This window comes from Genypterus blacodes, unplaced genomic scaffold, assembly GCF_046128005.1.
Source record: "Genypterus blacodes isolate CSIRO-AG114 ecotype Tasmania unplaced genomic scaffold, CSIRO-AGI_Gbla_v1 ptg000022l_1, whole genome shotgun sequence".
Lineage (NCBI taxonomy): Eukaryota > Metazoa > Chordata > Actinopteri > Ophidiiformes > Ophidiidae > Genypterus > Genypterus blacodes.
In genome coordinates this window covers 3,955,641-4,099,819 of record NW_027466835.1, presented here as the reverse complement: position 1 = coordinate 4,099,819, position 144,179 = coordinate 3,955,641, and the positions used below count along the sequence as shown (strand labels likewise).

At 43.6% G+C, this 144,179-nt stretch overlaps 4 protein-coding genes across 4 annotated transcripts; 3 read left to right on the top strand and 1 right to left on the bottom strand.

The window, feature by feature from the left end:
- Positions 1-6,108: 6,108 nt before the first annotated feature.
- On the top strand, positions 6,109-11,374 carry LOC142992654 (macrophage mannose receptor 1-like). Its single transcript, XM_076143156.1, has 4 exons — positions 6,109-6,246; positions 8,531-8,854; positions 9,561-9,847; positions 10,575-11,374. The coding sequence occupies exons 2-4, from the start codon at positions 8,554-8,556 to the stop codon at positions 10,764-10,766; spliced, it is 780 nt and encodes a 259-aa protein (XP_075999271.1). The 5' UTR covers positions 6,109-6,246; positions 8,531-8,553; the 3' UTR covers positions 10,767-11,374.
- Positions 11,375-80,960: 69,586 nt separating this feature from the next.
- col1a1a (collagen, type I, alpha 1a) lies at positions 80,961-99,533 on the top strand. Its single transcript, XM_076142764.1, has 49 exons — positions 80,961-81,208; positions 83,655-83,846; positions 84,163-84,185; positions 84,432-84,467; positions 85,585-85,677; positions 86,702-86,770; positions 86,885-86,929; positions 87,566-87,619; positions 87,718-87,771; positions 87,874-87,927; positions 88,057-88,110; positions 88,234-88,287; positions 88,544-88,588; positions 88,709-88,762; positions 88,865-88,909; positions 89,432-89,485; positions 89,683-89,781; positions 90,026-90,070; positions 90,292-90,390; positions 90,735-90,788; positions 90,909-91,016; positions 91,775-91,828; positions 91,928-92,026; positions 92,120-92,173; positions 92,278-92,376; positions 92,530-92,583; positions 92,699-92,752; positions 92,966-93,073; positions 93,194-93,238; positions 93,495-93,593; positions 93,741-93,848; positions 94,321-94,482; positions 94,666-94,719; positions 94,817-94,924; positions 95,050-95,103; positions 95,374-95,427; positions 95,596-95,757; positions 95,937-96,044; positions 96,253-96,360; positions 96,489-96,542; positions 96,747-96,854; positions 96,938-96,991; positions 97,128-97,235; positions 97,323-97,376; positions 97,459-97,566; positions 97,653-97,932; positions 98,112-98,302; positions 98,471-98,713; positions 98,828-99,533. Exons 1-49 carry the CDS (start codon positions 81,127-81,129, stop codon positions 98,972-98,974), a joined length of 4,344 nt encoding a protein of 1,447 aa, XP_075998879.1. The 5' UTR covers positions 80,961-81,126; the 3' UTR covers positions 98,975-99,533.
- Positions 99,534-107,466: 7,933 nt separating this feature from the next.
- Positions 107,467-109,388, top strand: pex12 (peroxisomal biogenesis factor 12). Its single transcript, XM_076142961.1, has 4 exons — positions 107,467-107,661; positions 107,948-108,074; positions 108,239-108,780; positions 108,912-109,388. Exons 2-4 carry the CDS (start codon positions 107,952-107,954, stop codon positions 109,342-109,344), a joined length of 1,098 nt encoding a protein of 365 aa, XP_075999076.1. The 5' UTR covers positions 107,467-107,661; positions 107,948-107,951; the 3' UTR covers positions 109,345-109,388.
- A 900-nt stretch (positions 109,389-110,288) lies between these two features.
- hdac5 (histone deacetylase 5) lies at positions 110,289-139,121 on the bottom strand. The gene is made up of 29 exons (XM_076142838.1): positions 138,992-139,121; positions 134,208-134,374; positions 127,961-128,056; positions 127,029-127,288; positions 126,703-126,847; positions 126,320-126,416; positions 125,865-125,998; positions 125,170-125,301; positions 124,867-124,976; positions 124,654-124,770; positions 124,274-124,385; positions 124,068-124,181; positions 123,501-123,694; positions 122,520-122,638; positions 122,227-122,425; positions 120,274-120,385; positions 119,555-119,688; positions 118,983-119,103; positions 118,733-118,782; positions 118,338-118,445; positions 118,148-118,203; positions 117,974-118,061; positions 116,429-116,548; positions 115,992-116,089; positions 115,722-115,840; positions 115,462-115,595; positions 115,019-115,100; positions 114,757-114,910; positions 110,289-114,447 (listed from the first exon to the last, which is right to left on the bottom strand). The coding sequence occupies exons 2-29, from the start codon at positions 134,359-134,361 to the stop codon at positions 114,408-114,410; spliced, it is 3,399 nt and encodes a 1,132-aa protein (XP_075998953.1). The 5' UTR covers positions 134,362-134,374; positions 138,992-139,121; the 3' UTR covers positions 110,289-114,407.
- Between the last annotated feature and the right edge of the window lie 5,058 nt (positions 139,122-144,179).

Genomic DNA, 144,179 nt, shown 5'->3' with positions numbered 1-144,179 from the left:
ACCAAATGACCAAATGACCAATTCAATCTGTTTATTGACTTTGGTTGCAGTGAGATTATAGGTATTTTGGTCGAGACTCAACTCACATACACACATGCAGTAAATCCAAATACACATACAGAGAATACATATAAATTCATATATACATCCAATCTATAAGCTATTGCACGTAGCAGAACCATTAGAGTAATGTTATAGGCAATGTAAGTTGCATTTGTTAGTTTTGTATAAATATGTGACTGTGACTGATCTAGCCAACATTCTAATCCTGTTGTGCCGTCTCTTAACTAACATAATGAATAAAAGTCTTTTCTTTTTAGCATAAACTGTATCTTCTATTTACTGTCTTGTGCTTTGGTACTATTCTAGTGTGGGGAAGATTAGGGGTACACATTCACCAAAGCAAACATAAAGATGTAAATGCAGAAAGTGTTTTTTTCCTGATGATGTCATACTGTGTGTGACAGTGTGTATCACTGAGGCGTGCGGTCATTTGAATGTGTGCGTGAGTCAGAGTCACGTCAAACTTACATAAATTCCTAATTCAACCTGAGTTCTCTGCTTTCTACTTGTTTTCATTCTCATCATCTATGAGGATGAATATCTGCTCGCTGCTACAAACTCACATTTCCTTCTTGTCGTTTTTTCATTCTAGGATTGTCATGTATTGTAAATTACGCTTCCTGTTTCTCCCTCATTTATTGCAGACGTATGTTAGTATGTAGCTAGATAGTGGGTCCACTCTTTGTTTATGTAGCAGTGCAGCCGCTAGGCTAGTGCAGTACAACACCAACGAATCGGAGCCATAAATGAGTTGGTTTTCATTTGCATTCACACTTCCTTCACGATTGTAATCTGCTGACACCTGAGGCGTGGTTACACCTTTGTTAAGTGTCTCTTGGCTACAGAACTGATTATTCAGAATGTGTCAGCTTTAGCCTCACATACTAACCCAGAAGTAAAAGCTACAACAGTCTGACCTCAACCCACACAAGAAACTGTGTTCACTTTTAAAGTTTATTTAGTCTTGTCTTTAGTCAAATTGTTAGTAGTTGTTGCTACAGTTGCCTGCAGGTTAACTTAAGCCTAATGATGTTTTTGAAGACTTATATGGGTTTAACAGGTAACATTAGTGTAAACATTTCCAAGAAAGCTACACAAACACCATTATGTAGGTCACTCAGTATGTTTATGTACACAACTAGTTTTCTTGAGTATGTGGTGATTAAAGCAGAAATGCGAGTACATTACGGTCATTTAGCAGACACTTTTATCCAAAGCGACTTACATCATATTGCCACCCATTACAGAGGGGGGAGCAGTTGGGGGTTCGGTGCCTTGCTCAGGGGCACCTCGGCAGGGACTGGAACCGGCGACCCTTTGGTTCGCAAGCGGAAGCCCTACCGACTGAGCTACTGCCTCCCTCATAATAGAGATACATCAGTGGAATACACACAATGCTTTATTGGAGTATAAGGGCAGGAGATGGACATAGTGTTACATTACAGCATTTATACGGTTGACATGTTCGTGAGCTGTATGCGTAGGCGTTTGTCCTCTTGAGACACACACACACACACAGGTCACAGGTGAATCCTCAGGTCACACAGGCTTGAGGAGCAAAATGTCTTCAAGATCAAACAACCCTCAGTTTTGACTTCAGCTGCTTTTCAACTAATCTGGGTAAGAGGTTTTAATTATGTAAATGTAATCATTGATTCATATCTTGCCGGTGAAGGCTCTCAGTCATCCAGGTCCAGGTCATGGTATCTAAGGAAAGTCAGCTGGGCAAAGGCTTGAAGACATTTTACCTCTCATCCCAAAGGCTTCTCCAGTTCAGCAAGTTGCCTAAGATTTGCTCTCCTTGGATTCATATCTTGTTTTGAAATGGTTCTTCAATGACAACCAGGTTTTGCTGATTTGCATTTGCAGTCATTTAGGCTGGACACTGCATGTACACTCGAAGGTCATGAAGCGGAAGGTCATCATGTTTGCCTCTGCTTTGCCTTTCTGACTGGATTGCTCAGGGGAGAAGGAGGTAAAAGATTAAGAGTGTGAGGCAGAAGAGAGGAGAGAGAGAGACTGAACGTTGAGACAGATGCACATAACCATGATGATTTTGCGTAAGGTCGTGATTGGTCAATGACAGCTGATTTCAAGGTTTGACTGGTGGAAGTTTGTTCACATCTGCAGGTCGGACACAGTGGGACATTTCACAGTTTTAACCAGGACTAAGGACCTGAAAGCACCTGGAGAGCCACAAAAGCATTGCTGCTGCTGCTGCTGCTGTCATCAGGGGTGAGGAATGATTTGGAAACTGAGATGAGAAATTAGGCTCAGCAAGGCAGTGAGCAATAGTGCCAGTGTTAGAGGGTTTAATTCCCATAGACATCAGAGGCATGCATTTCATAGAACCATACATGGTGGTCTGCGTGTTACTTTGGCCTTTATGACTGAAGAAAGAAAACTAAATCAAAGTGTGTGTGCTTCTGTGTGTGTTTGGGGGTCTGCATTTTGTCTGTGGGTAACTTCAATTTATATGTTGTTTACAAACTTCTTCCATGCGTGTGATCCTAATGTGACTGATGAACAAATATGACAATCCTTTTCTAAATTGTGTTTTTCCTCACATTTTCTTTGGTTACTCACATTTGCAGCAACTTTTTTCAATCTTTTCCATCTGCATTGCTGGTTAGCAAAACAGATTTATGAGGGTGGTTTTAAAGTTTCCATCTTGTTGCATCTCATTTATAAGGACTGAAATCTTCTCCTTGTAACAGAAAGCATCAAATCAATTGTCATCCAAATCAAGATGCTATGACTCACAAGATTTCAGATGACTCAGCACTTTCCTATCCATCTCATTAGTTGATCCAAGGAGAAAGAACTTTTTTAATTATCTTATTCTTTTAAGTGATAGTTGTGTTGTTTCTCCACCCCTCTCCCTCCTGCTTATCTGTTTACGGTCAGAGTTATTCCTCATTTAAGATATTTACCTCCAATCATTTGTCATTCATGTCTGATTGTTTTTTCCATCTGCCATCATAATATTTATTCAACTGTTTTATGTTTGAAACGCAGGCGACAGGAGTAAATATGGCAAACACACTCCACAGACTCCTGCTCCTCCTGCTCCTGCTGCTCCTCCCTGCTCCTCTGTGTATGGCGGCAGTACCTGAGGAGTTTATTCCTCACCTGGAAAATGTGGACTGGCTCACAGCCCAGACCCACTGCAGGGAGATCCACCATGACCTGATGACAATCAGTAACCCTGGAGAGAATTTGTCTGTTCGCTATGTCGGTGGCTGGATTGGTTTATACCTCGATGGCTCTGAGTGGAAATGGTCGAGACGCGGCATGAGGCTCACCTACAGCAATTGGATGACTGGTAAGCCGTATCTGAGAAAAGCCTGTGTTGCGTGCCTTGTCATCTACGATCTATCGTTGATTAAATTTGATAAAACACTGCCACTTGTAGTTATCTAGGAACAATAATGTCAAATTGACAGAGATGAAACAGAGGACAGTCCTATATTTTTGTATCGGCAACAGTTTCAATGTCATTAGTGTTCATTTGTACAATTATAGCTACAATCATTCTTGAATCTAATCTCATCAACTCTCAGCGAGTCAAGAGGGTCTTGTACACTTCAGACTTGGCCTTTTCTTATTTTGTGATGTACATTCAGGTTTGCAAAAACCTAACAAAAAAACTGCAACTGCAATTTGATGAATGGGGCACATTGTCATCCTCTGCTTCTTCCTCTGTCTGCATTGTCTACTTCCTGTAGGTGAGCCAAGCGTTGGTGATGGGTGTGCTTATAAGCTCCCCGGTGAAGACAAATGGCATGCAGCTCCTTGTTCTGAAAAGCGTACCTTCATATGTTACAATGAGACACTGTATTTGCCGTTTGAGGAGAAGACCTGGGTGGAGGCCTTACAGTTCTGCAGGTCCATCGAGGCCATAGACCCCACTGTGCCAGCCAACGTCAAAATGAACCATCGCTACGAGCTATATAGTCTGGATTCAAGCGATGACAATAGATTCGCCCGATCGAAAGCCCAGCACGCTACGTCTACAGAGGTAGAGTTTCTATGGTTCTATTCATATTATGCAACATTGTAAATATACTTAAGGTCTTTGACCCAACCTGAAATAGGCCCAATCCAAAATGTGACCGAGCAGAACAGACAAGAGGCAGGCAAGAGGCTCATTGTCTCCTTTGGACATAATATGGACGACTGTAGATGCGAATATTCCAACAAAGAAAAATTCAGGGAAATACAGAGTTCATTGTGGACTTAAAGCAATTTTTTTTGACCAGTAGCTTCACTTTGAATGTCATCTGCTCTGACATTTTGGTGGATGAAAATTAAAACAAATGCATTTTTACCAATGCATTTTGGAACGATTTCGATAAAACAATAGTATAGGAAACCACCACCCATCCTGGGTCAGTTCTCATTTCTGTGATGCCAAACGGGCCATCAAAGACCCCAATGCATAAATTATGACTGTTGCTCCAATGTAGATGCAGACACAGAGTGCTGAATAATCTTTAAAGACCTCCCAGGAAAGACAGAGTGCCATATTTACATCATATTTTCTCTCTCCCCCTCTCTCTCTCACACCTGATTGCCTTGGTAGGTGTGGACCGGCCTGTACTACCTGGCCGGCGAGTGGAAGTGGTTGGGTGGAGAGCTTGTGACGTACACTGACCTTCCTGAGTGTGCCATCACTGATTTCTGTGGAGCTCTCAGTAAAACCATTGGCGCCCCATACTACCAGACAGAAAACTGCGGGCTCAGGAAGAACTTCCTCTGCTACAGGAAGGAACCATGACAAGAAGCCTCTGACACAGACTCAGGAACTGTCCAAACTTTGAGATTGAATCTGATGTTTGATGCACACATCCAAATCAATTCAGTACAACTTTATTTAACCTGCAATGGCAATTGTAATCCAACCAGTTTACTACCAAACAACATACAAATACAGTTGATGTATATGATGTTATATTAGTAATTGTTCAGTAATAGTTTAGAATAACAATTTTAAGTTGCCTTAAAAAGAATATATACATATATTTATAGTTGGGTGGGCTTTAGTGTTACATTAGTAACAGTGAAACATTGACCCATTTATATAAACACTACTTTGTCAAACACGTTCTAAGGCATCAGTGAACACATCATTGTGTTTAACACAGAGATCCACAAGGGTAGATCCAAAGGCCTAGTGGCCTAGTGAGGGAGCAAATGTGGCTTCAAATCATACTAAACATCCTCCTCCTCCTCATGTCTCAGCATCAGGCCTGTTAGTGTTACAGGATTTATGGTGGCCCTCAAAGTGACCACTTTAATTGTAGTGATAAGTATGATTAGGCAGTGCCCCCTTGTGGACAACAACAAGAAATTGGTTTTAGTTCAGTTTGTGCATTGTGTGTGTTGTTGGCAGGTAGGGGAGACAAATGGAGTCTTGCCGGGGCCACCAAGAGACCCAAGACCACCACTGATCTTTCTATTGATATTCTTATGGTAAAACAGTGAACCGTGAATCTGGTGCTTTCTGTTTCCTTTACAATTTACATTCAACTCTGTGGATATAGATGTGTGATTAGACTGATTGTAACCACAGTCGGGGATGCAGTGTATCCATGGTGCAGCAAGCCACGACTGTGTGATAGACGCTTCTACACCTGCACACTTGGACATACCTCTCATAAATACTATGCAACATTATGAACAAAAAATATATGAAGTATAATAAATGAAATTCTGTAACTGGGAAACATTGCAAAAAATGTGTCAGTCGTTCACTTTGCCCATACTCAACAAGTATTTTACAGCAGTAGACGTGCTTGTTAGCCACCTTAGTAGGTGATCATTGCCAGGTTAAGTCTCTGGCCAGGACAACAGTATCATAGAGATACTATACGCTGTGATGTGGTGGGACTTGGATATATTCCATGTGAGTTAGATCACCCGCAGAATGTTCCTGAATGTGAACATGCTGCTTTGTGTATTTGATGGACGCACAGCTGCGTGAAGGTGAGATTAGAGAGAGCGTGTTGAAGGGTGGTTCACAACCTTGTGATTGGTCAACATGTTTCAACGCAGCTCCCCGCACATCACAACACAATAGGTCCCGTAAATGTTCCAAAGCTCTAAGTTGGACTAAGGAGCGTTGGGATTCGAAGCAAGGACCTCCAATCCTCCCTGCTGTTGCTGCTGCTGCCGTCAAGGGTGAGAACTGATGTGGATACAAGTTTTTTTGAGCATAGCAACAGTGACAGGTCAGGTTTCAAATGTGGATCACCTCACAGACAAATCGGTATTTATTCAAGATGATCAGTTTTTAGATTAAATTAAAAATAGATATATCATTGATCATTGTATGCTCTAGATCACTGAGCCCTCATCTTAATTTGCCTCAGTAAGTTATTGGTCTTGTTCAGGCTGAGTGGAAAAGTGGACTGGAAGATAACTCGGGAATCATTTCTGTCTGTGGGTGAGGCTGAAAACTCTTGATGTCTTTATAAACAGTGTGGAGCTAAAGGTTTTAAACCTACGATATAAAAATTGATAATTTTTGCAAGATCTCTAGAAATGAGCTTCAATGTTGTAAAAACAAGACGGATAAAGTCAGAGTGCAGTAATTCAATCATAAAGACAAGACCAGAAATGTATTTGTTGCTTGATTATTATGCGACTTCTTACGAGCTTCGGTTCAATTCATTTCCTGCAGATTTTGCATTCTCAACTCTTGTTTTCTAAAGTTTAAAAAGAAAAAAGAACCGGTTATGGTCTGCTTAAATTATGGTTAACCCATTGGCTCATTTTACAAAGATTAGTTTTGCATTCAGTAGATAACATTCAAATTAAGTTGTCTGCGGTTGGACTAAAGCAGGGGTGGGGAACCTTTTTCCTATCGCAGGCCATTCCTGTAGCTATTTGCGCTGCGATTGAATACAAGACTTTTCTTTGCGGGGGGCTATACGGGCAGTTGGCCGGAGGTTCCCCGCCCCTGGATTAAAGGATCTGTCATCAGTTTGAGACCGCAGATTGCATCTTATTTTTTGTTGATGCGTTGCTCTTTGTTTGCATTTGGATAATAGCTTTAAAATTCATCCTTGGTGGTAATGATCTCACTCGAGAGAGGGAACTGCGAACTAGATCGAGTGCATGAGAGGAGGTCTGAAGTGCAGGGAGACTCAGGGGTGACAGAAAAGCATTCATTGTATAAAAAAATAAAATACAATTTAACATTAAACAGGTGAAAATAATGAGACAGATGCAAGTCAGGAAATACAGGGACAGGAAGTAGAGCAAAATACACAACAGTAAGTACTACAAAATAAAACAGGACACAACCAAAATACAGGATCATGACATTGGAAGCATTAGAAAATGAGCTCTAACAGGTGATTACTGCTGAGAGTAGCCAAATTGTTGAAAAACAATTTGGCTACTCTCAGCAGTAATCACCTGTTAGAGCTCATTTTCTAATGCTTGCGTTCATGCAGCTTGTGTTCCTGCAAAGCTTAATAGTCATTTGCTTGGACACACAGATTTACATTTATCCATCTGGCAGAAGTTTTTATTCAAAGCAACGTACAAATGACATTCAAATCAAAAACATTCAAGGAAAGGACAAGGGAACTTCTATGGCACATGTGGGAGACTCGGTGTGCTTCACAAAAGAAAAGACATGTTTAAAGACATCTGCAAGGTTTGTGCTTTAGCAGAACAGAAAAGTGAACATGTACTTTTTTAGTTTGGATTTAAAAACAATGCGAGCAGATTATTCAAGATTAACTATGATTGTTATAGCGCCACCACCAGGTTGATTGACGTTTCATTTTTTGCACAAGTAGTGAGGTCCACCAAGTTTGGTTACTGTGGACCAAATCATTCATGACATATGGCACTTTGTGAAGAATGAGCCACGCAAACACAACTTTGGCAGCCAATTATCGAGCCAAATATAAAAATAGATTGATATAAATACTACAGCAAATCAATACACAAATACAAAGCTTTTGTCCCACTTGGTCCAGTCGTTCTACAAATAAAATATTATGACAATTGAGCCAAAATTGTTAGATTGGATGATTCATATAGCCCAAATCTAAAAAGTTGGAGTTACAGCGCCACCGTCAGGCTCACCAGTGCCAAACTGTTATTCTTTCTTCCCTGAATCAAGTCCAAGCTTCTAAGCAAGTTAGTAAGTAAGTCTAAGAAAATCATGAAATAATTGGTTATTGATGATACTGTTGTCTCGGTTTTATTTAATAAATCAATCATTTTTTATTGACGGAAAATGTGACCTTCTTTGTGTATGGAAGTAAACTCCGTGATATCTTAGTTGTACTTCATAAAAACTGCCCAGGAAAGCAGAACCAAGCATTATCTCTGGTCAGGATATAAAGTCATTCATACAGGAATATTTAATATTTATCTATCAGGATGAAAACTTCAAACAACTTCAACTTAAATACGTTAAATAAACATTTGCTCATGATTGCAGATCTTAAGAAGAACGAAGAAAACATGAGGAAAATCAACAGACTGGTCGTCCTGCTTCTAATCCTCCTCCCTGCTCTTCTGCATGTGAAGGCAGATCGCCTCCAACCTAGTGGCTACTATCTACACAGCAAAGAAGAGCTTACATTTTCTAATGCCCTGCAGCACTGCAGGGACCGTCACACTGACCTGGTCACCTTCGATAGCAAAGAGGCCACGCAGTCCATTAAACCCGGCGAGGGCTGGATTGGTTTAAGTCGGGAGAATGATCAGAGCGAGTGGTATTGGTCCACCGGTCAAAAGGCTGAATTCATCCCATGGGCAGAAAGTAAGCAGTGAGCGAGAGAAGCCTGTGTATCTCCAAAATAACAATAACAGGCAGTGACCTAATTTCCCCCAAATCATGGCATGTTCTTAGATTGCTGTGACATCACTGTATACACTTTTACTTTTTGGAGTGTGCAGCGTGAGTTCGACTGAGCTACAAGCTACAAATAACAATTAATCACCGCCGTTTTTCTGCCTGTCACAGCGATAATCAGATGTTGTTTTTCAGATTTGGATCAAATTTGGCAGGTTGGTCATTGTAAGGGTCGGGACCTTCACTGTCAAATTGATCAAAGGTCAGAGTTACAAGGCAAAATCAGTGTTTTAACCCTGTCTATGCATGGGGAGAATACTGGAGGCATATTATTCTTATGTGAAATTCATGTATGTATTGTTTCAGACATTTGTATATGACTATTATTGATTACATTACGATCATTTGGCAGACGCTTTTATCCAAAGCGACTTACATTACATTACCACCGTTCGCAGAGGGGGGAGCAATTGAGGGTTCAGTGCCTTGCTCAGGCACCTCGGCAGGGGCTCGAACCGGCGACCCTCCGGTTCCCAAGCGGAAGCACTACCCACTGAGCCACTGCCATTACAGTATCAAGGAAGACTTCTCACTCTCACTGATGTATCTCTGCTTTGAATGATGTTTTAAAAGAAATAGTCAACATAGACATGTTCTTCTTTACTTCTTGCAGATGAGCCAGTGAATGACTGTGCTTTCAAGCATGCAGATCAAGAAACATGGGAAACAGATGCTTGCACTTCGACTCATAAATACATGTGTTTCAATCACCGTGTGATTCTGGTGAAGGAGAATAAGACTTGGGAAGAGGCCTTGCAGCACTGCAGGTCTCTGGAGGCGATTGACACCAAAATGCCGGCCACTGCTTACCAGAACCACCTCTATGACCTGGTCAGCCTGAGCACAAGCAATGACCATGACTATGCTCGATGGAAAATCCAGGTGGCTTCTTCAAACATGGTAAAACAGTAGTTTGTATGGCGTGTAGTAGGATTTTGAAGCAACACATTATTTTCCCCTCACCCATAGTCTGACAGGAAGACGAGCTGTACAGAGGTCTTATGCGGTCAGTGTCAGTGGCTAACATGGGCGGCAGTAGCGCCCTCCATAGGGACTCAGCTTGGCAACCGGAGGGTCGCCGGTTCGAGTCCTGTATGGACCAAGAAAGCGGACTGGCAGCTGGAGAGTTGCCAGTTTGCCTCCAGGGCACTGCTTGAGCAAGGCACCGAACCCCTAACACGGCCTGAGCTGACCCCTCTGTAAAAAGCTGTGTGTGTAAGAGTGGCACGCAAGACAAATTTCAGATTGCCGTGTCTGCATGTGTGATTTGACCCAATAAAGATTCTATTGATGGCAGCCTAGTTATATTTTTGGCTGTGGCTTCTGCAGTGTCACTAGCAAGTCGCACATTCCTGAAAACTGCAGGGTTGTCTTGACAATCCGGTCCTGTCCGAGTGCTGGCGTCAGTTCAGCAGTCAGTTATACTGTATATGTATCAGCCCACGCACTTTAAACACACAACCATCAAATCCATTGCTTCTGCTCCACCCTTTAGGCTACAGCACACCCTAAATACCTGACCCACCAATGTTGCTCCATAATAGATGCTGACGAATCTGACTGGGGTGTGAGCGCTGAATAAACTGAAAACTAAATACTCTCTCTCTCTCTCCTAAATGTTTGGTAGGTCTGGACTGGACTGCACTTCCTGGCCGGCCATTGGATCTGGGTGGATGGGAAAGCTGTGGAGTACCAGACACTTCCTCATTGCCCAGCTGCTGCTTTCTGTGGAGCCTTGGATAAGACAGGCACCGACAGCTACCAGAGGGTTAACTGTGCGGACAGAAATAACTTCCTCTGCTTCAATATGGAGGCTTAACAGATGTACTCGCCCTCTCTCTCTCCTTTCTCTGTCTCTCTCTGTTGCCCATAGATATACATGATACACTTTGCATCCCAACATATTTATTAAGAATGAATGTCATTCCTCCAGAGCAGTCACAGAATTCTTGTAGTTAACATCTAGTGGTCATTAGAGGAACTGCAGGTCACAAATCGGCCTCTTTTTTTTCACCTGCAAGCAGCCGATCAAGAAGACGCAAAACAAAGAACTAACTGTTTCCAATGAATCTCATGGTTGATGCACGCATTCTATTCTATTCAATTCAATTCAAATAAATTCAATTCAATTCTCTCAAGGCTCCACACGCACACACACACTACAGTTGATGAAAAGGCAGTGATTGCTAAGCGCAGCAGCTATGATATGTTAAGATAGGGATGCAAGTAATCATAATAAATAGTTTGGAATAAGTGTACATATTAAGTTAAGACATTATTTTCCTGTGTGTATTTACTTGTGTGTATGAAGTGGGCATTAACGTTTCAGCCCGATCTTCTCATATGTGCCGTGTATATTCATATCCAAGTTGGTGTTAGTCTTGCCAGATAATGTAAGAAAGGCAGTCGGTTCTGTTTGGTGGTTTGGTGACCCATTTGTTTCCATTTTAATCACACTGTGTACCTGAAATACAGAAATGACTTAATGCTTGTTATAAATGTTATTTTGTTTTGATGTTACGTTTTCATAGACTGTACCCCTTTGTCCCCTACTCAGCCGTTCTTTACAAACTGGTATTACTACATATATTTAAGGTTTAATCATTTCTAGAGGGACATTTAACACATCATAGATGACTTTGCCATGAAAAACACAACTGAGGTAAAAGCCTGCCCTCTTTCATGGTCACCTATCATGGATTCACTGCACTACCATTCACAGCTATCATCCCTGTTATTGTGGTAGCAAAGCTTTATTTTGTTCCTGCCATGTTCAGAACAATGCAAAATACTCCACAGTTTATATCAGGTCAATTGATTCACTCGCTTGCGTCTGTATTGCCTCAGAAGTTTGGCTGAGGTAGTTGTTGCAGTTTCATGGTGTGATCACCTTTGGCCACAAGAGAGCGCTCCTGTCCTTGAAACCTACACTGGTCACTGAAGAATGAAGTCAAAACAAACTAAACCAGTTAGAATGTGACAAAACTTTCCATGTTCATACATCTTACAACAACAACATACTTTATGTAACTACACTTTGTAATGCTGAACCTTTTGGAGAAGACCTAGTGTAAGATGAATGACCCAGCATCACACGGGCACTGAAAGGAACACATCCCTCCATCCCTCCATCCCTCCATCCCTCCATCCCTTTATCCCTCCATCCCTCCATCCCTCCATCCCTTTATCCCTCCATCCCTCCATCCCTCCATCCCTTTATCCCTCCATCCCTCCGTCCCTTTGTCCCGTCCGTACATACACATCCACGCTGCTACATTTACTAAAGTTTGTGTGCTTTGCTGTCACTTCTCATGTTTCCATTGGAGTTGAGTGCAAAGCATAGGCAAATTGTTTACTTCAAAGGTGAATCGGCATTGTCTCCATTAAAAGACACGACCTGAATCAGGCTTTCGGATCTCACTAAATTAAGAACCAAACTTTTATCCTCAAATCAGTCATTGGCTTTGACACACACATCCTCTTGCACCTCTGGATTGATGAGTCTGATATATAAAGTTCATCAGGGAAAACGTCTTCCACCTGTCATTAGTGATTTCACAGTTTATTAATTTATTGTTGGAAAACTTTCTATTGCTTCTTCCAAGAATAAATCAAATATCCAAACTTCCCGAGGGAGTTTAGGTGCAGTAGAAGGTTTTTTTCCTTGCAGTCACAGTGGAATAACATTTAGATGTTAAACTCTGATTTGCATTGCTTCTGGGGTTTCACAGATGAGGATTAGGAGGCACAACATACTTGATTTTACATAATGTTGTAATCGCTGATGGCGAGCAGTCGAGCAGAGCTGTGATTGGTCCAATTTAGTAAACCAGCTCACTTTAACAGATCTTATACGCGCTGAGGAGCGTCAGAACGACTGAATCAGAACCTTCAGGGTCTTCAACCTTCTGCTGTCATCTGTGGTGAGTGTTGATAGTAATCAGACTGGGACCTTTGGTATAATGAGACTTTATCACTGCTGAGTAGGGATTCTATTGTAAGACTTTTTATTTGTCTGTTATTCGGTCCATTGAGTCTTATTTTCTTAAAACAAATGAAAGCAGTTAGTGCAGTTAGGTGTGTGTCTGAAACAAATGTTGTTTTTTAGAAGTGCAATAAATTGACATCTAGTCCAAGCACCCTTGACCGTTTAATAAACATACATTTAGAATATTTTAAAGAAAGCCTTTTCAAAAAGAGTTGTTCATAGTTGTTCTATTGTTCTATAGTTGCCAATGTCTAGATCTAACTAAGTGTAGCACATTTACAACATAATTCTAATTGCATCATGTGTTCCTCTGCAAGTTTCCCAGCTCTTGTATGTTGAAACATGCCTGAAAACATGCAAGGCTGTGGAACTTCAGGGTTTTGGAGCAACATCTGAAACTCAATCAAACACAGAAAAAGGGAAAGAAAAAGGCAGGGGCAGGATCAGCCTGTATTCATTAATGTAGAAGTTCACCAACTCGTCAAAAGAGCTAACAGGGTTTAGGGGTTTTCAGACAGCAGGAATTTATGTTGTGATATTCCACATCGTAGTAATCCTTGTGTAAAAAAACTAATTTGCTTATAAACACAGATATTACAAAGAAAGAAGAGAGATGTTGAGGAGAATCCACATTCTCATCGTCCTTGTGCGCCTCTCTGCTCCTCTGTGTAAGAATCAAGACTCCAAAAATAAAGGCCACCAAGAGACAAAACTACAAAGCTGGTCTGATGCCCAGGCCCACTGCAGGAAAAAGAACGCTGACCTGGTCTCCATCCATGATGATCAGGATTTTGCACATAATTTATATTATGTTGAGGGATGGATTGGTTTGTATGATCCTCACTCGACAAATGAGTGGAAATGGATCAGAGAAGGCACAAAAGCCAGCTACACCCGCTGGGAACCAGGGACCATGGAAGGTAAGCAGTTCCTGCTTTGGGCAATATGTTTAGGAAATCAAATGCATTTTTCTTTACTTTTTCTGTTTCTTTTTTCCAGTACCGAATCCAGTCCCTGGTCAATGTGCTTACAAGGATGATAATGTGTACAACTGGAAAACAAGTCCCTGCACTGATCCCCGTCCATCTGTGTGCACTGTCAATGACATGATTCTGGTGACAGAGGAGAAGACCTGGGAAGAGGCCTTGGTCCACTGCAGGTCTCTCTCTATTGACACCAAGAAGCCAGCTAACATCCACAAGAACTACCGCTATGACCTGGTCAGCCTAGACTCTAAAGATAGCCTTTACTATGCCAAAGACATAGTCCAGGGGGCTACTACTGATGAGGTACTGCATGTTTCTATGGTATTGTTGGTATTTTGTATGGAGCACCTCGCCCTCATGGCCCACTGACCGTATTGGTTTAAATTTACAAGCTTTGGCTCTGTTACTCTGTTGGTTGTTCAGCAATTTCCCTCGGGATAAATAATGTTTTTTTGTTTATCTCATGGGGCCTGCAAAAATAGATCAAATCTGTTACGCCTATTGTAGAGACATGTTAGACTCAAACAAATCAGGACGTCCATTCAAATTTCCTTCAGCTTTGCATGTTTCCAAATTCCTGTTTGCAATACCTAAAGAAGCTTGTAAACACCAACCAATAACACCTGGATTATAGCCATTCTTATTTTAGTATGAATCAGGCATCTCTATCTAGCCAGTTCAGCGTGTTTCAACTCTGAAACAGATCGCTTCGATGTCATTGGTTCCCTGTTAAATAATTAAGTTTAGGATGCTGGTTTAGAAGGCTTCTGTCTGTCCCTGGATTCAAGAGGGGACAGGACTGTTTCAGCAGCTTCCCCAAATGTATGAAGTTTCTTTCCCCCTTAGTTTGTTCTTCCCACTTTGCTGAAACATTCATAATTCATCCATTCTTGCAACATAGATTTACTCTCTGGTCTGTAAGTAATCCCTGACTCTTCTGTCTGAGGAGATATGCAAATATCTAGAATGTCATAGTTGGAGTAAACCATCTCCACACATCAGGCTCTCCTCTTACTGCCATTACCCTACGCCTCATGTAGATTCAGAGAACGACGGGATACCGTTACATCCCTGCATGTACTGAATACATTTTTACCTTAATCACAGACTGACTCATCCACACACACATCCACAGACTTGCTGTTGGTGAAATCCACATAGATTTATGCTAATAAAGCTGCATGCCAGAGGAGCAAACATTGTTGTAAATCTCTCTTCTCCATGTTTGGTAGGTGTGGACCAGCCTGCACTTCCTGGCTGGCTGCTGGATGTTGATGAATGGAGTTAAGGTGCAACAGCCAACACTTCCTACTTGTCCAAAGGCTCATCGTTGTGGAATCATATATGGGAGCAGCACCCACATGTACCACACCAGTAATTGCCTGGAGAAAAGAAACTTCATATGCAGCAAGAAGTAACAGCAACATGAAGCCTCATCTGATGATAGAAGTGCTTGTTAACAATTTCCTCATCTGTGGCATCTTAGCCTCATTATATCCTCCTGAGTCCCAGCCCATTGACTTGTGTCCTCTGTAGTGGACATTTTGTTCATACGCATCTCCTTTTACTCTTGTGAAGTGCTGCTGCTTGTACAGAGGACGTCCTGGGCTTTCCATTCCATTTCCAATCACGTGTGAAACATTGTGTGTCAAAAGCATGTATGTATTTCTTAGACTGCTTGGATAATAGAAAGGTGTTGTTGCTCTTCTTCTTCTTAAAATAGGGTAACGTCCAGGGTAAGGGTGGTTTCATGGATGAGGTAGGTGGGGAGACAAGAAGACACTGTGAAAGGGTGGGATTGAAGGGTATTGATATATTTAATGAGCTTGGTTTTGCAAAAGTGATGCATTGCGCTTATGTAGACACACACTGTCATTATATAGACAAACAGCTCACCCATCTCATATGAAGTGAGGCGTATCAGAGCCTGGAAAGCCACTGAGTTTACCATGACATTTTAAAGCCACCAGAGGGACCTCATACCTAGTAGATGAAAGTCTGAGATGATGAACTGAGGAATGACTTCATCATAGTTGATCATTTTCCATGTCCTGCTACATATTAACTAATAAACTCCAGCATTAACTCACAAAGTTCCATGTCTCATTTTTCCTGAGTGTAACTAATAGGTGATAAGTGAGTGTGTCCCTTTGTATATCATCCAGATAACAAGGTCATGTCTGGCTTTACAAACTGATTAAACCCACAATCACAATCGCAATAAATACACAACAAGGCTATGTGGCATTAAAGCTGCTCTTGGCTCAGTGGTGAAGAATCCTGGGGAGACTCTCTCTCTTTCCTGTGTGTGTGTGTGTGTGTGTGCGTGTGTGTGTGTGTGTGTGTGTGTGTGTGTGTGTGTTTGTGTGTGTGTGTGTGTGTGTGTGTGTGTGTGTGTGTGTGTGTGTGTGTGTGTGTGTGCGCGTGTGTGTGTGTGTGTGCGTGTGTGCACATTCGCACTTGCCATTGACCTCCAGCGTTCCCTGCTGTTTGTCACACAGCTTGTGTTCCTGCAAAGCTTAATGGTCATTTGCTTGGACAATCAGCTTTACATTTATCTATTTGGGAGATGCTTTCATCCAAAGCAACGTACAAACAACATTCAAATACAACACATTCAAGGAAAGGACAAGGCAACTTTATTTCTGTAGCACATTTATACACCGGGGAGACTCAGTGTGCTTCACATGAAAGCATATTAAAATCTAAAAATATTTGATAATTCAAATTAGAGGGAAAAATGGTTTAGCAGAAGCAAAAGTGCAAGGTTTGTACTTTAGCAGAACATTATGGTGAACAGTTGGTGAACTGGGTGAAGGAGCTCAGATAAGTGGGCGTCAGCTTGTTCTTCTTCAGGTGTGATTGGGAGCCAATAGAAGCATACGAATGGCAGCATGATGTGAGTTTGTTTTGGGTTGGTTGAAGACCAGACGAGCCACCGCGTTCTGCATAAGTTGTAAAGTTTTGAATTGCAGGTGCCAGTAGACCGACTGTACCACTAAGGCGTTGCAGCACTGAAGGCACAACATGACATGTGCCTGTAACAGAATATGCAAATACAACAGGATTATCAGAACCAGCTCACTTTCACAAGTAGTCGTCCCTACACCATCTGTGAGCCAGTGGCATCACTCCCTCCTTCTTTCCCTCCCTGTGGCACCTAAATACTGACCAGACAATCAGAACCAAGTATTTTCTGTGGTCATTTTATGTGTATCATGTAATGTATGTTTTTGTCTGTTCTACTATAGAGCTTTTACTGAACTGGAATCAAATTTTCAGCATGTGAACCTAATGTAATGTAATGTGATGTAATGTAATGTAACTAACGCAAAATAATGTCCGGTGCCATGAATGATACCAAATATAACTCCCAGACTTTGTATTTTGAGTGCTCGATTGAATTTGATGAGTTTAAAGTCATACATAATGACATAAAGAACAACACATAGGTCCTTTTAACACATTTCACCATTGGCAGCCTGCCAAGAGAAGGTCAAATATCTCAAAAAATAAAAAATTCAATGTCAGTGACCTAACTTCCCCTGATCAAGAAGACAACAAACACACAGATTCAAATCAGTACAGCTTTATTTATCCCTTAAAGCTCCACACCGCACACACACATGCCATAGAAAGCGTATACACGAGGAAAAGTGACACAGATAATATCAGCTTGCCCTGGTCTAGCTTCTCTCTGTCATCCCTTTCAGCTGTGTGCACTCCCACCACTGCTGCAACACCATCCCTTGCCCATGTCCCATGAGGAGACTGAGACCAATCTTCAAGAAGAATCTTCAAGTACATTTACCAGCATGAAGACCCCTGTTCTGGAAGATAAGCTTGGAAAGATCGAGGTGGGCTGTTACCTGCTGGATTAGACACTAGAGGTAATGAATGAATGTGACGTGTTCTACTGGGAGAGTGGATGGCGGATTTAAGGGCACTTTACATCAAGTATATTAGTTACATACCAGATATAATCTTAATGTAACTAGACTTTGTAATGCTGAACTTTTTGGAGAGACCTGGTGTAACATGAATGACAGCGACAGTGACCCTTCAGTGAGCACTAAATGGAACGCATCCCTGCTTCCAACAAATATCGTAACATCCAGAGGGAGTTTAGGTGCAGTGAAAAGTCACATAGGAATAAACATTAAGATGTTAAACTCTGCTTTGCATTCTTGCTGGGGTTTCACAGATGAGGTATGGCGAGGAATATGCACGATAGATTTGACTTTACATAATGTTCACTGATGGACGCAGCAATCCAGCTGCACTGTGATTGGTCAACATGTTGTCGTCGTATAGAGAAATCAAGCTGCCAGAGAGTCTGTTGAATCCAAATCAGCAAACCAGCTCACTGGCTCACAGATCTGATACAGGCTGAGGAGCATCAGAACCACTGAATCAGAATCTTCAAGGTCTTCAACCTTCTGCTGTCATCTGTGGTGAGTGTTGATAGCAATCAGACTGGGACCTTTGGTATGATGAGACTGAGAAGGGATTCTATTGTGAGACTTTTTATTCTGTCTGTTATTGAGTTCTATTTCTATATGCACAGTAAAACACAGGTCAAACTGTACATTGAAATTCTTTCTGACGTGACACAGCAGCAGCATATTGAAACTGAACTGAATTTAGTGCAAATATGTGCAAGGTATAACAGAACGTTTGCTGGTGCAGTTAAACAACAGATTACACAACACGGATTCCTCTGTACATACACCAATGATACAGTTGTGTACGTATGGAAGAATATGTTAAATAGCATCTAAAATGACAACTGCCACAGCTCACATGATTGCTTGAATCAATTTGTAGACAATTCCATTCCACAATTCCAAAGACTGCAGTCAAGTATTTTACAAAGATTGCAAACAAAATGAGTATCTGACCGTGAATAAGCAGCTGCAGTCAGTCCAGTTTTTATTTTTTATATCATTCCCATGTTTTTCAATGTAATCTAATTGCCTTCTGTGTTCCTAAACGGGTTTCCCAGCTCTTGTATTTTGAAACATGCCTGAAAATATGCAAGGCTGTGGAACCTGAGGATCAGTAATTTGAACGTCTGACGCAATCAAATACTGAATAAAGCCAAGATAAAGGCAGTGTTTTATTCATTAACGTAGATGTACACAAATCAGTCTAAAGCAGAGGTCTTCAAAGGGGGGGGTCATCATTTTGTAAAACTAGAGAAAACTTGAAAAGCCCATATATTGGACAAGGAAAGAGTGAGAGTGTTAACATTTCAGACACAGCATCCAGGCTGCAATGGCATCAATTGGTGTTAATTTGGGGCTCCATCTCTCAGTCAGTTTGGGGGTCCTTGGCCTGGAAAACGTTGAAGACCCTTGGTCTAAAGAGTTCATAGGGTTTTCAGACATCAAAAATTCATGCTGTGATGTCCCATATTGTAGTTTTCCACATGTAAAATACTAATGTGCTTATAAACACAGAGATTACGAAGAGAGGAGAAATCATGGTGAGGAAAATCCACAGTCTCATCGTCCTCGTTCTCGTTCTCTTCATCGTGATCCAAGGCTTGAAAGGTTATCACTACAGTCAAAGGGAGGACCAAATGAGCTGGAACGCATCAAGGAAGATTTGCAAGAGTGAAAACCACGACCTGGTCACCAACTTAAACGAACAGAATTCTTATGATACTGGTGAAGGATGGATTGGTTTGTATCATGATACTGTGCAGGATGAGTGGATTTGGATCAAAGGAGGCGAAATAGCCATCTACACCAACTGGGAACAGGGTAAGCATTTATTGATGATTAAACAGTACATATTTTATGCAATAACTGCAATGATTATGCCATAAATTAGTCTATAAATCTATTGGTCTTTAAGTTTGTTACATCTAATAATTGCCTTTTGCAATTTTGTTTGAAAAATATCTTTAAAAAGCTTTTCAGTAAAAACACAGTTCCTAACAATTGTCACTACGCTAAGGGTCGTCATAGTACTTTAGACTGGTTAAGTCAAAAGATCCACAGAGATTAAGAATTACATGTAACTCAATTCCCAACACCACTCAGATTAGTTTGGCAGAATGTCTTAGGGCTTCAGCCAAACACTTTCAGTGTCCTTCTGTTCATTTCATTAGACTAAAGAGGTCATACTGTTATTAATATATTTGTATTACATTATTGGTATTACTTATCGGCATTTGTGGTAATGGAAGGCTTCCCAACATTTATTTGTTTAGTTGCTATATTTTCATTCAAAAGCTTGTTTAACATATAACAAAATGCTTTAGACTTCATCTCTGGGGGGAAAATTATTTTCTACTGTACATCAAAAATCAGCATCACACTTGACTCAACAAGAATAAGTTTTATTACATGAGGTACAATACAACAGCACAGAACAACAACCGGCTAAACAATGTGAGGACAAGACTCACTTACTTTTGAGCAGGTCATTCTGTTTGCTGCTATGGCTGAATCTCAATGCATTCACTGACATTGAGATGAGGGAAATTACATCATAGTTAATTTCAATCATCAACACTGTGACCATTTGTTGTTTCTATCAGACCAATCGGAATGGAGAGATTTGAAATGTGAATAATCAGATGGATTTAAAAACAGAAAAAGCAGCATTAAGGTTAGCTCAGGTGGATATGTTTAGGAAATCTAATGTATTTTTTTCTTTTTTCCTGCAGGGCATCCAGACGCAAACGAATGTGCTTATAAGCATGCAGGAGAGTCGACTTGGCGTTCTCGATCCTGCACTGACTCTCGTAAATTTATGTGCACCATCAACGAAATGATTCTGGTGAAGGAGGAGAAGACTTGGGAAGAGGCTTTGCTCCACTGCAGGTCTCTGGAGGCAATAGACACCAGTAGGCCAGCCACCGCTTACCAGAACCACCGCTATGACCTGGCCAACATAATCAGTACATCTGACCAGGAATTTGCCAACGAAATAGTCAAGAGCGCTACTACTGATGAGGTACTGCACGTTTCTATGGTATTGATGGTATATTGTATTGAGCACTTTGCCCTCCACTGGCTATATTGGAGGACTTGAGTTTGGTGAACAGCAGTTGGTTCCCTGTACTGAACAGAATTTAACAAACAAAGTTTATTCAGGAAGATAAGCACTTGAAAGCAGCCTTTTGCCACTTTGCATAGGAGCAAAATGCTATTGACATCAACAGGAAAAGGTGAGTGTACAAAAGCCGACAAGCGAAGGTATGAAAAACCTTAAACCAATAAGTTGAGGTCTAACTAGGGGCTCAGGATTAGAGGTTTAAACTTTTCATCACAAGTAAGTTGTTTTTTGACTGATCCATTGTTTTTTGACTGATCCTTTGTTTTTTGACTGATCCATTAGTTTAAATTTACGAGCCTTGGCTTACTCTGTTTGTCTCAATGCTGTTATCCCTGAACCAGCCAGCAAAAACAGATCAGAGCTGTAGCAGAGATGCGACAAAGAAACAAATCTGGTCATCAATTCAAATTTCCTTCAGCTTTGCATGTGTCCAAACTCCTGTTTCCAAGAACTGAAGAAACTTTTACACACCAAACAATAATTGCTAGGGGGGGGACAAGACTGGGGACAAGACTGTCTCAGCAGCTTGCCCAAATGTATGAAATTCTGTCCCCCCGTAGTTTGTTCTTCTCACTTGTTCTTCAAACTTTCCAAATTCATCCATTCTTGCAACATATTTTTACTCTCTGGTCTGTAAGTGATCCCTGGCAGCTCTTCTGACTGTCTGAGGAGATATGCAAATATCTAGAACGTCATAGGTGGAGTAAACCATCTCCACACATCAGGCTCTCCTCATACTGCCATTACCCTACGTCTCATATAGGTTCAGAGACAGTGGAAGACTGTTACATCCCTGCATGTATTGAATACATTTTTACCTTAATCACAGACTGACTCATCCACACACACATCCACAGGCTTAGCTGTTGGTTCAGACTTGACCACAGATCTCTGTAGTTCCTCCATAATGGAGGGTTGTTTCACAGTCAATACACAACTGTCTAAGCACAATATTTTCTGTCTCTCTCTCTCTCCTCAATGTTTGGTAGGTGTGGACCAGCCTGCACTTCCTGGCTGGCAGCTGGATGTGGATGAATGGAAATAGGGAGCAACAGCCATCACTTCCTACTTGTCCAACAGCTGATCGTTGTGGAACCATGTTTAAGAACGGCACCCACATGTACCAGACCAGGGACTGCCTGGAGAAAAGAAACTTCATCTGCGACATGATTTAAAAGCAACAAGAAGCTTTATCTGAAGATGGAAGTGTTAAACATTTATTAACCATTTCCTCATCTGTGGCATCTTAGTCTCATTATATGAACGTCTCTCTTTTTTTCAACAAATGTACTCTCTCTCTCTCTCTGTCATATATACATTGTACACAATATATGTCAACATCTGTATGAATCACAATTGTCCTAAGCCCATTTGTACCTGACTACATTTTCCCACATTTTTGAATTTTGCCCAAAATATTTTTCTCAATGGTCACAAACTTTTTCATGCAAGCAGGAGTCCTGGACCGTTTGTGTTTGGGTTAGAGCTCTGCCACAATTCAGCTTTGGTTTTCTTTTTAGACAATATTTAAACGGATTTGTACATATCCTTGGGTTTGTAGTTGTCAACAGAGGAGGCTTTTGCAAAGCTTTGCTTTGCATTGCTTTGATTGCTTTGCATTGGGCGGTTTCATGGATGAGGTAGTTGGGGAGACAAGATGAGGCTTAAAGAGGGTGGGGTTTTGGAGCATTGGTATGTATAATGAGTTTGGTTTTGTAAAAGTGCTGCATGGTGCTAATCTCATATAGAGAGAGGCGTATCAGAACCTGGAAAGCCACTGCATCTGAATCTTCATCCTCCCCTACTGCTGTAATCTGTGAGTACTGATCAAAACCAGGCAGAGTCTGGGTTCCATTCCTAGTCTCGTCAGGGGAACTAAAAACAACAATCCAAGTAGATTGTCATCAATATCCCAGGGAAGGGACAAATCATCTGGATTCTCTTAGTAAGATGATTCAAGCACCATGAACATGAATTTCTAAGTTTTGGTTAAGATGAGCAAAGTCTCTTGACTAATTTTCAGGTTAGAGTTCTATAGTGGCTAGATTTAGATGCTCATATCTAGAAATCTTGTTAATTTTTCATACCCAGTTTTGGACTTGATACTTACTTCCACAAGGATACATTGGGCCCTGTAATTGCGTGTATACGGTGAGCAAATAATCTGCACTGATATCTGTTTTTGATACATATGCTGTATGATGATAATGATGCAGTTGGGTGTGTGTATATTCAATTAATCTGAAGTAGCATCTTAACTATCAGCTGGCACAGCTCACACTATATGGTAAATCAGTTTTGGTAAAAATAAAAATAAATATTTACATCTGTCCTAAACGTTCAATATTAAGCAAATACATAACAATGTCAAATGCTGTAGCTAAATTACAAATTCAATTGTTGGTCACAAACTATCAAATATGAATTATAAAAACATTTAAACCCTGTTCAAGTTGTTACTCCACACGGTTTCTGACTAAATCACTTTTTTAGAGATTACTGTAACGTTTGGAGTGAACCATGAACCCACTCAGTAAATCAATGTCATCTATTGTATATTGTGAATGTAATGTGTTTACAACTTTGTCTTTGCAGATAAAATCACATCATACATATTTCATGTATGATGTGTTTACTTGGAGAGTTTGTATCTCCCAGTTCTTGTATGTTGACACAAGCTGTACATTTCAGCTAATGTTATCTATATTATTTTTGTATTCTTACATATTTATAGATACAATTTCTCAGTGTTCTTATTATGATGTATGTAACCCAGTTCTACATCTCAGTCTATAAACTTCCTTTTAAATGCAGATACAATGAAGAAAGAACAAATCATTGTGAGGAAAATCCACAGACTTCTTCTGCTCCTGCTCCTCCCTGCTCCTCTTTGTGTGGAGGCAGAACTGATACATTACAGTGACAGAAAGACTTGGCACGATGCCCAGACCTACTGCAGGCACTACCACGACGACCTGGTCACCATCACAGCACAAGAGAACAATCATGAGATGACAAATCTTCGAGGCTGGATTGGTTTGCATCGAGTGCACAATGAATGGATATGGTCTGCAACTGCTAGAACGGGCAAACACCTAAACTGGAAACCTGGTAAGCAGGATCTGAGTAAAGCCTGTACTGCATTACCATGTATTAAACTTCACTCATCCCTCAGCATAAACCAACATCAAACCTCATTCATCATAATTTCCTGTTTTTTTCTTAACATGCCAAAGAATGTACTCCACATCAGATGTAATGTTTTGTAACTGAGTAAGCATTTAAGATGTGGGACAGTCCTGGATTTTAGTATCACAATAACAGATTCCACATATGGTATTTTCCTGAACCCCTGGATTCAGTGCATCTAATTGAAGTGGCTTAGCTAACGGTCTTAACTGTACATCACAAAAGGTAGTACTGTTATTAACATACTGTTACTGTGATGCTGTTAACTTCCAGGAAATGAGCCAAAAGATAATTATCATTGTGCTAGTAAGGCCCAAAAAAGACAATGGTTCTCAGACAACTGCAATTCCACACATGAATATACCTGCAGTGGTGAGCCACTGCAGCACTTGATGGTTGTGCAGGAGGAGAAGACTTGGGAGACGGCCTTACTGCACTGCAGGTCTCTGATGGCGGTTAACCTCAACAGGCGAGCTACCGACTACCAGAACAACCGCTTTGACCTGTTCGCCCCACTCACTTATGATGACCATGTCGACGCCCTAGAGATGGCCCAGAACTCTGCTGCTGATGAGGTAATGCAGGTTTCTATACGGTCATATACGTACAAAACGGAGAAAGAGGTACAACAATTCACAATCACATCCTTTGAGCCTTTGTCATTGTCGTATTTGTAAATTCACGGACTGTACCCATCCTTCCAAAGCTGTTTGCTACAGATTACCCTTAAACTCTTCTATCTCACTAGATTTTGAGTTCTTTGTTTGTGTGTGCATTTGCTTCACTGTCTGCTCTACTTTACAAATACAGGTTAGATTTGAAAAAAAAAAGACTTAGAACTGGTGAGACTTAAGACTAGTTCTGGTGACAAATTTGATGTGTCCAATAGCATAAAGTTCTTCTTTGAATGATTTTTATCTCTGTCTCCTAAATGTTTGGCAGGTATGGACAGGCCTGCGCTTCCTGGCTGGCCAGTGGATATGGACAAATGGTGGACAGGTGCAACTCTCCTATATTTCTAAATGTCCAATTGCTCTTCACTGTGGCATCCTGGTGAAGGACAGCATCCTACAACCCTACAAGAGAAGGAACTGCCTGGAGAGAAGAAAGTTCCTCTGCAAATTTATCAGATGATATAAATGATCAAGCTCAAAAGTAAAACAGTTACTATAACACTGTCCAATATGTCTTGCTCATCTGGGCTCATTCTGGTAGTCAGCATTGTACATCATTTATCTATGTGAATTGTTTAGACCTATAGTAATAGAATAGAACAGGGGTATTCAATTGAAATTTAAATAGGTTCAGTAGGAGAAAATTCCTTGAAGCAAAGGCCCGGAAGATCATAATGTTACTATTAAGTGTGATATATGTTTATGTAGCCTACTTGTATCAACATCGGCATGTAATCAATACCCGACCGTTAAAATCAAATGAATTCAGTATGATTCAAAAACTTTTTGACAATATTGTCATGTAACATAGAACATATATGTACCAAGTAAAAGTAGGGCTGCATTTCATAATAAGTATGTAAGTATAAAATAAATTAATAAAATGTGAAAAATGTGCATGTTCAAATAAAATGCTTTAATCCCAATTAATCGCATGATTTGCTGCGATTAATGGCATTGTTAAAAGAAATTCAATAATGATAAATAAATAAATTGCTTTTTAACTGCCATTGGGCAGGGTGACTATGTTTGGTGTGACCCAGGGGATCAATTAAGTACCTTTCTTTCTTCTTTCTTTCTTTTACTGTTTCTGATCTAATTCTAATACTAATTCCAATTCCCAGCTTTGAAAAATCACTACTGTCCATGCTTAGTAGCAATTTTCCCTGCGCATGGGGACTCAAACTCGCGACCCTCCAGTTCCCAGCTGAGTCCTCTATGAACTCAGCTACTGTTGCCCCCAAGAAAACTGGAGAGAGTTGATTAGTACCGGCTTTAAGACAGAGGGGAGCCAGAGATGTGATGGGGCCGGCTGTTGTTGGGCCCATTCCTTCCAGTTCAGTGTTGAAGAATCTTTGGGAGACTCTCTGTCTGTCCTGCAGGGGATGCAATGACAGCTGGAAGGGTTTGGACAAGAGGATTTCTGGAATGATGTTGAATGCTGAGCTGAGGTACACAAACAGGATCCCTGCATATGTCCCTTGGCAGTCAATGTGTTGCAGGATGTAGTGCAATCCCATGTTGACTGCCTCATGCACTGACTCGGTAAACTCCAGGGGGTCTAGGAGGTGTCCTGTGACCTTGTTCAAGTGGGCCAACACAGAGCCACGGGCCTGTAGTTGGGATCCCACAGGCCTGTAGTTGAGATCACCTGATTTCTGAAATATATATAGACAGAGAACATAGTATAAATAATAATAAACTAGGCAATCTCATGATGTTGCATTTTTAAACCTGTTGGCTACAATCAGCAGTAATCACATGTAAGACCACTTTTTTCACACAGCTTGTTTTCCTGCAAAACTGAATGGTCATTTGCTTGGACAATCAGATTTACATTTATCCATTTGGGAGATGCTTTCATCCAAAGCAACGCACAAGCAACATTCAAACAAGGGACACTCACTGTGCTTCACACAAAAGCTATCTAAAAATATTTGATCCTTTAAATTAGAGAATAAAAAGGATTAGCAAAAGTCAAAGGGCAAGGTTTGTAGTTTAGCAGAAGATAATGGTGAATAGTCAGATAAGGCTTGTTCTTCTTTCTGGTGCGATTGGGAGCCGATAGAGGCATATGAATAGCAGCATGATGTGAGTTTTTGTTTTGGGTTGGTTGAAGACCAGACGAGCCACCACGTTCTGCACAATTTGTAAAGTTTTGAATTGCAAGTGCCAGTAGACCGACTGTACCACTAAGGCGTTGCAGCACTCAAGGCACAAGATGACATGTGCCTGTAACAGGAGCTGCGCTGCATACTCAAACAGGGTCTGATGTTGTACAGGGCAAATCTACACCACCCAGAATATGCTTATGCAAAATACAACAGGGTTATCAGAACCAGCTCACCTTTACAGGTACTCATCCCTGTACCGTCTGTGAGCCAGTAGCATCACTCCCTCCTTCTTTCCCTCCCTGTGGCACCTAAATACTGACCAGACAATCAGAACCAAGTATTTTCTGTGGTCATTTTATGTGTATCATGTAATGTATGTTTTTGTCTGTTCTGCTGTAGAGCTTTTACTGAACCAGAATCAAATTTTGTGAAACTAATGTAATCTAATGTAACTAATGTGAATGATGCCCTCACAGCACTCCCAGACTTTTTAGTGCTTGATTTCATTTGAGGAATTTAAAGTTATACTTAATAACATAAAGTCTTATTTATACCTGTTACCATTGGCAGCCTGCTAAGAGAAGAGAAGTTGACCAACTGATGCTAGTCTGATTGGAGGAGGTAATGAATGACTGTGAAGTGTTCTACTGGGAGAGCGGATGGCTGATTGAAGTTCAAGAACTATAATTACCTTCTTGATATATACTTGATGTAACTACACTTTGAATGCTGAACTTTTTGGAGAAACCTGGTGTAACATTAATGACAGTGACCCAGCAGCACATGGGCAATGAATGGAACGCATCCCTCCATCTCTCCATCCCTCTATCCTTTGTCAATACTCACTTATTCTGCAACATCAGGAGTCCATGTCTGTCTGAGGTGAAGCAAGAGGAAATACACTTTCAGGAACATTTAAATGGACATGACACAGGCATGTGGACTCGTATTAGAACCAAAGTTTGCAGTAAATCACAACATCAAATTAGTCGTACTTATATAATGTTTTATAAAGCAGATATTATACATGGCATTGTGCATACAGGTGTAGGGTATTTTGGAGATACTTTTTTATATAGAAAGAGGGGAAAGAGGAGAGAGACAGATAGAGAGAAGGGAGGAAGGCAGTGTTATCCCTACTATTGTTGTTGAACTTTATACATAGACCCTGAGGTATAGTACAAGGGAAATTTGTAATGATCAAAGTTCATCCAGGAAAACATTTTCCACCTGTCATGAGTTTTTTCCACAGTTATTTGTTTATTTATATATTGTTGGACTTCCAAGAATAATAAAATAAATATCTAAACATCCTGAGGGAGTCTAGGTGCAGTGGAAAATCATAATGGAATAACCATCAAAATTCAAACTCTGCTTTGCATTGTTGCTGGGGTTTCACAGATGAGGTATGGCGAGGAATATGCACGATAGATTTGACTTTACATAATGTTTAGTGATGGACGCAGCAATCCAGCTGAGCTCTGATTGGTCAACATGTTATCATCATATAGAGAAATCCAGCTGCCAGAGAGTCTGTTGGGCCCAAATCAGCAAACCAGCCCACTGGCTCTCAGATCTGATACAGGCTGAGGAGCATCAGAACCACTGAATCAGAACCTTCAAGGTCTTCAACCTTCTGCTGTCATCTGTGGTGAGTGTTGATAGCAATCAGACTGGGACCTTTGGTATAATGAGACAGAGCAGGGATTCTGTTGTGAGACTTTTTATTTTGTCTGTTATTGAGTTGTGTAAGTCCTATTTTCAAAACCAAATTGAACATTTGCTGGTGCCGTTAGGTTAGGTCTGTGTCTGAAACAGATGTTGCTTCTTAGAAGTGGAAGAATCTACTTGAGAAGCTAAAAATGAACATATAGTATCAAGAACCTTTGACTGTTTAATGAACATAAACCCAGAAAGAATAACATTTGCTAAAAATTTAATGTCATATATTGTTTTCTTATTTCCCTAACCAGTTTATCATGTGAGGGTTAAAGAGTTCAAAGGGTTCAGGGGTTTTTTAGACATCAGAAATTCATGCTGTGATATTCCATATCGTACTAATCCAAATGTTAAATACAAATTTGTCTATAAAATAGATATTAGAAAGAAAGGAGGAAACATGGTGAGGAAAATCCACATTCTTATCGTCCTCCTGCTCCTCATCGTGATCCAAGGCTTGAAAGCTCAGACCTTCATTCAACACGGGGAACAACTGACCTGGTACGACGCCCAGGCCTACTGCAGGCGACATCACTCAGACCTGGTCTTTATCAATCCTTCTATTGATGCCTTAGTCTCTGGTGGAGGGTGGATGGGTTTGTATCACAATACTTCACAAAATGAGTGGATTTGGATCAGAGGGGGCAAAAAACACCGCTACAACGTCATTTGGAAATCAGGTAGGCAGTTAAGACATGTTCAGTGTTCTGATAAGTGAGATGGACACTAAGGGTCGTATTCAGAGTACTTTGGACTGGTTAAGTCAAAAGATCCACAGAGATTCAGAATTACATGCAACTCAATTCCCAACACCACTCAGGTTAGTTTGGCAGAATGTCTTAGGGCTTCAGCCAAACACTTTCAGTGTCCTTCTGTTCATTTCAATGGACTAAAGAGGTCATGCTGTTATTAATATATTTGTATTACATTATTGGTATTACTTATCGGCATAAGTGGTAATGGAAGGCTTCCCGACATTTATTTGTTTAGTTGCTATATTTTCATTTAAAAGCTTCTCAAAACTGTAAAAAAATGTTTAGCATATAATAAAATGCTTTAGACTTCATGGCTGGGAGGAAATTATTTTCTACTGTACATCAAAAATCAGCATCACACTTGACTCAACAAGAATAAGTTTTATTACATAAGGTGCAATACAACAGCACACAACAACAACAACAGGCTTAACAACGTGAGGACAAGACTCACTTACTTCCTCAGCAGGTCATTCTGTTTGCTGCTATGGCTGAATCTCAATGCATTCACTGACACTGAGATGATGGAAGTTACATCATAGTTAATTTCAATCATCAACATACACTGTGACCATTTCTTGTTTCTATCAGTCCAATCTGAATGGAGAGATTTGAAATGTGCAGCATTAACCCTTTCATGCACGAATTATGAAAGCCCCAGTCAGGATTTTTTTCCCAAATGTTTTTATTTATCTTTAGGCATAAAAAGAACAAATATATATTTGTTCTTTTTTTCAATTATTTAAGGAGTTACTGAAATGTCCACTTAAGTGGACATTCTGCATCTGAGGAACAGAAACAGAAACGTGTGTATTTAACAAATCAATGAATAAAATGATAATTTTTTATAAACATTTTTATTACAACATACATAAATTATAATTAATTTATTCTAAAAAAATCTGAAAACATTTATGTATATCCTAAAAAGTTACTGTAGATGAAACATTTTCAAGAAGAAAAATTCTTGCATGAATTGTAGTCACTGACGCGCAATGTCCACTACAGCGGACTACACTCAAGTGGACATCGTGCATGAAAGGGTTAAGGTTAGCTCAGGTGGATATTTTAAGGAAATCTAATGCAATTTTTCCTACTGCTTCTGGGTTTTTTTCGTTGCAGGGCATCCAAACTATGGCGAACGTTTCTATGGTATTGATGGTATATTGTTTGTAGCACCTTGCCCTCCACTGGCTATACTGGAGGACTTGAGTTTGGTGAACAGCAGTTGGTTCCCTGTACTGAGCAGAATTTAACAAACAAAGTTTATTCAGAAAGATAAGCACTTGAAAGCAGCCTTTGCCACTTTGCATAGGAGCAAAATGCTATTGACATCAACAGGAAAAGGTGAGTGTACAAAAGCCGACAAGCAGGTCGGGGCTCATGATTAGAGGTTTAAACTTTTCATCAAAAGTAGTTTTGACTGATCCATTAGTTTAAATTTAAGAGCGTTGGCTTACTCTGTTTGTCTCAATGCTGTTATCCCCGAACCAGCCAGCAAAAACAGATCAGAGCTGTAGCACAGATCTGACAAAGAAACAAATCAGGTCATCAATTCAAATTTCCTTCAGCTTTGCATGTTTCCAAACTCCTGTTTCCAAGACCTGAAGAAACTTGTACACACCAACCAATAATTGCTATGAATCAGGCATCTCTATTCCGCCTTCACTCAGTTCAGAATGCTCAGGAAAAACTCTGAAACAGATCACGCTGATTCCAGCCTGGCTTCATGGCTGCCTGCCTGCCTGCCTGCCATGTATGAAATTTCTTTCCACCTCAGTTTGTTCTTCTCACTTTGCTGGAACTTTGCTGGAAAATTCATCCATTCTTGCAACATATTTTACTCTCTGGTCTGTAAGTGATCCCTGACAGCTCTTCTGAGGAGATATGCCAATATCGATCAACGTCATAGTTGGAGGAAACTACTCCACACAGCAGACTCTCCACACCTCATGTAGAATCAGAGAAAGACAGAATACCATTACCTTAATCACAGACTGACTCATTTACACATCCACAGACTTAGCTGTTTGTTCAGACTTGATCACAGATCTCTGTAGTTCCTCCATAATGGAGGGTTGTTCCACAGCACTTCCACGAAGACGGAGAAACTTCATTGGGTCAAATCACATGCAAACAAGTCACCATCTTACAAAAAACACACACACACAAACACACAAACACACACACACACACACACAGACACACACACCCTTGCATTACAGAGGGGTCAGCGCAGGGCAGCCATGAAGTTTTTGGGGGTTAGGTGCCTTGCTCAAGGGCTTCTCGGCAACTCCACTTCTTAAGTGGAACCGGCAAATTGTTACCAGCCCCCACTGTCTAGGTATACAATTTTCTGTCTCTCTCTCTCTCTCTCTCTCCTCAATGTTTGGTAGGTGTGGACCAGCCTGCACTTCCTGGCTGGCAGCTGGATGTGGATGAATGGAAAAAGGGAGCAACAGCCATCACTTCCTACTTGTCCAACGGCTGATCGTTGTGGAACCATGTTTAAGAACGGTTCCCACATGGACCAGACCAGGGACTGCCTGGAGAAAAGAAACTTCATCTGCAAGATGATTTAACAGCCACATGAAGCCTCATCTGAAGATAGAAGTGTTAAACATTAATTAACCATTTCCTCCTCTTAGCATCTAAGTCTCATTATTTGATCATAGAAGTAGTCCTAGTCTTAGACTCAGTCTTAGTAGTCTCAGTTCATAGTTTTTTCAACAAATTAACTCTCTCTCTCTTTGTCTCTCTCTCTGTCATATATACTGTACTTTCTACACAATATATGTCAACATATGTATGAATCACAATTGTTCTAAGCCCATTTGTACCTGATTGTCACAAACTGGAACTTGAAAAAACAATACTCAACCAAATGTGCAGCTTTTGTAAGACGTCTAGATTCAAGCACCATTAACATGAAGTTTAAGTCATGATAAACGAAGTTTAGCCAAGTTAATAAGGTGAAAATTTTAAATTTTACAATTAATGTCCTTAAGACATGCTTGGAGTTGTTTTAATTGACTGGACTCCTCTGGCTTCATTGATAAATCAGCATAGCACTGAAAAGAGTGTTTCCCAATAATTTAACCTAATGGAAGTAAATAAAGAGTGAATAGTATTGGTCCAAGCACTGAACCTTGAGGAACGCCGTGTCTAACTTTTGTATGTATGGAAGATTCATTATTAACATGAATAAACTGAAATCAATCTTCCAAATATGATGTAAACTAGTTTGAAACGGTTCCTATAATGCCAATTAGATGTTATAGCCTCTGTGACAAAGTGTGGTGGTTAATGGTGTCAAATGCAGCACGAAGATCTAATAGGACGAGCGCAGAGAGAAGTCCTCTGTCTGACGCAATTAGAAGGTCATTTGAGACTTTCACGAGTGCCGTCTCTGTCTGTCTGTGCTATGGTGGGCTCTAAATCCAGACAGACAAGCCTCAAATAAACTATTGTCCAGTAAAAATTCACATAACTGGTTGCCGACAACTTTTCTAGGATCTTGAAGAGAAAGGGGAGATATAGGCCTGTAGTTGGCCAGTATGCCTGGGTCAAGAGTAGGTATTTTAATCAGAGGTTTAATTACAGCTACTTAAAAGCACTGTGGTGCATAGCCTGTTACTAAAGAAAGATTGATTATATTTAGTAGAGTGCTAATTAAAGGAAATACTTCTTTGAACAGCCTGGTTAGAATTGGGTCTAGGATACAGGTTGAACATTTAGATGAGCTAGATGCTTATGTAATTGCTTCCCAAATTTAGCTATAGCACTATCAGACAGACATCTAGTGAAAGTATTTTTGTCTGCGGGTGTGTAGTCCAATAATATGAATTCACACAACAATTTAATGGACCCTGTTATTGAGTTAGTATATGGTGAGCAATTGATCTGTACTGATCTGTACTGTACATATGCTGTATGATGATGATGATGCAGTTGTTTGTGTGTGTATATAATAAATTTGGAGTAGCATCTTAATCTGCTGCCACAGCTCACATTTGTCCCAAACTGTGAAATAGGAATTATAAAAGATTTAAACCCTGTTCAAGTTGTTACTTAAGGTTTCTGACTAAATCACTTTTTAGGGATTACTGTAACGTTTGGAGTGAACCATGAACCTGTTAGTGCTCCATACTTAACAAAGTTTGTTAGGGAAAATTGTGTCTGATATTCAGAATGGTTCATCACAACAATTTGTTAATTTGCAAAGAAATGCAAATTCAATAATCAAATGAGTACAACCTGACTGTGAATAAGCAGGTGCAGGGAACCCACTCAGTAAATCAATGTCATCTATTGAATATTGTAAATGTAATGTGTTTGCAACAAATCAAAAGTAGTCCTGCAAACTATATGATGTGTTCACTTGGAGAGTTTGTATCTCCCAGCTCTTGTATGTCGTCACAAGTTGTACATTTCAGTTAAAATTGTTATTTATATTATTTTTGTTTTCTTATATATTTTAAAGATACAATTTCGCAGCGTTATTATTCACACTGTTGTTATATACTGAAGTATATCACATATTTTTACATACTTATTATTATATACTTATATTTTCTATCTTCTTATAATATCTCTGTTTTATCACAAAAAACAAAATTTAAAAGGGAAAACAAGAGTCGGCCTTTGAAAAAATTATTTATGAATATTCAGTATCCTCCTGGGAACCGAGGAAAAGAAGTATCTTCCAATTTCCTTTTTTGTGATTTCCTCCCTCCCTCCTCTTCTCTCATGTTAATAGTTGGCTGAGTGTTTTGAAAGATTATTTTTTTTTATCACAGCCTTTACATGCACTCAATACTCAATACTGGATATTCGTCCTTACTGCCATAAATGTCAAAAAAGCATTTGAGCCATATACATGCACAGAATCCATAGGATTATAATTACATCATAATTACAGATTTCCCTCAAGCTCTTCTATCTCACTAGCATTTGACCAAACATGGGTCAGACCTTTAGCGATCTTGGAACTGTTGAGTAATTCATAATCGTTAGGTCTTCAAATCTCAGCAGTGTTTCACTGATGGTTGCCCAGCTTGTGTCTTTGAATGATTTTTATCTCTGTCTCCTAAATGTTCTGGCCAGTGGATATGGACAACTGACAGACAGGTGCAACTCTCTATATCTGTAAATGTCCAACTGCTCTTCACTGTGGCATCCTGGTGAAGGACACTACCCTACAACCCTACAAGAGAAGGAAGAGCAAGGAGAGAAGAATCCTCTGCGAACATATTAGATAATGTAAATGATTAGCCATTCAAGCTCAGAAGTAAAATAATTACTTTTTTTTGGACCCATGAGAAAAGGTTTGATCAAAAACTATTTTTCGTGACAACTGCCACCTTTACCTGCTATAGTTCACTTGCAGCATCTAGGTTCCATGACCAATGTAAGACCATGGAATGTCTCTTTTTTCATATAAAGTAGAGATCATGGAGGACCTGCAGTTTACATATCATCATCATCATCATCATCATCGTCACAGTAGTACACAGTGGTATCAGCAATCTTATTTTATACAGTCATTGGGTTCACGTTTGTTCAACCCACTAGAGGGACCTCACACCCAATAGAAGTCTGAGATGATGAACTGAGGAATGACTTCATCGTGGTTGATCATTTTCCATGTCCTTTCCATGTGTTTTGGTGGACCTCTCCTCTATTACCTGTATAAACATAATGACAATGTATAATCGAGCTGATTGGCTAAGAGGAGCAACGGGGTAGAAAATAACAGTGTGTGTGTCTCTATAAGTCTCTGTGTGTTTTTGTTGACGTGTGAACAGCGCTGGCACTTGACGTTGACCTCCAGCCTTCCTTCCCTGCTGATGCTGGGAGATTTGTTAGAGCGGACGTAGTTACAGGGACATCAACTCACAGACATCAGAGAGAGATCCAGTTTTATTGTTCATATCTGGTTGCCCCATTGGCTCATTTTATAAAGATTATTCAGTAGACGAGATTTGAGAGTTGTCTGCAGTTGGAGTCCAATCTTGAGATCTTATTTTTGTTGATGCGTTGACCTTTTTGTTTGCATTTGGATAATGGATTCAAGCTTTACAGTCATCCTTAGTGGCTTACAAACTAGCCAGGAAGCAGCAAAGTATCTGCGGAGGACAGGACAACAACCACAGATCTTGCAAGTTGGTGGGATCACCTGATTTCTGAAATATATAGGGAGAACATAGGGAGAACATAGGGAGAACATAGTGAACATAAACCAGGCAGTCTTATGATGTTGCATCTTTACACCTTTTGGCTACAATCAGCAGTAATCAAATGTAAGACCATTTTTGTCACACAGCTTGTGTTCCCGCAAAGCTGAATGGTCATTTGCTTGGACAAACAGATTTACATTTATCCATTTGGGAGATGCTTTCATCCAAAGCAAGTACAAACAACATTCAAATACAACACATTCAAGGAAAGGTCAACTTTATTTCTGTAGTACATTTATACACCAGGGAGACTCAGTGTGCTTCACATGAAAGCATAATAAAATCTAAAAATAATTGATCAATGAAATTAGAGAATTAAAGAAAGACTTTTTTCATTCATTTTAATTCTTTATCAAAAGTCAAAGTGCAAGGTTTGTAGTTTAGCAGAACAGATGGTGAACTGGGTGGGGGAGCACAAACCTGAATGAGGGAGTTCAGATAAGTGGGCGTCAGCTTGTTCTTCTTTCTGGTGTGATTTGGAGCGAATAGATGCAAATGAAAAGCAGCATCATGTGAGTTTGTTTTGGGTTGGTTGAAGACCAGACCAGCCACCGCGTTCTGCACAATTTGTAAAGTTTTGAATTGCAGGCACCAGTAGACCGACTGTGCCACTAAGGCATTGCAGCACTCAAGGCACAAGATGACATGTGCCTGTAACAGGAGCTGCGCTGCATACTCTGAACTTTTTGGAGACCTGGTGTAACATAAATGACAGCAACAGTGACCCAGCAACACATGGGCACTGAATGGAACGCATCCCTCCATCTCTCCATCCCTCTATCCTTTGTCTATACTCACTTGTAGTGCAACATCAGAGTGATTAAATGGAAATGACACAGGCATGTGAACTCGTATTAGAACCAAAGTTTGCGGTGAATCACAAACTCAAATCGTACTTCGTACTAGTCGTACTTCATCATCAAAGTTCATCAAGGAAAACATCTCCCACCAGTCATGAGTTATTTCACAGTTATTTATATAATAATAGTAAATCAAATATCCAAACATCCAGAGGGAGTTTGGGTGCAGTGGAAAGTCACATAGGAATAAACATTAACATTCAAACTCTGCTTTGCATTGTTGCTGGGGTTTCACAGATGAGGTATGGCGAGGAATAAGCACGACATATTTGATTTTACATAATGTTTAGTGATCAGCTGAGCTCTGATTGGTCAACATGTTATCGTTGTATAGAGAAATCCAGCTGCCACAGAGTCTGTTGGGTCCAAATCAGCAAACCAGCTCACTGGCTCACAGATCTAATACAGGCTGAGGAGCATCAGAACCACTGAATCAGAACCTTCAGGGTCTTCAACCTTCTGCTGTCATCTGTGGTGAGTGTTGATAGCAATCAGACTGGGACCTTTGGTATAATGAGACGGAGCAGGGATTCAATTGTGACTCTTTATTTTGTCTGTTATTGAGTTGTGTAAGTCCTATTTTCATAACACAATTGAACGTTTATTGGTGCAGTTAGGTTAGTTAGGTCTGTGTCTGAACCAGATGTTGTTTTTTAGAAGTGAAAGAAACTACGAAGTAAGAAGAAGCTAGCTTGAGAAGCTAAAAATGAACATCTTGTATCAAGTACCCGTAACTGTTTGATGAACATAAACCCAGGATTACTAAAATGTTCACAGAATTTGATGTTAGACATTGTTTTATCATTTCCCTAACCAGTTTTTCATGCGAGGGTTAAAGAGTTCAAAGGGTTCAGGGGTTTCCAGACATCAGAAATTTATGCTGTGATATTCCACATCGTACTAATCCACATGTAGAATATAAACTTGCTTGTAAATACAGAGATTACAAAGAAGGGAGAAAACATGGTGAGGAGAATCCACATTCTTATCGTCCTCGTGCTCCTCGTCGTGATCCAAGGCTTGAAAGCTCAGACCTTCATTCAACACGGGGAACAACTGACCTGGTACGACGCCCAGGCCTACTGCAGGCGACATCACTCAGACCTGGTCTTTATCAATCCTTCTATTGATGCCTTAGTCTCTGGTGGAGGGTGGATGGGTTTGTATCACAATACTTCACAAAATGAGTGGATTTGGATCAGAGGGGGCAAAAAACACCGCTACAACGTCATTTGGAAATCAGGTAAGCAGTTAAGGCATGTTCAGTGTTCTGATAAGTGAGATGGACACTAAGGGTCGTATTCAGAGTACTTTGGACTGGTTAAGTCAAAAGATCCACAGAGATTCAGAATTACATGCAACTCAATTCCCAACACCACTCAGGTTAGTTTGGCAGAATGTCTTAGGGCTTCAGCCAAACACTTTCAGTGTCCTTCTGTTCATTTCAATGGACTAAAGAGGTCATGCTGTTATTAATATATTTGTATTACATTATTGGTATTACTTATCGGCATAAGTGGTAATGGAAGGCTTCCCGACATTTATTTGTTTAGTTGCTATATTTTCATTTAAAAGCTTCTCAAAACTGTAAAAAAATGTTTAGCATATAATAAAATGCTTTAGACTTCATGGCTGGGAGGAAATTATTTTCTACTGTACATCAAAAATCAGCATCACACTTGACTCAACAAGAATAAGTTTTATTACATAAGGTGCAATACAACAGCACACAACAACAACAACAGGCTTAACAACGTGAGGACAAGACTCACTTACTTCCTCAGCAGGTCATTCTGTTTGCTGCTATGGCTGAATCTCAATGCATTCACTGACACTGAGATGAGGGAAGTTACATCATAGTTAATTTCAATCATCAACATACACTGTGACCATTTCTTGTTTCTATCAGTCCAATCTGAATGGAGAGATTTGAAATGTGCAGCATTAACCCTTTCATGCACGAATTATGAAAGCCCCAGTCAGGATTTTTTTCCCAAATGTTTTTATTTATCTTTAGGCATAAAAAGAACAAATATATATTTGTTCTTTTTTTCAATTATTTAAGGAGTTACTGAAATGTCCACTTAAGTGGACATTCTGCATCTGAGGAACAGAGACAGAAACGTGTGTATTTAACAAATCAATGAATAAAATGATAATTTTTTATAAACATTTTTATTACAACATACATAAATTATAATTAATTTATTCTAAAAAAATCTGAAAACATTTATGTATATCCTAAAAAGTTACTGTAGATGAAACATTTTCAAGAAGAAAAATTCTTGCATGAATTGTAGTCACTGACGCGCAATGTCCACTACAGCGGACTACACTCAAGTGGACATCGTGCATGAAAGGGTTAAGGTTAGCTCAGGTGGATATTTTAAGGAAATCTAATGCAATTTTTCCTACTGCTTCTGGGTTTTTTTCGTTGCAGGGCATCCAAACTATGGCGAATGTGCTTATAAGCATGCAGGAGAGTGGGGTTGGCGTTCTCGTCCCTGCACTGACACCCGTAACTTTATGTGCTCTACCAACAACACGCTTCTGGTGAAGGAGGAGAAGACTTGGGAAGAGGCTTTGCTCCACTGCAGGTCTCTGGAAGCAAAAGACACCAGTGGGCCAGCTACCGCGTACCAGAACCACCGCTATGACCTGATCAGCATAATCAGTAAATCTGTCCACGGCTCTGCCAAAGAAATAATCTGGAGCGCTACTACTGATGAGGTACTGCACGTTTCTATGGTATTGATGGTATATTGTTTGTAGCACCTTGCCCTCCACTGGCTATACTGGAGGACTTGAGTTTGGTGAACAGCAGTTGGTTCCCTGTACTGAGCAGAATTTAACAAACAAAGTTTATTCAGAAAGATAAGCACTTGAAAGCAGCCTTTGCCACTTTGCATAGGAGCAAAATGCTATTGACATCAACAGGAAAAGGTGAGTGTACAAAAGCCGACAAGCAGGTCGGGGCTCATGATTAGAGGTTTAAACTTTTCATCAAAAGTAGTTTTGACTGATCCATTAGTTTAAATTTAAGAGCGTTGGCTTACTCTGTTTGTCTCAATGCTGTTATCCCCGAACCAGCCAGCAAAAACAGATCAGAGCTGTAGCACAGATCTGACAAAGAAACAAATCAGGTCATCAATTCAAATTTCCTTCAGCTTTGCATGTTTCCAAACTCCTGTTTCCAAGACCTGAAGAAACTTGTACACACCAACCAATAATTGCTATGAATCAGGCATCTCTATCCCGCCTTCACTCAGTTCAGAATGCTCAGGAAAAACTCTGAAACAGATCACGCTGATTCCAGCCTGGCTTCATGGCTGCCTGCCTGCCTGCCTGCCATGTATGAAATTTCTTTCCACCTCAGTTTGTTCTTCTCACTTTGCTGGAACTTTGCTGGAAAATTCATCCATTCTTGCAACATATTTTACTCTCTGGTCTGTAAGTGATCCCTGACAGCTCTTCTGAGGAGATATGCCAATATCGATCAACGTCATAGTTGGAGGAAACTACTCCACACAGCAGACTCTCCACGCCTCATGTAGAATCAGAGAAAGACAGAATACCATTACCTTAATCACAGACTGACTCATTTACACATCCACAGACTTAGCTGTTTGTTCAGACTTGATCACAGATCTCTGTAGTTCCTCCATAATGGAGGGTTGTTCCACAGCACTTCCACGAAGACGGAGAAACTTCATTGGGTCAAATCACATGCAAACAAGGCACCATCTTACAAAAAACACACACACACACACACACACACACACACACACACACACACACACACACACACACACCCTTGCATTACAGAGGGGTCAGCGCAGGGCAGCCATGAAGTTTTTGGGGGTTAGGTGCCTTGCTCAAGGGCTTCTCGGCAACTCCACTTCTTAAGTGGAACCGGCAAATTGTTACCAGCCCCCACTGTCTAGGTATACAATTTTCTGTCTCTCTCTCTCTCTCTCTCTCCTCAATGTTTGGTAGGTGTGGACCAGCCTGCACTTCCTGGCTGGCAGCTGGATGTGGATGAATGGAAAAAGGGAGCAACAGCCATCACTTCCTACTTGTCCAACGGCTGATCGTTGTGGAACCATGTTTAAGAACGGTTCCCACATGGACCAGACCAGGGACTGCCTGGAGAAAAGAAACTTCATCTGCAAGATGATTTAACAGCCACATGAAGCCTCATCTGAAGATAGAAGTGTTAAACATTAATTAACCATTTCCTCCTCTTAGCATCTAAGTCTCATTATATGATCATAGAAGTAGTCCTAGTCTTAGACTCAGTCTTAGTAGTCTCAGTTCATAGTTTTTTCAACAAATTAACTCTCTCTCTCTTTGTCTCTCTCTCTGTCATATATACTGTACTTTCTACACAATATATGTCAACATATGTATGAATCACAATTGTTCTAAGCCCATTTGTACCTGATTGTCACAAACTGGAACTTGAAAAAACAATACTCAACCAAATGTGCAGCTTTTGTAAGACGTCTAGATTCAAGCACCATTAACATGAAGTTTAAGTCATGATAAACGAAGTTTAGCCAAGTTAATAAGGTGAAAATTTTAAATTTTACAATTAATGTCCTTAAGACATGCTTGGAGTTGTTTTAATTGACTGGACTCCTCTGGCTTCATTGATAAATCAGCATAGCACTGAAAAGAGTGTTTCCGAATAATTTAACCTAATGGAAGTAAATAAAGAGTGAATAGTATTGGTCCAAGCACTGAACCTTGAGGAACGCCGTGTCTAACTTTTGTATGTATGGAAGATTCATTATTAACATGAATAAACTGAAATCAATCTTCCAAATATGATGTAAACTAGTTTGAAACGGTTCCTATAATGCCAATTAGATGTTATAGCCTCTGTGACAAAGTGTGGTGGTTAATGGTGTCAAATGCAGCACGAAGATCTAATAGGACGAGCGCAGAGAGAAGTCCTCTGTCTGACGCAATTAGAAGGTCATTTGAGACTTTCACGAGTGCCGTCTCTGTCTGTCTGTGCTATGGTGGGCTCTAAATCCAGACAGACAAGCCTCAAATAAACTATTGTCCAGTAAAAATTCACATAACTGGTTGCCGACAACTTTTCTAGGATCTTGAAGAGAAAGGGGAGATATAGGCCTGTAGTTGGCCAGTATGCCTGGGTCAAGAGTAGGTATTTTAATCAGAGGTTTAATTACAGCTACTTAAAAGCACTGTGGTGCATAGCCTGTTACTAAAGAAAGATTGATTATATTTAGTAGAGTGCTAATTAAAGGAAATACTTCTTTGAACAGCCTGGTTAGAATTGGGTCTAGGATACAGGTTGAACATTTAGATGAGCTAGATGCTTATGTAATTGCTTCCCAAATTTAGCTATAGCACTATCAGACAGACATCTAGTGAAAGTATTTTTGTCTGCGGGTGTGTAGTCCAATAATATGAATTCACACAACAATTTAATGGACCCTGTTATTGAGTTAGTATATGGTGAGCAATTGATCTGTACTGATCTGTACTGTACATATGCTGTATGATGATGATGATGCAGTTGTTTGTGTGTGTATATAATAAATTTGGAGTAGCATCTTAATCTGCTGCCACAGCTCACATTTGTCCCAAACTGTGAAATAGGAATTATAAAAGATTTAAACCCTGTTCAAGTTGTTACTTAAGGTTTCTGACTAAATCACTTTTTAGGGATTACTGTAACGTTTGGAGTGAACCATGAACCTGTTAGTGCTCCATACTTAACAAAGTTTGTTAGGGAAAATTGTGTCTGATATTCAGAATGGTTCATCACAACAATTTGTTAATTTGCAAAGAAATGCAAATTCAATAATCAAATGAGTACAACCTGACTGTGAATAAGCAGGTGCAGGGAACCCACTCAGTAAATCAATGTCATCTATTGAATATTGTAAATGTAATGTGTTTGCAACAAATCAAAAGTAGTCCTGCAAACTATATGATGTGTTCACTTGGAGAGTTTGTATCTCCCAGCTCTTGTATGTCATCACAAGTTGTACATTTCAGTTAAAATTGTTATTTATATTATTTTTGTTTTCTTATATATTTTAAAGATACAATTTCGCAGCGTTATTATTCACACTGTTGTTATATACTGAAGTATATCACATATTTTTACATACTTATTATTATATACTTATATTTTCTATTTTCTTATAATATCTCTGTTTTATCACAAAAAACAAAATTTAAAAGGGAAAACAAGAGTCGGCTTTTGAAAAAATTATTTATGAATATTCAGTATCCTCCTGGGAACCGAGGAAAAGAAGTATCTTCCAATTTCCTTTTTTGTGATTTCCTCCCTCCCTCCTCTTCTCTCATGTTAATAGTTGGCTGAGTGTTTTGAAAGATTATTTTTTTTTATCACAGCCTTTACATGCACTCAATACTCAATACTGGATATTCGTCCTTACTGCCATAAATGTCAAAAAAGCATTTGAGCCATATACATGCACAGAATCCATAGGATTATAATTACATCATAATTACAGATTTCCCTCAAGCTCTTCTATCTCACTAGCATTTGACCAAACATGGGTCAGACCTTTAGCGATCTTGGAACTGTTGAGTAATTCATAATCGTTAGGTCTTCAAATCTCAGCAGTGTTTCACTGATGGTTGCCCAGCTTGTGTCTTTGAATGATTTTTATCTCTGTCTCCTAAATGTTCTGGCCAGTGGATATGGACAACTGACAGACAGGTGCAACTCTCTATATCTGTAAATGTCCAACTGCTCTTCACTGTGGCATCCTGGTGAAGGACACTACCCTACAACCCTACAAGAGAAGGAAGAGCAAGGAGAGAAGAATCCTCTGCGAACATATTAGATAATGTAAATGATTAGCCATTCAAGCTCAGAAGTAAAATAATTACTTTTTTTTGGACCCATGAGAAAAGGTTTGATCAAAAACTATTTTTCGTGACAACTGCCACCTTTACCTGCTATAGTTCACTTGCAGCATCTAGGTTCCATGACCAATGTAAGACCATGGAATGTCTCTTTTTTCATATAAAGTAGAGATCATGGAGGACCTGCAGTTTACATATCATCATCATCATCATCATCATCGTCACAGTAGTACACAGTGGTATCAGCAGTCTCATTTTATACAGTCATTGGGTTCACGTTTGTTCAAACCACTAGAGGGACCTCACACCCAATAGAAGTCTGAGATGATGAACTGAGGAATGACTTCATCGTGGTTGATCATTTTCCATGTCCTTTCCATGTGTTTTGGTGGACCTCTCCTCTATTACCTGTATAAACATAATGACAATGTATAATCGAGCTGATTGGCTAAGAGGAGCAACGGGGTAGAAAATAACAGTGTGTGTGTCTCTGTAAGTCTCTGTGTGTTTTTGTTGACGTGTGAACAGCGCTGGCACTTGACGTTGACCTCCAGCCTTCCTTCCCTGCTGATGCTGGGAGATTTGTTAGAGCGGACGTAGTTACAGGGACATCAACTCACAGACATCAGAGAGAGATCCAGTTTTATTGTTCATATCTGGTTGCCCCATTGGCTCATTTTATAAAGATTATTCAGTAGACGAGATTTGAGAGTTGTCTGCAGTTGGAGTCCAATCTTGAGATCTTATTTTTGTTGATGCGTTGACCTTTTTGTTTGCATTTGGATAATGGATTCAAGCTTTACAGTCATCCTTAGTGGCTTACAAACTAGCCAGGAAGCAGCAAAGTATCTGCGGAGGACAGGACAACAACCACAGATCTTGCAAGTTGGTGGGATCACCTGATTTCTGAAATATATAGGGAGAACATAGGGAGAACATAGGGAGAACATAGTGAACATAAACCAGGCAGTCTTATGATGTTGCATCTTTATACCTTTTGGCTACAATCAGCAGTAATCAAATGTAAGACCATTTTTGTCACACAGCTTGTGTTCCCGCAAAGCTGAATGGTCATTTGCTTGGACAAACAGATTTACATTTATCCATTTGGGAGATGCTTTCATCCAAAGCAAGTACAAACAACATTCAAATACAACACATTCAAGGAAAGGTCAACTTTATTTCTGTAGTACATTTATACACCAGGGAGACTCAGTGTGCTTCACATGAAAGCATAATAAAATCTAAAAATAATTGATCAATGAAATTAGAGAATTAAAGAAAGACTTTTTTCATTCATTTTAATTCTTTATCAAAAGTCAAAGTGCAAGGTTTGTAGTTTAGCAGAACAGATGGTGAACTGGGTGGGGGAGCACAAACCTGAATGAGGGAGTTCAGATAAGTGGGCGTCAGCTTGTTCTTCTTTGTGGTGTGATTTGGAGCGAATAGATGCAAATGAAACGCAGCATCATGTGAGTTTGTTTTGGGTTGGTTGAAGACCAGACCAGCCACCGCGTTCTGCACAATTTGTAAAGTTTTGAATTGCAGGCACCAGTAGACCGACTGTGCCACTAAGGCATTGCAGCACTCAAGGCACAAGATGACATGTGCCTGTAACAGGAGCTGCGCTGCATACTCTGAACTTTTTGGAGACCTGGTGTAACATAAATGACAGCAACAGTGACCCAGCAACACATGGGCACTGAATGGAACGCATCCCTCCATCTCTCCATCCCTCTATCCTTTGTCTATACTCACTTGTAGTGCAACATCAGAGTGATTAAATGGAAATGACACAGGCATGTGAACTCGTATTAGAACCAAAGTTTGCGGTGAATCACAAACTCAAATTAGTCGTACTTCATCATCAAAGTTCATCAAGGAAAACATCTCCCACCTGTCATGAGTTATTTCACAGTTATTTATATAATAATAGTAAATCAAATATCCAAACATCCAGAGGGAGTTTGGGTGCAGTGGAAAGTCACATAGGAATAAACATTAACATTCAAACTCTGCTTTGCATTGTTGCTGGGGTTTCACAGATGAGGTATGGCGAGGAATAAGCACGACATATTTGATTTTACATAATGTTTAGTGATCAGCTGAGCTCTGATTGGTCAACATGTTATCGTTGTATAGAGAAATCCAGCTGCCACAGAGTCTGTTGGGTCCAAATCAGCAAACCAGCTCACTGGCTCACAGATCTAATACAGGCTGAGGAGCATCAGAACCACTGAATCAGAACCTTCAGGGTCTTCAACCTTCTGCTGTCATCTGTGGTGAGTGTTGATAGCAATCAGACTGGGACCTTTGGTATAATGAGACGGAGCAGGGATTCAATTGTGACTCTTTATTTTGTCTGTTATTGAGTTGTGTAAGTCCTATTTTCATAACACAATTGAACGTTTATTGGTGCAGTTAGGTTAGTTAGGTCTGTGTCTGAACCAGATGTTGTTTTTTAGAAGTGAAAGAAACTACGAAGTAAGAAGAAGCTAGCTTGAGAAGCTAAAAATGAACATCTTGTATCAAGTACCCGTAACTGTTTGATGAACATAAACCCAGGATTACTAAAATGTTCACAGAATTTGATGTTAGACATTGTTTTATCATTTCCCTAACCAGTTTTTCATGCGAGGGTTAAAGAGTTCAAAGGGTTCAGGGGTTTCCAGACATCAGAAATTCATGCTGTGATATTCCACATCGTACTAATCCACATGTAGAATATAAACTTGCTTGTAAATACAGAGATTACAAAGAAGGGAGAAAACATGGTGAGGAGAATCCACATTCTTATCGTCCTCCTGCTCCTCATCGTGATCCAAGGCTTGAAAGCTCAGACCTTCATTCAACACGGGGAACAACTGACCTGGGACGACGCCCAGGCCTACTGCAGCCGGCATCACTCAGACCTGATCACCAATCCATACCAAGGGGGTAATAATGATCCTTTACAGTCTGGGTATGGATGGATGGGTTTGTATCTTAATACTTCACAGAATGAGTGGGTTTGGATCAGAGGGGGCAAAAAGGACAGCTACAGCCAAATGTGGAAAAAAGGTAAGTAGTTATTGATGATTATACACTATAGACTTTATGCAATCAGTGCACAGATTAGGCTAAATTAGTCTATATCTATTAGTCTATAAATCTGTTACATCTAATCAAAGCCTTATTTTGCAACTATTATTTGACTAATATATTTAAAAAACAGCTTTTCAGTAAAAATACAGTTCCTGACAAAACTTCATATTAAGTTCTTCCCTGTAAGATATGTTCAGTGTTCTGGTAATTGAGATCGACACTGAGGGTCGTATTCAGAGTAATTTGGACTGGTTAAATCAAAAGATCCACAGGGATTCAGATTTACATGTAACTTGAATATAATAATAAATAAATTATATTAATATAAATACATGCTTTAGACTTAAGACTTCATCTCAGGGCGGAAATTATTTTCTACAACACTGTATATCACAAATCAGCATCACACTTTATTCTGTGATAACAGCACAACAGCACATAACAACAACAGGCTAAACGACATGAGGATAAGACTCACTTACTTCCTCAGCAGGTCATTCTGTTTGCTGCTATGGCTGCTTCTCAATGCATTGACTGACATTGAGGTGAGGGAAGTTACATCATAGTTAATTTTAATCATCAACATACACTGTGACCATTTCTTGTTTCTACCAGACCAATCTGAATGGAGAGATTTCAAATGTGAATAATCAGATGGATTTAAAAAACCCTAAAAGCAGCATTAAGGTTAGCTCAGGTGGATGTGTTTAGGAAATCAAATGCATTTTTGTTCTGCTGCTTCTGTTTCTTTTTTCCTCCAGGGCAACCAAGCCATGGCAAATGTGCTTATAAGCATCATAATGAATGGGGTAGGAGTTCTTATCTCTGCACTGCCACAAAACCCTTTATGTGCTTTGTGAACAAAACAATTCTGGTGAAGGAGGAGAAGACTTGGGAAGAGGCTTTGCTCCACTGCAGGTCTCTGGAAGCAAAAGACACCAGTAGGCCAGCCACCGCTTACCAGAACCACCGCTATGACCTGATCAGCATAATCAGTACATCTGTCCATGGCTCTGCCAAAGGAATAATCAGGAGCGCTACTACTGATGAGGTACGTTTCTATTTTGTATTTAGCACCTTGCCCTCCACTGGCTATACTGGAGGACTTGAGTTTGGTGAACAGCAGTTGGTTCCCTGTACTGAGCAGAACTTAACAAACAAAGTTTATTCAGAAAGATAAGCACTTAAAAGCCGCCTTTTGCCACTTTCGATAGGAGCAAAATGCTATTGAAATCAACAGGAAAAGGTGAGTGTACAAAAGCCGACAAGCTAAGTTAAGAAAAACCTTAAACCAACAAGATGAGGTCTAACTAGGGGCTCAGGATTAGAGGTTTAAGCTTTTGATCATAAGTAAGTTTGTGTTTGTTATTTGACTGATCCATTAGTTTAAATTTACGAGCCTTGGCTTACTCTGTTTGTCTCAATGCTGTTATCCCCGAACCAGCCAGCAAAAACAGATCAGAGCTGTAGCAGAGATGCGACAAAGACACAAATCAGGTCATCAATTCAAATTTCCTTCAGCTTTGCATGTTTCCAAACTCCTGTTTCCAAGACCTGAAGAAACACGCCAACCAATAATTGCTATCAATAAGGCATCTCTATCCCGCCTTCACTCAGTTAAGAATGCTCAGGAACAACTCTGAAACAGATCACTCTGATTCCAGCCTTGCTTCATGGCTGCCTGTTTGCTGAGTCATTAAGTTTAGAATTCTGGGGTTTGCAGATCTTCTGACTAAAGGCTCCTGTCTGTCACAAGATTCAATTTCATACATTCCCCAAATGTATGAAATTTGGTCCCCCCGTAGTTTGTTCTTCTCACTTTGCCCAAACTTTCCAAATTCATCCATTCTTGCAACATATTTTTACTCTCTGGTCTGTAAGTGATCCCCGGCAGCTCTTCTGTCTGTCTGAGGAGATATGCAAATACAGTATCTAGAACGTCATAGGTGGAGTAAACCATCTCCACACACGCTCTCTTCATATCCCCATTACCCTATGTCTCATGTAGAATCAGACAACGATGGAAGACTGTTACATCCCTGCATGTATTGAATACATTTTTACCTTAATCACAGACTGACTCATCCACACACACATCCACAGGCTTAGCTGTTGGTTCAGACTTGACCACAGATCTCTGTAGTTCCTCCATAATGGAGGGTTGTTTCACAGTGAATACACAACTGTCTAAGCACAATATTTTCTGTCTCTCTCTCTCTCCTCAATGTTTGGTAGGTGTGGACCAGCCTGCACTTCCTGGCTGGCAGCTGGATGTGGATGAATGGAAATAGGGAGCAACAGCCATCACTTCCTACTTGTCCAACAGCTGATCGTTGTGGAACCATGTTTAAGAACGGCACCCGCATGTACCAGACCAGGGACTGCCTGGAGAAAAGAAACTTCATCTGCAAGAGGATTTAACACCAACAAGAAGCTTCATCTGAAGATGGAAGTGTGAGGCAGTGGCTCAGTGGGTAGTGCTTCCGCTTGGGAACCGGAGGGTCGCCGGTTTAAGCCCCTGCCGAGTTGCCCCTGAGCAAGGCACCGAACCCTCAATAGCTCCCCCCTCTGCAAAGGGTGGTAATGTAATGTAAGTCGCTTTGGATAAAAGCGTCTGCCAAATGATCGTAATGTAATGTAATGTAAAGTGTTAACCATTTCCTCATTTGTGGTATCTTAGTCTCATTTTTTAACATAGAATGTCTTCTTTCTTCAACAAAAGTACTCTCTCTCTCTCTCTTTGTCTCTCTCTCTGTCATATATACATTGTACACAATATATGTCAACATCTGTATGAATCACAATTGTCCTAAGCCCATTTGTACCTGACTACATCTTCCCACATTTTTCAATTTTGCCCAAAATATTTTTCTCAATTGTCACAAACTAATACATGCAGCAGGAGTCCTGGACCGTTTGTGTTTGGGTTAGAGCTCTGCCACAATTCAGGTTAGGGTTCTTCATTCAGGTTTCAAATGTTCTATTTAGTTTATGTTTATGAACTGACCTACTGTGAGGGGGGATACATCATCATGATAATTGTGATTATTATTTTGATTTATTCATTTATTCTTGGAAAACCTCAAACATTATTAAATAATATTATCTATCACCGTTATGTTCATGTGTGTGTGCTATGACATGTTTCACCACCAGAGGGACCTCAAGCCCGTTGTACTGTAGATGAAAATCTCTGTACTGATGAATGACTTCACCATGTCTGAGCATTTTCCACGACTTGCCAATAAATTCCGACATCAAGTATGAGTCATTCTCATTTTCTAATTTTTTCCGGAGTGTGTCTTATGAGCAATAATAACATGCCATTATATTTACAAACAATCAGAATTTGTACATATTGTTTGAATGTGGCAAATATCTGAGGATTATGGATTATGAAAACCAACGGCCTCAGCTTCCAGTCCCCACTCCTTCTGAGAGGGCTGGCACTGTCAGCGCAGTGCCAGCCCTCTCAGAAGGAGAGACAGAAGGAGAGACAGATATTAGTTCTTCTCTAAATAGACGGCGCGACACAGAGGCATGGGCTTGAATAGCATTATGGCCTGGAGAGAAGGGGCGGTGTGGCTGCTGTCCATGAAGTGCAGATGTTGTCACCTGCAGTTTTACACTGCGATTTTCTGCTTTCCTGCAGGGATTACATTTCATCTTTTTAAATCAACAACACAACACAGTAGACTGACCATCATGTGTTTGTTTACCCTGTAGGAGAGAAAGACAGATGGAGAGAGAGAGCGCGTGTGTGTGTGTTTCGGCACCATGGATCAAAAGCATGGCAGCGTCTGGCTGTTTTTCCCACAAGTCCCTCGGGTTCTGTGGACATTTCCTCTAGTTCCTATGTAAACGAGTGAGCTCATTGGCTAAGAGGAAGAAGAAAATCAATGTGAGGCAAAGAGAGGAGGGCAGAAATTACAGTGTGTGTGTGTGTGTGTGTGTGTGTGTGTGTGTGTGTGTGTGTGTGTGTGTGTGTGTGTGTGTGCGACTATGTTGGCCTGTTTTGGTTTGGATTTCGAGTAAAGCATGAAACAGAGTTATTAGTCCCAGCCATGTGTGGAACACCAAGTTAGTGAAAGTATGGTGTGTGTGTGTGTGTGTGTGTGTGTGTGTGTGTGTGAATGTGTAAGTGAGTGTGTGCGTGTGAGTGCGTGTGTGCGCTTGTGTGTGAAAGACGGATAGACTACTGCAACATAGAATTACACAGGGCTGTTCTGGTGTTGGATGGTGTGGAGAATTGAGGTCAGCATTGCATCCAGACCCATCCTTACGCCCTCTGGTTTGGTTATAGCTGATTCCAAATAGACAAAGTTCACATCAATCCGTCTGTGTGTCTGTGTGTCTGTCTGTGGAAACAAAAACGGTTGGATTTACACTCGCAGATGAGCAGAAACATGACTGCAATGGGTTGCTAATGATGCTCCATGTCTGCTGCATTTCTGAACAGGACATTTGCTGTCTTACTCGTAGGGAAAACAACTTTAAAGGGACTTAATATGTCCTTAGGATTTTGTGTGGCACCTAGTCGTGGAAAAGTTACCAATCTCGAAGGGTGATTTCCTTAGTTTACATGACTGAAACCAATGTGTAATGTTAGTGAATTCTGGATCTAGATAGTATTTAGGCAATCTTGAGTTAGGATCTGTGTGTACGTGTGTGTGTGTGTGTGTGTGTGTGTGAGAGAGAGAGAGAGAGAGAGAGAGAGAGAAAGAGAGAGAGAGAGAGAGAGAGCATATGTGATACTTTATATCCAGCAGCTTTCTTGTCCGGGCCCGTTCCTGTGTATTCTTATGGGCAGAGGTTAAACCTGTGTACCTTAATGAGCCTGCAGGTGTGTGTGACTGTGTGTGCGTGTATGTGTGCGTGTTTGTGTGTCAAGCTCCAGCACTGTCTAGTCAGAGAGATATTTAAGTGTGTCTTTTTGAGTTATGTTTAGATACCGATGCTACGAGGAGCAGTATGATGATAAATTGTATCGCACTGAACTGACTGGGAAAGGACAGAATACTAAAGGAAAAAAGGAAGAAGAAGAGCGAGGAGAAGCTCACATTAGAAGCAGTGGGCTGGAACTTGAAGTATGCTGAAGGCAGGCACAGACAGGCTGACTGACAGAGAGACGCCGAGCAAAGGAGACAAGAGGGCAGCGACCAATCAACATGGGGACGACTTCAAATCAGCAATGTTTATAAGTCTGAAGGTCATCATCATCATCCCTATTAACAAATATCTCCATATGTATACTGTACATATAACACCTAGTAAACAGTGTTGGATACACCTCATAAATTACACAAGTCAACATAATATTTAATCCAGAATTCATAAATCTTTACCTGCTGTGTTTTTCACTCTGAAGAACAAAGATTTGACTAACATCATAAATCAATAGTGAGCTGTAGATCATGAGGAAGGATGAGCTCAATATCTCTTAGGTACGTTGAAGGCACCGCCACCAAGGCCACCAAGGCAGAGTAGTCGTCCTTTGATGATTCTGTCACTCAATTATAAAGTCTAACAGACATATGTTGACTTTCAACCATATTTGGGTGATTTGTTGTAGAGTATTGTACGTTTTCTTTATCAAATATAAGGATTCCTTCCCATTATCATTATCAAGAATAATGTATATACTTGTCTTTATTACACTTTAAGCAGTCGTACAAAAAATACAACACATACTACCACCACATAATCTGTCACATGTGTGTCACATGTGACACACATCAATAAACACACGTGCGCAAACACACACACATAAGCACACAGATGGAAACACACTGACACATTAAAAGGTAGCTTGAGGCTTAGGGCGAGAGATATGATCACCATCCCTCTCTCTCTCTCTCTCTCTCTCTCTCTCTCTGGATTCCAAATTCCAGAAGACATGTCATTCTCGAGGAGAAAAGACACACCCTGCGACAGTGCCTAGAGGAGGAACACGAGGAGGAGGAGGAGGAGGAGCATAGAGGGAAGGAAAGGATGTGCTCTTACATTCACCCGCTGCTGAGTTCAGCTACAACCGAAAGCTTTTTTCTCATCTGAACCGAGAAAGTGAGATCGAGAGAGACAGAGAGCGATAGAGAGAGACGCTGTTGCTTTGCTGCTTTAATAGTTCTACTGTCATCGACTGTTTTCAATTCATCTGTAAACCAATCCAGTGTGCACAAAACAAAGAATAAACAGAGTAGTCCTGCTCCTCTGTCATCTTTTATTGCTTTAGATTTATCTATGATTTAGGTGTGTGCGTTGCTTCGTACAGGCAACAAACATTTTCATTGTCTTCTTCCCATCAGCAGCTCCATCATTTCCAACGCACACACTCATACACACACACACACACACAAGTCCTGAAGGAGTCGTTGCACGTCAGGTTTTTACCCAAATCTGATTCCAACAGTAGGAGGCGCTACAGAAAACATTTGTTAAATGTATGGATTCATATCAGGGTTTAATGACAATTTCAGCTAAGTCTTCCAGATAGTTTTTACTTGACCTTAAATGCCAGGTAATAATGTAGAGTCCGTGTGAGGCGCCCCTAGTGGTCAAATCGTTCCACGTTTAATGTGTCTGTGGTGGGGTTTCATCGCTGTGTGGACTTTAAAATACTCTCAGCTGGGAGTGTTTCAAACAACTTCGAGCTCAATTTGGCACGATGGTAGGTTTGATTGTTCCATACTGAGAGGAGAGGAGATGTGTGTGTGTGTGCGTGTGTGTGTATGTGTATGTGTGAGACAGGTCAGTTTCCTCCCTAAAGTTTGTGACTCACATTGTCAGCCACAGTCCGCCAATCAGAGGAGGCCTCCTTGTCCTCGGCTCCGCCCACTTGTCTCTTGTCCACATATGCATTCGTTCACTCACACACACCAACACGCCACACACACACCGCACATCTGGCCTGATGACGTTGCTCACTGATCAGACATCCACACTAGCAGCAGATTTCCTTCAGAGCTCCGCCCCCCCTAGCTGCTGGCTCCACCCCCACCACATTCTCACCCTTCAGTGACACAGGAGGCAGTCCAGGCAGGATCTCCTTCACCCACACACACACACATACACACAAGTTCAAACAGTTTAAGATAAACACAAGCTAAGTCCTGTGCTGGGCCAGTAAACAATCGATCTGTCTCGAGTTGAGGTACATTGTAAAGTACGTAAGTGCAAAGCAAAATCGAAGCTGCAGATATAAAATCAACATTGTTAATTTAAAACAATTTAATGGAATGTACAGTATATTTATCTACAGTTTGAGCGTTATGATTACATATCAAATCAGATGTTCATTTTATTTATCTTTCATTTGCCTGTGATGTATTTAAATCCATATCAAATGGATCAGAAGTGTAAGGTATTGATAAGCATTGGTGAACAGTGATTAAATTACCATCAATTAACATTTGAGGACGTGAGCTAGGGATGATCGAGAACTCTGTGTGTGTGTGTGTGTGTGTGTGTGTGTGTGCGCGTGTGCGTGTGCGTGTGTATATGTTGACAACCAGAAGTGCTCACCACATGACAAGGAGACAACCTGCAGGCCGAACCTCTGTTTTGCTCAATGACTTCGCCCCGCAACTGGAAACAAGACACCTCCTTCCTCTTGCTAAACCACACCCACTTTCAAGCCCCGCCCCTGCCCCTTTGACACACAGGTTCTGCTCTCTCCTGGCTGCCCCTCCCTCTCTCCCCCTGCACCCCAAATTCGCTGCTATTCTTCCCTGTAATGTGTTTACTGATATTACGGTGCTAACAGTTGCGTTTTCTCCTCCATCTCCCAAACCAGGAAAGCAGAAAAAGCTCACCAGTATGACCGAATCAGCAGAACAGTTGCAAGGTGGAGGATGTGCTGGGTTTCAGGGTCTGTGTGTGTGAATGGGAGTTCTGGTTGTGATAGTGCAGTTACTTCAAACGGCCACCAGGGGACGCTGTGACAACTGCCTGTTCTGAGCCCATTTTTAATATCAGGGACTCATATGAGGGTTGGTACTACTATTGCACTGTTACTGGGATTACTACTACTGCTACTGAATGTTTACGATTACTGTTACAGTGGAGACAACTTCGATATGACTACTACTGTTACTGCGACTAAAACTCCTACTATTCATATGTCTGTTCCTGCTCTACACACACTCGTGCAATGGGGTTTTTTAGTCACACTCAAAGAGAATGATTCAAAAATCAATTCCATCGCAAAGAGGCCAGAAGAATGAGGTGCATAATTCTCAGTGTCTGTAGGAGATATTAAGCTCTTGTTACTGAAACACTTTTCAGATGGTGACTAACATTGTGACTTTTCTTTGGCACCCCTCACGACACCAATATTTTCAGTGTGATCTTGACTCCCTAGCCAAAATCAACCTGAAGATAAAGAAAGAACAGCTACAGTTTAGTTCTTAAGTTGTGTATTGTGATTTTGGATGCCTTTATTCAATATATCAACTAAAAGAACATACAGTATATAGAGAGTTACAGTGGACCATGCATTGGTCCCTGAGGGATGCCTCCTTAGTCCTTAGAGACAAACCCTCAAACCATTTAAAATGACATTGGCCAAATTTAGGTTTATCACTTTTACTACTACTACTACGACAGCCAGTAGCTCTATCACTAGTACTATCACTCCTGATGCTGCTGCACTACTGCTCTGCTTGAGAGATCGGAAAAAATATGACCTGAATCTCTCGCACAGTCTGCTGGAGATATTTAGCTCTTATCATCGAGAGATCTTTAGTCACAGACATTGTGACTGTGATGTTTTACTTTGGCATTGGGGCTCAAGATGGTAGAACGGTCATCTCGAAATCCGAATGTTCAAGGTGTGATTCCAGGCTTCGCCTAGAGGGCCTATTCCCCCCTATAAGTGTTTTTAAGCAAGACACTTGAACCTGCTCCTGATGTGCAAGTTGGCTCCTTGCATGCTGATGGTATCCTCTGTTGATGTTGTTGTTGTTGTTGTTGTTGTTGTTGTTGTTGTTGTTGAGAGAGAGAGAGAGAGAGAGAGAGAGAGAGAGGGAGGAAGGAAGGAAGGAAGGTAGAGAAAAAGTAGCAGTGCTCCTGTCGGAATAGAAGTTTCTGATAAGAAAGAATAAACAGAGATTAGGACGGACTGAGATAAACTCTGACAAAAAGAGAGAGAGGAAACCAGGCCACATAACTGTTACACTGTAGTCAGTGATGAACACATTGACTGGGTGTGTGTGTGTGACTTTTTCCCATACCTACAGTACGTAGTTATGTGTATATGGAAAGACATCAGTTTCAGGTCTACACTGTGTAGTAGTACTTCAGATTACTAAATGCCACTTTGGTACTGCATTATATACTACTACTTCAAAGTGTAACTGTGTGTGTGTGTGTGTGTTTTTCGTTGTGTATGTATGTGTTTGTCTTCTGCAAATCTCATCAGCAACTCAGATTCCTGCAGCTCCAATGTCATGGGGCTACGTCAACCAATAGGCTCCCAACCAATCACACGCCTCCATGCAGTTCTACAGGCCACGCCCCTGTTTCTTGGGCCTGGGCTGTCATGTGATCACGCGCTGAGGCTGCTTTTCTGAAGTTTTTCCTTTAGAAAACAAAGTGAAAACATTTTAAATGGTGAATGAAAGCAGAGTTCTTGATGTTGAGTTTAAATACAAGTAAAAGACCATGGAGATGTGGATTTAAAAACAGGTTAGAAACCCTCACTTTACCCAATCCCATTTAGAATCCTAACCCCCTACTGATCCCCCCTGGTCACTCCCTACACCCACACCCTAGGTCCCCTCCATCATGCAATGAAACACCATTGCAATAATACGTTCTCTTCCTCTATCTCTCAGATTGTTTCCATCCATTGTTGGTATCAACATTCAATGCGCCTGTGCCGCCTCTGTGCTCTGAACTGGCTCATATTCTGTACAGTTGGTTTGATCACATCATTAGAAACAAGTGTGTCGTAGTGTTGTCGCAGTGTTGAACTTTTGCCACCTGTGTTTATTATTGTGCAGCACGTTGTGCATCATGGTGCAATATGTGTTTTATGAATGGCAATGTGTTAGGAGTTTCGAACAGGGTGATTGATTTGACAAACGAGACAATGAGGTTTAGTGTTTCAGCAATTCAGAAAAACTGTAATAAGCAGGATAACAGACAGGGAGTGATGGCCCTCACATATTACAGTCGTCTTTGAAGAGAATGCAAACAACAGGAGTCGAGTACGGAGGATTAGAGATAGATATCCTCTCTCTCTCTCTCTCTCTCTCTCTCTCTCTCTCTCCCTCTCCCTCTCTCCCTCTCTCTGCCTCAGGGGGAATTCTTTAGCCTCTCATTCAAACACCTCACGAATCACAAGATTACCTGAACACAAAGTAGATCTACATTCTCTCTACCTTTCTCCCTGTCTGGGCCAGTATGTCCTCTAATTGCAAGTCCTCCAGCTTCTACTCGTGAACTTTGACCCTTCCAATCAATTCAGTGAATCACTAGCAAATATGGAGCAGGCTTCTTCTACTGAGCCTGTTGAAGTGTTGTTGAGCAGGACACTGAGCCCCAAACTGCTCCTGATGTGCATGCCGGCTCCTTGTATGGTATGTACCTGTCATTGTAAAGCAATTTGGAAAAAGCACTTTATAAGTACGGTCCATTTACAGTCCAACTGCTTTGGTCAGAAGTGTACAGTATGTGAGCTTCCTGAGTATATCACAAGCTTACAGAGAGCAATAAAATGTGGCAGGATGAACAGAGCAGAGCAGAGCAGCTACCTGCCTGCCACGTTGGCGTAGACCCCCCCTTCCCACACACACACATACACACCTTCCTCGTTATGGAGTGATTTTTAAAGAGCCCCCCCCCCCCTCTGGTGGATTCCAGTATGGCATTGGGGGGCTGCAGGTCACCTCTTCCTCTCCTTTCTTCTCCTCTTTTCATCTTCCTCTTTCTCTCCCCCTCAGCAGTTTTAAAATGCTCCTTCTTTCCATATTAGCCCCTCTAAGAGCCTATTAACCCCCCCACACCCCTGCACACCTCTAAACCTGCTGCTGGTTTCTGTTAGCACTTAGCCGCATTAGCAGGGGGCTTGTGGATGCATGATGAAGGTGATGAAGAGGAGGGACTGTTTGGTTTGGAGCTACGGGTTTTTGAAGTTTTATGGTGCTGTTTTAAATTGGACTGCTGAAGCTTTAGGTTATTGTGTGTGCGTGTGTGTGTGCGTGTGCGTGTGCGTGTGCGTGTGTGTGTGCGTGTGTGTGTGCGTGTGCGTGTGCGTGTGCGTGTGTGTTTGGTGCTCAAAACCACAAAGCAATCATTTTAATCTTTTGTATCATAGAAATGATCAGTTATTGTTTTGGTTTGACCTCAATGCTTTCTGGGAGGCCACATTGGAGGGATCCTCTCACACTGCAAAACACACTGTAAAACAAATCCTCAGCAATCTACCTCGCGAGCATCTCACCTCAAAGACAACCATTTATTTCTTGTGAATCTTATATTGAAAAGGATATTGAAAACACATTTTGTATAATGTGGCTTGTTTGTAATGCAAATGTGATTGACACTTGCTCCACACTATTGATGGCTCCTTTTACCTGGAACCTGGGAGAGCTGCGTGCATGCAACGTCAAGTGCTACAGCTTTAATTAGCCATGGAGATTGAAGAAGAGGACCAAGGGGGAGAAGGAAGGGGCCAATCAGATGGACAGGAGGATGAAGAGATAAGTATGATATAAAGTATAGAATGGAAAGAAAGGAATGAAGAAATGATTGTTGAAAGCACACACACACATGTACACACATACAAACACACACACACACACACACACACACACACACACACACACACACACACACACACATACAGCAACATCCAATAAGCAACTTTGGTTTCTAAGGAAGCAGTAAACACACCAGGTATCCCATCATGCTCTGTGCTGTTGGCCCTTGATCTTCTGGTGTGTAAAAACCTGTTGTCGTGGGCAACACGATGCATAGTGAGACACAGTATACGTGTGAGTGTGTGAGCAAATAGCCAACTCAATCAAATACAGTTGTTGGCCCTGTGTGTATTTAACCTTTCACACACATACACACACACACACACACACACACACACACACACACACAGTAGTATATTGACATTGCAAGATATCTTTGATTTACAATTAATCAATTTCCGAGAATGCACTTCTGTATCCTACACACAAACATGGTCCACAGTTTTGAACATTTTCCTCTCTCAACACACAATAAAGTAAGCAGACATCTGCAAGTGATGTCATCACTTTTGTGATTGGCCAATAATCCAGAGGAGGAGCAGATATACACTCAGCAAAGGAATGAAAAGAGCATGAGTGACATCTGTTTTGAGACGGTTCCTGTGTTTTAGTTTTCCTTTAATAGAGCAACAGTAATGGAAGTTATGTTAATAGTAGCTGCTTAAACACACACACTGTGTTTGAAATGAAAGGTCTGAGGCCTTTAAAAGCCTCATCACACCTGCTGGCAAACATAAACTATGTTAAGAGGCGGAGTGGAAACGCAGGACGCTACGTGTTGACGGACACAAGAGAGCTAAGACACCTATTATTTTATAGATTTATACATAAAGACTATTTATTGATTTATGTGTCAAACAACCACCAAGCAGCAACTTTTTTTGCATGGAAACATCACAATACTTCGTCTGTTCAATGTCATTTGTCTTTCTCTTTGTGGGTTTTTATGGTTTCACGTCAAATTACTGAGGAGTTAAGAAAACGAATGGACATGTATGACAGTGCCCTGAAGAGTTATACATGTAATGTGTTTACTTATGTACTTCATGTATCTGAGTACTGCAATCCAAACAGAACCAAGACAAACGGGATGACAGTGAAAGAAAGAAAGAAAGAAAGAACGAACGAAAGAACAAAAGAACAAAAGAAAGAAAGAAAGAAAGAAAGAAAGAAAGAAAGAAAGACACGTATACATTTCTTCACATTCTCTTAACTCAAGGGCCATTAGCCCCCCAAACAAACACACACACACACACACACACACACACACACACGCACACACACACACACACACACATGCACACACACACACACAGCCTCTAATTTGATGTGTATTTATAGCGGTGTGGACGCTGCGGTGAATGGAGGAAAATGTAGCGGCGTGATTACACGCTACACGCTATTCCCAGCCCGCCCCCTCCCTTCCTGTATGTCACATATCCAGCTTTTATTCTGAAAGGTCAAATTGATTTCATCTACTTTTTAATGATTTGTAAGTAGTGTTACCAAGGTAAAGACATTCAGATTCTGATTTTGACCATAGCAGCACTCATGTGGGAAACTCATGGCAAACTCATGTTACATGATTGGGGTACGGGGATGACTTTATCGATTTACACGTGTGTGCCACAGGGGTATTGACCTCATGACCTCTGTACGGATGTATTTTGTCTATTATGTGGCACCTCTCCTCATCCTCTTCGTTCCTTAGCTCATCTCTCTCTCTCTCTCTCTCACACACACACACACACACACACACACACACACACACACACACACCTTTCTGTAACATTTCCAGTAGCTGGACCTGTAATCAATTGCATAGAAAGCAAATAACAGGTGTGTCAGTGTGATCATAAACCTCACATATTTCTCCTCTTGGCTTCCATAATGTCCCATATTATAGACCAAACAGCATCATGGGAAACACCTGCTTCAGTGCACACAGGTGGTACACTGAGACACAGAGAGATTTAGACGTAGAGGAGGTGTTTAGGGGATGTGGAGGAACGTGTAATTTGAAGTGTTTAACAGCCTATAGAGGCCTGGTGGAGGAATGTGTTTTAAAGCGTATCATTATTTTCATTAAAGGAGTAAAGATTTAACAGCAGACGTGACAGCCTAATGGTCACTCAGATGAGCGCAGACTCTCAAAATCAGCCACATAGTCAGCAACACATCCTAAAGCTACTGTATATCTGTCTTTACATGTATAATGTATATTGTACATGCTCATTTCAAAACATTATTGACTGTAAACATGTATCTTTTAGTCTGTATTCTTATTTATTAACTACTTAAACAGTCCTGGTGGAGTTTAGGTTTTATTACTGCATCCTTAAGTTTACATCTTTGGCGACTATGTTAGTACGTTCCTTCACATACACACATACACACATTCCTGTGAGGAATGACAACATGAAGAATGTCTTAAGACAAACGAATGGCGTTTTTCAGAAAATCATCATACAGTATAATAACTTATCAATGGCAAAATTCACATCACATAACAGACCTCTTCGAAATCAGGAGCTTTCACTCTGCAGTAATGTAAACATACACACCATTGTCTCATTTATATTCCCTTTCATATGATATCCTCTGGAATTTCTCAAGCTTATATTCTATCACAGAAGCTGTGACAATGGTTTTATAAAAGCAACTCTTCTTTCTGGTCATGTATACACCTGTGATCCAATGTTTATATCAATGGTATTGATTGATGCAGGTGTTGACATAACAGCCTACTTGCTAGATATACAAAGTGACAGAGAAAGTTTGTGACTGACTGTGAGTTTAAGGTCAAATAAGCAAAGGGAGAAAGAAGAGAGGGGGGAGGGAGAGCAAAAAGAGGAGCATGTGGGCGAGACATTAAGAGAGAGGGAGAGAGAGAGAGAGAGAGAGAAAGAGAGAGAGAGGGAGGGAGAAAGGGAATAAAAAGAGGGGGGGAGAGAGAGAATGCAGGAAGCAGCATCAAGAGACAACGGAAAAAAGAGAATTTAATGCCAGAAAGTAACAACGAAAGACAGAAAGAGACACATGAAAATCCTACAGCTGTTCAAACGTATGAAGAGCATCAAAAGAAACAATCGTACGCTAATGATACTGAACGATCTCCATCTGCGTTTTTCATCGAGTTTTACTGAATCTGACAATCTGACAGATGAGTTTTGCCTTTGCTGCACATTGGCTCTCCCCCCACCTCCTCCTCCTCCTCCGATCAGAGAACCAAACGCACCCACAGCTGATTCCAACAAGTCTCTGCATCCAGCTGGGAGGGAGAGCACACACACACACACACACACACACACACACACACACACACACATGCGGTGGACTGTAACTCATGCTAGGGAGTGGTGAGAGTGTGAGAGAAAGCAGAGCAGAGAGAGAGACTTTAACTCTTCACGATCCACATCCACACTGACCACATACAGAGAAATTACAGGCTCCCTGGTAAAAATAGGGCGGGTGAGGGTGGGCGTGTACGTGTGTGTGTGTGTGTGTGCATGTGTGTGAGCGTGCGTGTGAGTGTGTTGGGTGAGGTTTTGCAACAATAGCGAACACAAATCCATTTTCACTGTTATTATCCTTCAAGCAGAGATGCATAAGGCTTCATTTTAACTTTCCACCATGCCACATTATCAGAATCAGAATCGCTTATGAGCAAAGTGTGTGACTGCAAGGAATTTGCTGCAGTGCTTTGTCCTATCACAGGAAATACTCAAATCAAATAAGGTAAAGAAAAGAGAGAAAAAAGAGCAAAAACGTTTAAAAAGAAACTGTGGAATAAGACAAAGATGACTGTGACTGGAGCGTGTGCATGAATATTACCACATGTATCTGTTTGTCTGTACGCTACACAAAGATAAACTGCATATACACACTCATGAGTACACGTTCTGTATGTACACATACACATTCACTCATGCCTGTGTGCATGTGGGTACATACAGATACAGTGTTAGTGTGAGAAAAGGTGTGCGTGTGTGAGTGTGTGTGCGTGTGTGTGTGTGTGTGTGCGTGTGTGTATAGGTGAGGGCAGAAATGCTTTATCTTTAACTCCTGTGTGATGTTAACGTGACATATTAGAAACTAATTTTCCTGTGTGTGTTTGTGACCCACCTCTTCCTGTTTCACTCATTTTCCTTCCCCCAACCCCAAACACAGAGGAACCGCGGAGCCATGGAGGAGAGGTGGATGAGGGGGACAGAGAGAGAGAGAGAGAGAGAGAGAGAGAGAGAGAGAAGGAGAACGGCAGGGGGGAGTCAAGGCAGAAATACAGCAGAGAGGGAAAGAAAACAAAGAAAGAAGAAGCTGAGAGATAAACGGTGAAGGCGGAGAGAGGAAATGGAAAGACTGATGTCGCAGACAAAAGGGAGGAGAGGAGCGACAGAGAAAGAGGGAAGGAAGGAAAAAGGTTTGGAGAAAACCAAAACGGATATAGAAAGAGAGAGGGAGAGGGGGGGAGAGGGAGAGAGAGGAGAGAGAGAGAGAGAGAGGGGCAGCGACTTGAGGATAAGGCAGGAAAAGAGAGAAGAAAAAACAGATTCCCCATCTGGATGAAGGGAGGAGAGAGAGGAGGAGGAGAGAGAGGAGGAGGAGGAAAAAGAGGAGGAAAATGGAGCGAGTGGAGTAAAGCTGAGCGAGGAGCGAGACAGAGAAACTCAGCCAGGGGAAACAAAAAACAGAGACATGAATCTCCTTAGATTACACTTTAACACCTTATGACTACGACATCATTAAGTTTTACTTTACCATCTAACTGTTTTTACATCGATATAGATTTCCCAAGGTGACAAAACAGCCTCTTCTTCTTCCATATGGCTGTGATGTCATCAGTGTGAGACTTTACGTGCAGAAACATCAAAATGGAGGAGAGGAAACACAATACACTTTTAAATATATATGATTTGATTGATTAGGTATTGAAACGGCTGCACACACACACACAAACACACACACACACACACACTGCAGGCAGTGGTCAGAGCCACAGTAGAGCGCTGACCTCAATGGAAAAGAATTCAAATGCTCTCTCTCTCTCTCTCTCTCTCTCTCTCTCTCTCTCTCTCTCTCTCTCCCTCTCTCTCTCCCTCCCCCTGATATGTGTCAGACACACATATTGGTTAGATTAAACTGCCACGGAGAGAGAGGCAGAAAGAGACAGAGAGAGACCCAGAGAGAGAGACAAAGAGGGAGAGAGAGAGAGAGAGAGAGAGAGACAGTTACCTCTGTCTGTTTTTCCCGTCATCTGTCTCGTGTTGCTTTTGTCTCGTCCCTGAATTCAGCCTCAGAGAGCTGAAGTAAATGTTCCATCTTTCTATCAGGCTGAGTACTTTGGAGAGAAGTATGGAGGTACTTTACTCCAGTATTTCCACTTTGTAAAGCTCTGCACTTCCCCTCCGCTTTATCTATGCTGTACTTTCGACTCCGTTCATCTGCAGTCTGATAGTCTTCACACCAAAGTTTTAGATGTTAATCATGAAGAGCTGCAGCCAAATATCTGCTCACTGTGGCTTAGAGCTGAGATTTGACACGATGGGTTCATATATCTGAACTCATGAACCTTCTGTATTCTCTATTCTGTTACTGGGAAGTTTGTTTGGCACATTTTCCAGCGGTTGTAGGGTAGCGTTAGCCACGGGGCTGCTGGTGGTGATGACTCCGATGCTGCATGCCGCCTGTGTGCTTCCTCCTCCATGTTTCCGGGCAGCAGCGGTGGCGTGGCAGCTACATGCAAAGAGGAAGCTAGCAGGCTGCGGCTAACAACGAGCTACATCCATACATCCATACCTTTTGAGTGTCTATGAATTCAAAGTTTTTAAATTAAAGTATCGACTCCTTCATCTGTGTGACAACAGATAAGTTTGTAACAGAATCGATATTTTTTCACTTTTTTTTACTTCACAATACTTTTATTTTGCTGTTTCGGTAAATTTCACTGCATTTTCAGTTCAATACTTTGTCTTTGTGTGATGAGACAATTGCTCACATACACAGGTACACACACGCATTCACACGCACACACAAAAGTAAGCACACTGCTAAATTCTCTGCAGTAGTTTCCTTTGATGATATTTTTTCTGTCTGTCTGTCTGTCCTTCTGTCTTTCTTGTCTTCCCCAATTGCCTTACTTTATTTTAGAACTTTATTCATCTGAGTCTGAAGTGAGCAACACAGAAAATCTCCCTCTCTCTCCCTCTCTCCCTCCCTCTCTCCCTCCCTCTCTTCCTCTCCCTCTCTCTCTCTCTGTCTCTCCGTGGTTGTCTTTCAGCCAGCGTCAGGGTTTGTCTTTGGGTTTTGCAACGTCACCCTGCCACGTCGAGGACGGGCAATCTTCCTCTATCGCTCCCTCTCTCTCTCTCTTGCTCACTCTCTCGCTCTCTCTCCCTCGCACACATACACTTAGCCTGAGGTCAAAAGAGGTAATGCAGCACAGAGAGAGAGAGAGAGAGAGAGAGAGAGAGAGAGAGAGAGAGAGAGAGAATAGCTATGATTGAGGATTATGAGTGAAGAAAAAAAGTGATTAAGATGAAAGAGGAGGCGTGACATCGACACCATGAACGTCCAACAGCATTTCAGCTCAATCTTTGAATGTGAGAGAAAAGAGAGACTAAAGATTATATAAATAAAGAGAGCACACAGCAAGAAAGAAAGAAGGAAAAAGCGATGATACATGAAACCAAGAAAAAAGTCAGAGCTCTCAAAATAGGACAAAATAGGAGTTGTATGGGCAGGGCAGCCTGTGAGACTTCCTTTAGGTCCTCGTTACCTCTCAGCATGTTAACTTTGCAAGGTTGCACAGTTGCAAGTCTAATGACATTATTGGTGACAGTAGGTGCACAGTTCTATTGCTTTGCAGTTTTAGTTTTCATTAAGTTCTTCTTACATTTGAGGCCTGTTGATTACCTGTGACTCCTCCTGCTATTTACATATAGAACATATACAGTTCACTGTATACTTCCAAAGCAGACCATCACATTGTTTTCTTAGCCTCTTGCCTGGATTTCACAGGTATGAAAGTCTCTTCTCTAAATTTAGTTTCCCACCGTGCAGGTAATCTGGGTGATGAAGTCCTCAGCTTTCCAACATTACAATTCCAATAACTCTTGCTTCCTTACATGTGAAGGAGATTACAATCCTCAGCATGGCAGAGGATGAGGGGCTGCTTCCACATCTGAACTTTGCCTTTCAATGTGTGTTTTTCCAGGCGGGTTGGGTCGCTGACCTCTGAGCCAATGAGGCGCAGTGATGGATAAAACACATGTAGGACCAATAGGAGCCAGGGTTTACAATTCTGATCCTTCTGCTTGCCACGAAACACAACATTCACTTTGCTGTATTCTTCTATTTACTTTGTTCAAGCACAAAATGGCCAATTATGAGTCAACAAGAGCTTGAACACTTAAGTTACGCTACTCATATGCAAGCTGGTCATTGGATAGGGTGAAAAATGGCATCTTGCTGTTTGGAGTCTCCGGGTGAAAGCCCTAATATATTCGACTAGTTTAAAATAACGAGTTAAAACACAGATGTTACTCCACCTGGCATAGGTATGGGCACTAATATAGTTTGAACTTTAACAGAAAGTTAAGACTTTGATGGTGGTTCAGCCTGGTTAACATCAGTAGCAAGAGTGTAGATTACTTCATAAAACCATTTCAGATTTGAAGGTAAAACACTTTGTGGTTGTTAATAGCTCAGCTGACGACACCCACACGGTCCTGATGCAGTGAAGCCCCGCCCATCTGGCACATCAGGGGTGATAACACAAACATAAAGAATTAACGGCGGCTTCCTGACATGTGATGAGCCCGGAGCTAAGGCAGCTGGTAAAGCTTTTACCGTGTCAGACTGAGCAACTGTTCACTGCCCACCCCCTTCCCCACACTTTAACACCTCCGACCTTTGACCTCTGCGAGGGGATGAGCAGTGACGTCTCTCAGGGTGATCTCCGCTCTCATCAGGAAGTTTGTAGACTCAGAACTGAACAGAAACACACTGTTGTAGAGAAAGTTTAGTTTAGTCCCCATTGATCCCATCATGCCTTGTGTTTCCCTCGTGCATCCAAGGGAAAAGGTGGAGGCGGCTTTACACCATCGCCTCGTCCGTCCCCTTGCTGTAACCATCACTGCTAAACGTTTCCAGATGATGACCAAAAATGTTTTTGTCAGATAGATGAGTACAAAGTGCTCAATCAGAAATGGATCACAAGATGCTCAAGGATTAAAGCTTTTTTTTCTTTATTTTTCTTGATTGAAATGCAGTCAGACTCTTCTCCAAAATTCCTGAAAACAACATTTTTAAAGAGGAAACAGGCTGGGTTGCTACTACTCTTGATATAAAAGTTAAAAAAAAAGTAACTCTGGGGATTTTTGCTAAATCTCATAACTTCTCATAAAGCCTATATAGACGTGTAAAACTTCTATCTTAGTGCTGTAGAAGAAAACAACATGGATCCATAAGGGTCCATTCAAAGACATACAGACCTGTAAGACAAACACAAACATCAACACAACTTACAGAGTCAGCCCTCAGTTCCCCGATACAAAAATGTGTCTCCAGTGTTTATTAGCATGTTTCAGGCCATTGTGAGTTGATTGGTGACCTTCCAAAGTAGCTGTGGGCTCGGGCCGAGGTTTCTGTAAGGGTTTGAGCCAGAGGTCTGAAACGTTGTGATGAAGATGATGATAATGATGATGAGGATGATGACTTGGTTTGTTTGGTAGGAGGTAAAGACGCTACATAAACGCCACGTGTTACCTGCCAACACGGCTAATGTGAGCTGAGTTAGCTTAACCTAAAGCTCCAGTCAGCACTCAGCAGGGTTACTTTACTACAGGGGTTTTTATGCGCACACAAATGGCGCCTCAACGCACCATGAGGTGGGAGAGGTTGTACACACACGTACACACACACGCACACTCACACACACGCACACGCACACGCACACGCACACTCAGTCATTGTGGGAGGCTTGAGGCTGTGGATTTACTATCCAGGAAATGAGGATGGCAGGAGGTTATGGCACATCATTAACTCACACACACACACACACACACACACACACACACACACACACACACACACAGACAGACCCGCTAATTGGCATTCTGAAGTGAGATTGGTTTTCATTTGTTACATTATTTATATCATATATATATATATATACCTTCCTTTTGATTGGTTGACAGGTGTCATTATTCATCAAACACAGCTCAAAACGTTCTATGTCATAGTGCAAGGCCAGCAGACTTTTCACTATGATATTCAGCTACCCATCATGCTTTGCAGATACATATTCACATTCATAGCCATATTCATCAAAGTTACCGTCAGCTTTAATGTCACTCTAACACTTTCTGCCATCCATAATCTTATACGTGTCCGGGCTTTACACCATCTGTTTCTCTGTTTTGCGTGAAATGTCAACTTTCCTTCCTCTTTATGGTCAAACATAAGAGCTTAATGTTCCCCTCATTTGTTCAACTCTTCAACTCTGCAGACATTGATTACGTAGCAAAAAGGTTTCTAGGCTAGGTATCGACAATGTGACAACTAATCATAGATGAATTTAAATCTATGTAGTGTGTGGAACTCCTTCTTTCTTTTGTAAGCAGTCGTACAATAAGCAGGTTAGCGTATTGTCAGCGGTGACATCTGTCTGTAACCCCAGACAGATCAGACCTGTCTTGTGTTATGAACATAATTTATAATGAGCCCTTACGTACAGTCTCCTTTATGTACAGACACTTTGGCTGCTCGTGATCCAGTCCAATTAAGACGACCTTATCATTATCATCAACACAACAATCTGCCAGTGTGTGTGTGTGTGTGTGTGTTTGTGTGTGTGTGTGTGTGTGTGTGTGTGCGTGTGTGTGTGTGTGTGTGTGTGTGTGTGTGTGTGTGTCTGTGTGTGTGTGTGTGTGTGTGTGTGTGATGGGGGGAGGGGATATTTGTGCAGACATGTTTTCCTGGATGTGTGTTTGTCGTGTTGGCAGATTTACATCCACATTCACTATGCGGTCACAATACAGCATTAGGTCTGAGATATGCTCCTCTGGTGTGTGTGTGTGTGTGTGTGTGTGTGTGTGTGTGTGTGTGTGTGTGTGTGTGTGTGTGTGTGTGTGTGTGTGTGTGTGTGTATGTGTGTGTTTGTGTGCGTGTGTGCGTGCGTGTGTGTGTGTGTGTGTGTGTGTCTTTGTGTGTGTCTGTGTCTGTGTCTGTGTGTGTTCCTTTACTCACTCTCTCTAATTCATTAATTCATTCACTAATTCCTTCAATCGAATCTCTCTCAAAATCTCACTATACAATCAGACTCTAATATGTCTCTATTAGTACTCACATTTCCATCATGTCATACTTTTCAGAGTTTAACTGTATGTATATATATGTATTGAATCGAATCGCATCAAATGAAATAGAATAGAATCGCCTGAGTCACAACTTTACTGGATATTTTGTTCTGGCTGTTCATTTCTCTCTGTGCTCTCTGTCTGGCAGCAACACACTGCTCATAGTTTCCATCCTCAGCCTGTCTGCCCCGTGTGTGTGTGTGTGTGTGTGTGTGTGTGTGTGTGTGTGCATGCTTTCCCCGTGTGTGTGTGCTTTGCAAAAAAGGGGGGATGGGTTTGATATTCTTTGCATGTTGGGAAACACAGAAAGTGAGAACGACAGAGAGACAGAGTGAGTTAAACATTCCTCTCTCTCTCTCCTTAGTCACTCCTCTCCTCGCTCTCTCACCTCTTTCTTCCCTGCTTTTCCATTCGTTCACTCCCAGTCCCCCACCTCCTCCTCCTCCCCTGATCCTCTCCTCTCCTCTCCTCTCCTCTCCTCTCCTCTCCTCTCCTCTCCTCTCCTCTCCTCTTCTGTCTGTCCTCTTTTTGATCCAACCCATCCTTTTCTCATTAAACCTCTTTCTTCTCCCCTCCTCTCTTCATTCCTATCCCCTTCTTTTTTCCAATCCTGGGAAACTTTATTTGCACGGCCACCAGAAAGGCTATCCTCAGCGTCATGACAACACACCCAGCACAGTGAAACATTGTGTACATACGATTGGCTGCAGATGGGTGATGTCATCCACATGTTCTAGAGATGTTGTGTGATGACGAGCCAGTGAGCAAGGCACTGGCCTAAATAATAAAAATCCTTTAGTAGCAATTTTCTCAAACATGACCTGACTGAGACACACACAGAAATCGGAACAGGAAAGTATGAAACATTTTATGAGCCCTCTTCTCTTAGGCAATATAAATGAGCACTTATTATGATAACAAAACACATATTAAAGAGTTCAGTTTGTTTTTGCCCATCCAAACTCAGACATGGCTCGAGGAGCTGTCTGGTACACTTACCTGTGTGTGTGTGTGTGTGTGTGTGTGTGTGTGTGTGTGTGCATGTGTGTGTATGGGTGTGTGGTTTACGAAGCCAGAGGTGTTATGTGCCTTGCTCAGAGGCACCTGGATATGTGTCTTTCACCTTCAAAATAAAAACATCAATGCTTGTAATACTTCCAACATGGCTACTTCTATTCCAACAGGTACTGCGCCCACACCTGTCACTGCTAATCGTCCTGCTAATAACGGTGCCATCAGCGTTTGGGTTCTGGGGGAAAATCACAGCGGTTCTGAGTTCAGTTTGACCTCGCTGACAGAGAGAGAGAAAGAGTGAGGGCGAGAGACATAGAGGAAGAGTTAAACAGTGGGGGAGGGAGGAAGAGTGAGTCATACATGTGGACGTGGCTTCCCTCTCTCTCTCTTTCTCTCTCCCCTCTCTCTCTCGCTCAGTCCACTCCTTCCTCCTTTTTTCATTCCCAAACCAGAGTGAGCGAACGAGACCTAGAATTATCTGCTTTTGGAAGAAGAGAGAGAGAGAGAGAAAGAGGGAGAGGGGAAGGGGGAGAGAGAGAGAGAGAGAGAGAGATCAAGAGAGATCAGTTCAATCACAATTTAAAAGGCATTTCCTGGGCAAGAGATAGAGAAAGAGAGGGAGTGGGAGAATGAGATGGTGAGTCTCTCTCTCTCTCTCTCTCTCTCTCTCTCACTCTCCCAGTAGTGATTCCAGTAGCTGGTTTTAATGACAGGTGGCAGTGGTGTGTAGTCAGTCTAGCCCACAGGCCTGTCATTTACATACACACACACACACACACACATGCACGTACGCACGCACACACACACACACACACACACATACACACGCGCGCGCGCGCGCGTGCATGCACGCACGCGCACGCTCACACACGAGTGCACACACATTTGCATACACACACTGTTTAAATGCATGTATGTGTGTGTCGGCTTCAGTTAGATCAGCTGGAGCTCCGCGGAAGTTTCAGGATTTGTTTGTTGCTGCTTCGGGCGTCAACCACAAGGACCGTAACCTGCATAGATTAACCTCGCCTGAACCAGAACCATATGTTGATCCGTTATCATATCTCCATAGTAACATGAAGCACATCCTCTGTAGTAACTCTTACTTAAATCGGAGGGTGACACTTTTTTTTTTTTCTCTGAGCATGTCTATGTATTTAAGTCCTACACACCTTTTATGTTCACATCCCTTCAGTATCGATCAGAACATTTTCTGTCCTAATTTCTGATCCACAAATCTGTTCTACATAGACATTGCTCCCTGGGCTCTGAACACGAATGGACCAACTGCAGATAACTGATAAGCAACCATGGGAGACTTCAGCTTGAGCAATAGAACAAGAGGAAGAGGAGCAGGATGTTAAAGAATGTGAGGAAGAGGAGCAGGATCAGTCTGATGACAGAGGGTCAATCACCAGGGCATCACTAACCAAAACACACACGCGGAGTGATATAAATGATGATTAGCTGTAATCCCTGTGCTCTTAAATACACACACCACAAGCGTGAGGCCTCCACACACACACACACACACACACACACACACACACACACACACACTGCATAAAACAATCCCCTCCTCCACTTTTTTTGCCAGTAACATAAACTTCAAACAACCATTACCTTCCGTTCATGAATAACCTATTACAAACAAACACACACACGCACACACCTACACGCAGTTAAACACACACACATAACCATAACTGGGACTCAAAGGGAGTAATGAGAAAGCAGCAGGTAGCCTACGCGTTTCATCCTCTCTCTCTCTCTTTCTCTCTCTCTCTCTCTCTCTCTCGCAGGTACACACACACACACACACACACACACTGCTGTCTTGCTGTGTGTGATGACAGACAGCTGTGAAGTTGCGTTTTACAACCTGAGAGGAAGTGCAAAGTCGACAGTAGAGCGACATCAAAGCAGCGGCTACTGTACAGCAAACCTGCTGTAGCGCCGCAGTACAGGACAGTTTACTGCAGCGCAAGACAGTTTACTGCAGTACAGGACAGTTTACTGCAGTACAGGACAGTTTACTGCAGTACAGGACAGTTTACTACAGTACAGGACAGATTACTGCAGTACAGGACAGTTTACTGCAGTGCAAGACAGTTTACTGTAGTACAGGACAGTTTACTGCAGTACAGGACAGTTTACTGCAGTACAGGACAGATTACTGCAGTACAGGACAGTTAACTGCAGTACAGGGCAGTTTACTGCAGTACACAGTGCATTGTATTGGATACTGCTGTATTGTGTACTGCTGTTCTGCTGTATTGTCATCAGCTAAAATAAAACAAAACAAACACACATAACGACTTTGTCCCAAAGCAGATTGCTGCAGTGTGAGTTGTTATTGGAGTCTTTCTGAGAAGTTGCTGATTGCACATTTTGCTCTAATTTCCTGAATCTTCAGACAACTTCAAATGTGGCTGAAGCAGGAGGAAAGAAACTTCATCTCAGTGTTTCTGCTCTGGACATGTATGAGGATGTATGAGGTCTCTAAACGCTTCCTGTTTCTTTTCCTTTGAAACAGCATGAGAAGTAAACCAAAACGCTGAGCATGAGAACCCTTCATGTACACGGCTTACTGCAGGCAGAAGGCGTCAACATCAACTTGTGAACGTGGACGCAAAAGCAGAGACGCAGGCAGCGTGACAAGGGCCAGAGTACAGACTCACAGCTGCTCTCTCTCTCTCTCTCTCTCTCTCTCTCTCTCTCTCTCTCTCTCTCTCTCTCTCTCTCTCTCTTTCTCTCTCTCTCCCCTTCTCTGTCTCTCTCCCCTACCTCCCCCCTTTCTCCCTCATTACTCTCCTTTTCCCTTTCTCCCTCTCCCCCGCTCTCTCTCTCCCTCTCTCTCTCTCTCTGCGGTTAGACTCCACCCTGCAGTCTGACCCTGCGCTGCTCCAAAGTGACCACAGCAAAACATGACAGCGAGCACAGCGAGCAGTCAGACGGTCGGTGGGTCGGTCAGTCAGTAAACAGTCGGAGCAGCTCTGAGCTCTAATGACGGCTTCTATTTGTGTCTGTGCGGACGCCACATTCTGCCTGCCATACAAGGACACACGCACACACACACACACACTTTTCTCCATTCGGCTTCTTTTTCCCCTCAACATCTCCATCTTACTTCATCCGCTCTCACCAACTCATTCAATGTCTTCCTTCTCCTTCATCGTCTCCCTCCTCCTCTTCTGCCCAGCTGCTTCCTCATTTCCACCTTCTCATCTTTTACCTCATCCCTCTTCTTCTCATCACCTCCTTTCGCTGACTTTGTTCTTCCTGCTTCTCATATTTATGGATGAATATGTTTTCGGTTTTGCATTTCTTTGGGATATTTATTTGAAAATTTCAATTTCAATTCACATTCTTAATCATATTATTGATATTATTATCTGACATCCTTCAGTGAAACATAACATAAGCAGCCTTGACCATCACCCGTAATACACACACCAAATCTTAAGTTTCGTACTGAACAGACCAAAGTATGTTTGTGAGGGATTCACGCATTTAAAGGAGGAAGTACGAGGTACAACTTCCTCTAAAGAGCAGCCAATCAGGGACCAGGGCCACTGAGAGTGAATTCAAGGGTTTTAATTTGGCCGTCTTCTGAATTTGGGGGTTGTGAGTTTTCTAATTCTGCGTGATATGTTTCACTAAAACACTGGCAGCACTGTGATGTTGTGGGAAAAGTTTTGGTGTCCTGTCCAAACATCTCTCTGGACGTGTGATTTATGAAGAACGATTGAATCTTTCCTCCTCGCCTTTCTTCTCTTCCTTCCTCATCCCTACATCTCCATCCCTCCCTTCCACATTCCTCCATCTATACCCCCTCCTCCTGCAGAATCTGTTTTTCAACAATGTAGCCGGGAACTAAGGTGAGTATGGACCTCTCTCCCTGGGGGGAAACATCTGGGATGTGAGATGAAGGGGAGGAAGGTCCCACCTTCGCACAGTGCTCACCTGCTGAGAGATGGCCGGTGGAAACCAAACGGAGTAAACACCTGGACTGACAGCCGCCTATCAGTTAACTGTGTGTGTGTGTGTGTGTGTGTGTGTGTGTGTGTGTGTGTGTGTGTGTGTGTGTGTGTGTGTGTGTGCGTAAATGTGCAGTTCCGCTTCAATAGTTTTCAAAGATACTAACAGCTACATTCACACACACAACTTCACACTTTCTCATGGATTCCCATATAGAACTGTGTTACATTATAATGACGCCTTGAAAAAAAACATTTGTACACAATATACAACAATACTTAAAATATTCTTAAAAGTCATTCATGCTTTTTGAAATTATACAAGGTTTCTTCAATTTGTAGAAAAGTTATTCAATATAGGTCAAAAAATGTATTTGAATAAACGATTTGCTAGTTCTCTCTTATTTTAATACCACAAAATGTAATTAAATCTAAAATTCTAAAATTAAGAGCATTTTTAGAAGGATTCTCTACATGATATGCTCAATATATGAGTCCTGCACTCTCTTGTTAGTTGTTACAGTAACAGGCTCGAGATCCTGGATGGAGAAAGAAGATGAAATTTGTTGTCTCAAACCCAAAAGTTGCATAATTGACTTTAAGACCTCAAACTGAAGATGGAGGAACCAAGGGTGAACAAAGCTTGCAGGTTTAAAGCTGCTCATCAGTCTGTCAGCAGTGATCGTGGCGTTCCAGTCAGAAACAGACGTAGCCGTAATAACAGCCGCGCTCGGCGTCGTAATGTCAGGCTACACGTTAACATGGCCGCTCAGCGTGTCATTTGTCCATGTTTCGCTTTGTTAACATGGGAAAATATTCAAAGCATCTCCGACTCCGATCACTGTAATCACACGCCACCGCCGTCTCTGAGTGCACTGTGAGGTTCAGTATGGGACGTTTACAGATGGGGGTCAAAGGTCAAGTCTCAAGCGTTTGGTTGTCACATTTGGACGGTGAAGCTCATCTATGGATCAGTCCAGCACGCTGTGGGAGTCTATTTGAATTGGTTGATTGATTGATGAAGCTAAATAAATAGAAATACTGAATTCCCCCAAGCTTCTTTGGTGTAAATGGAATTTGAGTAAAAGGCACAAATCTAAAGATGGCTGCTTGTGAATGAAATGTTTCACCTAAAAGCAAATAAAGAACATTTGCGCAACATTCTGACATTTCTCCCTCATCCATTACAGAAAAACGCACGTTACAGACGAGACAGGAGAGACGACGATGCAGTGGAAGGAGACATTAGAGACTATCAGATGGGGAAGATCTAAAGGAAAGGAGCTGTGTGTGTGCATGTGTGTGTGTGGGTGTGAGTGTTGACGATGAGGTGTGAAGCTATCAGAGTAAAACTGTGAAACATTTCACAGCTTGTTAACAGTGTCTGTCACCATGTGTGTTTGTGTGTGTGTATGTGTGTGTGCATGTGTGTGTGTTTAAAAAGTAATTCGATCTGCTTTCCGATGGGAAACGCCAAAATCAGAATAAGGGAATTAGAAAATAAGAGTAGGAGAAAGAGTAAGAGTCAAATTATACTATTGATCCTTTATGTATAGATTTTTTTCAATAGTCCATATATTATGAATCTATAAAATGGCAGAATGTGGATAAATTATTGTTAATAAACCAGCAGAGTTCTGGCTCTTCTGCAGTGATGTTGTCTAAAGCAAAATGGCGTTTATTATTATCATAGTTTGATCCCTTTTGTTATAATCATCAAAAAATGGATTGATTTCTTCTTTATACTACAGAAAGGTTTGCGTGGCCTCAGGTTTTCAGGACAGTCTTTCCATGCGGAAGAATTCCACTGGTTCTCCTTTCAGAGATGCTCAGCCAACCATTCCTCTCCTCCTCCTCCTCCTCCTCCTCTCCCGCTGTGCCAACGCGCTACCTGCACATCACTAAACTCTGAAGGTTATTCAGAGGAAAACAAACTCCATCCATCCTTTACGCTTTAAACTTTACTTACTTTTATTATTATTAAATGAAATCATTCTTATTTTTATTCAATTTTCCATTTCCGATTTATTTGGTTGAACTTATTTTCCATCACTGGACCCGGCCCAATTTCAGATGCATCCATTGGCTGAGAGTTTAACGTGGCAGATTCTGATTGGCCCAAAAAGTTTCCTGCCTGCTTTCATTGGCCCAGAGTTTGATTTTGGTAAATGATTTTCCTAAAAAGCTCCACCTGGACAAGAAGGAAATCATTTAAAGTAACAGATGCTGATCAGACCTGCTTCTTTCTTTCTCTCTTTCTTTCCTTCTTTCTTTCCTTACATTTCTCGGATGATTTCCACCGATGCAAACGCACATTTCATTGATGCCTGAGTCTCAACCTGTGACTATCTCTCTGACCCTCTAAGCTGTCCATGTCCTTTCGCTGTCTTCTTCTCTTCTTCCTCCGGTGCAGGAATCCCAAACGTTTCCATGGCGTTCCTCCAGCTCCTCCTCCACTCCCGCTCTGCCACGGAAACGTTGGAAATTACAGCTTTGTATTTTCTGCTCTACTAATTCGGTGCATTCAGAGTTTTTCCCGCCATGCAGCTCGTTGCTCAGATGTACATGTGGGCTGTGTGGGGTGAAACAAGCCGCACAGCCACATAGAGCCACATAGACATCTAGAGGAGCCACCGATCACTGGGGAAGTGATTACTGACATGCAATGCATTCTAGAACCAAGCTGTAAGGCAACTCTCTACCTACATTACCCAGGTTATTCACAGATTAGTCACATGACCCTTGACCCTTTGTGTTGTGAAGTTTCACCTCATTGTCACAGTTGACGCCATGTTTTCATCCATGTCTCTGTTTGAGCTGCTGGTTTATCAGCAGGATTCCTCCAAAAGTTACCAACCGATGTACGTGAAGCTTGGTGAGATGGTTGAGGTTTTGGCGGCAATCCAGATTCAGAAATTTCATTTTGCTGTTAACATTGCGAGATAAATTGTTTGGTTATTTGCAGTGACCCCATTTGCAGTCTGGCACTCACGTTAAAGTACCTGACCGACTTCAAAGTATGTGAGTGTGAGCAGCACCATGAGTGTAATCCTGACATATAAGTCATTTATACCTACAGATATCAATCAATATATTGCCTTGATATAAGCTCTGATTGGCATGGCGACTCTCCGCTGTGGCTCAGCCGCAGCTTTGCTTTGTTGTGGCTGAGTTCCAGAAACAAACGGCCCATTTTCCCCGCGGTGACAGTCGACACTCCCCTGCTGTCATTCCACAACTTTCTTATCCAGCCGAGTCCAGTGTGATTGGACTCTCCACTCATTTCCTGCACTCCCTATTTTTCCATAACTGCAGATGATTTTCCAGGTTTCTTTCACCCTCGTCGTCTCTCTCTCCTTTCTCACTCTGAAACCTTCTTCTGCTATGTAAATATGAGTTCCTCGAAGTAAAGCGGAGGGCAGTAATTTACAGCTTTAAACTTCATTTTCCAGACTGCAGCCGGTGCCAGCGTCTATTGTCTACACGGCCACCAACCATGGAGTTACAGAAAATGGACGGCGAGTGTAATCTACCATTTTGCATGTGTAAACAGGCAATTCAGCCCCAAAGCACACTCCACCTCTCCAACAGTAAGCTCACCAAATGAGCAGGGGGAGACCAGAGCAAAACAGACAAAATGGCAGCATGTTGACTCCCAGAAAAGCTCCTCCAGTTTGACCTGACCTGAAAGCAAATCAGAGAGCTGAGTAGGAGAAATCACGACCTTCTGGTGTTCCTGAATGCACCAGGAAATATAGGATGCAAATACAAACATTTCTGTCCAGATAGCGGGACTGAAACTGGAAGTTCTCACTCTCTTAGCCTCTTAGCATTACATACTTACTTAAAAATCATTAAGATGGTAGAGAACAGGTAATATTTTTTCAAATATTCACGGAAGCAAAATGATTCCCAAAGCGTCTTTAGAGGTCAAGAGGCTGTGGCAACAGGCTGGGTTGTGTTAAGTAGATTCTGGTTCCAGTCTATGGGCTGTGGACCTGGTAAGTGAACGCCACATACGTCCAAAACAGCCACAACACACAAGGAAACACAATGCAAGCAACATATTTTGGACTTAAATGAGCAGAAAACTTTAACATTAGTCACTGAAAGTCTTCTAAAAATCGAAATACATCACACAGTTTATTGAGAATCAGATTAAAGTATTGATTCATATGCAGGAGATGAGCGACAACCAATGGCCGTTGAAATGAAGCAATGTGTTTTTTTCATCTGAGAAACACTGGAACAAAGGCAAAATGTGTGTGTTTGTGTGTGTGTGTGTGTGTGTGTGTGTGTGTGTGTGTGTGTGTGTGTGTGTGTGTTTGTGACGCACTGAAGATCAGATGAGCTCTGGAGGTCGAACCAGGGAATGATGAGGTGGCGCTTGCCTCCCTTTCTTCTTCTTCTCTTCCTTTCTTTCTCCCCAAGAAAGACAGATTGCATTCCATCCTCTTCCCTGTTGAAAAAAAAGGAACAGGCAGACACATGGATAATGTGGAGGTATCTGGAGTGTGTGTGTGTGTGTGTGTGTGTGTCAGAGAGGGAGAGAGCAAGAGAGAGAGAGAGCAACAGAGAGAGACAGACAGAGGGCGAGAGAGAGAGGAGGAGGAGTGAATTAGAGGCTTGCTTGGCCAGCTTCAGACTTTGCAACGTGTCTGCTGCTGGAGGCTCAGATGGCAGAAAGCTGCAGCTCATCTGCTCCATAATGTTTGCTCTCTGCCTAATTACAGCTCACCTGCAGCCGGCCCGGCGCTGTGAGCACCAGAATCGCCCATATAAACCTGTATTTGGACTGGGAGGCGGGGGGTGTGGTGGGGGGACACGGCGGCTAAAAAAAGGGCTTTTATTATTTAGTGCCAATAACAATCATAAAGTCTGCAAACCCCATAATTGTGCAGGTATTTCAAAACAGAGGCGACTCCAGCCGCTCCAGGCCCCCCCGCCCCCCACCCACCCCCCCAAAAAAATGCAAACATCTGGTTCTTTCATAAAAGGCCAGGAGCCTCTTTTTACAATAAGCAAATAGAATCCGTCCATCGATCCGTCCATCTATCCATCTATCTATACATCATTAGTTGGTTGGTTACTGTTTGGTCCCTTTCCACCTTTTTTGGCTTTTCACACATCACTTCATGGTTTCCACGTGTCTCCTTTGAGTTTCGGAGCTGCAGGTAATCCGTTGATCTGTTCCAGCCTCCAGCCTGAAGTCAAACCAGAGGACAGACTATCAGCTGCTATTCAAGCATTTTAGGATCTGAGCTCATAGCATCAGTTGGATCCACTTTGTGGTTAAAGCTTTCAGTTCTTGACGGCCTTCTCCATCACACACTGTGTTTACCTGTACGTTAAGCCTTACTGCGATTAAGGCAATAGATCCGTTGATCACATTGCGTCAAAACTTGCAAAGTGTGAGCCAATCACAAGCGACATCACACTGTTGTTTTGCTGGCGAGATGGCACAGCAGCACAGAATGTTGTTGGTTTTCTTGAGCCCTCTGTCGTATAATGGATACTTTAAGGAACAGTGTGACCTGGATTATGCAACCGTACATCGTTTATTCAGGCATGTAAACGACATAATTGAAGTGAGACGCCTCCACGGGGAAATCCTATGTAGCTTAATCACATCTCAATGCTGAATGCGTGTACACATAGTGACGTCCAAACAAAACAGGTGGCAGTGCCCGTTACATCTCAGCTGACTCCTGACAGGACAGATTGGCAACTTCAGTGATCAGATTCCCACTTTGTTCGTTCTCTCCTGAGGATGAACCTTTTCCCCTTTTAAGACATCTCTTGACCCTTTCTCCGGCACCACCATCATACCAATAATGTCACCACTCAAGCTATTTGAGAAGATAATTGTGAGATTTTCTATGAAATCATTTACGCTCCCATGAGGATGAACCTTTTCATTTTTAGATGGCCGCTGCTCTATCACAGTCGAATGTCACCCACTTCACACTCACTTTCCAGAGAATGAATCGCCTACAACTCACTATCAATAATAATTTGGAGACTTGGTACAGGAAAAGATCAATCACTGTGATTATTATTATTACTATTATACATAAGATCAAAGCAGGGTCGATAACGAATCAGGAGGTTTGTTGAGCGACAAAATCTGAAAGACTGTTGCCGATTGTCGCCGATTGTTCCTCCAGTGTTTCTCGTCGCTGATCTGATATCATCGCCTGTGACACATCAAGGAAAATTCCTCTTGTGTCCTTTTTCAGCAAATTCCAGCAGTCATTCCATGATGAAGCGTCGTGTTGAACCCATTTTCCCTCAACCTGCTGCACTTACACTCGCACAGGCCGCAGCTTCACCCTGAGGCTCTGGAGGCCCCACATCTTGTCACTGGCCCTAAATATCAGAGGCAAACTCTGCGTTTGAGTCTTTTTCCAATTAAAGAAAGGGGTTTTTTGTCTTTTACACTTAGAGGTTCTGTATATTTCCCAGAATGCCCTTTGCCTGGGGAAGCTTTGGCGCTCAAGTTCACTGTTGTTGTTTCAAAGTTCCTGTTTGGGGCTCAAAGGTTCTTCTGATCTCAACCCAGGTTTAGGTTTTCTGTACATCTTCCTGTAGTTGAAAGCAAATACGAATCTAATGGAACATGACAATATTAAATATGCTGATCGGAAGAATCGATCGTATGTTTCTGTGGGATTCACTCTGACCAGGACTTCAGGAGAGGAGAGAAATGAAAACACAAACTGACATGAAACGAAGCAACATGTGACGGCCGAAACAAACCAGAACGCTTCAACAAACTAACCCAATACCTTACATGTAGATAAAACCGTATAAGTGCTAGAACCAGGTGAGACAGCAGCAACGCAAACGGAGACGGGAAACTGTTCAGGAAACAGAAACCGGGGCTCGAAATGGACCCAAAGCGGAGGAAGAACCGGACTCAGCAACTGAAACAGGAATAAAACCTGGATTAAACCCGTGGCAGCTGGAAGACGAGGAGAAGCTGGTCCTCCTCCGACCCTCTGCTGCTCTTCAGGATCAGGTTTCCCCCTGCTCCCCCCCTTCCTCCTCCTCCTCTTCTCCTTCCAACTCTTCTGCTGTGAAGTTATGGAAGGAGCGACCTTCTGTTTTTTCTCCTTTCTTCCTATTTTCTTCTGTGTTTTTTTCCCTTCTCTCTCTCTCTCTCTCTCTCTCTCTCTCTTTCTCTCTCTCTCTCTCTCTCTCTCTCTCTCTTTGAAGGAGGGGTCCATTCTTGTCTTCCCTAAAACGTGAGCGGCGGAGGGGTAATGAGGGTGCGTCCCAGTCGGCCCTGGCCCAGCACCTCCCAGTTCTCCAGGCTCCCATATAAAAGCCCCGGTGGAAAGTGAGTGTAGGCAGTAGGGAGTTTTCTGCTGGGGTCAGGAGGACTGTGAACAGACGAGCGACCCTGCCCCAAACATCCGTGTATGAGTGGAGTGTAGCGGAAAAAAAATTCCCCAACTTTTTTCCTCTTGCCTCAAAGAGTCTACATGTCTGGTAGCATCTAGACATGTTCAGCTTTGTGGATTTGCGGCTGGCGCTGCTCCTGAGCGCCACGGTGCTCCTGGTTAGAGCGCAAGGCGAGGACGACCGTAAGTCTCATCACTGTTTTACTGTGGAGCTTATCAAACCTTTGACTTTTTTGGGGGGTGGAGGGAGGGATGGGGGGGATTGTGGATTTTTCTTTCTCTCTCCTGCTCGTGTGGATGGCTGCTGAGAAGTAGACAGAGAAGAGGAGGAAGGAAAAGACTAGAAATAAGAACCTTTTGATGTGCACTGTGATTGGTGCTGGTCCTTGTGTGCGTCTCCTTGTAATGGCAGAGGTAGACGGTAGAGACAGAACGATGCAGCTTGTGGTAAAGACAGAACATTGTGTGCGTAATGCCTTGGGCATCCCCAACAGGCCTCTGTCTCTCTCTCTCACTCTTTGTCTATGTCTCTTTATCCCCCCGCCCCCCTCTCCCCCTTGCATGCAGAGCGAGTTGCTGCAGGTTTTCCACTCTTTTCTCCAGGCGAGGGTTTTCTTATAAACACAGCACAGATTAGAAGCAGGGTCAACTTTCTCACTAGAAAGATCAGAACTGCATCCATTTAATTCAGATCCTGTTATCGTGATAATCAGTTTTACGCCCTTAGTTCAATCTCAACCACAAAAAGGCGTTAGACTCTTAGACAATTTCAGACAAGCAAAAAGGGCGAAAAGTGGCTTTTGGATGCTTCGCTCTCCTCTGCGTCCCTGCACGCCAACAGCGGCGAGGATTTCTTTGCTTTACGCAGACACGAGCGCGATAGGAAAGCTTTGTTGTGCGCTGATTGATGTGGCAGAGCCTGAGGCCAAGTTGTCGAGTTGGCCAGGTGAGCGATAGAGGAGGGAGGCAGATGCAAAGAAAAAAGGGAGAGGAGGGAGGAGGAGGAGAAGGAGGAGGAGGAGAAGAGCAGGCGTAGTCTTGTCTGGCGGAAACATTTGACCTCTGCAGCTTCGGTGCAGAGCAAATACTATCTGCTGCTTTGGTTTCTTTGTAAGAAAGACCACAAGAGTATTTAAAGTACATACAGAGTACTCAGACAGTAAACACAGAACACTCAGGCAGTACTCAGAGTCCAGGGGATCAGAGGTCTGCATCAGCACTTCTTAAACTGAAATATGTCCCTCCTTCAAGAAGAGAATGGAGAAAGAAAAGAAGCTGCACCTCTGGAAACTCTGGAAGCCATTTCTCCAGATGTTTTCTTGTCTGGAAAGGACCCAGCTGTCTGCCTGCCTGCCTGCCTGCGTGTCTGCCTGTCTGTCTGTCTCTCTGAAGCAGATGTGGCTGAAGACCACCGCCCGAGTAGTCTCACAGCGCCACCCAGAGGCCGCCCTTTGTACCTGCAGCTACATCTGGCCGCCACGTCCACCCCCAGATTTGTTCCCTCCTCTTCATCTTTTGTGTTTCGTCTAATTGCAAACACATGCGGACAGTTTCCAGCATCTGGTGCCAAGCCGACGGTCTGCAGCGCCGCAGCTTTCCCCTCTGTGCTCAGCACTTTGGCATGCTGGGAGATTTATAAACCCTAACAGAGCCTCATCTTGGCCCTGCTTGAGCTCGTTTGAGCCGAGAGTCCCAGTGATCGGAAAATGTGAGGTTTTTGTTCCCAAAGCAGCGAAATGATTGAAGCCCTCCATGTTTCCTTTACTGATGCTGGGCAGAAACTGAATCACCTGGAGTCGTGTTTGCTTCGTTCTCCCCTTTCCTTGTGAAGCTGAAGCTTATTCTGATCTGACACACATCCAAACATTGAGCACAGTTTCTGTCAGACCGACCTGTCCTCAATCAGGTCCGATTCTGCAGAAAAGAGTTCCACAATTTTTCCAAAACCTTTCACCGGCTTTGTTTTCTTGTTTTTGTGTTTATCTCCTCTGTCTCTCCCCTATTGTTTTTGTGCTCTCATTAACATGTCAATATAAGTCGATTATATGCACAAAGGTGGTTTTGAAGTCTTAGTTTGAAGCATTTTAGAGATGTGCTTTCATGCAAAAGGAGATTTATAATTTCTTACAAATGCTAAATCAGAATTTTTATTTCTATTTCATTTTTTTCTGGTTTCATGTGGGCTAAAATTTCATTTAAATATGTTAATAGTTGTCAAGTTATTCTAGCAGCTATAGTCTTTAGTCTAGTTTATTCCAAAATCAATAATTGAAACTCCACTATAATATAAGTCGATTAATAGATTATTAGGCTTTAATGTCATTTAGTGCATTAAAATTAACATATTTAGTTGTGATTTTTCTATATTCTTGAGTTTTTTGACTTTTATTGTATTTTAGATGTGATTTAAACATGTTTTATTTATTATTAATATAATATAACATGGTAATTTTAAACTTTTACAGGTTTTTTAAATTAATATTTTGCAATTTTATTAGTGATTAATTAAATTTGATTCTGTTGTGTCTATCATGAGTCTGGACACATCTGAGCCTTGCAGAGCTCTCTCTCTCTCTCTCGCTCAGGTATCTCACCCCTCTCTCTCTCTCTCTCTCTGCGCCCCCACCAGGTAAGGACACTAACTGCAAATTGGACGGTCAGGTGTTTGCGGACCGGGACGTATGGAAGCCAGAGCCATGCCAGATCTGTGTGTGCGACAGCGGCACAGTGATGTGCGATGAGGTCATCTGCGAGGACACAACTGACTGCCCCAACCCCATCATCCCTCACGATGAGTGCTGCCCCATCTGCCCCGACGACGGTACACATACACACACACACACACACACACACACTTTCTACGATTCCTCGCTTTTTTTGTTGTTGTAAATCTCACAAATATTCAGACAATTTGGAGTCATCGCTCCGCCCACCCCCACCCCCTCCCTCACACACACACACACACACAACCCCACACACACTTCCTGCTGCAGAAAATGCTTTTTCTTCCTCTTGTCTGTCATCTGTGTCATTTGTGATGTTTTTGAGATGAATTTGAATTTGAATGAATGAATGAATTCTTGCTTGTATTGACAGATTTTGTGTTTTTTTTCTTTCTTTCTTTCTGTCCTCTACAGGCTTCCAGTCACCTCAGGTTGAGGTAAATATTGATTATTTAATTTATTTATTATTAACATGGTTGTTCTAACCAATGACCAAATTGTTTCTCTGCTATAATAAAATAACAAATAACAAATAATTCACGTTATGATTCAGTGAAACGTTATAATATCTTATTATGATAACATAAGATGATTTAAGTTGAGATGATTCAAAATGCGATAATGTTTAGTGGACAAATTCTGATTTCTAAACTATGTGACATCACCGTGCCTTTCCCTCACAGGGACCCAAGGGAGAGCGTGGACCCAAGGGAGACAGGGTAAGCCCACACTCCACTTCCTCATTCCTATCATTCTCGCATTGTTTATTTGTCATTCAATAACCTGAATGCCACGTGGTGCGTTCAGGTGATTGGAGGAAGAGCTAATCTGACCAAACATCTTGATGTCTTTTGAGATCCTTTATTTTTGGTTTACTTTGTGTAAAAGTGTTGGACATATATTTATAAAATATCAGATAGTGATGGAATAAATATAAGCAGGATTAAGATGACATTATGTCTAACAGCTCCATAATGAGAGGTCATACATTTTCTTTTACTATTTAGCAATAACAGCAGCTGTCAGATAATGGTTGAAGGAATAGAGCAACGTGTCAACAAATAGAAGCTCCAGCATTTAAAAATTCAACAATTGAGTCATGACTGAGAATAATGACAAAATTAGAAATCAGCAAAATCCAGAAAACAGCTAGTTTGCTCTGAGACAGTTTGAACCACTAGCCAGTTGAAGCTTCAGAGCTCTGAGCGCTGCTGGTTGGTGTTTCTCAGCCTCGTCTGTGGAATGTTAGGACCTGCCATGCATTCACTGCTCTTTATCAAACCAGCTGCAGAGAGGAATTGACACATAAACTATCCTGTGTTCTTTAAGAATCTGAGTACTTACACGTCATCAATTTTCATGCGGAATGCTCCTGTTTCAACTCCACAAAGACAACAAAGAGCGGAACACTCTGATTTCCATTTGAATCAGTATAGTGTCCAACAGAATTACAGATTTACTCATCATTTACTCAAAATACTTAAATTCACAACTTAAGTTCATTGAATTTGATTAATTCAGCTGTGGCAACCAACAACCAATCAAAATCCTGCCATGTCCTCATCAGAGAGACCATTTTCTGTTCTGGCCCCGTTCTGATGCGGTCACATGACCAATACAAACCCATATCTACATCCTGGTTTGGTCACATGACCTCTAATGAGCAGTCCAGTGGGTCCTGCAGGTGTAGCACCACTTTCAACCTGCAAAGAAAAGGAAATGCGTGTGAGCTAGGGTGTGTTTTAGGACCAGGCCTAGACAAGTGTGTGTGCAAAAGGCAGACAGCTCAGGTGATTCTTATCCTGACCCCTCTCTCCCCCCTCTCCTCCCCTACAGGGTCATGCCGGTCCTGCCGGTAACGATGGTATCCCTGGCCAGCCAGGACTTCCTGGACCTCCCGGCCCCCCTGGACCCCCTGGCCTCGGTGGAGTAAGTCACAGATTTTTTGTTTTTTATGTTTTTATTTTGTTTGGATTTAGGCAGGAGGATCATGAGCCAATCAGGGATGCAGTCAAAGGTCACACAAGGTCTTATGGCGTCTTATCATGCAGTGAGAGCAAGTAGCTGCAACATTCATAACAGTCTGTCATAACTGTTTCCTCCTGGAGTTGGTTGGACTCGAGGTGTCTAGAGCTGCACACTTAATATAAATGTTAAACTTTGTCCAATGTAAGATAAGACAATTGCATTAATTGTTGATGCAAGGTCACAAAGGTTGTTAAAGCTACTTCATTATTGTTTTTCCTTTGTGTCTAAAAGGGTGCTGAATACCTATAACGTCTACCAGAATAATCAAATCTATATGTTGGTGAAACGGTGCAGGCGTAAAGTGATGAGTGTGTGGATCAGGAGGAGCTGCTTCTGCTCCACCACTGCTTTCACTATGTTTGGCCTCCAATGCTTCAAATTTACCAGTGCCTGACTTGTTCACCAGGGGGTCAAAAGGTCAAGGGTTCATTAGTGGAGACAGGAAGAAGGTTTAGATGATCGGTGACATGAATGGAGGTTAATCCAGAATTTCATCGATTGGTTGCGGATTGGATGGATTTGATGATTTACATCAAAAAGCCACAGATGTTTTGCGCTTTTGCAGTTCGGATTACAAACATTTCGTCCATCCAGAGGGTGAATAACTTATAAATCGCTTCTTAGGCTCAGAGGGCAGTAGCTGTCCAAGTGTGAGAAGGTCAAAGACCACAGGTGTGGGGTGAAGAGTTTGTCAACACTGATCCGTATGAAGCAGCAGATACACATCAAAATGGAACCAACAATGGAATATGGAGCAGAGAGTGGAGAGGGATAAGGGGACATGACAGGAATGTCAGGAAATGATCACAGTCAAGTCATGTTTATAAAATCCCTATTGATTAACCATTGATTGTTCTGTTCTATTTGACGCTCTTGTTGCTGCTGTTTCCGTGTCTAATCTGTGTTTCTGTTTTGTATTTTCCAGAACTTCTCCCCTCAGATGTCTCATGGCTACGATGACAAATCCCCTGCCATGCCAGTGCCTGGACCTATGGTAGGAAATGCACACACACACACACAGGCATCACCATCATTTCCTTGTGCTGTATTATTCGGACTCGTTTACCTGCAACATCTGACCTTTCCTGTCCTCTGTTTGATCTGACAGGGCCCAATGGGACCCCGTGGACCCCCTGGACCTGCTGGTTCTAGCGTGAGTACAACTCTGTTCAACTTCCTACATCACATAATCGGGTGATGCTCAGCAAGGTCACATACAGACACGTCACAGCGACAACACCGCGCCCATTTCAGGATTATGGATCTGGAGGTGGACCCATAATGCAGGGGCGCCTTATTTATGTGTGACGTCTATGGATCAACTTAAAGAACACAAACGTTTAGATTCCAACCTAAACCACCACAGCCACCAATAAAACCCAGAACCTTAGTGAGGCTGGAAAAAGGCTGGAAGGAGATACTGAGTGTGTGAGTGTGGCTTACTTGACTGTGACTCACTCCAAGCAGACATAAACCACTTCCATAACGAGTCATTGAATGTGTCGTGTCTCCTGCCATACAAAGAGAGAGAGGCTGCAATTCTCATATCCATTCTGCCGTCGCTGACTCCACCCGAGCAAGCTGACAGCAGCCACAAAATAAACATACCCTCTATTTAACAGTTAAACATAGCCATTTCCCTGAGTGTGTGTGTATGTGTGGTAAAATGATAACTTTGGGAGACAATTTGCACAGAACTCACATGACTGACACCAACTCCAAGATCAGAGAAAAACATTGTCAACCGGAATCTGTAGTACTAAAATATGTGTTCTGTCGCCCCCTACAGGGACCTCAGGGATTCACTGGTCCCCCTGGTGAGCCTGGTGAGGCTGGAGCTTCTGTGAGTATGCAACACAAATGCATGCAAAACACAAACAAACAGGAGCCAATTGACCCTTCATCAGACTCACCTTATGCTCACATGTTGTGTCTCTCTAGGGTCCCATGGGTCCCCGTGGCCCCGCCGGCCCCTCTGGAAAGAACGGAGAGGATGTAAGTCAACAGAATCTGCTGCACACGGTCGCCATCTATTTCTCACTGTATAGGTTATCCATCTAACCGTCCACTCTCTCTCTTTCTCTCTCCCTCTCAAAGGGTGAGTCTGGCAAGCCCGGTCGCGGTGGCGAGCGTGGACCTCCTGGCGCACAGGTAAGTTGCCATAACAACATGTTAGTGACACAATTTGATGACACGTGGACATTTATCGTAAAAGTGCAGGGCTGTGTTATTATTGTTATTATTATTATTGTTAAGTCTCTCTCTCTCTCTCTCTCTTAGGGAGCTCGTGGTTTCCCAGGAACCCCTGGACTTCCCGGAATCAAGGGACACAGAGTGAGTTGGAGCCACAATGGCGTCTCCGTGTTCAACCACCTTCATCACCAGTAGAGCTCCATACAAAAAGAAGACAAGTCGTTCCTTTCTCACCTCTCTCTCTCTCTCTTTCTCTCTCTCTAGGGATTCAGCGGTCTGGATGGAGCTAAGGGAGACGGCGGCCCTGCTGGACCCAAGGTAAACCTCCCTTTCTTTATACTAATAGTAGTGTAAGTAGTACTTGTATGTTTAGTAGTAGTACAGTGGTATTTCTAATAGTAGCAGCAATAGGAGTAGTGGTTGCAGTGTGGTGTTAACTGTAGCCGGATTGCTGTTTGGTCTAGTTGGTTTGACTAATAGAACTACAGGTGAAATACTGAATGATGGTAAAAGTGTATTAATCTACCTGGGAAATGACCTCGCCTAACCTCTCTCTCTCTCTCTCTCTGTGTAGGGAGAGTCTGGCACTTCTGGTGAGAACGGAACTCCTGGTGCTATGGTAAGTAAACATTACAACATAAACATTACAACATTACATCTCAGTGATGTTGGAGTTTCTCTCCATTCTTTCCTAATGTCTAATGCTCTCTCTCTCTCTCTCTCTCTCTGCGTCTGACAGGGACCTCGCGGTCTGCCTGGTGAGAGAGGCCGTTCTGGTGCTGCTGGATCTGCTGTGAGTTCACACACACACACACACACACACAATATCACAACAACTGTAATCAACCAATGAGCCAATGTACCATTCATCCAATCATGTGTCTGTCTACTACAGGGAGCTCGTGGTAACGATGGTGCTGCTGGTGCTGCTGGACCTCCCGTAAGTTCACTGAAGCTCACTAGAACCCCTGCATTTGGCAACAGAGCTTCTTTAGAGGAGCCTTCATGCATTATCAAACCACTCGTGTTTAGGGTGTTTATCTAAGAACCTCAACCATGCGATGGCTCTCCTTCTCTGGGAGGAATCCATTTCTTTTTAGTGCAGTCAGATTTACAACTTCCTTTGACTTCTGCTGCATCCGCTTCTTGAAGGATCTCGGTTTCAGTATTTGCGTAATTACCTTTGCATGTTTGTTATCAGTGTCAGCAAGAATGTGATGTCAAACATTCTTTATACAAGGACTTTCAGATTCACGGCCTAGATCAAGCAATTGAGTCAGCATTTGCAAAAATCTGTTGAGATAATTTTCCTGTTAAAATCCATTTAAACTGTCTGCTAGAAGATCATTCTTAAAACCGCTTGCTTCTACATTTGTCGCATTTGCTTAATTAGCGTTGGTAGCGAAAGGGATCTATGCTTACATGTTCTTCCTGCTCATTTTGTGTTGGTGTTTCTTCTCAGGGTCCCACTGGCCCCGCTGGACCTCCTGGATTCCCTGGTGGCCCCGGATCTAAGGTACATCTTCAATGTCCTCCATAACTGTAATGCAGATGCTCCTCAGATTTGTATAGGTAGTAGAAGCGGATTTAGTTCGATCACTGAGGTCATCGGATCTGATGTCCATTTCTGTCCCATTGGTTGTTTGTGTTTCCACTCCCTCCCTTCATAGTTATCTGAACAGCACCCATCTGTTTTGTGTCCCCTCTGCACAGGGTGAAGGCGGACCCCAGGGTGCTCGTGGACCCGAGGGTCCCGCTGGAGCCCGTGGTGAGGCTGGTAGCCCCGGACCTGCTGGCGCCGCTGGACCTTCTGTAAGTACAAGCAGGACTGTTTGACTCCTAGAGGCATTTGGCAAAAGTAAAACTTTGCTGTGTCATTTCTGGTTTTGGTTTAATATGGATACTTTGGTAGAAGAAACGATATTCTGATGGACTGGACCTTCTAGATTTTTTACCTCTATCGCATGTTTAAAATTTGGTAATTTTACAAAAGAAAAAGAAAAATCTGGTCTGATTATTTTCATCAATATCTCTCCCCTTCTTTCTCCTCTGTCAGGGTAACCCCGGATCTGATGGAGCCACTGGAGCCAAGGGAGTCCCTGTAAGTAACTCTCCCACCTCATTCATGTTGTATGCATGTCAGGGTTTGGGGTTCTATTCCCCCCAAAAGAGGGTTAATAGATTGAGTTAGTGCCTTGCCTCAATCTATTGACCCTCGGTCAAGTTGGTGCCTTGCCTAAACACTACTAAGTCTGGGGCTTCAAGCTACAGCACAGTACAGTAGAATCTGACGGCATTGTGTTTCTATGTTGCCTCCTGCAGGGTGCTGCTGGTATTGCTGGAGCTCCCGGCTTCCCCGGACCTCGTGGACCCCCAGGACCTCAGGGTGCTGGCGGTGCCAACGGAGCCAAGGGTAACACTGTAAGTAGCTCTTACTCCTCTGTTCCTGAAGTACAAATAACCGGAAAGAATTTATTTGAATTCATTTAAATTGAAAACAACAAGGAAAGCTACAATTTGAAGTAAAAATAAGAAATACTGTCTCACTGAGAAATTACACAAAATTGATAATAAATATTATGTTAAATATTGATTAGTATTAAATGCTACTTTTGTTTGCTTGTTCTCATCAACATTTTTATTTGTTCGTTGTTGACAAATCTGTTGATATTTATTGTCATTTTCTATTGCTTTTGCTGTCATTTGTCATTGTATTGTAGTGTTAACTTCTTGTTAATATTTGTTTATTTGCCTTTGTCCTTCAGGGTGATGTTGGATCTCCTGGTTCCAAGGGAGAGTCTGGTGCCAAGGGAGAGTCTGTAAGTTCACCACAGGGCATTGCTATATTTAGATATATACATACTGTATTTATACACATACAGTACATACATCCTGTTACTCATGCTGAGCTTATCTGATTGCCTGTGTGTGATCTCCAGGGTGTCCCAGGAGTTCAAGGACCCCCAGGACCTCATGGTGAGGAGGGCAAGAGAGGAGGTAGAGGAGAGCCTGGTGCTGCAGGAGCCCGTGGAGCTGGTGGAGAGCGTGTATGTACCTACTGACTAAAGCACACACACATTTATCCTCCTAGTCCGCCATACTTTCTACTCCACCTACGTGCCAATTATCTCTTTTTTCAGCACGTCACAATATGATGGAAAGGGAACTTTGTAGACTAGTTCGCCCTCTGCTGGTGCAGAGAGAAATTGCTTGAATTATCAATTTGATGAATTTGGAAAAACATAATCTCAGACTATTTAGATTCAATTTGCGTGATCCCTTTCAGATCCTCAGTATCTTCGTGTGGCTACAGATTAAATGTTTTGTTTACATTTTATAAAGTTTATAACCATGCATATCACCATTTAAATAAAATACAATAAGCTTTACTGCTGTTGGAAACATGGCCAGTAAAAGGCATGAGAGGACACGAAAACTAAATTACCATGTAAAGAAACACTGCAGCCCTGTTTAGGACACACAAGCCGGGGAGTAGAGCCGAGCACACCCATAGATCCATCAGGGGCTTGTCTTCTCACAGATGGCATTTTCTCTCTTAGAGTAATACACCGCAATAAGGAAAACTTACATCTGAACTTTTCTTTATATGTTGAAGTGATTTGGGGTTAAAAAGCTTCTAGAAAGAACCCTAAATTTATTTGGAAAACACAGTAATTAATAATATGTCATATGCTGTTTATTGTCACTGTGATGTGTACTTCTTATTATAGGCCATCTCGTTATTTATATCCCTATTTCCTTCTGCTCACAGTGCTAAGCAGTTTGTGTTTGATTTCTTCTACAGGGTGCCCCTGGTGGTCGTGGTTTCCCTGGCTCTGATGGCCCAAGTGGACCCAAGGTGATTGAAACATACACACACACACCCACACACATCCAACATTAATTTCACCAATACATTTCAGTTTACTTAATCTAATCACTCTCTTTCTCAACAAAGGGTGCCAATGGTGAGCGTGGTGGCCCCGGAGTTGTTGGACCTAAGGGTTCCACTGGTGAGACTGGCCGCGCTGGTGAGCCTGGTCTGACCGGCCCCAAGGTGATAGTCCCTGATGACCTCCTGACAAATTTGAGCATTATCAAACAATCCACTGCATAGGCCTCTCCCTGACCTCTGACATTTGATTTGTAGGGATTGACTGGTAGCCCTGGCAGTCCCGGACCTGATGGCAAGCTTGGAGCTGCTGTAAGTTCACTTGTTTCTGCTTCTTAGCTAAGAACATTTTGCATCTCTACTCTTCATTCCTCTTCCATCAATTCCATCGATCTAAAATCTTTCCTCTTGTTCAGGGAATTACTGGACAAGATGGTCGCCCCGGACCCCCTGGCACTGTTGGAGCCAGAGGCCAGCCTGGTGTCATGGGATTCCCTGGACCCAAGGGAGCTGCTGTGAGTTGAACATCAACATCAATTGCTAACATCTTTGATCAGAGGCTTAAGAATATTGTTGCCATTAGGATCTTTGTTGATTTTAAAACTCTTGACATGAAAGTTAGAAGTGGAGCTAAAGCATAACTCAACCTGACTTTGCTTCGGTCTTAGGGTGAGGGTGGAAAGCCCGGCGAGAGAGGAGTGCTTGGACCCACTGGACCTGCTGTAAGTTTGACATTGTGTTCTATGTAAATGTATTCTATTTTATTCTATCTTGTTTAATATTGTATATATAGCCAGAATGTTTACGTTTCTAAACGCTTGCTATTTTGCTACCCAGGGTGCCGCCGGTAAAGATGGTGACGTTGGTGCTCAGGGAGCTCCTGGACCTGCTGTAAGTACCACACAAACACAAACACACACACACACACACACACACACACACACACACACACACACACACACACACACACACACACACACACACACACACACACACACACACACACACACACACACACACACACACACACAGCCAGTTGCAGTTCACACCTCACTTCAGTTTCTACACTCTGCTTTAACACCGCCTCTCTTGCTCAAACCTTAGGGTCCTTCTGGTGAGAGAGGAGAGCACGGACCTGCTGGAGGTCTTGGATTCCAGGGACTTCCAGGACCCCAGGGTGCCATTGGTGAGAGCGGCAAGCCCGGAGAGCAGGTACATTCCCATAGATCTGACTGATTATATAATGGAAACATTAAATAATTAGAGTTCAATCTGATTTTAATTGCGATTGATGTATGATGTATCCATCCATGTATCCATCCATCTCTCTAGGGTATGCCCGGTGAGGCTGGAGCCCCAGGACCTGGTGGATCTAGAGTAAGTACCTCCTCATCTTCACTGTCATCGTATAGTTCTCAGACTAGAAACAGCTTGTGTCTTGGCTATAGATTGATTCGCAGATGCCCTTGGTCAAAACAAACAGAAGTGCGTTAGCAAACTGCCATGTCATTATCTTGCTGTATTCCAAGTCTGCACAAACCGCTAACACGCTTGAATTTGCCAGCATGCTCATTTAGCAAACACAGCGATGCCAATGTTAGCTGACTCTCCATTGTGCCTCCTTCTCCTTCAGGGTGACAGAGGATTCCCCGGTGAGCGTGGTGTCGCTGGCGCCCTTGGACCTGCTGGTGCCCGTGGATCACCTGGTTCAGCTGGAAACGATGGAGCTAAGGTGAAACCCTGCAGTGCTCGATGAATAACTGTGAAGTTGTCCTTGTTTTCCTGTGCGATAAGGCAGCATTTCTCCACGATTTGACCAAACCTTCATCTCCCCCCGCCCCCCTGTCCTTTTCTTGCTCCTCTTCCTTCTCTTCCTCAGGGAGATGCTGGAGCCCCAGGTACCCCCGGTGCTCAGGGTCCTCCAGGACTGCAGGGAATGCCCGGTGAGCGTGGATCTGGTGGACTTCCAGGACTTAGGGGAGACAGAGTGAGTCCCAATATTCCCAATACACAAGATATGTAATGGGTGTAGCCTGGTTGGTGGCTACCCATTGAAGCATTGAGGCAAACTTCCAGTATTACTAGAATGATGAATCACATTACTATCCACTTTTGCAAACATAACTTCCATCCACAATGCAGATCCATTTGCAGTCACTGGTATAAACCAGTGAGTTGCACTAACAACAGAAACCTTCCAGTTAGGTCAGTATAGGGGAAGATGTACAGACAGAATGCCCCTTCATCATTGGCTTGGCCATCTTAATGCACACAAAACTAGCAGTACAACATTTCCATGCAAAAGCAGTTCAGTTACCACCGAGTAGCTAAATTATGCTTATGTTAATAATGCAAATGCTGCCCAACTCTAGCACCGCCTAGAGGATGTTCCCAGCATTACCATCAGATACAGGCTCTGGTGTCACTGAACACTATTGTGTATCCCCTCAACTACCCAGGGTGACCAAGGAGCAAAGGGTACTGATGGAGCTCCTGGTAAGGATGGTCCCCGCGGTATGTCTGGACCCATCGGACCCCCTGGACCTGGTGGAGCCGCCGGAGACAAGGGAGATGCTGGTGCTGCTGGAATTGTTGGACCTGCTGGAGCCCGTGGAGGACCTGTTAGTAGTTTGCACTTGTTTCTGTGTACTCACTATCCTGTTACTGCTAATCAGTCCATTTAGACATAGAGGAGGAAGTTTCAGTGCCATGGCAGTCACTACCTTCTTAGCTTTGTTACAATCGCTAAACTGACCCTCGAGTCCTGAAAGCCTTTACTGACTTAGCCTTCTCTTCCATCTCAGGGTGAGCGCGGAGAGGCTGGACCACCTGGACCTGCTGGATTCGCTGGACCTCCTGTAAGTCTTTGCTTCCCAAACATTATTCTTTCTGCTGGCATTCCTATCTAGAGTCCATCATTAACCATACACCTTGATTCCTTACCCCCCGCCACAGGGTGGTGATGGACAGGCTGGTGCTAAGGGAGAGGCTGGAGACAACGGTGGTAAGGGAGAAGCTGGACCCCCCGGAGCTGCTGGACCCACTGGTGTCCCTGGACCTCAGGTTGGTTAACATACACCTTCATGGTATGGTAGAGTAAAGCAGAATTGTATGCACTAGGTCTTCATGTAGCCACAGACCCCTCCTGGTTTTCCCATGTTGAATTATGCTGTTCTGTGTCCAATCAGGGTCCCGTTGGAGTTACTGGTGCTAAAGGATCCCGTGGACCTGCTGGACCTCCTGTAAGTCCCACGTCTACTCTATCCTTCTGTTTCCTGCTTAATTATGCACCTGAGCTCAACTTCATTTTCTACATCAAAGCAATACTCTGGATGTCAAACGTTCGATGCAAAACACTCTATACCTAAATATGCATTGGCTTAGATGTTTTACGAAGTCAATTAATAAAACAAATGTTTTCATTATTCTTCCTTTGTTCCTTCACTCTGATTTGATATAACTGATACATTTCAAGCCTCGTTGAGCAAATCGATCTCTGTCTGTCTCCCCAGGGTGCTACTGGTTTCCCTGGTGCTGCTGGCAGAGTTGGACCTCCTGGCCCCTCTGTAAGTTCTCGTTGTGATGTCTAACCTTATTGACCTCATTTACACTTCAATGTTTTAGCTGGTTTGTCTCACTGCGGTGATATTTAAATGTTACTTCATTAGTTTACATGGGTGCTGCAGTCTCTAGACTAGAATGGTTTTCAGCAGTACAATATTATATGTCCACAGGGTAACTCCGGACCCGCTGGACCTGCTGGACCTGCTGGCAAGGAGGGAGCCAAAGGAAACCGGGGAGAGACTGGACCTGCTGGTCGCTCTGGTGAGATAGGTGCTGCTGGACCCGCAGGACCCGCTGGAGAGAAGGGTAGCCCCGGTGGTGATGGAGCTACCGTAAGTTACCTCTAGCGCAGAACAGACTGTTAATGACCTGGACTCGAACCAACTGAGTATTGAGACAACTTGGCTAAAGCTTTAACATTATGACATTAACTGAATTTACTCTCATCGCCACCCTGCTTCTTGACGTCCAACCTCTCTGTAAAACACCCTTTCTCTGGCTCCCCCTTCAGGGTAGTTCTGGTATTCCTGGACCTCAAGGTATTGCTGGACAGCGTGGTATCGTTGGTCTGCCTGGACAGAGAGGAGAGAGAGGTTTCCCTGGCATGCCCGGACCTTCTGTAAGTTCTTATGTTATTCAAGAACAAATTTAAGACTCCAAATCTAGAAATGGAGCAGGCAAATGTCCTTTAGAGTACATCAAGATTAAAACACTCAGAAATACCTTGCTAATAATCTCTTAGCTTTCATTCACCTTCACCTAACGCTCTTCAACAGTTAAGTTTGTTATATTACAACTGGACTGACATTTGCTGTGGTCACCCATAGGGAGAGGTTGGAAAGCAGGGATCTGGTGGCCCCAGTGGTGAGCGTGGACCTCCCGGACCCATGGGACCCTCTGGACTGGCTGGATCCCCTGGAGAGGCTGGACGTGAGGTACAGAGAAACAAATGCACCTCTACACTAAACCTCTGTCTTTGTACCTGTGTCAGGTCTCTGTGCATAAGAATTAAACCCTGCAAGTGATTCTTGCCTGGTTAACCCGACATATGTTTGCGTTTCAGGGATCCTCCGGTAATGAGGGAGCTGCTGGTCGCGATGGACCTGCTGGACCCAAGGTGAGTTCACCTTACAACCAATATCTCATCATGCCAAGTCTAACATCATCACCCCATTACAGTCATACAGTGTAGAATTTGAATAGCCATTCACAGTAATGTGTGAAAGTTCTTTGGTTTTGTTTACTGTTTTCACAAGATTGAGACCAGGCTATCCTTGATGAAGAATGACTCAAATTACATCTCCATGTGGCTATGTTTTAGGGAGACCGTGGTGAGTCTGGATCTTCTGGAGCCCCTGGCGCCCCTGGACCCTCTGGTGCTCCTGGACCCGTTGGACCTGCTGGAAAGAACGGTGACCGCGGAGAGTCTGTGAGTGAAAAGGACGATTTTCTATTTCTGTTTTTTTTCAAATCAACCAACCCTTAGATGACATTAATGTCCTTGTATTTCAGGGCCCTGCTGGACCCTCTGGCCCCGCTGGCCCCTCTGGACCTCGTGGCCCTGCTGTAAGTAATCATAACACCCATGCTAAAATAGACATATATCAGAACTAAAATCCAGATAAGATCCATCTGATTAGACTCCAGACTAATAGTTGCACTCTTTCTCCTTCACAAATTTTCTATCTCAAATCTTCAACAGGGAGCTGCTGGAGTACGTGGAGACAAGGGAGAGAGTGGTGAGGCTGGAGAGAGAGGCATGAAGGGACACAGAGGATTCACTGGCATGCAGGGACCTCCTGGAACTTCTGTAGGTTACTTTACAAACACATGGTGTGCATTCAACACGCATGCATGCTTAGCCTCTAACTCCTGTTGTTGTGTTGTGTACCCATAGGGATCTTCTGGAGATCAAGGACCCGCTGGTGCTGCTGGACCCTCTGGACCAAGAGTGAGTTATAAGGAATACAATCCAAAAATAACCATAAAACTTAAAAGGGCTTTGTTGTTGACATCAATACTTCCTACCACAGGGCCCCTCTGGATCTTCTGGTTCCCCTGGTAAGGACGGTATGAGTGGTATGCCTGGACCCACTGGACCCCCTGGACCTCGTGGACGCTCTGGAGAGATGGGACCTGCTGTAAGTCTGTCAGCTATTACCCCAAACAACTGATCCTCCTGATGGTCTGGGTTTCAAAAAATAATCCATCCAACCCTCTTCGACAGGGACCTCCTGGACCTCCCGGACCTGCTGGTGCCCCAGGTGCTCCTGGTGGTGGATTTGAGCTTGGCTTCATTGCCCAGCCTCAGGAGAAGGGCCCCGATCCCTTCCACATGTTCCGCGCTGATGACGCCAACGTTCTCCGCGACCGTGACCTGGAGGTTGACACCACCCTGAAGAGTTTGAGCCAGCAGATTGAGCAGATCCGCAGCCCAGACGGCACCCGCAAGAACCCCGCCAGAACCTGCCGTGACCTGAAGATGTGCCACCCTGACTGGAAGAGCGGTAAATGTCTTGAGAGAGTTTTTGGCTTGAATGTTTGAAGTATGGTGGCAGTCCCCCTGATCCAAGATTAGAGCTGGGTATCATTTAGATGAAGAACAGGAAAGGAACCTTACTTTGCCACAGTGGCTTTTTGAGAAGAACCAGTTGATTGACTGTCTCTCCTCTCCTACCCACACCAGGCGAGTACTTTATTGACCCTGACCAGGGCTGCACTCAGGACGCCATCAAGGTCTACTGCAACATGGAGACTGGAGAGACCTGCGTCGCCCCAGCTCAGCGCATGGTTGCCCAGAAGAACTGGTATGTCAGCAAGAACATCAAGGAGAAGAAGCACGTCTGGTTCGGAGATGCAATGAACGACGGCTTCCAGGTAAGAGGACAAACCCTCAAATACGTCATAATAAGTTGCTCTAATCAATTAGTGTTAATTTTCTCCTTCGTTACTTCACATCAGTCCCAGAATGAGTTCAAACTTCCAGCTCCCTCCTCCTCAGTTGCACTCACTAACCTCACCCTCCTCTTCCTCTCTCCCTCACAGTTTGAGTATGGCAGCGAGGGCTCCATGCCTGAGGATGTCAACATCCAGCTGACCTTCCTGCGTCTCATGTCCACTGAGGCATCCCAGAACATCACCTACCACTGTAAGAACAGCGTCGCCTACATGGACGCCACCGCCGGCAACCTCAAGAAGGCACTGCTGCTCCAGGGCTCCAACGAGATCGAGATCAGAGCCGAGGGCAACAGCCGCTTCACCTACAGCGTCCTGGAGGATGGATGCACGGTGAGGAAACGGACACGTATTCAACATGCTAAATGGGAACCAGAAAGGGTATCAAAACTAGCGATTTCACTGTGAAGTATTAACCCTAACCATTTACTTCTGTTCTCCTTCCAGTCACACACCGGTTCATGGGGAAAGACAGTAATTGACTACAAGACAACGAAAACATCTCGCCTGCCCATCATTGATATCGCTCCTATGGACGTTGGTGCTCCAGACCAAGAGTTTGGCCTTGAAGTTGGACCCGTCTGTTTCTTGTAAAAAGAGAAATCTGGACTTGAAATTGTTGTTGTGTGTGAATGTGTGTTTTATTTTTTCTAGCAGTCATCTCTGTCTAAAAAAACCCCCAACAAAACGTTTTTCGAATGCCATTTTTCTGAAAAATCGACCCCTTGCTCCTGAATCTACAAGTTTCCATTCGGCCGTTGTTCCAATGGTCCACTTTGCCTAAAGCCTGCACTTCAACAAGATGCCGACGATGTGGCGACAACTGCATCGTCGGGTTTGGGACCACTACTTTTGTTTCTGACTCTTTTTTTCTTTTTTTTTTTACCATCACCAACACCAAGGATCCTGTAGAGAAGACATTTTGTTTCACTGGCAACAAGAAAATAATATATTATGCTTGTGTAAAGTGTAAAAATTTCACTCCCCCTCTTCAAACCAAAGCCTCTCTGGAGTTAACAAAAACCAACAGAAACACACAGGTGACTTTTGTAGAAACCACTGAGGCGAGAGGAAAGAAAGGACAGTCCCAACTGACAGAACCCCATTTCTTTGTACCACGTTTCAGGTGTTGATGAATAAACGGTGAAACTGACAGCCATGTTTGTCTCTGTTGTTGTGCCCACCCCCACCCCCTGCCCTATAGACAACACCGACAACCTCCTCCTCACCCGCTGATGTTAAAGCTGTTGTGATTCGCTTGTTGTTGTGGTTGCATTGCTGTTTGTTCCTTTTTCCCTCTTCTCTTTTTGTTTTTTATTTTTTACAAAAGAAAGTCACATTAAAACCACCAGCAGAGAAACATGGGTTTAAACCTCTTTATTTTTTAAAGAAATTGTATGGCTACCTCAGAAAAGCAAGGAAATCCACAGACCCATCGGGGTAGACAAGGTTTACTTACACTTTATACAAAGCAGAAAACAGCTAAAACTCAAGGTGCTACTCTCTCTGTGAGGTCTCTCGGCCGTCCTGTATGGCTGTACATTGTTCTAAAAATGGTGTTTAGCCATCCTGGCACGGCGGGGGGGCTTCTTGGTGCTAATACAAAACCACAGTGTTCAATCTTGGTGCCACGACTGGGACAGAGTTCTTCTTTTTCTATCCTTGGTCTGTCGATGTAACTCAGCTCGCTCTATGAAAAGTGGACCCACGCACTTCCGCCTTGTCCTTCATCCTTCTCCCACTTCTGCCCACCCCAACCCCGCTTACAACCCTAACCTTCATTTACACATCTGTTCTAGGCATTTTTGTTTGTTTCTTTCTTTGTTTTCTTGTGCAAATGGTGAAAATTCTCAAAATTGGAGCCAAACAGAGTTTTTAGCAAAAATAGAAAGAGAGCCAACAGCAAAGAGTTTGTGACAGACAAACAGACAAACCCATGGGGGAAAACACCACAAGGATCTGTACCTATTTTGTATATGTATAAAAATTTTGAGATGTTTTTAATTATTTTGAATGCTGGAATAAAGCATGTTAAGTGGTCTAACATTGAATCCTGCCTAATTCCCTGACTGACTCGCTGAATCCCCCCAACCCCCCCCCCCCCCCCCCCCCCCCCAACCAAACTTGCACAGCTTCTTACTGCAGTAGTTGTACAGTGACTGAATAAGAAAAAAATATTAAAGAAAAATCTTTTTCACAACATTTCCCTCCTGTCTCTTGTTCACTCTAAACCCCTCCTGAGACCCAGGAAGGGCTTCAATAAGACCAAATAGCAGGATCTCTGTTTGACTGCAGCACCTTTTTAACAATCTAGTGGTTCCTAAATTTGGGCTTTTGAACTAAAACTGCTCTCAAGTCTGGCTCGAGATGTCCTGGGTAGCATTGAAGCTTGGACTTGACATCATGAGGCATCACCGTGGGGTTCAGTTTTTCAATCTTCTTAGGCGTCATTTCTCGCGCACAGTGCCAAACGTCAACTCTCTACCATGTCTCATCTCATTTCCCTTCTATATGGTCTCTTAAAATTGTGCCCATGTAATATTAATGTGACTCCAATCCAGTCAACATGTAAAAAAAAAAGAGATTAACTGTGGCCTACCTGTTAGCCGGTGGAAGCTCCTGATGCTCATTGGATTGTTGCTGTCCTCCAAACTCAGACACTCACATTTCCAAGAACTGGTGATGCTTTACTTTCATCCAGGCCATTACAGCCTCTTTGGAAATCAAGCACAGAATTAACAGATCCATAATCCACCAAGAAACTAGATGAACATTGGGTAATCCTTCACTGCTGCAGATGATGATGATGATGACGATGACACTCAGGCATCCTCAAGAGGACGACTGGAAGCATTCCCTCTCTCTCCAAAGCAAATTTTCCTTTTTTTATCCCAGATAGAGGTCGGAATCTTCTTCCACCTGCAGTAATCCAAAGCGTTTTCCCACTGTAACTCTGTGACTGACTCTGCACTCTGCGAGAGCCAGAGCAGGACTGAGGCCAGCCGGGTGAAAGCATCGGGGTCCGGGTTGGCATCAGCTCGGCTTTCACAAAGACACTGATTGTCCACCTTGAGGTAGGCAGCTGCTCAGTATAGGTCTGCACTCCCTGCGGGAATCTGGATTATTTCTTCAAGTATTTCGAGTCTTTATTTGAGGCCTGGGGAGAGGAATGCTGACCTCTCCAGTTTCAAACACAGAGGAGGCTCTGTTTGGTGAGGAAGCCCCCACAACCCCCCCTCCCAAACCTCCCGCTGCAGCCGAGCAGGATGCTGCATTAGAATTACCACTCCAGGTACAAAACATTTGTGCTTTACTTTATTAAACCTGTATCAGTCAAGTAAGATGATTGTTATTTTAGTGTCGTTTAAGAGGACACCTGGTGGTAACACAACATACAGCATCATCATGATTCTGTCAGTGCTGCCACAGAATAAAGTAAAGCCTCTCCATTTAAACGCTACAGTTTTACCAGATATTTATGTTTTTACCTATTTTAGTTCTCCAGATAGGCTCAAGATCTCATTTTAAGACTTTGTAATCTTTAATCGCCACTGATTTGTTTGACAACGTTATGCCAACTACACACAAGGACAAACACAATTAATTACACTCCATTTGAAATATGAGTCTTACCCTATTGGACACATTTATGAATTGGCCTCATTTGTTCATCACATAGTAATGTGAGTCTCTCACACACACACACACGCCTGTAAGAGGTAACATCAGGTAAAGTGTAAGGGGTCAGTCAGATAGAACATTAGAACCCAATGATGGTTTGAAGAGACTGATGAGGTGTGACTGCCCCCTGCTGGAAGGTACAACTGCATTATATATACAATAGATGGAGTATATACTGTATGTATGTATGTACTGTACCGTCAGCTATAAGCTAAGTATGCTAAATATAAGCTTCATTATATAACATAAAAAAATAAATGGGTTCTTTTCCTTCATGTTTTGAATTTGAGTTGTTTGACGTCTGCCACTGTTTTACATTCATGTACAAAATGCATTGATTCTAGAACAGTTTTGATATTTATCAATATTACAACATTATATGAGAAAATTTGATTTAATTTATCTTAGCCACACACACACACACACACACACACACACACACACACACACACACACACTCACTCACTCACTCACTCACTCACTCACACACATGTCGCTATTTGGAAGTCCAAACTATTACGATGTAAATCTCTGTGGCACAGCTAAAGCAGTCAGTGGACTGAAATGTAAGAAATAAAGGATGGAAATTGAACAGCTGTTAGGAATAACATCAGGACATAATGAATGATCCCTGCTGTTAGTCACTGTGGACTCAATCTCTCTAATCCCTGCGGTCACACAGTCTGTTCTCTTCTGTTCTCTTCTGCTCGGTGTGGTTTCCAGCTAAATGAGCCATATTTAGTGCCTGGTTGAGAACATTTAATTAATTAAATGATTATTATGGTGTATACGTCTTATATTCAATTCTTCTTTTGTTTCTTTATTGTTTGATGTAGTTTACTTCATGAATTAATAATTGATTGATCTTGTTTATATCTGTATTGAATTCTAATGGTTTCAACATATTTAATTCAATTATATAAATATTTGTCTTTTATTGATTTTTCCTGATTTTCCTCCTCTGTGTTCTTTCTAGGTTTTCCTACAGTTTTCTCCCTGCAGAGCTCTTGGAGTTGAGGTGTAGCACACGGATGAAAGGTGAATATATGGTTTGATATGACATAACTGACTGATTTGAGCTTCAGGGTCGACTCTCTTTCTAGCTCGGTGTCACAGTGGGAAACTGAAAAGCATTAGAAGGTATGGTGCAGTTTTGTCCCTGGTGACGTGAAGCGAAGGAGGACACTGTCTGTCTTTGTCACAGTCTGTTTAATAACATCTGACCTTTAACTTCAGTAAGACTTCCTCTTCCTCAGTGTTCCTTCCTTTCAGGCATAATCCTCAGTGGTGTCCACATGATGACCTTTGTCTACTGCAGCCCAACTGAAGAGAAAAGTAAACTTGAGTTTCTGACAGGAGAGCTGATGAGCCATAATAGTGAGATTAAGCACATAATAACGAGTAAATCAATACATTTACATGCATGTTAACACTTTGGTTATATTCCCATCAACCTGGAGCGATGGACCTTAGACTTACGTGTTATCAGGACGGAAAGCCTGCGACTCCGTGTCCCAGTTCTTCCCCTGGTTCCTCTTCCTGGTCCGTTCTGCCATCACTATGGCTGCCACTACGGTGACCAACACGGTGGCGGTGATGACGAGCACAGTGGCCGTCTCTGCCACGCACAGCTGACTGTCCACCCAGGCCAGCGACGCTCCCGCCAGCTGCGGGGGCTCCTGGCACGTCACGTTGGGATAGTCGTGGATGTGGAGGTGACGAACGTGGAAGATCTTACTGAAGACGCGGTGCAGGTCGCAGTCACAGCTCCACGGGTTGCCTGACACAAGCAAGAAGAAAGGTTCAACTCAAGGTTAAAAGCGGTTCCCAGTTCCAGGGTTCCAGTGCCAAGTATACAAAAAGCAAAGTGCAAAGGAACCAGAAGTATTGTGGCTACAGTACGCTTCCCTTCTGATCCAGCCAGGTTTAAGCACATCTAAGCACAGTCTGTAATAAATGAAGGACAAGCAGACAGACCTGACAACTGGATGTGAGTCGCCGTCGTGTGCAGGCTGATGAAGGTTTTAAATTTGAGGTGATGAAGGTCGTTTCCCTCCAGAGCCAGAATGGCGAGACTGTAAAGAGGAGCCAGAGCCTCCCCGTCGATCTGAGAGATGTTGTTGTTAGCCAGCTGCAGCACCTAGACAGGCAGGCAGACAGGCAGGCAGACAGGCAGACAGACAGACAGACAGTAAATAGGTAGCAACTCAGTCATGCTTGAGTAAATGTAGAGATATAATAATACTCACATTTCTCCCCAAACATACTTGCATGAGTGTTGTTTTGAGTATTTTTACTTCATTTACTTTACTAACACTACTCATTAGTACAATACGGGAACTTTTCCAAAATCTTATTTTCATTTCAGACTACAAAGCAGACAGGCAGACACACAGAATGACAGACAGGCAGGCAGGCAAACAGACAGTCAGGTATGCACCTCCAGTCCGGGCAGCATGTCCAGACTGCCTTGCTGTATGACGGTGAGTCTGTTGTTGTTGAGGTAGAGCTGCCGGAGCCTGGAGAGGCCTCTGAACACCCCGGGGCCCAACCACGCCAGCTGGTTGTAGCTGAGGTCAAGCTTCTCCAGGTGGTCCAGACTCTCCAGGCTGAACGAACGGAGGGTGAGACAGTTAGAGGGTGAAACACGCATACGTCTGTCACGTCTACACTGATCAGGAAAATATTTAGGACAACAACACGACAGCAAACAAGAGAGCGTGTGTGTCAAAGCACTCAGCGACTCGGGGAAAGACTGGCCTCTGAACATGAATGCGTTCACCATCACAAAAGGACAGGAAGGCAGACAGACAGGTGTACCTGTATCCAGATATGTGGTGTACGTTGTTGTGCTCAAGCCGCAGCTCCCTGACAGCAGACAGACTGACAGAGAAGTCCACAGGCAGAGAAGTCAGGTGGTTCCAACTGAGGTCCAACTTCTCCAGGAAGGACAATGAGAAGAACGCCTGAGGGGAAGGAGAGAGAGAGAGAGAGAGAGAGAGAGAGAGAGAGAGAGAGAGAGAGAGAGAGAGAGAGAGATCAGCACAGCATTGCCTCTCATTGAAAACTAGCAAAATTGTTTAAATCATATTGTTGTCGAAGCGTTAAAGCTCAATCCAAAGGATCATCGATGACGTATGGAGAAACTGATGGTTTATAAAGTTTCTAACAAAAATTTTCATTTAAATTTTCGTTCACACTTCTCACGCAGTGTTCGATTTTAATTTTCCTTTTTGTTGGAGCGGCAAAAATCCTAAACATCCAATGAAAGCAAACAAAGAGCTTCACTGCAAAGTTCAATGACGAAACGAAGATAGAGAACCATCTGGAATTCCTACAAATATCGGAAACAGCTCTACCTAGCGGCCCTTTTGGGTAACGTCCTACCTGCGGCTCCACTCGCCGTATCTGGCTGTTGGTCAGCACCAGCACGCGCAGGGCCCACAGACCCGTGAAGCTCCGGGTTCTGACCTCCTTCAGCTCGTTGCCCCCGAGCTCCAATAGCCCGGTGGCGTGCGGGAGACCGGCGGGGACGCGCAGGAAGCCGCGGCCCCGACAGTCCACCAGCTGCGCGTGCTCGTAACAAACGCACTGCCGCGGACACGAGCGAGAGCCCGCGAGGAAAGGAGGAAAGGTGAGGAGGAGGAGGAGGAGGAGAGACATGTTGCCCTGAGCGACAGGGGGAGCAAATCACAGGGGTTTATCACAGCGTGGAGGGTTGAATGGAGGTTGGTAGTTCAATGCCGCTGTTGCTCCCTGCTTCCACGTATCTGGAAACGACACAGATTTAAGTTTAGAGGTGAGAAAATATACAAACAATTTGTATTTTCATCTTCTCACTGATTCCCCTTTTATATCCACGAGTATTTACATCTATAAAGGAGGGATGCAGAAAGGATTCAACCTTGACACACACACACACACACACACACACACACACACACACACACACACACAGTATATTACATTTTATTACTTATTTACTAGATATTCATATTTCTGATTGGAATTCAGACTTACCCTTTGTTTTCATGGGGAAACCAAAATGTTCCATTTTCCGGACCAGAATCCTTCCTCGCCTCTGATTTACCAGGCTGAGCGACAGACACACACACCCAGAGAGAGAGAGAGAGAGAGAGAGAGAGAGAGAGAGAGAGAGAGAGAGAGAGAGAGAGAGAGAGAGAGAGAGAGAGAGAGAGAGAGAGAGAGAGACACACACAGTGATGGAGGGATGATGGAGTAATCCTCTAATCCTCTTCAATCACTTCCTCTGATGATTTCATCACCAAATCTCTCTCTGCCTCTACTGTCATTACATAAAGGCTGTAACATTTCATCTGTGTGTGTGTGTGTGTGTGTGTGTGTGTGTGTGTGTGTGTGTGTGTGTGTGTGTGTGTGTGTGTGTGAATATGCAGGGGTCAAAAAGAATGAATGAAAGAAGAGTAGAAGAGTTCAGTATGAATCATCGTTCTGGATGTTATGGCCTGTTTAGTGTCTCTGGACATTTGATCTCGTAAAAGAAGAAGTTAAGTTAAAATAGGCATTTAAAGATTAATTGAACCAGATATTGAATAAAGCCAATCGAATACAAATTAAAATACTGTTCTGCACATATCAATGCAAATTCACATGTAGAACATATATAAGCAAGTGCATAAAAGTTATGTTACTTATTTCAATGTTGGCAAAAGCTGCTTCTCATATCGTTTTTAAAGTATTTTTCCCTAAAAGCATCTAATCTTTTCCCAGAATCATCTTCTGTGTAAATAAATGCAGTATTTTTAAAGACAAAAACAAAACAAATTAAACCAAATTATTGCCGTTTATCCGAATTTGTATTGTTATATATTTGATCACAGGCTTATTTCATTTCTTTCTTCTTTTCCGTTTCCGCCACTTGGGGGAGAAAATACTTTGAAAATATTTAATTAAATTATCGAGTGGAATTTTTTGCTCATAATGTTTCCGTAGGGTCGCATGGAGAGGCAGTGGCTTAGTGGGTAGAGCTTCCGCCTAAGAACCGGAGGGTTGCTGGTTCGAGTCCCTGCCGAGGTGCCCCAGGGCAAACCACCAAAATTGCTCCCCCCTCTGCAATGGGTGGTAATGTAATGTAAGTCGCTTTGGATAAAAGCGTCTGCTAGATGATCGTAATGAAATGTAAATGATCGTAATGCATTATAATTAGAAAGTTTACTCATAATTATGACTTCATACCTCTTATTCGATAGTTTGTGGTTAGAAAATAAACAATAATGGAAGGAAATATCCTATATTACTGGCTTCCATAATTAAATATTTTTTTCTGTGTTCTTTTATTTATTGTTTGTTTATTGTTATTCTGCGCTGCTTCTATTTTTGTTGTCAATAAAGTTTTCCTCTTTTTTTAAACACAGGAAATCGTCACAACCCGGAAGTAAGACTTGAAACTTGTGTATGAGATCGTGGGCATTGACAGGTGATCGATAGCAGTGATTAAACGGTGATTACCGACGCCTTGCGTATTTGTTGTCATGCCCGGTGTCACATGACGTCTTCTCGGTGACGGACTGACGCGGTAACTGTCTGCGGAGACGCCAAGCGACGCTAAGAGCTTAAAGCAGGTAATATGGAATGGGTCAGAGTGGTGTGATGGTCAGCGAGTGACCGTGTTAGCTGATGACTTCAACCTGCACGTTGAAAACACAAAGATTTTACATGAATTAGTGAATTGTCATTTGTGACGCTGCTCTCTAGATGCATTTAAGATTTTAGGAAGGTCGTGTGTTTTTTTAACTCATTGTAGATACAAATTAAAGTTGCAAAAATTCGAAAAACTGCTACCAAAATATAGAAACATGTCTAGAAATGTCTTGGTGTGATTTGATTGAATCCTGGCTTTGTAAACAGAACCATGGCGCAGGCGGGGGCCCACCTCACCACTACTGCCGCAGATGAGCGGCCCTCCATCTTCGAGGTCCTGGCCCAGGAGTCTCTGATGGAGGCGGTCAGGCCTGCGCTCAGACATGCTGTCAAGGTGAGTGTTCAGATGGAGGTTCAAGTTTGTTCATCGCCTGACATGTAGACAGAGAAGAACATCGCATTTAGAGATATTTGTTGGTTTTGACATGAATACATTTTAGCATTTAACTCATCCTTGTTTTTGCTGTTTGTGTTTTGTCCACATTGTTGCCTTCTCAGGTTCTGGCAGAGTCAAACCCGTCCATTTTTGGCTTCTTGTGGCGAAGCTTTGATGAATTCTACCTGCTGCTGGATGTCCTCCTCCAGAACCACTTCCTGTCTCGCTGCAGCGCCTCCTACTCTGAGAACTTCTATGGCCTGAAGAGAGTCCCGGCGTCATTGATACGAGGACTTCCACTTCGTCTGGGACTGGACAGGAAGTCGCACTGGTGCTCTCTTCTTCTTCTGTGCTTGGTGCCGTACCTGCGGGCCAAGCTGGAGGCCAAGCTGGCGCGGCAGAGGGACGAGGAGGACTTCTCCATCCGGCTGGTACCGACTCGGAGGCAGAAGCTGTACCGGGCAGCGGTGGCGGCGTACCCGTACGTCAGCACCGCCTGGCAGACATGGGCCTTCTGCCAGCAGCTGCTCTACGTCTTCGGCGTGACCAAGTCCCATAATCCCCTGCTGTGGATGGCAAGGGTCAGACTGGCACAACTCACTGCTCAAGATATCAGAGACATGGAGCTGAAAAGACACAAACCTGCAAACCTGACGGGCTCCAGGTACGTACATACACACACACACACGCACACGCACACGCACACGCGCACACACACACACACACACACACACACATACTTTAGGTTTGCAGTCAAATATAAACCAACCTGCTCTTCTTCTGGGGTTTCTGCAGTCTGGTCCAAAAGGCGTGGCGGCTGATGTCCCAGGCAGCAGGGGGCGTGGCCGTCTCCCTCTCCACCTCCCTCTCTCTGGGCGTGTTCTTCCTGCAGTTCCTGGAGTGGTGGTACTCCTCGGAAAACCAGACCACTGTGAAAGCCCTGACCTCGCTCCCCGCACCTCCGCCACCCCTCCACCTGCAGGGAGAGCCGGACCGGGAGCTCGCCCCGGCCCGCCGCGACGGCGACTCGTCACCGGCGTCGTCGTCGTTCAAGAACTGTGCACTGTGCCAGAGGATTCGTACCAACGCCACGGTCCTTTCCACCTCTGGCTTCGTCTTCTGCTACCGATGTATTTATGTGTACGTGAAAGCAAACCGCCGCTGCCCAATCACGTACTATCCCACCGAACTGCAACACCTGATCAAGATCTACTCACCAGAGACTTAAACCACGTGAACGCCTGCTTGTACATTAAAGATTCTATTGTCTCAGTGGTTTGCGTCTTCATATGGTCTCTGTACCGCAGCTACGGGTTTAATCTGTGCAGTGCATTGACGGAATAACTTGACATTCGCAACATCTTCCACAACCAGACAGCGAGTCTCTAGGCAACGTCCTATTCACGCATGACAGCTTGCAAGTTATGGCGACCCTTGCTAGACTCGGAGTAGCTGGCAACAATCGGTAAAGCAGTTGAAGACATCAGACGTACAGGTAAAAAAAAAAACACTACCACAGAAAATGACACGTTCCGTTAAGATTGGTCGGTTAAAAGTGGAAGTCATCTGGTTTTGGATCGGGCCTTAGGAATCCTGCAGGCGCATTCATAAACCCAACAGGTCATCAGTGAATTGCTTTATTGAGTTTCCGGACAAGTTAAACAACAGGCCCACTTAAAAAAAACAAAGAAACAAATAATCAGGATCAACGTCACAACATTACAGTGAGTATTAAAAAACAAAAAGGGCTTCGTCAAAATGTCCACAAAACCCCTGAAATGAAACCGCATGAAGATTCACGAGGGTCGCCTTCCCTTTTTAAGCTCCTGGCTGCAGGTGAACACAAGTCATCAACAGGAAATCAACAGAAGGAAACGGGCTGAAACAAGAATTATCGTCAATCGTCGCCACAGTAATAGACTGCTTGAGTAACGTGTATTGCACGTGTGTACACATATATGCACTTATATACATGTGAGTCAGCAAGGAGTGGACAAATGTGTCGTCGCAACAGGAAAGCATCTGGATGAGATGACGGCACAGACAAGAGTAGTCAGGAATGTGCTCGCAATCGCTTCAACCCGGGACCCAGACCAGAGGAAAGCTCTGTCTCGTTTTGTCAGAGGGCTCGGAGTAAGCGATGTAAATGTGGCGGCCTTTTTCCACCACGCCACCCATATTCTGACAAGAAGGAGGGAAGTACAGAAGTCTGTAGCCAGTATGGAAAACCCACATCGTGCTGGAATTGAAGAAATCCAACAAATACTTGCTGTTCACAGATTTGTAGGGTTATGCAGCCTAAACTACACAGCCTTATTCATGGAAAGGTTACGACCTTTAGGCATCATGTGATACCAACAAAGCAATCACATCCTTCTAGTTGGAATATAGGCGGGGGGGGGAAATAAGACCAAGCACCTGACAGCATCCATGTTCTCATAAGAGGTGAACAAAACAACTCAGAGTTACTCAAGTGATTTGTTGTATTGTAGAAGAAGCACAACTATTGTTCGGTTTGGGTTCTGAGAAATGCATGACCAGATAGGACGCACTGGCTCCGCCCACCCAAACTCTTTCTAAGGCCACCGTTTGAAGGCCCCTCCTGAATGGGACGGTCTAGTCCAGCGACTTCGAGTGACGCCATCATTCCCAAGAAATGAAACGCAGCTGAAGACGGAGGGACAGAGAACAAGGTGTAAGAGAGAGAGAGAGAGAGAGAGAGAGAGAGAGAGAGAGAGAGAGAGAGAGAGTAAGAGAGAGAGAGAGAGAGAGAGAGGAGGTAACGATCACACTAATAAGTGAACCGCTCGCTGGGTTCCTCCCCCACTTCATATCAGGACACAACATTTACACCACGGTATCAAACATGTCAAGAAATATACAGTATTTATACTCATAATAAAAGAGTGTGAGAGTGTGTGAAAGTGTGCGCTTCACTGTAGTGTATTTGTGTGTGAGTGTGTGTCTTTGTGTGGAAAGGTTGGTAACAACAGTTAAACTGGGGTGGAGGCTGACATTTTGTCACCATGACAACAAAAAACCTCTCTCTCTCTCTCTCTCTCTCACTCACTCACACACACACACACACACACACACACACACACACCAGTTGACATGTTAACAATGGATTAGATTAGAGTTAATCAGTTTAGCAAAACCACAATCCTCAAACCGAGTCGGACAGGTCGACTTCTCGGTCTCGCTCTGATGGTCGTGCTCGCCCGACCGTTTCAACCCAACAGAAGACGTCTCAGTCAAAGCTACTGAGAGCGATCTGTGCAGGCACCCGCTAAATGTTCACTTCTTTAAAAGCCTCTGAGTCAAGTTCTCAAAGTAGTTAGGATGAGATCACAACAAAGACAATATTTCAATAGAAAGTGAGACATTTTGGTTCGTTTGGCCTTGGTGGAGGGATGTTGTCGAATTCATTTCTTGCTCCTCAAGTCGTACTTTCCACCCCCCCAACCCCCAACATGGAGGCACTCTGACATTATGGTGCATCATCTTAGTGTTTGCATTCGTACAGAGACTAGAAGGAACCGATCTTTGAACAGATCAGACCCAGAGGTGGCAACTGCGTTAGCTACGACACCTCGCTGCCCCGCAGAGGCTTCTGGGTAAAGGGAGCTCAGTGAGGTTGAACATTACGTCCGGCAGAGTTGACCTACAAACATGGCTCAGGCGTGTTTCTGAGGCGGTGTGGATGTGGATGGCGCTGTGGTCCAGCACGGGAGCCCCAAACTACAGACAATCGTCAACAAAATGGAATTCATACATTATCTTACATTTAGTGATTATCCAATATCCAGGGTTTCTACTATTTAGTAAAGCGACCTTTACAATGACATCATGCTCCTGCTCTGCTGCTGCTGCATAAAGTTGAATGCAGGTTTTGATAGCTGCCCCCATTCTCACCTACAGCTACAGTTACTACCCACTTCACCTCAAACATCTACAGAGTCGCTGTAGATGCACCTGCTGTGCAACACCGCGTCTCATAGCAACCATAGATGCTTGAGCGGCTTTTTTGAAGGAGTCTAGCTTGACTTACATTACTTTTCCAAACATGATGGTAGAAACCCTGGATAAAGATTCAGCAGTAGTGTAGCTTTGCTCTCTAAACAGAATCAACTGTGTGGGAGAATTATTCCAAAAAATCAAAGTGTGAGAAAGTCGTGAGCTCGTAAACGTGCTGGACACACTCTCTGGACCAAACTCTTCATCCAAACTTTGACCTAAAATCTCTTTTGACTGTAGTTGCTGCTGTTTGCCTGTGGAGGGCAGCACAGCCTGACCGGTCCTGCCAGAGGACCCCAAGCTCACTGTTCACCCCCAACAACAATGACAACAACAACCATCCTCAACGTCTGTAAACAAACAAACAAACAAACAAACAAACAGGTGGTGGTCTGATGACATCAGACCATGTGCTTACTTCCTGCCAAACAGCCAAACATTTTTTTAAACCTTTAAAACATCAAAATTTCCAAATAGAATAAATTCATAAATCCAATCTGATTGGATAAAACACTGTTTACATATATATAGAATATTATTTTGTCTTTTTTTATACAAAAGAGAAAGTTTTTTGTGTTTTTATACATATATATGTACAGATATAGAAAAGTGACCCCACTGAGTCTGCTGTGGCGTAACCGTGGGCAACAAGGACAGGAAACACTATTTACACCAAACCGGGATGGAGGGAGGTGGTGATTTAAAAACATGTGCCACAATCCATTGATAGAGTGACATAGAGAGAGGAGGGGAGGGAAAGAGAGGAAGGGAGAGGGAGAGAGAAAGAGAGAGAGAATTCCATATGTACTGAACCTGATCCTGAGAAATATTTTCATCCGATTCCCATCATCACATTTCCATACAAATTCTAGTGAATATTTTTGTTACTACAGCTAATAAGTATTTGGAAATATTATATTATTATATTATTATAATCCAATACTTATATATTTATTATATTTTTTAAATGTAACTATTTGAATGTCTAGAATTGTCCTGCAAATGATAAAGAGCCTCTGATTCAGCTGAGGTGATGCCTTCAGGGACCATCCGGATGTCTAACATTTTACAATCTAAAGTCATTCTTGCAATGAATGTTTCATTGAATTTGCAGGCGTTACTCCCAAAACAGACAATTTCCTGCTTGTTTCTGGAGAATTCTTGACCCCTTCAGGCCTTCAAACTGCTATGACGCCACCATAACACGTTACAGGAATTCCTATAAGAACTGAGAGAGAAATATAGAAAAATTAGGGATGGATTCTAGAAATTTACAAAATGTTGAAAATGCTTCTGAACATTCTCACAATCTGTCCTCCAAGTTGTGTAAACCACAAATCGGACCTCCTTTGTTGTTACAGAAATGTACAGAAGGCAAAATTCACATCCCATAAACCAGAAATTGATCAATTGGGGGTCTCTTTGATTCTCCCTCTCTCTCTCTCTCTCTATCTCTCTATGATAAATAGATAAATAATGATGGTCGGAATAAACAAATTAAGGCATCCGAGATGAAGAAACAAAGAGTTAAAGATGAACTGACCGACTGAAACAACAGCTGTGTGTTTGTGCATGAGTGTGTTTCTTTAGTCCTGGCTGGTTCGCTGAGGTGATGCGGTGGTGCTGTGTCATGATTACTTATTGTTTCCTCCGTGGACAAAAGGCACCGACTTCCTCCTCCTCTTCTTCTTCTCCTTCTTCGTCTTTTGCTCATCTATAACTGTTAATTCCTCCCACACGTGTTTGTTCAGCCTGTCTTTCTGACGCACCAACAGAGAGACAGACAGACAAGCAGACAAGTCGTCCGCATGGCGTCTGGCATTTTACACGCCTTAAAATTCAGTTTTGTTTTGTTTTTTTCCCCCATGGACACAAAGATAAACGACAGAAATGTAGTGTTGACGGAAGAAAAGGAGAGAAAACAAACCTCCTCCTTCCTCCTCCTCTCCACAAGAAGAGGAGGACGGGGACGAAGAGTGGAGATGTCAACCGTTTACAAGACAGAGCCAACTTGGGCGTCCACCCCACGTCTGGTTTCCATGGAGATGCAAACAAGTCGTCCGCTCCTCCTTGGATTGACCAATAATAAACCGATGTGCCAGTGTGTCTTCTCACGCTGTGGCAGGCCACGCCCCCTCCAGGTCAGCACGGCGCCGCTCTGCGCCCGCGTACATTGGATGCGCGCGGAGGAGGAAGAGGAAAGGGAAGAGGAAGAGGAGGTGCCTGGAGGAGGTGCAAAGTGGAGATTCTGTGGGCTTCCTGGTTTAGCTCCTCCTACAACGCAGGCTCTTCCTCCATTGGCTCTTCTGTGGACCTGAGAAGACAGGAAGGGAGAAGCAAATATTTGAGACCTTTTCAAAATGAACATCAAAATTATAATGAGATATACATTGATTTTTAAAACCATAATCATTTGCAAAACATAGATTGAAAACAATAATATTTTAGCCTTTTTGTCATAAGTATAAAAGCTGAAATATGTCTTAGATTCAAGACCTAGATACAAACAAAAAAAGCCTTGTCAAAATAAAAGCCTTGACAAAATACAGGTCTGAAAAAAGCTCACTGCTGCCACCTACAGGTGGGTACAGGTATGTGAGAGTTAAACTTGAAAAAAACTGACCTGCTGGTTTCTGTGGCGTCAGGCGGGGAACCTGACTGATCAACGTCAACAGTCAGGGACGCCATGGCGCTGACCGTCTCTGCCTCGTCCTTCTCTGATTGGCCCTGGGTCTCAAGGGGGTCGTCCAAACCCTGAAGACAGGACCAGTGTTTACCTAGACGGGGAGAAGCAATGAAAACAAAGATTTAGAGAGAGAAAGAAGAGGTTGTTTTTCTCTGCCTGTTTGACATTAACTTTCGGCTTATGTGTGTGTTTCTCTCACTCTGGATCTCGATCACTCTCTCCAGTGAGGCGCAGGCTTTGGGACATGGCTTCTCCTGAGGCCACTGATACACCGAGTCAGACTGACAGGGAGAGAGACAGGCAGAGAGAGAGACTGATGATTCCAGATGCTGTAAACAAAAGTTATTCATTCACAAGACATTTTGTGAAGAGAGAGCCACGCCCACTCCACTTTGCACAGCAAAACCGTACGGCAAATAAAAACAAAAAGGAGAATTTTTTCTGGGTGGTCCAAACATACAGGCAATACGAAAGAACAGTCGGAAAAATTCATGATGATGAGGCGTGGGCTTTAAAAATACATTAACAATCCTAAGTAATAGTCATATCAGACAGAATCTGTGTGTGTGTGTGTGTGTGTGTGTGTGTGTGTGTGTGTGTGTGTGTGTGTGTGTGTGTGTGCGTGCGTGTGTGTGTGTTTACCGGGTCTCCCAGCAGCGCCGACACACAGGCCTCAGATGCGTCACAGATGGCAGTGAGGTCGTGACCCCCCTCTAGTGCCATGATGACCCGCCCCCCGGCCAGACCCATGAGCAACTGAGTCAGCTGACCAAAACCTGAAAACACACACACATACACACACAGAAAGGAAACACAGATTAACCAAGGAAAAGTGAGTCAGGATGGCTGAAATCATTGCAATGTCTTGGTCGCGTTGCCGCGGTCACTGCTGAGGTACTCACACTTGGCAGAGACGTTGTAGCCCCCCAGAGGAGACTGGTGACCTTCCACCGCATCGAACCCAGCAGACACCAGAACCACGTCTGGACTGAACTGCTGAGCGACGGGCATCACCACAGTCCTGCACACACACACACACACACACACACACACACACACACACACACACACACACACACACACACACACACACACACACACATATATATGTTATGGAAATATAGCTTAATAGTCTTGGACTTGTAAAAACTAATAGTAATTCTTATGGTTACCTGAAGGCAGCAAGGTACTCCACGTCACCCATAGGAGGCTCCACCCCTCCTGTCCAAGCAATGTTTACATTAAAACCAACACCAGCACCCGATCCAACCTAAAGAGAGAGAAAGAGAGAGAGAGAGAGACAGAGAGGGAAGCAGTTGTTTATAGTTTATACAGTTTATATATACTGTATGTGTTTATTTTATGACCCTCCATATTGACCCTCTTACACGGTGTGACAGACTACATGTATGTAAGGCCTATGTCCAATTTAAAGAGATGTATAGCATCAGCACAAACAACACATATTTGTATGCCTGTATTCTCTATACTGAGAGCATGTGTGTGTGTGTGTGTGTGTGTGTGTGTGTGTGTGTGTGTGTGTGTGTGTGTGTGTGTGTGTGTGCGTGCGTGTGCGTGTGTGTGTGCCTGTGCATGTGTGTGTCCTCACCTCCTCAGGAGCTCCGCTGCCAGGGAAGAAGTTCCCATCATCGTAGCGATGGAGGGAGATGTAGAGGACGTTGGGGTCGCTGTAGAAGGCCTGCTGCGTGCCGTTGCCATGGTGAATGTCCTGCGGAGAGGTCACCGGGGCAACAGAGAGAAAGTCAGAGGGATGCTGGAATACGGGCAGCTGAGCGGAGCAGTCTCCTGTGTCAGAGGGACTTCTGACTTCTGTTTTTGATTGACACACATGGCATTTGACACCAAACTGTGTGGTTACAGTATCTGACCGGTCAGCGGTGCCAGCACTCCTTCCTCTTATTAAATGAAGCCTTGTTTTCATCCATGCGTTGCACAACGAAGTGATATCACGTTAAAATATATTTCTGCATTTTGTGTTTTTCACAAAAAAAAAGCTCTGTGTTATGTGAAATATTTTCATGCGGAAAAATCACTTGGATAGGAACCCTGCACATGCTGATCAACAGCTGATGATGACACTGCAACTTAACGAGCGCCTGCATAGATGTGGTGAACAAGGGAACATGAGGCACCGGAGCCATGGGGCTGGGAAAGATCGCAGATAAACTTTCTCTAACAAGCGTACTAGGCTGTTCATCCTTCAAAACATCTTTCATTTTTTTGGTCGGCCCTCAAATCGTTGTTTTGGGGGAACGAATCCACACGTGCTCTCTGTTGGAGGCGTTTGTCGTCAGGACAGGGAAAGAGCCCATGGGTCAGGAGTGCGGGATTGATACACACATACAATGATAAGATGCAGAGAACACCAGCTAATGCTTCAAACAGATTTATGATGTGAATTCTTGATTTCCACTTCTTGTGATGTTCAGCTGTCCGCTGCGATTTGCATTTTCTCACTTAAATGTTTATTTTCGTCGTCCTGGGGCTGCCAAATTAATTTCTGTGCTTACAGAAGCTGTTTGTCTGAACTGCTTTGATCCTGGCAGATTTAGATTACAACGGATGTTCACATATTAGCAGCCAAGTTTGGAGTCTGCGGGTCGCGTCAGTCATGTCTGGACTCGTCCCATCCAAGCCAAGAAAAAGAGTCAATCCCACAGGAAAAACTCCATCATCTGAAGTTTGAGAGATTGGCAGTGTCACAAAGTACAGGGTCAGATTGTTGAGTTTGAACTGATTCTCACTGTTGAGGAGAAAATCTCAAATGCAAATATAATGTTTAGTAAATGGAGTTACAGCTAAAGTAGACAGAAAGCAACAGCACAACGCATTAAGGGATTCAACTAAGGGAGCCATCCAACATTGGCGCTGGTGGACAACAGAAGAAGAAATGTAGAGGAAATATCCCAGTCCCACTAGAACATGATGTGAGCGTGAACCTGCACATGGTCATGTCTTTCATCAGAGCCCAAACATTGGGCCGGGCTCCATGAGAAACACACACAGGTTTGAGGAAAGCATGAAAAAAACGCGCAAAAACTGGCAATGCCAATACTGCTATTGTTAGTAAACACTACTGCTGTGCACGCATGTGTGTGTATGTGTGTGTTTGTGTGTCTGTGCGTTTCCTCACCCAATCTACAATGAGGATCTTGCCAACTCCCAGTTTCTGCTGCAGCAGCTTGGCAGTAATCGCCACCGAGTTGAAGAAACAAAACCCCCTGTTCACACAAACACAAACATTACACACATGTTATTAATCAGCACATTTCTGTATGAAGTCCATAACTCTGTGGGGTGTACTGACATGGCGGTGGACTCCTCTGCGTGGTGACCTGGCGGCCGCACAACTGCAAAGCCATTCTGGGAGAGACAAAGAGAAAACAATGAGAGGAGAGAGAGAGAAACAATGGAGGAGAGCTGAGGATGTACAAAGCATATTTAAGGAGTGTGTGTGTGTGTGTGTGTGTGTGTGTGTGTGTGTGTGTGTGTGTTACCTTCAGCTCCCCCGATGCCACTCTGAAGGCGAGTTCAATGACGGATCCGACTGCCATGCGAACTGCTGCGGACGAGTGCATCTCATTCCAAACAGTGTCGCTGTCCACCTGCAGGGGGCAGAAGAGGATTTAGAGCTGCACAACCACACTGAGCACAAACTCAGACAGAAGACTGCCACATAACGCAGACAGACAGAGACTAATGAAGTCAGGTAGACAGATTAACAAGAATACAGGTACACAGACAGTTGCATGGACTGAGACTGGAAGACAGGTGGTAGAAAGTAAAAAGAAAAGACAGAAAAGAAGGCAGAGCAAACAAGAGACACAGGTAGACAATAGAGAGGCAGGAAGACAAGAGAGAGACAGGAAGACAGGTAGAAAAAACGTCTCACCCCTATTCCTCCGCAGGGAAGGACAGCATACATCTTCTGGCTGATTGGACCTGAAACGACCATACAGAGCAGAGGTTATAGCTACGGACCGACACAGACAGATAAACAGAGACAGACAGGCAGACAGACAGGCAGATACGGGCAGACAGAAAGGAAGAGAACAGAGACAGATATCAGACAAATTAAAAGAGAGAAACACAGGCAGGAAGACAGACGGGCAATCAGATAGATAGACAGGCAGGTGTCTAACCCAGCAGTTTCTTGTGGTCCAGTTTGTGTCGGTTCAGTGGACTGGTTCCATACAGCAGAGTGTGAAACTCTGAGTGCACAGACTGGATCTCATCCAGAGACGCTTTACGACCACGGACTCTCTGCTCACACACAAACACACACCAAGAGAGGGAGAACGAGGGAGAGACATGGAGAGAGAAGGGAAAGGGAAAGATGGGGACATGGAGAGAGAGCGAGAGAGGTTATGCATTTTGAATTTGTACATGATATAAATGTAAACATCTGACTGAAACTACAACATAACTAAACTACACTGGGTGTGATTGTGTTTCTCTGTGTGTCGCAAAAGGGGGTGCTGACAAAGGCTTCCCACTACAGTATGGAGCGTCAATCACTTTCTCTGAGACACTGATGAGACACTGCCGCAGCAATGCATGCTGGGTATAGTGTGAACCAACAACAAAGCATTATAGGTTTTAGCTCAGCTGTGAAGGCCTGTTAACACACGATAACACTTTTGTGTGTGTGTGTGTGTGCGCGTGTGTGTGTGTGAGTGTGTGTGCCTGTGTGCGCGTGTGAATATGTATGCACCTCACAGCGGCCCAGCAGGCCCGTCTCCTGCAGTCTAGACCAGATGCTCTGCACTCTCCCAGCATGCTCCGGGTGGATGTGAGCATTCCCACACACACACTGATGCTTTAACATCAGACTGTCGTATACCAGGCCTGGAGAGAGAGACAGAGATGGAGAGAGAGAGAGAGAGACAGAGACAGAGGGAGAGAGGGGAGAGAGAGGGAGATAGAGAGACAGAGAGAGGGAGAGAGAGAGACAGAGAAAGGGAGAGAGAGAGACAAAGAGGGAGAGAGGGGAGAGCGCGCAAGAGAGAGAGAGGAGAGAGCGCGCAAGAGAGAGAGAGGGAGAGCGAGAGAGAGAGGGAGAGCGAGAAAGCGAGAGAGCGAGAGGTGGGCAGCGAGGAAGAGAGAGAAAGAAAGAGACAGGCAGAGGTGGGGGAAGATGAAGAGAAAAAGAGAGTGGTGGAGTGAGACAGACAGAGACAGGGAGAAAGACAGACAGAGACAAAGAGAGAGAGACAGATGTGTATATTTCAGTCAGTTCAGTAACTTTCTGTGAATCATCAGCCAGGAAAGATTCAGCTCCTTGTTCCTAGGCAACAAACATTGTGGGGTACAGCAGGCGGAGTGACATTGATGACGAAAAAACAACCTGTCCAATCACAAACCAGACATGGGCGCACGTACACTCACTCACACACACGGGCAAACACAGACACACACACATGCACAACTGACCAGTAGTGAAGAGGTGTTTAATGGGATTGACTGCGGTTGCAGGGGAGGACTGCGCTCTTCCCAGCGGTCTGTGGGGCAACGAGGACTGGAACACACCCAGATGCTGCAAGGCCTGATGGGAAGGGAGGGAGGGAGAGGGAGAGGGAGAGGGAGAGGGAGAGAGAGAGGGAGGGAGGGAGAGAGAAAGTAATGATTCATAGCAGAAGGATGAATCAGAGCTCAGTTCATTCACTGCAGTGTGTGTGCGTGTGTGTGTTTTATGAATGAGTGCGGGACAGCATGTTTAACACTTACAGTCCTGCCTCTCTCTCTCTTGTCTCACTCCCTGTTGTCTCAAACCATACACACACACACACACACACAAATACCTATGATTCTAACTCATGCATTCTTCATGTGTCACCGATCATTCTTTGCAGACTATGAAACATATTAATGCTATACAAATTATTTGTGTGTGTGTGTGTGTGTGTGTGTGTGTGTGTGTGTGAGTTGGAGGTTTGTGTGAGCAGCGCTGACACCCACAGATAGACACACACATATTTTAAATGTATCTATATATAGGGGGGTGTTGCTGTGCTCCCTGCTGTGCGCTGGGTGACTCATCATGAGTGGGTGGACATTAAAACACACACAGGCACAGACACACACACACACACACACACACACACACACTAAGACACACACACAGACATGCAGAAATACACACAGCTGTGAGTCCAGTGGATGACTCACCAGCTGGTGATGTCACTGATTCGTCAATAAGCATGTGTGTGTGTGTCTGTGTGAGTGTGTGAACATCTCAGCTGTGGTTCAACTGGACATTAACAAACTATTATCTGTGGGCTTCAGAAACATTGTGTAGCATCACTGCGTAGATGTTTGCTGCTCTCTTAGGTCTGTAGGTCTGTGGACCCTCAGGGATCCATGAACGTGTTAACGCCTCTATAAGCTCTTCTACATCAACATGAAAGTTTATCGGATACAAATATGTTACATGTAACTTTGCAAAATCAACATAATGGGGGCGACTTGGCATGCATAACTTCTCTGTGCTGTAGGAGAAACAACAACTTGGATCCATTCAAAGACCCACAGATCTGTAAGCAGGACAAACATCTACACAATGATACAATTACAGAAACACAGCAGCTGGGTTAGCCCCCCCCTGCTGTGTGTCGTTTAGATATCACACTCTTTTCTTCTGTTGTTGTACTAAAGTTCTTTTTTGATGACTCATTGTGTTGAAGTGAAATCCATTCCGTAAAGTGTGACGAAGCACTTTGGGTTGACTCAGCCTGCAGATGTGACGTCATCCTCCAGCTAACTACCGGCCGTGGCCGTGGGGGGCAGAGGTGTGGATTATGTTGTCTGCCTGCAGTGACATTGCCGCCACCGTCAGCATCTCTGTGCCGCCAAAGCCTGAAAAGCTCTCGGCCTGACTCCCCAAAATAAAACTTTGACGCACCTCTTCCCTCCTTTTAGTCCTGGGCGATGGAGGAGGAGGAGGACGGATTCCTCAAATGAATCAGGATTCACCTATCCACGCTAAATTTAGTTTCTGGTTTCTGGTGACAAAGACAAATTGGCCGCATCTTTGTTTCCTCAACAGCGATAGGTAAATCGAACGTGAACAACAAAAAGAGACAAAGAATCCCTAGGAGGTGCTAACGACCATTAATCGTTGAAGCAATCATGAGGCGATCATTAGTTAAGGAGGTCCAAATATTGATTAATGAGATGAAAATGTAAAAACTTTCCAATGCTGGCTGCAGACCCTTTGATCTTGCAGTGAAGGAGGGAGAGGGAGGGAGAGGGAGAGGGAGAGGGAGAGGGAGAGAGAGAGGGAGGGAGAGGGAGAGGGAGAGGGAGAGAGGGAGAGCGAGAGCGAGGAAGGGAGAGTGAGAGAGATGGAGGGACTGAGAGTGAGAGAGTGAATGTACCCTGACGTACCTGTGAGTAGCTCCCTCTTTCCTCTTCGTCTCCATCCCTGAGCTGAATGCAGTCGTCCTCCTCCTCGTCCTCTTCCTCCAGCTCGCTCTCTGTGCTCTCCCCTTTCACGTGCATGACGCCGCGTTCATCCTCCACCTTAATGTGCACGCCGAGCCGCTCGGAGGAGGGCGTGGAGTCGTCAGAGCTGTCCCTCTGAAGCCTGATTGGTTGAAATGGTGGGACAAAACTTCAACAACGCTTCTTCAGGAGATGCAGTCATATCTAAATGAACACACATACACACACATACACACCTGGGGAGGCCCGGTCCTCCGTCATCCTCCTGCATGTCGTTGGTCTCTGTCAGCTCCTCTTCTATCTCCTCTGGGTGTGTAGGAGGCGGCCTTGGGAGGTCTGTTCCTTTTGATAGCATCTAAACACACAAACGCATAGGTTACAGAGAGTCGTTCCTCGATATGCTCCATATACACCCGTTGGTTTTCTGTACGTATGTCTGCTTCCTTTTCCGGTATGTATCCGCCATTGTTGCAGGTCAAGAAAAGCGTTGCTGAGAAATGGGAGGCGAGTGTTCCGCTCTGTGGCCATCAACCAACATCGCCGCGTATCTTCACAAAGGCATGAATCCACCATAAGAAGGAAACATGTGTCGACTCTTCTGCTCGCTCAGCTGTTCTGCTACATCGGTGTCTGTGTTTTACCCTCGCAAACAAATAACAACTACAAAGTAACAACCATATGCTCCAAACTAAACCGTACGCTTCTTAAACCGACGCCTGCATATGCACAGAGGCTGATCATAAATCAAACAAATTTAGGGACAAAGTGATGTTTTGCATTTATTTCAGCTCCACAACACATTCTGTGAGTCTGTCTACATCCACCGCCAAAATGCAGCATAAGGGAAAGATGTGCGGGACTAAAATAATATCTGATGAGGTAGCAGGACAGACCTTACAAGTTGTGTGATGTTTCCTCCTCTCTCCAGCTCAGGCAGTGCAAATAAATAACTTTTCTATTTTTACATGTTTGGGTTTAAACCGGGACTTTATGTCACCAAGTATTCACCTGCAGAACCCACGGAGTCAAAAAAGTCGTGTTTTTTTTTGTTTTTGCTCAGAAATGATCTCCGCTCTTCATGAGATGGGTTAAGATGGCTGCTAATGGGGAGAACATGAACACGTGAAGAAAGTAGGGGGACTGACTTGAATAGCATTGAGACTGTGTGTGTGTGTGTGTGTGTGTGTGTGTGTGTGTGTGTGTGTGTGTGTGTGTACCTTGTAGTGTTTCTCCAGGAAATGCTGGTGTTGTTGTTGGATGACCAGCTGCTGCAGGGCCTGGGGAGACTGGGGCAAAGGTGCACTCTGGGTACGAGCCAGAGGCCGGTGGCGAGGCAGCTTGTTGACTGTTCGCATGCCGCCAGACACGCCTCTCTCTGCTGTAACTAACGGCGACTGACTGTACATGGGAACTTAGGGGTGGGGGCAGAAAGACAACGAGTTGAAGACCAAGATCATCGATGGTAACATGAAAACAATTTCACATTTTGTGATTTATGCCTACATAAGCTCACTGATGTTTATATATTTGATCACTCCACATATCTCATCTCATCAATCTCTCAGCTACTTCACAATATAGGGCGACATCACACAAGCAAACCTATGTGAAAAGGCACCCGGAAGTTACTATAGGATTGAGATCCATGAAAACGTAGGTTTCAGGGTCACACTTTCTGAGACAATGGTGAACATATTTGTATCAAAGGAAGCTTATAAGTTCATGCAGAGGCTTTGAGACATGTTGATGGATGTGGTAAAGTTTGTGTGTGTGTGTGTGTTTACCAGCTAGCATAGCTGTCTGTTGTCTGGCTTGCTCCAGCAATAGTACGTGTTGCAATAGCGAAGAGTGGGTGGAATGAGAGCTTGGGGGCAGAGTCTCCACATCATGCCCTGCCCCTGGGAACAAATCATTGAATGAGGGTTTATAATGACAGAACAGATGCATCTTAGGGCTGATTCATTTCTCAAAGTTGAACGATCACACTTACCCGCAGGTAAGGAGGACGTGGAAAGAAATTTCCCTGTTAGAGCTCCGCCCCCGCGCAATGATTGGATGGCTTGGCGCTCAGCCTCTTGCTGGGCAGACAGTTTCTGGGGAGGCTGGAGGGGGACATCACCGTGGTTACCGCCCAGATAAATACTCACTACATTGACACACATGTTGCACTTGGATTGTTTTTTGGATTTACTGCAATGAATGTATTTGTGGACGGTGAGAGAATACAGAGGGGCGTGGCTTCTGCCTTGCTCTGCCCACTGAGGGAATAGAACTGGCAACCTTGCATTTTTTCTGCACGGACGGATGAAAAACAGTGTGTGAGCCCGTATTTCCGTCTCCATGGGGGAACGTGCTTTGCTGTGTCCTTACCGTAATGTGTGTGTTGGCGGGGAGGCCCAGAGAGATGTTGGGCAGAGAGGGGGAGGTGTAGAGGCTCAATGGACTCAATGCCCCATCGGCACCCAGCGTCTGATGGAGAGACCGGAGCTACAGACAGACAGACAGACAGACATTAGGTGCCTTGCAGCTCATTTGCTGGATGTGTATGTGTGTGTGTGTGTGTGTGTGTGTGTGTGTGTGTACCTCAGTCTGTATGTTGGGGACAGATCCTGTATTGCCATTGGCGATCGCTGAGTTGGAACTGTTGGGACTGCTGGGACCTGAACCTGGAGCGCTGTTACAGAGAGAGGAGACTGGAGGAGGAGGAGAGGAACAGAAGCTCAGACTTAGTGAGTCAGTAAATAAAGTCAAGTCAAATAGGCTCATAAAATAGTATAATAGCTTGTGTGTGTGTGTGTGTGTGTGTGTGTGTGTGTGTGTGTGTGCGTGTGTGTGTGCGTGCGTGTGTGTGTCTGTGTGTGTGTGTGTGTGTGTGTGTGCATGTACCTGATATCTCTATGGCTCTCTTCTTAAAAGTGCTTATGACAGTGCCGTCCTTCCTGCGGAGGAGGGGGGAGCTTCGCCTCTCTGCCACCTTCTGCTTCAACCGCGAGCGCACCTTCAAGTTAGGCTCCGAGACTTGAAGAGAGAGGGGACGGAGACAAAGAGAGAGAGAGACAGACAGAGGGAGAGAGGGAGAGAGAAATCAGTGAGTTATCATGATGTTTGTCACCATTTGTTTCCGTTTAGATCCTATTGTCCCAGTGCTCAAAAACTGATGTAATCATCCCTCGGTAGCCTTGCTAATACATATACACACACACACAAGCACACACACACACACCTAGGACCAAACACTCCTCATAGCACATCATCAGTTTGCTTTTAGGGCTTTATCATTTGCATCACATTTGACCGCTGAAAGGTTCAGTTCTCAGGGTTACTTCCTCCGCTGTGTCGGCCCCATCGGCCAGCCTTGGTGTGTGTGTGTGTTATCTCTGCTTTATCTCTTCTCTGGTGCGTCAGACTGAGTCATCCCAGCACAAACACAAACACACACTTTCACACACCACACCGCCACGCTCCACCTCCGCAAAGACCTTCGTCAAAACACCTCTGCAAGTGACAAATCAGACACACGTCCTCTCTGTACTCGTCTCCCCCTCTCTCTGTCTGTCTGTCTGTCTGTATGTCTATCCTACCTGTCTTGCGGAGTGGGAAGTCGTCTTTGCCCTCATAGTTCCCCAGTAGTGGGGGCAGTTTATAGGAGGGAGGTGTTCCTGGGGTGTTACACTGTGGAGGAGAGCCCTGCTCCAGGGAGCTGTGCTGGAGTCCCCTGCAAACACACACACACACACACACACACACACACACACACACACACACACACACACACACACACACACACACACACACACACACACACACACACACACACACACACACACACACACACACACACACACACACACACACACACACACACACACACACACACACACACACACACACACACACACACACACAATCATGGGTCAGGCTTCAGGCTGCATTAACCCTTATTCCGACCCCTTACAAAGCATGATATGTCAGTATTGATGAGGATGCTTCTCCCGTAGCAGCTACACGTGATGCTGTGTATATCCATGGTGCTCACCAGCACTTTGGGAAGGAATGGTTCAGTCCACCAGGTTCTTTCTTATTGAGGAGGAACTCCTGCAACTTTAGCTTCACCTCTGTGCTGGCGATGGCACCTGACAAAACACAGAGCGAGAGAGACGTCAGTGCAGCCTGTAGACACGGAGCAAGTGCAGGGTAGCATTACACAGAAATACCACTGAGACCTCCACCTATGCCGATTGTCCCGGTAGTTATTGACATGACCATGAACACCCCACAGTGGTCATTACAGTGCCACCATCAGGCCTGCTCTCTTCCCTGTATCCTGGCCAACCCGCCCACCAAGTACCCCAAAATAAAATGATAGTAAAGTCTCGTGTTTTCCTGCTAACACGGCGTCCTTAGGGGAGGTGAACTCACTCTCTTTGCCCTTCTCCTTGTTTCTCAGCAGCAGCAGTTGTTGCTCAAGTCGCAGTTTCTCTTGCTCTTCGTGTCTTTGTTGCTCCAGTTTCCTCTTCTGCTCCATCTCCTGCTGCCGCTTTGCCACCAACAGCTCCTGTTGTTGCTTGGTAAAGAGACAGATAGACACACACACACACACACACACACACACACACACACACAATAGGTCCAAAATTTAACTGAATGACAAATAGGCTGAATAAAAGTTTATTTGTAACTGCTGTAAATCTAAATAATGAATGATGATGAATTTGTGACTTAGTGACAGAACCTGACCAACTAACCTGCCCTACCTTCAGATGTTCCTGCAGCTGGACTTCGTGTTGCCTTGTTAGCACTTCGTGTTTTTTCTGGAACTCGGCAAACAACAGCTGTTTCTGGAGTTCCTGCTGCTGTTTGAGAAGAATGAGTTCCTGCTGGAGCTGCTGCTCTCTCAGGCTGGTGTCCACCGCAGCCGTGCCCCCAGACAGAGAGCCCACCCTGGGCTCTGTCCGCAGGTCCACTGGGCCTCCTCCACCTCCTGGACCTTCTCCGGGGCCACCACCTGGAAGAGAAAAAGAGAAAAGAAAGACAGTAGGTTAAGTTAAGATTTGTCCTGAACTAGTTCTTATGTTGGGGCTGTGTCTGACCTGCACAACCTCAAACTTTAAAGTTGAGTTCGTTAGCAAATATAGCTGTTGAAGTGTTTACTTGGTCAACCACCTGCAGTTCTACGGTGATGCTTGTGCTGAATCTGTATCTGACTGTTGTGGTGAAAAGAGAACTGAGCCTGAAGGAAATTGACCAGCTTATCTACATCTCAGTCCTTACAGATGGTCATGAGCTCTGGTAAGCGACTGAAAGAAGTAGATCGGAAGCTCCTCAATGTTCCTTCAAGGTAGAATCGCTGCTCCTTTGCAATTAAAAGGAGCTGAGGTTGTCGGGTCCTCGGCTTTAAGTTACTGACATGATGGTTGATCTGTCCGGAGCAGTGTTTCCATTATTCCCCCAATAAGATAGTAGCAATAACAACTGACATGGCGGCGGTAGCTCAGGGTGGAATGCGTGGGTCAGGAAGGAACTGGAGGGTTGGTGGTTTAATTTCAGCTCCTCAGAACTGCACATCCAAGTGTCCTTGAGCAAAACAAGCCCCAAACTGCAGATGAGTGGGTCGTCATATGCGTAGACACTCTGCTACAACCTCTCAAGGATTCCTGGAGGACTTCATACTCACCACCTCCTCCTCCGCCTCCTCCGCCGCCTCCTCCTTGCTCATTTGCTGCTCCTACTGGGCTCTGCATGCCTGATGGGAGGCTGCTCTTCACCTCCATAACTGCAAGAGAAGAGAGGAGAAGAGAGGAGAAGAGAAAGAGAGAGAGAGCGAGAGAGAGAGGGAGAGATGAGTGATTGATTAGTCTGGATGGTGTAGTCATGGAGACAGCAGACTGTTACATCATTCAGCGCATACACACACACACACACACACACACACACACACACACACCCACACAGAGGCAGTTCCCGTTTCATTCTGACGAGCTGTTATCGTGTTGTAAGAAGTGAGGAACACCGCGTCCTGCTGCCTAAAAATAGCTACAAGCCTTACCCCAACATCAGCCTGACACTGGATAGCACCCGTTTAGCGTTAGCCTGATGCTAAGGAGAGGAGAGGAGAGGAGAGGAGAGGAGAGGAGAGGAGATGCTGAGGCAAGACAGGGCTGCAAAAGACGACTCCGTATGACGGGTATGTATTCTAGCATCACAGGAATATACTTTTAATAAACTAAAACAACAAAAACGGATCAGGGACAACCCCCTTTGTTTTTAGCAGCCTGGCCCGGTGTAGAGCAGACCTCAAGTCTTGCTTACCGCTCTTCCTCTCTGTTCATGTGGCCTGTGAAGCTCTATTTCTGGGTGACGGGAGCTCGGTGTGCCCCCAAAGGCTTCATGGAGCTCTACCTCCACCAGGAGACGGGCCGCATTCAGGCCCATGGGGAGGACACTCAGTGGTCAGGCTTTATTTACAGTCTTACAGTCTATTTCAGGAAACCTGGCAAAACTTTCACTCCCTGTATCTGACCCAGACAGAGCGTTATAATAGAGCTGCCGCGAGTCCTTAAAGCCAACAAATGATGGGTAAGATTTAAAGGTAACAAATACAGGACAGAAATCAAGGTTCCAACACAATCAAAAGTGAAAGAGAAAGCCCGTCTGTACATAGAGCGAGGGATTCAAGATGCTGACGCTGCTGGATGATGTAATGTCCACAGGGAGGCCATTTCAAAGCCTGGGAGCCACCGATGCAAATGCTTACCGTTGCTACCTTCAACTTCAGTCAGAGGACCCGGATCATCGGCCCAGAGAGACCTGCTGACTGGATATGAGGGTCAAGAGGTCAGGTATTATAGATAGATGGTTGTGTTTACATCTTCTCATCGCTCTCTCATCTCAACTCTCTACATTTCAAGGTTGTGAACGGCAGATATGTCAGAAAGGTGTGGTGCTCGGGACACTTCCTGTCAAGGTCACGGCGTGATCACCTGCAGGACCGACGGGAGCGTTTGCCTGCTGGTGACCGACATTGCGGGGGAGTCGCAGTAAATATAGGATGTGTATTTTGGGAACAACAACGTCAGCGAGCAGATAACCCCGGAAGAACCGATGATGTCATTAGGTAATATAAGGAGCAGCTCACCACAAAGTTCAGAGATCCTCTAATCCCACCACTGTCGCCAGCATGCACACACACACACACACACACACACTTTACACTATCATGTGTAAGCTACTAGACTAAGACTCAGCAGTGCCCACATTGAGAGATCCCAATCAGCTTATTGGTCACAATCAGCTTACAATGACCACTGTGCATGTTGTGTGTGTGTGTGTGTGGTCTGAAGGCTCTTCATAGCAAAGAGTTGACAAGTGAACAGATAACTAACAGATATTGAATGGACAGGGTCTAGGAGAATATGTATATGTATGTATATGTATGTGTATGTGTGTGTGTGTGTGTGTGTGTGTGTGCGCGCGCGCGTGCGTGTGTGTGTGTGCGCGCGCACGCACACGCTACAAAAAAATAGTGAGAGAGAGAGACAGAGAGTGGGAGTTAAAGCGAAAGAGAGGATGAGTATGATGTCTCTGCCGATGCCTTTGAGCAGGGCAGTGCTCCTGACCTACTGAACTGCCTGCCATGACACGGCTTTACTAAACTCAGCTGAGCCCCGTTATTGGATCAGTCTACTTCCTGGAAGACAGCACGTTGGCATCTGTTCGGACCTCATCGTACTTTCTGTCTGCTGGCCAGCGGGGGAATCCAATTAGGATTCACCTAGTCTGACTTTTGACTTCTCTATCTGGATTTCCTTTGTATCTGTGTGTGTGTGTGGGTGTGTGTGTGTGTGTACTTTGCTAGAGGCAAAGCTGGTTGCAGCTGCAGGACTTTATCAGCAGTTTACAGCTCAGTATTTACTGAAGCTGCACTTTGTTCAACGAATATCTTGCGAGTTTAAACAACGCATCAATAAATACTCACAGCAAGACGGCAGAGATGTTACAAACTTCTGCCAGTTCCAAAGATTTATGAGCAAACTAGGTCACAAAGATAAAACCAGAAGAGTAACAAGTCCAGCTCTTATCTTAGACTCAACTGCACTTCACACATAAACATGGTAACCTGTTATATGATGTTAAAGCACACCTGCCAACCAATCACAGACAAGTGTTTTCCGTCTGTCTAGCCCTGTTAGAATGACAGCGGGCTGCATTCCATTTTATTTCTGACAGATGAGAGGACACAGATCAGAGTCAGTTACCAGCTCAGTCTAACGGACTCTGGGACTACTGGAAAGAAAAGTTGGCGAAAAACTGAAATGGCAAAAGCTGCAGATAGACGAGGCTGTGTATGTGTGTGTGTGTGTGTGTGTATAGCCACTCACGTCTAAATTACCTAAACAAACATTCTGGTGTTTCACCGTGACGCATGTGTCTCCCTTCAACTACAACAAACACACTGTCCCTGTGTGTGTGTGTGTGTGTGTGTGTGTGTGTGTGTGTGTGTGTGTGTGTGTGTGTGTGTGTGTGTGTGTGTGTGTGTGTGTGTGTGTGTGTAACAGTCCATTTGGCAAGGAGGCAGCATTCCACAGCAGCCAGCGTCTGACGTCAATCTGAAGACATTTATAGTCTGGTAAACACACGCACGCACACACACACACATACACACCACCGTAGTTTGAGAAAAAGGTGGTGCTAGGGCAACATTTCAGTCAATCATATGAGCCTCCAACTGACCACAGAACGCTGCCATCACAGACATGAGTTCCTGCACCAGGACGCGACAGAGACACCACAGAGCAGCCAGATCCATCCACTGAGTGATCGATCCCATTGGCAAAAATGAACGGAGACTAGTTGTCCAATCTGATTCCATCTTGCATTCCTCTCCTGCTTTATTCATCCTCTAGTTTCCTTTATAGAGTAAACACTGTGCTCCTCTGTGCGAGGATAACGAGCTTTAGCCGCCAACATCAACTCACTGTCACTATCCCTTATTTTGATCATCGTGTGTCAGACCTGTGCGTCCTCATCTTTAAAGTTCCAACATTGTGCTGTTGTGAAATTTAAGGTTGCTTTTTGCTGTTTGGACACACTATGCACTCTCTGAGTTTATCCCAGGCAAAGTTCTCGAAGGCGATAAAGAGTTTAAGTCAATGTAATCCAATTTGAACGTGCAAGGTGAAAATGAGGTGAGTTTCAATCGCGGGCTTGAGTTGTTTGTGACTTTTGCGGAACTGGTTTGAACTCAAAAAGGTGTAAGGGACTGCAGCACTGTAGATTAATCCCTGTTTCTCCCCCTCCTCCTGGTGTGTGTGTGTGTGTGTGTGTGTGTGTGTGTGTGTGTGTGTGTGTGTGTGTGTGTGTGTGTGTGTGTGTGTGTGTGTGTGTGTGTGTGTACTCCAACACAATGGCGGCCCATCGTTCATCCAGCACGCCTAAGCGTTGTTATTGGCTCCCCTAATCCTGTTACAGAGGAAACCGTGGATTTTTAAAGGTGGAAGCGGTGACATTTTAGCGTGAGCATCGATAAGACTCTGCTTTCATCAACACCAGATGAAGATGAAGGCTCAGCGTTTGATCAGCAGATGAAACGCCACGGCAATGACTGCCGATCAACAAAAATAGCGGAATAGAGACTGACTGTAATTTGTTCTTTGGGCGATCCTCCTTTCAGATAATTACTCTTCTTCTTCTTTTTTTGTGATTACAACTGCCATCAGCATTTCATCAATCCTTCCTTATTTTTGCGAGCTTTGTAGTGTGAACTTTCCCACCACTGTCTCTCTTATTTCCAGAAGAAAAACGAACGCGTCGACCTCTTCAATCCCTCCTCTGTCCGACCGTCTTGTTCTCTCTATGTTGCTAACAGAAAATAGGCACTATGTATGACGTCAGCCCTGCAAAACACGCTAAAAAAAGACGGGTGAGAGAGAGGGAGAGAGAGAGAGGGAGAGAGAGAGAGAGAGAGAGATGGCGGGACGAAAAGAGCGGGGCAGAGAGACAGAGAGAAAGGGCTGGAGGTAAAAATAGTATGACGGCTGTGTGTACTTGAGACAAATTAGAAGCTTGGAGAGAGAAGTCAAGATGTGCACCAGCGCCTAACAGACAGAAGGGGCGGGGTCAGACGTGTTTGCTGACAGGCTGTAGGTCATCAGTGTCGACAAGATGTTTCAGGGGTTTCATGACAACTGATCAGCAACTCACTGACTAGCTGTCTGTCAGCGATGTTAGAGGGGCGGGATTCTGTTTGAGGATTCAAATGACTACTATTACTACCAAGAATGTTTTGTTTTGTGTATAAAGTATCTTGACACACGACAGACTAAGTAAGCTTAGGATAGAGCGTAAGTTACTGCCACACTTCCCTTTTGTGACCAATCCAGAGGAAATCAGTGGCGTGTCAGGGGAGCGTAGCCTTTACACACCGAGAGCTCAGCTTGTATTTTTGAGACGACGCGTATTTGAAGGGGCTGACAAGTTTTGTTGTTGCTTCAAGGCTAAGCTAACCATTTTAAGCACAACAGCATCGTTTTTGAAGCTCCCAGTCAAACAGAACATGACTCTGTTAACGTCACCAGGCTCTAAACACAAACTCACCCACAAACTCATAAGCATGACAACAGGACACTCAACGGTTTCGAGCTTCAGGAGCAAAACCAACTCAAGCCAAGACAACGCCCCAGCCAGCACTGTTGTGACCGGAACAATCCGGATCTACTGAGGATTTCAACCTTAGCTTTAAGTGGCCAGTGGAGTTTTATGTAACATTAATTGTATAAATACCACACTACTACAAAACAGAAGAAAGACGTCTGAAGATCACACAATGTTCACACCCGCCACACACACACACACCACATGAACAAACACAGTATTTACCAAGATAATGGCCGCAATTCAAAGCCACATGATGGCAGGTTCAATTCCCCCGAACTGTCAAAAATGAGCAAGTTAGCAGTCATGTGTTTGACTGAGGGGACGGCTCACTGTGCTGTCACTCAAATGTGTAAATGTGAAGGTCATGGTAAAATTGAGGTTTAAGACCAAAACAAGTCAGGACGAGCAAGTTAGATCCCATGTTGATGGATCTCTGCCCTTTTACCCCAATCAAGAACAAATTACAAGTCAGTGAAGGAATCCTGGAGTACAAGGAGACGAGCAGGTTTGATTTACTTCACATATGTTCAATCATATACCTAGGGCCGCGACGACCAACATTCACAGCTGTACAGATTTCTAGCGACAGGACAGATCGCAATTCCTAGGTACGACTTAGACCCTTCCAAATACACACACACACTAGCATCGACAACGAACACGCACTAACAACAAAAATGTTCAAGAGGAAACCTATCAATCACCCGAGTCACACACGACACAAACCCTTTCTACACCTTCATCACAGACGGGGGTGTTAGGATGTGTCCATGCCTCCTCTCCCTTCTTTCTGCACTACAAAGTCCATTCTCGCCATCGTTTGGACATTTGTGCTTGACACATTGTTTTAGGTCGCCTCCCTGCTCTGAACTTCAGTTATGGTTTTTCGTGGCGCCCGGCGTCAGAGCATTACGTTGCCCAAGCTGAGAGTTTACGGCTTGCATTGACATTTTCGTTCCATAATTGCTGATCTCCTTTGAATCATCTCGGTTGCTTCAGATCCAAGCCTCTGATAATCTTTTTTTTCCACTAACAGTGTGTAGTTAAGGTCATATTTGTGATGCGAATCGAACGGCGGTGGAAATTAAACATTTCTGATGCACTGAATAATCGCAATCAAACGGAATCACCTTGGGGCTGAAGACTTACACCCCCTCATCACAACCTCTCGTCAAGCCCTCAGCCCCCCGCCTCCCCCCGCCTCCCCCCTCTCTCCCTCCCTCCCTCCCCTCCCCTCCCTCCCCTCCTCTCCTCTGCCAGAGATGACTCACCGGCGGTGGGCATGGCTGTGCTGGAGCCCCTGCTGCCGCTCAGGAGCTCCAGAGGCTGGTGGCTCTCTGTGCTGCTGGAGGAAAAACAGGACTCGGTCTCATAGATGGTCTGTAACATGACGCACAACCCTGACACTGTGGGGCCAAACAGCATGCCAAGACGAGCGCTGACAAAAAAAACAAAAACACACACACACACCAGTCACTTTCTCCTCGCTGATAGAGACATGACTCGGATTGAAACTGCAGGAAACCCACGATGGGAAACATTAAAAAAACGGAATGTCAAAGATCCAAATGTCCTCCTCACTTCTCTTGTGCATTATTCTTCAAAAACAATTTCAATTCCATGGGAAAAATGGACTAATAAGGCTTCACCACTCTGTGCTTTTGTTATGTAATCCAGCTTTTGAGTTTTTTCCGGCTGACTTCCGTTTGTCATCGGCTGTTCATCCCCTGGCGTGAGGACCAGTCAGCGCCTCTTTGCGACACAAATCCTCTTTTCTCGGCCGCATGGTTCCAGGAATCCTCCCCCTTCTGCAAGAGGAACGAATCAAGTTCTGAAGCATCACAACATTTGGTCGGCTGATGAAAAAAGAAGAAGATGCTGTCCCTCCGATTTTCAGCTCTCCAGAATCAGCTTGAACCTCTTTATAAAAACCACAGATGCAAAACGTTGATCTGCGGTGGCGTTGGCTTGTTTGTAGAAGTAAACGGCCGTTACCTGGAGTCCTTCGCTTGTGAGACAGTGAAAGAGGCCGGTGTGTCTTTGGGGGGACGTTCCAGTCAGCAGTCCGGGACGGGAGGGAAAAGTTAAGTTCCCTGTGATGCGGTGAATCCTCCCTGGGTCTTTCTCCAACTCTTCACTTTGCACGTCCAGGAAAACACAAACTGTCCTTCCGGTTGAGCCGTGCTACGAGGCTGGAATGAAAGCATCGCAACGCTTCGCTCCACGCTGTCAGTGTTCTTCACAGCACAGGCAGAAGCAGAGGAGCTAAATTCCTCTACTCTAGTGCATCAGAGTGAATCCTCATGCCGTTTCTCCTGGCCGAAGAGAGGGAGAGGAGAGGAGAGAAGAGGAAAGGAGGAGGAGGAGGAGGAGGAGGAGGAAGAGGAGAGGCGAGGACGTAAATAGCTTTGGGAGAGCGCTCCCCGAGGTTCCATGCTTCCAAAATTAGAACGAAGCAGTGAGAGAATGACAGAGAGAGAGGGAGAGAGAGAGAGAGGGTAAATGGAGGGACAGAGAAAGACAGAGAGACTGACTGAGCGGGAGAGAGAGAGAGAGAGAGCGAGAGAGAGGCAGAAAGGGTGCGGTGTAAATAAAACGAGGAGAGGGAAAAAGAGGAAAAATGAGGAGATGGGAGAGGAAGGCAGAGCGAGTGGAGAGTCAGAAATCCACCCAGAGAAATGAACAGGGCGAACAAGTGAGGGAGTGAGCGAGCACACGTTGTCCTCTCACACGTTCCCTCGCTCTAGATTAACGCGCACACACATACAAACACACGCACACAGATGCAAGCATACACACACACACAAACACGCAAAGGATAGGCTGCTGCAGAACTAAATGAAGCTGCTGCTGGTCAGACGGCCAATATACACTGTGTGACAGAGGGAGGGAGGGGGAGAGAGGGAGAGAGAGAGAGAGAGAGAGAGAGGGGGGTGTGTGTGTGTCTGAGGCGTTCTTTGAGCTGGTGAATGAATGCCGAGACGGAGAGGAGAGTGAAGGAGGAAAGGAGGAGGGCAAGCACGCGAGAGAGGCTGAAAGTAGATCACTGGGTGGAAAGAAAGTTAGGAGAAAGAAAAGGAAGTGGAAGGAATGGTGAGAAAAAGATGCTACCAACGAGAAACCAGACCACATTACAGCTGAAACAAGAGACGAGAGAGGATGGGAGGACAAACACGCTCCTTTTACGTCCATCCTCACGTTTCCTGCGCTTCTCTGTCTTTACATCAATGCCGAAAACGCTCCCAGTTTCTGGAGAGGCAAGCATGCTGGGATTCGAACCAGCAACCGTGCAGGCCAGTTGCATAAGAGAGAGAAGAGAAGAGAAGAGAAGAGAAGAGAAGAGAAGAGAAGAGAAGAGAAGAGAAGAGAAGAGAAGAGAAGAGAAGAGAAGGTTTACTAACACAGGAGATGGGGGGTTGATGGAAGGACTGGAGCTCAAAATAGCCTGCGAGAGAGGAGGAGGAGCTAGAAATAAAAATAGACTGAAGGAGAGGGGGAGAGAGAGAGAGAGAGTGAATGAGAGAGAGGAAGGAGAGAAGGAGAGAGAGAGAGAGCCATAAACCTGCATACTGTTGAGGTCGGGTGGGGGTGGGGTGGGTGTCACGCCGTCGCTGTCATGACACTGTTGCGTTTTGTGTTTGATGCACATGTCAATCAAGCAGCAAAGGCGGCGGGGCCGCGCATCCCCGAATGCGACGCTTGACTCCGAGCCGAGTCCTTAAACGTAGAGCGTCAACCGAACTGATACTTCTGTCTCAACACTGCTGCACAAAGAATCAAAGAATAATTAAAGAATCACTTTGCTGTTTTGTTTATTGTTTTGTGCATTCAGAATAAGGTTCTAGTGTTCAGACAGAGGTTACAAACACTCCCATAGTCTGATTGTTGCATTCAAACACAACACAACTGCAGCGCGACATCACACAACACAAGATCATGCTAACAAGTGTGAGGAGCCTGATTGGTTGCCATTAATCTGAGCAAGGCATGAATCAGATTAAGATGAGTGTTCAGTCCCTGTTAGAGACATTTGACAACATAACAAGCCTGCTGATCAACACAACAGTGGCTCTACACTGTGTACTCTGTACATCTTATAATAGCAGATGATGTGATGTCACTCTGACTGTTTCCCCTCCAGGTCCACCGACACTTCCTCATCTCCCTTCATCATCCTCCTCCTCATGCCCATCATCACCTGCATCATCCTCCAGTGTGTGCAGCTCTGTGTCCTTAAGGGTACGCAGGGATACCTCAGTGTGACTCACACACGTCTGCTGCTGTTGCAGTCTATTGCTAAATATACGTAAAGGGTGCGACATATGTAAATGTTAGACTTTTATTTTTAAATGGTCGCGTCCTGCACTGTCCTACATTGACCTGCTTCTACCGACTGTTTATTAATCATCTTCAGAGGGAGAGAGAGACAGAGAGAGAGACAGAGAGAGAGAGAGCAATGGAGAAAGAGAGAGAGAGAGAGAGAGAGAAGTTGTGCATTTTGAATTTGAGAGAGAGAGAGAGAGATGAGACTGACCAAGAAACACATCTGACCAGACAGTGCTTGCACATTCTAAACATCTTCTAAAGGGGTGTGTGTGTGTGTGTGTGTGTGTGTGTGTGTGTGTGTGTGTGTGTGTGTGTGTGTGTGTGTGTGTGTGTGTGTGTGTGTGTGTGTGTGTGTGTGTGCACGTACTGCAGTAGCTCAGTGGATGACTCATCTATGCGTTTCTATTTGAGGCGCATCAACCTCTGGAGTCACACTGCTGCCTGTGTACTGTGTGTGTGTGTGTGTGTGTGTGTGTGTGTGTGTGTGTGTGTGTGTGTGTGTGTGTGTGTGTGTGTGTGTGTGTGTGTGTGTGTGTGTGTGTGTGTGTGTGTGTGTGTGTGTGTGTGTACTTGTGCATGTGCGTGCATGCGTGCAAGAATGCATGCCTGTGTGTGTCCATTTCTGTACATTGTATAATCTTTCATTTGTACTTCATTGAAGATCCTTTTATATCCTGTATCCATGACAACCTGAGCTAAAATCAGTCAGTCAACCAGTCAGTCACTCAACTAGAAACACAGCTGTCTATAAATAACAGGAAAGACTTACAGGTGTCTGGAGTGTGTGTGTGTGTGTGTGTGTGTGTGTGTGTGTGTGTGTGTGTGTGTGTGTGTGTGTGTGTGTGTGTACGTCAGCCACGCATTAGAGTTGATCGTCAATTGATTTTCATTCATTATGTGACACACACACACACACACACACACACACACACACACACACACACACACACACACACACACACACACACACACACACACACACACACACACACACACACACACACACACACACACACACACACAGCTCATTGAGTAGCATGAGAGGACAGAACATATGAACCGTTCAGAACAGTGTGTTCTTTATTTTGGTTCACTGGATTTAACCAATCAGGTTCCATCACCTGAGGAGAATTGTTTTTCACAGCAGGGACATGCCTTGCTCCAGGGTCTCTCAGCAACAGAGTGAAAGTTCCCCTGAGCATTTGCATTTGGTTGCATCGGTTCCATTATCGACCTCAACGCATCAGTTCTGTCTGTGTCATGTCTGTGAACAGGCCGATCACACTGGGACTCAAACCAGTAAGTCTGACCCATCACACGCCAACTGTTGGGGTTGAGTCTCTTGCCCCATCTTTCTCCTGCTTCACCGGTTCCAGACCCCAGCAGCCGCTCCTTTACTCCAGTAAAACAGAAACTGTGCACTGTAATCCCAGTTTATAACCCTAACACAGAGACAACTAGACCAGATTTACTGTCAACAACCCAGTGCGTCGTCTAAAGTGAAGATTTGTGCTGATTACACAGACACACACCACCAATTTCTTGCTCCAACTTCCAATGCCAGCATTTGGGAAAGATATCAACACATTTACCTTCCACCTCCAGTGTGACTCCAATTTTTACAACTACAACACAATCAGTCTGAATCCAGTTCCTGCAGTTGTAAACACGGCGGCCCTTTGACTCCACTCAAACCAGCATCAACTACAGCAGCCGCTACGGAACTCACCTGAGGAGTGGGGTGAGTTCATGAAGGCCGAAAATGGACTTCCCTCCTAAATCCTTCAACTGGGTGTGTTGAGCGGTGAGTGTGTTAACGTGGATCCTCTGTATCGGCCATGTGACGGAGGACGGACGGCCTCGCTGCAGACAGACAGATAGAGAGAAAGGCAGATGAATTAGGCTCTATAAGGAAATCTTAAAAAAACACAATTAGCACCCGGAGTGTCCAGATGCTGGGAGATCCTGACACTTTCAACTGTCTGGACACAATATACTGCATTTATAAAACAGCAGTGACAGCAATGAAACTGTAATTGCTTTAATAAAACACCCGTGATGTATTCTGGCGTCGGCCCTTCTTACATATCTGCAGCATCCATTAACCACAGAGGCGCATGAATGAAACAGACACTATCGGCCCCTAGTGTTCAAATATTCAAACTTTTTCCGCAAAAAAAGGAAGAATACTAATGTGAAAATATCTGCACGTCTTCTTCTTTTGCTGAGCTCGTTTCATGCCTGTGAGGATGGGATTTTTCTGGGTAAGGACAGCAAATAACCCCTACTCTTATTGTCCAATACCTCAGAGCACCAATCAGTGGACTTCATTTCAGGGAACCTGGAAGTCCCCTTAATGATCCGGTTCTTTCTGTTTATTGCTATCGTTAATATTTCAGAGCCATATAAAAACATTGGATTGAAACCCAGATATCGGGTTCCGCTCTGGCTTAGGGGTTTAAGTGGACATCCAGGTTCCAAACCCACAGACACAGCCGGTCTGACTACTGCTGTCCACACTTAGAGCGTGTCCCCTTGAGAGTGTTTCCTGATGCTTCGCCCTTTGTCCTCAGTGTGTGTTATTGTTTTGTCATTGTACAAGGAAGTAACGGTGGAAGAAATGCGCTTGGCGAACGAGCGGCATTCTATTGTGGAGTGTGAGTATACATCCTGCAGAGTCGGCGGAGGATCAGAGGATCGCAGGCAAACAAACAAAGACAAGCAATTAATCACAGATGATCAGATTATCACATGTTAAGATTGACTGATGATCATTCAGTGTTTGAAGTTGATTTATTCACGCGTCAAAGAGTAAATGTAAACGCTAGAGTTCATATTTGCCTCACTCTTATGTTGTAAAGAAACATGTTAGTACGTACATGCTTTAGAGGCCTCTTGTTTAAATTTGGCCACATTTCTATTAGTATCTACATAATTTCTTTCAAGTTAATGAAACAACTAAAAATTCACCTCTATATTGCCTAATTTTTCCTTTCTTTAGGTTGTTATGACACTTTTAATGATCGCATTTGGAGGGATCCAGGCCAACATGTGGTTATTGTCGTCACAAACATTGCAAGCGGTTCTGTCTCCACTCAACACATCAGCAGGTTTAACCAACTATTTAAATCATCATTACATTTAGTCATGTGTCATATAAACGTCCCAAATATGTGCTGGTTCCAGTTTCTCGGCTTTGATGTGTCTGATGATGTAACGCATCTGAATAATTCCTCCTGGTGTTACAGTTATGTCCTGTGTTTGTGTTTCAACAGGAAGTGCACCTCACTGAGGAAACCAGGCGCTGTCAGAGGCTTCCTGTGGCTACCTGGTCCTCTGGCCCCACCTACTGGTCTCTTCACTAGTGTGTGTGTGTGTGTGTGTGTGTGTGTGTGTGTGTGTGTGTGTGTGTGTGTGTGTGTGTGTGTGTGTGTGTGTGTGTGTGTGTGTGGGAGAGCATGAGACAGAAGAGAAACACACACAGAAATAAATGATAAATGTAAAACAAAGTGTCACAAGTACAGCCAGCAACCAAGCTATACCATGGTTTAAAGAAAGGTGTGTGCCAAAGTGATTCCCCCCCCCACCCTCCCCAACCACAAAATACACACCTGATCTCACGAGATACCACCAAAGATGATGGAGGGAGAGAGAGGGAGAGGAGAGAGAGAGGGTTAGAGGTAAGAGTGGGAGAGAGAGGGAGGGGGAGAGAGAGAGAGAGAGAGAGAGAGAGAGAGAGAGAGAGAGAGAGAGAGAGAAAGAGAGAGAAAACTTCCACTAAGCCTGCAAAATCCCCTAAATGTTTGGTTATGATCATACAGATAGCTAAGGAGTAGTTTGTGAGATAAGAGCTCAATCTCTGTATGTTCACCATCAATTAATCTGTATATTATAATAAATGTATGATAGGAAGCTTAAAAAGTGACCTCATGCTGCTTTACATATACTTTCATACTTTAGCGAAACAGAGAGAAAGACAGTGAGAGAGTGTGTGTGTAATGGCTCCTTTCCGTACACACTTCTCCATACCACAAGGTGCAAATGCCTGTGACGCATGCACGGCTCACGTCCGTCTCCTGCGGCGGGAATGACACGGTCAAAGGTGTTCTTACCCTGATGATACGTTTGAGATGGTGAGGTTCGCCCCAGGCCGCAGTAAGTAGCCATTACCTGCAGCGCCTCATTGAACCCACTCACTGCTGCTGCTGCCGCTGCTTCTTCTATCATCGTTGGAGAGTCAAACGTCACCGGAAAATACTTTATACCCAACTCAACTCATAGCTTTAGGTATCGCGGCATGGTTTCCCACATGTGTTCCACCAACCGTGTTCCCTGGTTGCATTGGGTTCCACTGCAAGGCCAACTGACCCCAAACAGCTAACAGTAAGTTCATGCAAAATATGACCAAAATTCTCCTATCTGCATAAATCAAAACGATGGTGATTGACAAAGTCCAGGTGTAAATGTCCTGAAGGTTGTGTTAATGTAAGGTTGTGTTACTGTAAGGTGACAGCAGCAGAGAGTCTGGTTTGCGTGTGCATATGTTTGCTATATTTGTTAGTTGCAGGGGAGGACTTCATCACAGATCTGTTATTGTAAATCAGTATCAACGGATGAAACAAGCAGGATTCCAGCGTTATCTCCCAATACCAAGTAGTAGAAGTACAGAAGTGTCATGAACAAGTACAGCAAGTATACGATTCTAATCACAATGCGTTCTGCCTGCATTTACACCTTAAAAAAAACATGTGACCTCATCATCATCACGACAACGTCTCTGGACAACAAGAACGGACAGGTAGTGGCCTACAGTGTGTGGCTCTGACGGGAAGTCAGTGTTACTGCAGCGACCAGGTCTGGGTGCCGTGGCAACAGTGTCTGGGCCAAGATAATGGGATAAAGTGCTTTGGGTTTGTGCGTGTGTGGTTTTAGGTTATAACTAACTAGCTGTGACAGACTGCTACAACCTGCTGGCCAGCTATTGCATTAGTCACACACACACACACACACACACACACACACACACACACACACACACACACACACACACACACACACACACACACACACACACACACACACACACACACACACACACACACACACACACACACACACACACACACACACACACACACACACACACCAAGAAAAGGAAAACACTTTTGATTAAAATAGAATAGAAGCGAACAAGCTGCCACTTAAGTCACGTGACTCTCTCTTCACTTCTAATGTGCACAATTTCACAATGTTGCCAAAGCATCAACCATCTCCGCCTCTCTCTCTTTCTGTCTGTCTCTCTTTCTCTGTCTTGCTCCTTTTCTCTGTCCCTCTTTCCGTCTCTCTGTAACTGTATTTCTCTGCTTCTCTTTCTCAATTTCTGTCTCTCTCTCTCTCTCTCTCTTTCTCTCACGCTCTCTCTTTCTGTCTCTCTCTCTTCATCTCTCCCTCTCTCCCTCTCCCTCTTCACACCATCGTCTCCTAAAATACCTGGCCCCTCCTACCCTGAAGAGGAGCAGGAAGTGCTGCCTGGCAACCAGGGAGCTGGCTGCCGTGGTAACCGCTCACCTGAGCACTTCTTCCCTAAACAAACAACGAGTGACAAGGAGGGGGGGACGACACAGAGAGAGAGAGAGAGAGAGAGAGAGAGAGAGAGAGAGAGAGAGAGAGAGAGAGAGAGAGAGAGGATGCACTATTTGTTTTTTAGCTTTCTTTCGTCCCACAAACACACTTGTTCTTCCTTACATTTATACATACTCCAAATTCACTGTGTGTGTGTGTGTGTGTGTGTGTGTGTGTGTGTGTGTGTGTGTGTGTGTGTGTGTGTGTGTGTGTGTGTGTGTGTGTGTGTGTGCATTTGTGTGTGTGAACCAAGCGTGGGACGATGAGGACGTTCGATACCCAGCCAAATGTCTATATATATAAAAACACACACACACACACACAAACACACACACACACACACACACACACACAGAAAGACCAGCCCTCTCTCACTCTCTTGTCCAGCACGCCCAAGGAGAAAGGGGACAAATACGTACACAGCAACACGCACAGCCACACACACACACACACACACACACACACACACACACACACACACACACACACACACACACACACACACACACACACACACACACACACACACACACACACACACACACACACACACACACACACACACACACACACACACACACACACACACACACACACACACACACACACACACACACACACACACACACACACACTCTCTAGCTGTCCTTGGAGAAGGGACACCAGGACAGCATATTAAAGTTAAAGTAGATGATTAGATAAGAAACACGCAGAATAGAATAGAGTAGCAAATCTGGACACTGGAAGTCAAGGCCCTCACAGCTCATCTAACTAATGGACTGACCCTTGACCCCAAGCCTTTGCTAAAACCACGCTGAATGAGCGGAGCAGCAAATCTCTCACTGCAATCCTAATGACCAGACGATCACCAGCTGGAGGATATTGTGTGTGTGTGTGTGTGTGTGTGTGTGTGTGTGTGTGTGTGTGTGTGTGTGTGTGTGTGTGTGTGTGTGTGTGTGTGTGTGTGTGTGTGTGTGTGTGTGTGTGTGTGTGTGTTGGCATCATTCCTGGCCCGGGTGGAGAGTTGAAGGAAGGCAGAAAAAGGAAGCAAGGAATCAAATGTTTTTTTGTATCTTTTCCAAAACTGTCTCAAAGCAAGCATTTCAGGTAAAAATGGTGTCAAATAATATACATATATTATGACCCATGACGTAACTGCTGTTATAAAGGCCAAGGCCAGGCAATGATTCAATAAAAGGGTGGGATTTTGCAAATACTTAACAATTTAGATCAAATTGAAATTGTAATATCTTCAGAATAAACGCAACCCGAGGTTTCTGCAACATCGTATAGCA

Excerpts from the sequence above, each read along its gene's own strand:
- LOC142992654 (XM_076143156.1), top strand. The coding sequence starts at position 8,554 with ATGAGGAAAATCAACAGACTGGTCGTCCTGCTTCTAATCCTCCTCCCT. Across the intron at positions 8,855-9,560 it reads ATTCATCCCATGGGCAGAAA|ATGAGCCAGTGAATGACTGT; the intron begins GTAAGCAGTGAG and ends TACTTCTTGCAG. Across the intron at positions 9,848-10,574 it reads AGGTGGCTTCTTCAAACATG|GTCTGGACTGGACTGCACTT; the intron begins GTAAAACAGTAG and ends AATGTTTGGTAG.
- hdac5 (XM_076142838.1), bottom strand. The coding sequence starts at position 134,361 with ATGCTGTTTGGCCCCACAGTGTCAGGGTTGTGCGTCATGTTACAGACC. Across the intron at positions 123,695-124,067 it reads ACAGACAGCTATGCTAGCTG|TTCCCATGTACAGTCAGTCG; the intron begins GTAAACACACAC and ends CCCACCCCTAAG. Across the intron at positions 118,446-118,732 it reads TTCCCTGCGGAGGAATAGGG|GTGGACAGCGACACTGTTTG; the intron begins GTGAGACGTTTT and ends TGCCCCCTGCAG.
- col1a1a (XM_076142764.1), top strand. The coding sequence starts at position 81,127 with ATGTTCAGCTTTGTGGATTTGCGGCTGGCGCTGCTCCTGAGCGCCACG. Across the intron at positions 84,468-85,584 it reads GTGGACCCAAGGGAGACAGG|GGTCATGCCGGTCCTGCCGG; the intron begins GTAAGCCCACAC and ends CCTCCCCTACAG. Across the intron at positions 91,829-91,927 it reads ATGGCCCAAGTGGACCCAAG|GGTGCCAATGGTGAGCGTGG; the intron begins GTGATTGAAACA and ends TTCTCAACAAAG.
- pex12 (XM_076142961.1), top strand. The coding sequence starts at position 107,952 with ATGGCGCAGGCGGGGGCCCACCTCACCACTACTGCCGCAGATGAGCGG. Across the intron at positions 108,075-108,238 it reads CGCTCAGACATGCTGTCAAG|GTTCTGGCAGAGTCAAACCC; the intron begins GTGAGTGTTCAG and ends TTGCCTTCTCAG. Across the intron at positions 108,781-108,911 it reads GCAAACCTGACGGGCTCCAG|TCTGGTCCAAAAGGCGTGGC; the intron begins GTACGTACATAC and ends GGGTTTCTGCAG.